The sequence below is a fragment of the Cupressus sempervirens genome, chromosome 3 (genome assembly GCF_028749045.1).
Source record: "Cupressus sempervirens isolate cs-2001-9-10 chromosome 3, ASM2874904v1, whole genome shotgun sequence".
NCBI classification, from domain to species: Eukaryota; Viridiplantae; Streptophyta; class Pinopsida; order Cupressales; family Cupressaceae; genus Cupressus; species Cupressus sempervirens.
This window is the reverse complement of record NC_143120.1, coordinates 108,153,484-108,297,662: the sequence shown is the minus strand read 5'-3', so window position 1 is coordinate 108,297,662 and position 144,179 is coordinate 108,153,484. Positions and strand designations below refer to the sequence as shown.

The 144,179-nt window shown below is 34.3% G+C and overlaps 1 long non-coding RNA gene and 1 pseudogene across 1 annotated transcript; one reads left to right on the top strand and one right to left on the bottom strand.

Annotated features, from left to right (window-relative positions):
• The first annotated feature begins 58,420 nt into the window (after positions 1-58,420).
• On the top strand, positions 58,421-109,444 carry LOC149565016 (protein NRT1/ PTR FAMILY 5.10-like; annotated as a pseudogene).
• Positions 109,445-114,840: 5,396 nt separating this feature from the next.
• Positions 114,841-115,952, bottom strand: LOC149565015 (uncharacterized). Its single transcript, XR_016361471.1, has 2 exons — positions 115,590-115,952; positions 114,841-115,232 (listed from the first exon to the last, which is right to left on the bottom strand). It is a non-coding gene; the product is annotated as an uncharacterized LOC149565015 (long non-coding RNA).
• Positions 115,953-144,179: the final 28,227 nt, after the last annotated feature.

Below are 144,179 nucleotides of genomic sequence, written 5' to 3'. Positions count from 1 at the left end.
ACAGGCAGTGACTACGCTAAGTGTACCCTAAGCTAAGATTGACATGGTTTGGCAAACATTCATTCAACAAGTAAAAAATCAAGCAATAGATAGGAACAACTAGATAGAAGTTTGTGATTCTTAAAATGTGATACTTGCACCACGGAGTGTGTATGTTCTACAAATATTTTGATCAATCACTTCAAACACATTAACATCTTAGATGGTTGTCTACAAGGCTGACAGTTGGTTTAGCTAAGGAGTCCTTGATATACCCAAGGTACGTGAGGCCCGAATTCATAGATGAAACCAAAACAATGTCACACAGCCAAGAGGAGTGGTAACCCACTTCTCCTCTTTCAATTCTCAAGGGTATAAAGTTCCTTGAGGCTTAGCCTGAGTGACAAAATCTTTATTCCAAGAGAGGTGTCTTTGGATTCATCTCCCGATCTTTATACTCCGCCGGAACACTGGAGTTGAGGTCATCCCAAGGGGTGATGAAATCCCCAAGCAGGCCTCTTAAAACTTAAACAAGATTTTGGATCCTAATCTTATGCACCCAAAATGGCCTCGAAAGACGACAAGGCAAGAGAAGACTTGAATGATCTTGGGCTAAAAGACAGAATTCTTTTCCAACTGACGTTTAAGTTTTCTAATCTAGACCTTGCAAACACACATGTTTAGGATGCAAATGTTCAATTCCAACTTGAAGCATTAACAAAAGTAAAATCGATCAAAGAATGAATACACCAAGAAGATTTAGGGTCAACAAAAGTAAACTCGTGCGCCCGGAGGCCCTCCACGTCAAGTATCAATTGATTTTTCTTTAAGGCATTCAAGATTGAGTGTGAGTTTGTTTTAAGCCCAAAACAAAGATGTGTGAAATTCAAATTCAAAAGCGCGCCCAGAGGCCCTCCACATCAAGATTTGTTCAAATTTTAATGCCCAAATGAAGTGTTAGCGAGCCTAATGTGCATTCAAGGAATTTTCTAAGTTAGAAAAACTAATAAAAACACAAGTGAAGTTTGATCTTTGTGGAGCACTTAACACCCTCTTAGGTGGACCCATCCCCATAGATGGCACTGATATTGCAACCAATGGTTAAATTGATAGGTGATTAAAGAGGGTGAGTCCAACTACAAACTCACTTAAAGTGTCTTTATTTAGTTTTTATAATTTAGGAAGTTTATAGAATGTAGATTCTTTTTATGCCTCAAAAGATGATTATTTGATCTATGGCATTCAAGATTGGATTTGTTGTTTTAATCATGCATTCATAAATAAAACAAACTTGATTTTAATCCATGGCACTCAAGAGTGATTTTAGCAACATGCATTCAAAGACAAGTGATTAAACATTCAAGTTTTTTCCTTTGAGCATTCAAGATTGAGATGTTGTGTGTTTTTTTAAGAACTTTGAAGTGCTTTGTTTTAACCTTAGATCATTCAAGATTGTTTTGGACTCAAAAGTGAAAATGACTCTTTGGACTTTGGTTTTCATTCAAGATTTTGTGTTCTAGTTTGCATATTTTAAGCCCAAAAATGATATTCCTAGATTGTTTTGATGCATGAAAAACCTAAGAAACATTCAAGATTTTGCAACAAGACATTTGTTTGGAATAAATAACAAAGTTTTTAGGACAATTTTTGGCAACCATTTAGGACTCTTAGTTTTCATGAGATTTTAAAAAGAACTTTAAAATATTTGCAAATGAGGTTCATTTTATCCTTGATTGATGCTTTGAGTTTGATTTAGATTTTAGTGTGCACTTAGTGTTGATTTTGAACCTTTTGAAATGAAAACTTGATTTTCTTTTTAAATTCTCAAAAATGAAGTGTTCCTAACTTTGCATGAATGCATCTAAAACTTTGATGTTGGAAGGATGCAAATGATTGGATTGGTTTAGTTTCACTTGTTAAAAGATTTTTTTTTTTTTTGCCTATTTTTTTGTTTTTAATGGATTTAAGTATGATTTGGGGGTTCATTTTAAGCACTAAAAAGAAGTGTGTATGATTTTGCTTCCTTAAAAAAAAATGGCCAAGATCTCCCACAAGAAGAAGAAGAAGTAGTAGATGGAATAAGAAGAATATAGACAAGAAGAGGAAGAAGAATTCAAAGTGCTTTGTCCACCTATAAGCTTGAAAAATCTGCAAACACTATGAGATAGACTATGAGTTCCTTTGTCTTCTTCATGCTCATGTGGACCTGCAAAACCAATTTATACAATCCTACCAATCACAAAAACAAGCAAAATTAGCCAAAATTAGCAAATGACATACAAAACTTGACTAAAAAAGCTAATGAATATGACCCATGTGGGGTTCCACCGGGCGTGCCAAAATGTATATGAGCAATGTTAGTATGCTAATAGAAACCAAATTTAAATAAAGCTTCTACAAACTAAAAAAAATTCATAAACTTCAAGATAGACTAAGATGAGCTCTCAATTGAGAATATGAACCATTAATGGGCTCTCTCAATGAGAAGCTCTCTAGTTGAGTAGCTTTGTCTAAATAGATAGGATGTATGCTCAAGCTTTATGCTTCAAAAAGGGCTTCAAATGGAGTTGAAATTTGGGTGTGAGTGTATGGTTTTGATGTAAAATGGCTTCTTAAAATGACATTATGATTTTACTTCATGGATTGTGTTGTTTTGCAAAGGGGAAGTATCCAATTTATAGGCAAGAGGCTTGAGGGATTGAGGGCTAAGATGCAAGGATGGGGAAAAGCTCATGGAGGGCTCAGATTGCATGAGAGGAGAGCACATGGATTGTGCTTCCTTACAGCCAATCAAAGAGTGACACATGTCATAGGGTGAGAGGATGGAGGAAAGGGGAAGGATGAGTCAACAAAGGAGGCTCAAGGGATAAAATATTCATAAAGACCCTCATAATGGCTTGTAAGAGTAATGAAAGGGCTTTGGAAGAGTCATTTATGGCCTAGTGGGCTTCATAAAATTTTATGGTTGGGATATTTTGAGGGAGATGAGAGAAATTTTGACTTGGGCTTGATTAGGAAGGTTTTAATCTTGCTTAGGATTGTGCAAATGATTAGAGGATGGATTATGATGGTTTAGGATTAGCTTAGGGATAGGAAAGTGGATGGCATTTAATGAGGGTGGGTGAAGGAGGAGATATTTGTTGATTTTGGCTTGGGTTAGTAAGTCTTAACCCATGTTTAGGGAATGTGACAAGGTTAGGAGGGGATTAGGATTAGGTTTAAAGACATCTTCTAGAAGAGTCTAGACTTTGGATGAGGATAAAGACTTTCTAAAATAGTCTAGAACTTCCTAGGATGAGGATGAAGACTTTCTAGAAGAGTCTACAACTTCTTAGGATGAGGATAAATTAGATTTTAGGAAATAAATAATTTTTTATTTATTTCAAGGGTTTGGGTTGAGGAGATATTTATTAAAACTTTTTTAATAAACATGAGGATTAATATTTAATCTTAATTAAATATTTTGAGTTGGGATTAGGGGTAGGAAATGATGGGATTAGCCTTTAATCAAAATTAAAAGAAGTATTAGAAGATTTTGGAAGAGGTTAATGATCTTAAGGAAATTGGCCAAGTTTTGGGCAAAAAATAATTTTTTTATTTATTTTGAGTTTTTTGGTCAATTTATTAATTAAATAATTAATAAATAAGAAAATAATGTTTAAATAAGATTTAAACATTTTTGGGAGGGATTTCTTAATTAAATATTTTTAATTAAGATAAAGGGATTTAATGGCATAAAAATAAATAAATAAATTAAATAAATAAATAATTAATAAATGATGATGTCATCAGAAATTTTTTCAGAAAATAAAAATACTTTATTTTCTAAAAGATTTAGGTGTCTACAATGGGATGTGTGGATTCATGCTTGTTCACATAGTTTTCTCGATTGTGGCTATGGCCATGAAGGCTTCCATGGTTGTATGACAATGATATTTTTTGCTAAATAATACATGGTGATGGATGCTTTTAGAGGCTAGATTTTTTCCTCAATGAGGGTTTCCTAGGGTAAATCTTGTATCACAATTTTGTGGTATGTTGTCTATTATCTTGCATGTGGATTTTAATTTCGTGTTTATTTTAGATCTATTATGGGTTATGTGGAAACAGTTATATTCTTTCTTGCCAAGTTTCCTTACAAGGAGGGGATTAGGATGTGAGTGGCTTAACATGAATGAGACAGGTTAATTAGTTGGCTAAGTGATGTTGGCATAGGTGAATGGGTTGGATTTGGATAATGATAGGATTTAGGAATGATTAGAGGTTAGTAATTGATTTATTAAATTATTTATTTAATAAAAGGGGATGTGGGGTTAAATTAAATAGGTATGGTGCAATTATTTAATTAAATAGATGAATAGTGATTTATTTGATAATTTGACTTTGGGTTGTCATTTGATTTTATCAATTGGACTATAATTAATTAAATAGAATAATTAACTAGGGGATGATGATTAATTAATTAAATATTTAATATTTAATCAATAATATCATAGAAGATGACTAAATAAGATTACTTAGTGATGTAATTGGATTTAGATGTATACACTAGGATTTTAATTGCATCTCACTCCTACAATTTTGAAGAAAGTAGAACATTGGAAATTCCACTTGCCAAAATATTGCTGAATAGGATAAAAATATGTGAATGAAGGTAACTATATGATGTAAGAGGGGGAATATAGGACCTATCTTTAATCCAAATTCCCAAAAGGAAATATCCAAATAGATTGGTCACAAAGTAGTGATCAATGCACCAATGAATCAAATGATGGAGAATATGAAGAAAGGAGGAGATCCTATAATCTACTATAGAAAGTTTATATTTGAAATTTTGAATGAATAGAAGGAAAATACTAACCTCAAATTAGGGAAAATCTAGATAGTGCTGATTTCTAATGTTTGTGTACAGTTTTGGAAGATTCTACAACTTGTTCTAGAATGGGGATGCTGAGATAGAGAAAATCCAAAAAAAATTTGTCCTTTTGAGATTAGGTTGGCCTTGACCCAGATAGCAAGGCACAATCTTACCCCTCACTAAAGGTTGTCCCTAACCTAAAAAAATCCAACAAAAATTTTGTTCACGGATCTCAGAAGTTTTCCAAAAAGGGTATCCAAATATGAACTTAATTTCACTATCCTGTACCTATACCTACAAGAAAAATGGTTTTTCTTTGTTTGGATGGGGGTTTACCTTGGTCAAACCTCAGTTTGGAATCAACCTTGAAATGCAATCAAAATTTCAATATGTATAAACAAAGTAAATAGAACTATCCACCTTGTTTATGTTGAAATCCTTGTAAAGGATTCAAATCCTTGTAAAGGATTCAAATCCTTGAATCCACAAGTAGGGATGCTCCAAATGAATGTAGAATTGTGTGTAGGATGTCTCAAATCAACAACATTATATCTTCACCACCAATCTTGAATGGATCTTACCATAGGAAGAGACTTGAATGAATGTGGATAGAGAAATCTTCAATAGGAGGGCTCCATAGAAATTCAATCCTTCAATGGCTAACAATGGGTCTCCTTGATGAACTGAATGCTTGAATTCTTGAATGCTTGATCAGGAAGATAATGGATTGTCTGATATCATAATGTGTGTTTGCATAATGTTCATTTGATTTCTTGTTAGGTTAGACAAAATGAGAGGGGGCTTCCTTATATAGTGATCTAGGGCACAAACTTCTAGAAAGGTCGATATTGGAGAATTAAATCCCAATTAACCTTAACCCCCTAGAAATGGACCTAGATTAAATAAAATTTAAGAGTTTACCATTCTAAAACTCAAAATGATGACCCATAAGAAGGAAATGAAACTTTTCAGAGCTCGATATCCGAAAACCTTTGGAACTTGAAATTTGGACCTAGGGTGAAGGTCAAGGTTGACTCTACCCAAGTTAGAGTTGAGGTCATCCTTGACCTAGGTCAGGGTCAAGGTCGACCTTGACTCTTCAGGTCATGATTGACATAGAAAGTCAAAGTCTTCAATTTCTCGGATTAAGTTGTCAAAAAGAGGTTGGAAATAGGGGAGAGAAGTAGCACAAGGGGGAAATGACTAGATCCATGCAAAGACCTATTAAATGCTCTTATCATGGAAGTGCTTCCGTTTTAAGATGATAAAATTGCATCCTTGACCTTCCTCCATCACATTTTGATTTTGGCATTCATCCTTAATTTGATATGTATCATCTACCTAAGGAAACAATGCATCTTTAAAATTCAAAATATCTAGCAATCCATAGCTCTCATTAATTTCCCCTTCTTCAATCTAGTTATTTCCACCTTTTTTTGTTCCATTAACATGATTTACTAGTGTAGACACTTAAAATTGTCCCTAAAGACTATTTTAATTAATTTTAATAGTTCTCGTGACATCGTAATTAATTATTAATTAATTAATTATATTTCTCATATTCTTCTACTTATTTAATTAAATTAATTAATTAAATGAGTTCATTCTCCTAAGTATTTAAATTTAATTTAAATACTCCTAGCTCTAACGTGTTAAATTAATTTAACACATGATCCTTCATGTCTCCCCCTTTTTAAATAAATTTTATTTATTTAAACCCTCACATCCCATTAATTCCTCTAAACCCATGATTAAATTAAATCTCATTTAATTTAATCTTAAGCCTAACCTAGATCCTAGCCTATAACCATCATTTTCATCTTCTTAAGTCTACTTCTTCTCTAATCCCACTTAATCATTCCTAATCATCTCTCTAATCCCCCTCATTAGCCTAAGAGTATGCTCACACATGTGTGAGATGGCATGCCTACACACTCTTGTCTCCCACTCTTCTTCTCAAGTTTTCTCACACATGTGTGAGCAAACTTTGAATTCTTGACCATTTGCATGGCTTGCATGTCACCTTATGTGGCATCTACATGGATGCCACCTCACCAAGCCCTCCCTCAAGTCTATAAATAGAGGGCTTGTCTCAAGCATTTGCATCTCTCATTTTTATTGCATTTTTATCATGTTGGTTTGAGATTTGAGTTTGCATTCATAGTTTGAGCTTGCATTAGTAGAGTTCTCATAGTGATTTTGTAGGTTCATGCTAATCTTTTGGTAGCTGATTTAGTTTGCATCTTACATGGTTCATTTAGTTTTCTTCATGCATTTGCATTTCCATTCCATAGCTTACATTCTTAGTTAGTTTCTTTTATTGCATATCATCTTCATTCTTGAATACTTTCAAGAATAGCTTTCTCCATAGCCATTTCTTGAAGTGTTCTTCATCCCACATAGCTTAGGATCTTAGTGCATTTTTATTCACATTCACATTCAAGAGATTCATTTATTGTTGTGTTTGGGAGAGCACACCAAACATACCCCCATCTTAACACACCAACAAGGCCTCTTATGGGTGGCTTTGTTGAGCTGTAGAGGTGGCTGAAAGATTGGGTTTGTTAGCTGCTTAGGGTTGCAAAACCCAAGCATGCATTAGTTAGTGTTTGTTCTTTTCATTTTGATGAATCTTTGATGCAATTTCAAAGTTTTTAGCTAATGTTTGTTTATTAATCCATGCTCCTAACAGGTCACATTTTCTAGCACACATTTTGGCATGTCAGGTGGGACCCACGTCCCTATTTTTGATCTTAAAATCTATTAAAAAATCCATAATCTGTCACTGAAAACCTCATTTTGTTGTCTACGTCGAATGCAGTGTCGTTTGCATTCTGTCATCTTTGCAGATCTACGTCTGTGCAGATTAGCGTCTATGCAGATTGGCATCTGCGCAGATTAGCATTTTTGCATTTTGATAAAAATTTCAAAAAATTTCTATTCTATTGTCTATGAATTTTATTTTGTCATCTTTGCTTCGTAGATTATCGTCTGCATTGTGGGTGCACTAAACTGTTGTCTCTGCCTCTAAAACTATCGTCTACGATTTTTTTATGACCTTCTATTTTGTTGTCTGCAATTTTTTTGATGACCTATTCTATCATCTGTGTTGTTTTATCGTCTGCGCATTCTGTTGTCTGCGCTGTTTTGTCGTCTGTGCATTTTGTCGTCTTTGCCAGCATTCTGTTGTCTTGAGGTCACTTGATTTTCCTAGTAGACATGCATGCAAAATTACCAATATCAGATTTCCACAATCCATTTGTAGTGCAAGTTTATTTTGGATTTGATTGTGTGTGTTTTAGCATCATGGTTTTAGATCACTCTGCGCAATCCATCATCAGTCGGATGAGAGAGTGCAGGATGCATGCAAAATGTCATATCATACGCAAGGCATGTGAATTGTTTTATAGAATGCCTAAAAAACACTGATCGTAACTAATATGAAGAATATATAATTAGTTATATGATTGAGACAAATCATGTATGTTGTATGAAGGCAGTCCATGGCTGACAGGGCCCACCAAAAGATAAAACATATAATAAAAATACTTATTTTCATGTTTTGAACATATGGGGTACACATAACATGACTTATTATTGCACAATTCAATTAAGTTTAGTTAATTTCCACAGGGATTGTCCCCATTTAATGGTGAACATTTTGCCACATTTCAAGCCTTTTGATTATATAAAGAAATGGATAACATGAAAATTTTAAGTAATGTCAAGCCATTTGTTTACTTGATATATAATGTGAATAGAACTATTATGTTGCTCAACAACAACCACCAAATAAAATTATCATGTACCCAAAAAGGGATGGATGAAATGTCGAAACTGACCTCCAACTAACTACTATCACCATCCCTCTATATTATAAGTTATAGTGGTGCTCTAGATTTTCTCTATTCCATCATACACTTACATATCATACACTTTACCATAGTCTATATCAACAAGGTCAAAGAGATCAATTTCATTTGTCTGGTATCTGGAAGACCTTGATGTTGAGAAGTTGTGTGATTCATGTGGAGTGGAAGGTGTTTTGGCCCCTTGGAAGGAAGCTTCATCTCTTTTACCGACTTCTTTATTTTTACTTGGAGAAGTATATTGCTTTGAATTGTCTCCATGGCTCCTTGTAGATGATGCCAAGATTATTCTTGTTTTTTTCTTCTACCATAACATAATGTTCACAAAGTGTTAGAATTGTCTCTAGATGAAAAGAAACTATAGAGTCTCAATTGACATGTGATCTTAGTTAATGTAGAAGATAGATTATGAAATATCATCTGAAATGTTGATACAAAAGTCTTCCTAAAACAAAAATGTAAACCATATCAATCCTAAAAATGATTTATATCATTAATCAATGTAAAAGAGAGTAGAAAGAAATCATAACTGATACCTGAAATGTGAACATTGTAGGCATTTGATCCTTTGAAATGAACATGTTCTCCTAATGAAGGCTTAAACTAGTCTAGATCCTTGCAGAAACACATGACATGTAATTGAATGGATAAAAATTCATGGTACAAGCACTTGAAACACTTAGATTGGATACTGTAGCTCAAGTGCCAAGGTCTTGAACATTTACTTATTGGTGAAGTTTATATGCAACATCAAGCAAAATTTTGTTATATGGTGCAACACATTCACTCAAAGCTAGTGATTAGAACAACAATCATCTTATAGAAGGATATCGATCACATTAAAATTACATAAGATTAATGTTAAAATTGCCATCTTCCAGCTAAAATCATCTGTGCAACAAGAAAAACTCTTTACTATTTTTCCCATTGTTCTTTGCACCATCAAGTTTTATTTTAACTATTCTATGTGGAAAAAATGTAATCTGGAGAACAATTTATGTTCCAACAATAGGTTCCCTATATATAAATGTCAAGGATTTTATATTATTCCAATCTAAATTGATTAGAAAATTTACCTCAAAGTTTTGCAAATCTATCTCTAACCAGGTGGAAGCTATGTAACAGACCGGTTTGAGCTAAAGCAAGCTGCCATATTAAGATGTTGAGGAAGATGTTGTACCTCTATCACTGGGAGCTTGTGTGCCTTCCTCATTACATGCTTGGGCTAAATATGTCACTACAGAATCACATGTCTCACCTATTAAAAAAATATAGTACATTAGCATGGTAAGAAGGCTTCCATCTTTCGACAATGCATTTAATGAATTGAACATCTCAATTGCAACCAACACAGTTTTGAGGGCTATGTCCCAAATGATTTGGCTAGAACTTGTGTTCCAGGCCTAGATGCTACAAATAACAACCTATGATGCCTTCATTTGTACATAATGTCTTTCTAGTTTCTTTCTACTTGCATGCCCATTTCATTTCATATGATCATTTGAAAATTGTGTCACTCTAAGCTCTCAACTGTTTCCTCTTGATTGATCATCTGATAATTGTTGAATGAGAGAATTGGGATAAGCTATAGGCATCCATCAAAGCATAAAGGATTTTTTCAGAAGATGTAGATGAAGTAGTAGAATTTTCCTTGGGAGACATGCTTGCAAAATGGAAGCATAGATAAGTCATGTGAACTATTTCACAGGATGCCTAAATGTAATGTGGTCATCAAAAGTCATGGTTGCTGGATATGCACAAAATAGATATATTGAGAGAACATATTTGTTTAAGTTGCAACTGTCCTGGTAGACATGCATGCAAAATTTGGAATCCTAGATGAATAGTTCAACTGAATCCTCTCGGAGGAAGGTGATGTAGCAGCATGAAGGCCAAGGATGAAGGCATAAGAAGACCCTAGAGGCAACAAGATGTTAACATGACCATGATGGGTCATTAGTTGTAATAAGACCATGAACTGGTCCTTCAAATATGTTTTATGATCATTTTTTATTAAGATCAATTATGTAAGCCTTAATGGCATTGTGAGAGTTAGAATGTACCCAGGGGTCATTTATAATATGTCAAGGGAATAGGAGTCCTAGCATGTACTAGGAAGCATACATGAGGTCAAAGAGTTATAATGTGCATATAAAATGTAGTCAATTTAATATAATTGCAAAATATGTCAAATTGTCAAAATGGTAATAATACGCCACATATGGCAATTGAAGTGGAATCAAGAGGATAGGTGAAGTCCTTAGGTCCTTTTAAGCATAGTTATTCATTTAGGGAAGTTTTAAAAAGTTTCATATTATCAAATGTTAAAACAAGAGCAAATTAATAAAATGTTCTTAATAAAAGGTGATAAACTATTAAGTGATTGTTATGAGACAGTTAGGGAGTTTTTGGTCGGTTCTTTGGGGTTTGGGTAGTTAGAAGGAGGAAAAGAAGTCAATAAATACAATGTATTTTGTGTTCAAGAGATATTATGGTCGAAGATCTCATGTAAAGGATTGAAAGAATCAATAAAAACAACCTCTATTTCATTGTTATGTTCAAACTGCTATAAAACAGTGACTATTCCTTTCATTGTTTTTTTGGATTGGAGCAAAGTTTATTTTGTTTCAAAGCTTTATCTTGAATCTGCAAATGATTTAGAAGATTTTAAAGATTCCTTTCATTTGAAACAAGCCATTTGTTAAAGGATTTTGTACAACAAATAAGTGACTGTCACTATCACGTGATAGAGAAGTTAACTATCTAAAATAATTTAAGATTTTCACCTCTCCCACTGTTGTGATGGATATGTAACTCATGGGAGAGGGTGTTATAATGTCTAATACACTTATATAATGAGTTTGTATGCAGGATATGCAAGAGATTGAATAAGGAGGTCTCTAATTGAGACAAAGTGTTGTCTTGGGGTTACGTGGTGATTGGACCAGTCAAGGTCAAGAGATTCCATCCACATAAGGGCTATATTTTATTATATAGAAGATCAAGATATGGTCATTAGATGGTGTTAGATCCTTTGGGAGGATTTGGAAGTGATTGGAGAGGTGAGTTTGGCAAAACCCTAGGCTTAGGCACCTAGGAAGGAGGGTTTGATCGTTGGGCAAGAAAAACTTGATGGAATCTCCAGTGAATGGGAAAATCCTTTGTTTGGGATGGTATTAAAACTCTGTTTGAGGTTAGAAGGTTTGTGTGATGAGATCTATTAGTGGTTCCTTTGTAACAGGAGGGCTAATAGAGGGCTAATTGTGGAGCAACAGTAATGGTTTGAGCATTTGGTCCAAAGGAATAGTATGAAACTTTAAAGTATGTTGTGTAACTAGGAAAAGGGTATTTAGATATGGTCTTAGATTTCTGAGTGTTTTGGGAAAAAGTGGAAGAAAACCTTGGAAAATTGAATAGGCAGGGCTAATTGGGAAATAGGCCTAGTGAAGGGCTAGAATTGAGTTTTTGTATCAGATGATGAGTTGAGGGTTTGGGAACCTTGGGAACATGTTAGTTGAAGTTGCTTGAAGTGTGAAGGTGGAGGAAACACCTAGTTAAAGAGAAGACAAGTTTGGAGCCTATTGAGGCATTGTAGACATTTGATAGTGGTTGGAAAAGATTGCTTGGGTGAATCCATTTGAAGGACTTGGGGATGATTTCTACGATGTAGAGCCTATGGTGGCACAAGAAGTTGGATGATGTAGTGCCTCTCCCACTTGAATTTTGTAAGTCATCCTGATGGATGCAATCTTGATGATCTTTTGTTGTGATGGGATCATGATTGTGACCCTGAGAGGTCTACACCGTTGAGGTGTTTGGATTTATGTTTCTGTATCAGTTGCTTTGATTATGCTTTTGACTGATCTTTGAGCTTATGATGTGATTTATGGTTCACTGAGGTTTGTGCCAGTGGTTACCAGGATCGATGTGGTATCATGAGGTTGTTCCGTGATTACTCTGAGATGTGTGTAGAGATTGCATAGTGTACTATTACCATGCTACACTAGACTAGGTTCCTGTAGCAGTGGTTAGTCATGTTTTTGACTATGTTTGTTTATGTGTTTTAAGTGCCTTTTTAATGCAGAGTAATCAATCATTATTAAATGCGTAAGTAATTGAATGGATTGTTCATGTGGGATTATTTGGTTATGTGCTGCAGACATTTACCTTGTTACATTTCTGATTAGAGAGATATTTGTTACTAATATTATGTTTACATTTGAGATGACCTGAGGGTCAGATGTTACTTTTTGATTTCAGTATCATAGATATTAGACTACTATTCTGTTCAGTTAATCATATTGCATGATGATGCCATTTTGAGATGACAGTGTGTTTTATGATGATATCTGGTATTTGGACATACCTTTGATTATGTTATGTGATGGATTTAATGCTATGGTTATTTACTTCATTCTTGCGTTGTTATGCTTTATGTGAACGTGAGTGATGTAAATAGATTATTTTAATATAATTAAATAAATGGTCAAATTAGGTGATTTAATGCATTTATTGCTTTGGCTATGTTATTATATGCAATTGCACTTGATCGTGTTGTTTAGTGTGCAGAATTTATATCCTTGGCAGTGGCACATGGAGTTAGTGATTCAGCCTTTCATATTTTACCAATGTCGTCCTTATATGGTCAATGTATCTTTAATTAAATGTTTAATTTAAACCTTTCGGTGATTATTAAATCTAAACTCATTGCATTATGTGATTAGACTAGTAAGTGTGTCTGTGTATTTAGAGGTTCGCATTGTTGCAAAATTTGTTAAGGTGATTTCTGTGTTTTTGGGCTTTTGGGCTTTTTAATTGATTTATTTTAATTTCTAGCATATTTGCCATAGATGAATTCCTATTTATAGGAATAGCCTGTTTTCGTTTGGGTTGATTCGGGGTTTAACTAGGTTGGCTAGTTATTTGCCCTAATCAATTATTTACTCGAAAAGTGAATAAATATCCAAAGAGGAATTTAATTCCTCACTTCTCACTTTTGAATTGGAAAGTTGGAGAGTAAAACCCAAAATCCTCTTCATTAGGATTTATTGTTTTATTCATTGTGGGAGCTACGAGCTTGGGATCGTCACGAGGTTGGGCTCTTTGGATCCAGCTTGGGAAAACCTTGGATTGCCGCAGTTTTCAACTACTTCTGCGAGATATTTATTTAATGGTTCAGATTCTCGTTTTGCCCTTTTGGCTGTGAGGTAGGGCTTTCCTGTTTTATTGTTTCTGCTCCGTTTCTGCTGCTATTTTTGGTAGCTGTTTGGTTGGAGGCTGAGAACTAGTGTTCCCCTCTGTTTCTGTATGTTAGTTCTACTCGGTTGGGTGGGTATGAACATTTCCTTATTTTTTGTAATGAGGGTTTGAGATTTTGCACCGTTATGCTGGCCATTTTTGCATACAGTGTCTGATTTCATTTATTTTTAGATTTTTGGGGTCTTTGAACCCAAAGGCCAAATGGCTTTTACTTTTGGAATTTTTTTAAAATTTAAGATTTTTACCTCGTTTTGCATGCCACTCTATTTTCTTGAGTTTTCTTGGCACAATGTGGGTCGTGGACTTGGATGATCCATTTGGATATCAATCAGACCACTTTTGCACTTTTATGTTGCATTGGGATGCGTGTTGCATCTGTACTCCCGATGTTGTGTTCGGTTGAGTGATTTCATACTTGTTATGGTTTCTTTTGGACCTTTGCTTTGTTTCATGGATGTTGGGATTCGTGTAGAATCCATAATCTCAGATTGAGGTCGATTGAGTAAGTTCATGGCTTTTGGTCTTATTGCATCATTGGGATTCTTGTAGAATCCATACTCTTGGGTTGAGGCTGGTTGAGTGATTTTATGATGTATGGTTTTATTGGCTTTGGGATTCATGTGGAATCCATCCTTCCTGTGTTTCTTTTAGTTGGGTGTTTTCTTTGCATTGTGTTCTCATTCCTGTCCTTGTGTTTTGATCTTCGTAATGGTGGTGCGCCACACATGAGTATGTGCACGTACATTTGTTAGGTGACTTGTGAGGCTCGATCTTTTGTGGTACTTCCAAAAGTTATGATCATTGGGGTTGGGATGTGAGTATGCATGCCCATGGGCACTTATCGTAAGATGAGCATGGGTAGGGTAGGGTAACATATGGAGGGGCTTCTATCTTGCAACCTGGTGACTATTCCCCGATTGGCAGAAGAAGTTTTATATAGTGATAATTAAATTAAGACATTGGGTGGTAATAAATAAAGGATAATAAAATGTGCGGGTTGTGCACCTTTCGTCATGAAGAGTTTCTACCCTAGGTTGTGCACCTTCTGTTGAGAAGAGTAGCTACCTTGGGTTGTGTGCCTTTCGTCGTGAAGAGTTGCTGCCCTAGGTTGTGTGCCTTTTGTTGAGAAGAGTAGCTGCCTATATTAGCTTGGGCTTTTGGATGCCAAGAGACTCTCCATGATGTCAACCCCTACTTAGTAGCCTATTGAGTGTCTGACCAAGACCTGTACTCCTTGCATTGTCTTAGGTTCTTGGTTGTAGCCATCATACTGTCTGGTGTGAGTGCTAGCCATGGATGTTCTTTTGTGTGTTTGTGGTTGGATCATTATCTCCATCAGCACGGTAGGTGTGGACCTATGGGTTTCATGTGGTTGGGAGGCATAGCTACCTTCACCACTACTAGGGACCGGTGTATAGAGACGACCTTGTCCTAGTGCGACCGTTGCTGGATGTTTTCACTTGGTACTTCAGGTTTCAGAGTAGGCTTTCTTGTGATTTACGCTTTCATTGGGATGCTTGTATATCATGTTTAGATGATGTTAGTTTATTTGACGCATTCCCATATTATGATTTTTAGCATATGATTAGATGATGTTAATTGATTTAGTAGTATATTTGTTGCTTACTACTATGTAGCATGTGATAGGTGATGTTACCTACTATAGGATTATCTTATGCTTTTCTACTAGCATGTTAGATTTCCTTACGCTTATATTGTTGCATTTTTTTAGTAGTGACATCCCTATTATGACAGTACTAACGATTTGGTCAATGGCTTGGGATGTTACGTGCGGGGGATGGCTAGGACCCACGATGATCTTATGATGCTATTGACAGTTGGGAGGAACCACGTACTTAGTTTGTTTATTTCAGTATGCTCCTTGCTGCTATAGTTTAGATGGATAGATATTCTTCTTTCTATGTTGTTCTTGCACTCGAGTGTTCATTCCTCGAGCCTTTGTGGATCCAGTACTCCCTGGTGTGGAGGTTCTTTGCTCTTTTTTTTTTGGTCCTTTTTTCTTTTGGGAGTGTTTCCATTTTCTATGGGTGACATTTGTTCAGCATGGTTCGACACTTTAAAAAGTATCGCACACCCATGCAAACTATGTCGTACGACACTGTAAAGTATTGCATGCCTCCCTGAGAAATGTTGTACGATGCTGAAAAGTGTCACATGCCTTCTTAAGAAATGTCGTACGACACTGGAAGAGTGTCGCACACCTTAAGGAGAAGTGTCGCCCTCCCTTAGTAAAAAGTGTCGTACGATTTTTGTGAAAAACTTGCACGTGCCATTAGTCAGCACTTTTCTGTGTGATCTGATCTTTTTGAGAGTTGTTTTGGATACCCTTTTGGGCATTCTTCGACCCTATGTTATTGCATTTTGTATTCTGGTGCTTTTCGTTCAGTGCAGTTTTTCGTATTCTGTTGTTGTCCCTTGGGGTTTAAAATATATCGTCTAAGTATATGTTGATGTATATTTTTTTATACTTAAGATATATTTTAATATATGCAATGAATCTTTTGAGATAGGTTTCAGACCTCTCAGAGATAAGTTATGGATTCTAGGAAATTTCAGGGCTTCAGAAATCCAGACTTAGCCAATTTTCAGGGCTTCAGGATTTCAGGCTTAGCCAAATTTTAGGTTTTTGCATTTTACCCCATCTTGGTGTTTTGTTGATGAGTGGTTGTTTCTTGTGCCCTCATCAAGTGCGTTGTCGTTGTTGGCTTTGTTTGTGTGTGTCAATTTGGTAGTGGCATTTGGAGATTCGTTGGTTGCTGGGATGGTGGTGAAGTCTTCCATTGCGATCGTTGTGATCCCTGTATGATGTTGTCATGTGCATTCATACTTGTAAAAAAAAAATATCTTTGCTTGATTTGAATCCTTGTTTCTAAGGATCTCCGGGCAAGGCATTACATATGTGCACTCTGATATGTGAACTAGTTCAAATGGCTATAACTCATATACATTTGTCACTGGCAGTGAGCCTCACATAGTTCAAAAAATTCATACTCTTTAGTAGACTCGCAATCAAATTAGAATTTGTTATCAACTCCATTTTAGCCCTTGAACTCTAAGAATTTTGATAGTAGTGGCTAGTAGCATGTATGTTCACAGTTAATGTCTTCATGGTATGATCACATAACATGTACTAAAATAGCTCACTGCCTACCAAAACATGAAGAGCCTGCCTATAGTTGCTTCTCCACTAGCATCACCAATAATCACCACAAGAACAGATCCCATCCTTGAAGTGATGAAACCGGTTACTATCCCTCAATACAATTTCTCGCTTAAAAATATTGCACATAAACTTGATAGCAATATGGAAATCACCGCACATGCGAAGGTTTTTCATTATTTTAAGGGGTGTACCAACCGAGGTGTTTATGAGCCCAAAAGAAATTGCTAGCTTTTCACTATGGTTATAGGCAAGATATTGTTCCTTTTCATCCATCTCAACTTTATGAAGCACATAGTTTGTATTAGGCAAGTACCCTGCCTTCTTCATTTCTTCTATCAATTTTTCCAACTCAACATATATTTCCTCCATCTATGGGTTCGAGGGGTTGCCACCATGAAGAAATGAACCTTCTTTTTCACTTCAATCTAGCTAGATCTTGCTTCCTTTCTGACCCCATTATCTCTCATCAGTTTTCTCACTTTTGCTACTTCATCCCATTTCCCTACTGCAACATAGATATTAGCCAGTATCACGTGTGATACATGGTCTTCTGGATCACTTTCAAATATATGCTTTGCAACTCGAGCTCCAAGCTCTGAGTTGTGATGGATAGTTTTGTTGCAAGAGGTGCTCATGTTAAAGCTAGAATGCATTGACTTAAAGTTGGTGACCATGTATTCAAAGAGTTCTTTCTTATTCTTGATGAATTCCATTCTTTGTTAGGCATAAATTTTTTTTAAAGAAGGCTAAGTGATACTTTTTGAGCTACCACAGATTCACCAAGGTCTAGTTATGGACTGCAAGAAATCATTACTGTCCTCAGCCTTATGCTTACATTCTCCTTGCGCAATGATGTCTTTACTACTACCTTGGGTGTATGCCCTAGAAGAAGTTCTTTCTTTTCTTCAATCTATTGTCTACATAACATTCAGAAAAGGTCCAACAAAGTAGACATTCAAGACACTATAAGCTCCTAAATATTTAGGTAGTACTCCAAAATAATTCTTAGTGTCCTTGCTTCTTTTACTTTTTCATGAAAACTAGATAAAATAAGTCTTTATATACAAGATCTACATCAATCTCTAGAACATCTAGTAATTCATCCTTGTGATTCCTTTGAAAAATTTCAACACTCACTTGTACCACCCATTGATATTTATAAATGCTCCCTTTTGAACCCATGAAACTCTGTCAATATCTAACAATAAAGAAATCATACCAAAAAAATGTAGTGCACTAAAACATATAATTAAGAAGGTATGGTCAATACTCACTAGTTAAGTGTCTTTACATCCAGAGCCTTTTCATCTACCAAGTTGCAAATACTATGATATAAAATTTTGGTGTCAAAACTATGATGATCTGCAACCTGTCATATAAAACCACAGGATGTGTCAACCCCCATAGTATTCTTAAATGATATTTTTCCTTAAACAGTTCTAACAAAAAAATTAATACCCATGGATGCACTTAAATTTTTACTAAGATGATTAAACGAGCATGTCCTTGATGGATGCACTTAAATTTCCCATCAAAAGTTTCCTATTGTTGTTATCATCATTCATTGCCTATTTTTGTTAGAAAAACTGCAGATATATAATTCATCAAGTGTCAAAGGAAATGACAGAAACATAAAACATTACTGAAGTTTTTTTGTATTCTTGTGATTTTCCAGTGCATCATTCTGTAACATCATGTTTGAGAATTAATGTTGAATCATTTTTGATGATCCATTTTAAAGATATTAAGAGAAATTCTCTTCTTTTCTATCAAATTGTTATGGTAGTTAATGGAGTCAACCGTAACTATTTATGAAACAAGCTCACGGTCAAATACAAAAACATTTCATGTTGTAATATATAGAGAATCATTGAAATAGAATAACTTTTGTGTTTTTAAGTAAAAAACTCTTCATACATATTGAATCTTTCATCAATCATAGCTAAAAAAAAATTGTCTTGCCCTAGATTTTATCTACTTAAAGATACAAAATAACAATGTACCTGAACTAAAATTATTCTATTATGAATAGATTAAAAGGAAAGAAGACCTTTCATTTTGTTCAACTATAAAATTATGCATAGAAAATAATAATGAATTCATTGGTATTTACAATAAGAGAGGGTTTACATTCTTACCAACTCCCAAGCATTGGTTGCATTTTCCAAGTCTCTGCATGTAGATTATATAACCACAAAATTCCACATTTTCAGATCTAAAACAAATGCTATCAATAAAATTACTAGATGGTTAAACGAGCATGTCCTTGATGGATGTACTTAAATTTTCATTATCATCATTCGTTGCCTGCTGTTGTTACAACATTTACCAATGGAATAATAAGACTAGTTTCTTTATCCTTTCATTATAGATGGAGGGGAAAAAATTAAATAGTTGTAAAATGGTTTAGTTTAAATAGAACATTCTAAGTATAGGATATGCTATGTTTTAAATAGTTAGATGAGATAGATGTTATTAGAGATGTCCTCATGTTCCTTGATCACCTTTTATGAATTCTCCTATTTCTAATATTTTAGGATATCCTAGTTTCTGTTGAATATAATTTGATGAAGCCCCATTTTTCATTCAATGATTTTTTCAGCTTCGAGTTTAATCACTGTATGATATCATTATACTTAATGTTTTAGGATGCCTTAGTTTCCACTAAGTATTACTTGATTGAGTAAAAGCCACCCATGATTCAGGAGCAAGAATAATTGTATGGAAATTTGTGAATAAGGAGATCATTAGACACAACCATGGTCGAATCAGCAGATTTAACACTCAATATTGCAAAGGTGGCAAAAAAGTTGGCTATGAGGCAAGGAACAGAGAATGAGGCCTTAACTATGCCATGTCAAGCAATTGGAAGAGTATGGAATTTCACAACATACTCCTATGCTTCTAGCCCTTGGTAATCTGTTAACAGAAGATGCCTTGAAGATGAGGCATGACCTACCAGAGGTCAGAGTGAAGAATAGAAAGCCATGTTGATGTGTACCCTAAAGAATATCTATATTAGAATGATCTTTTCTTATCATTTGGTGGACAATAAAAAAAGTTGACAAATATGATAGATGAAGGGTCCTTGATAAAAAGGCACTTGGCACAATATGGTTGTGCTTGGCAGCATCAATGGCTTTCAATTTATCAAAACAAATAAAAATGTTGGATATAATGTTGATGTTGTTGCATGTTTGTCATTGATTCCAAAAGGTGCTATCTCAGAGTGTTGTTTGTGAGATGTTCTGAATACCTTCACTAGCTATACCACCTTATGAGGATGACAACTCTTGGGCAATGTTTGTGTGTTTCAAATTTGTTCATGACACTGTGGAGACAATGTGAAAAGTGTGTTTCAATATTGTTCATGGCAATATGGTGACATCATGATGGAAAGATTGGATCATTGGATGGTTGTCAATGGTGTTGAAAACACAATATGTTTACCACATGATGTGTTTTTTGTTGAAGTCAAAACCAATAGTTCTCAACAAAAGATGAATGGACAGCTGTTGATTATTTTCAAATTCCAACAATTAGTAGTTGAAGAGTCTCATGGTCATGTAAGGTTTCAACAAAAGATCTATTAAACTAAACAAATCTAAAACTTTCTATGTGAGAGGATTTTGATACCAAATCTAAAACTTTCTGTGCCCAGTTTAGTTAAACTAAACAAATATGAAACTTTCTATGTGAGCCGATTTTGATACCAGTCCACTCATTACTCTTGGTAAAGTCATTTCCAAGAATCAAGTTTGACAACTCGAGCCCAAATTCTCTCAGGGTAGCTATCACTTATTAGTCATATTCAACAATAACAAGTTTAGTAGGACTCAAAAGTTAAAATTGCTAGACCACAATGACTTTGCCAAATCTACCTTGAGAATGTAAATATATAAAGGGAACAAAATGATCAAATATCAAACATTTTAGGTAGCCACACATAAATCCCATATCACATTTGCATTCTATGTTATGGGTAGCAGTAGTCATGGATCATTTTAGACTTACCACATGCAAAGCATCCATTTTATGTTAGTTTGAGCTTCACTTGGTTTCAAGAATACTATAATATTCTCTACTTAACAAGGCCAACCATGTGAAGGTAGAAGCTCATCTGGCCTCACCCCCCTCCCCCTAACATCAATCTAAAGTACCCATTATCATCATATTACATACTTCATTCATTCATTCATCCATTTATGAACTATAACATTCAATCAATACAATCACATAACATTCATTAATACGATATAAAATTCATTAATGCACAATACTAATCAAGACTTCATTAACACATAACAATATTCATTAAAATAAAATAAAAATCTATATTAATATGCATCATTCATACATAATTACTTAAAACAAAGTTCTTTCATTATCCAACAAGGTTTATCAAAGAAGATTTTTAAAATATCATTTCTTTTTTTCATTTTTCTGAACTCTCTTAAGAAAAGCGCTCATAGGAGCATCTATATCTGCATCATTCTCCTCCTCTTCTGGCATGTGTAATGTCAAATTACAATGTCTCCTTATCTTTGGAGGAGTAGGAGGCTGCTGCACTAAAGGGGGCTGTGTTGCAAGAACAAGTGAATGGGATAAATTGGCATACTCTTTTGCTTTTTCTAACTGTTACAAGTCTATAATTGAGTACGAGTACAACTTAACATGCATTTTTCTTACTTGAAAATGCCACATCATGTACATTAACATTTTGATCCTTCAACATGATGTTCAACATGCTCTGAAATATTCAAAAAAATGATACACGTCAAATTGCAGTTGAAGATGTTAAATTGTATTCATAATTGCATAATTAATTTCCAATAGAAAATTAATATGTCCCCCAATATAATGCACATCATGGCCTTTCTTATGAGTAGGTTCTGTGGTAGGATATGAAGTCTGCAGTAAAATGTTATGCACATTGTTATGTAGTCAATTTACATTCAAAACTAATACCAAAAAAGAATCTTCTCAACTATTCAATTTCATTTACTTTTCATCTGACCAATTTACCTATGAGATATCATTTGGTGCACTAGATTCTTGGGCAAGGCTTACAGATTCTTCGCGTAGGCGTTTAGCCACAACTTTATAGCCTTCCTTCAAGGCAATTCTTTCTATCTTCATCTGTGACCTCCACTTTGAATTTTGTGCCCTATATTTTTTGCTTAATATCGTTAGTTTTCCAGGTATGGTTTCATTAAACAAAACTGTTTGCAAAATTATATTAAAAAAAAAAAAAGAAATTTCAATGCTCCTACTTACAAGTTGAGACTGGAGATTCATATAGCCACCAGAGCCAAGTTTGTGTTGGCCAAACTTTTCTAGTCTCGCTTTGTAGCCATGGATGTGTCCTATAATCTATGAACAATTTCAAACATCTTAGATTATATATTTACAAATATCAATAATTAGTGCATAATTACAATGTACTTAATACTATAATGACATACCTCTTTTTTCCCTATGCTGCTTCATTATCTCTATCTTCACATAGCCTTTTCTCCTTTGCATCTTCTATTATTTCATTCCACTCCATTAGTGGAATCATAGGAGGATGATCATACTTTGGGTTATCCTTAAGAGCCCTTCTATATTGATCCCTCATAGTCTTTATATGCTTTGCTACTCTTTTGAGAAGTAGGCCAGTGTCAAAAATGTTTTTTCCAAATTTCTCTTCAAAAGATACAATCAGCTGATTTTTTAATTCCACAGCTTGTGAATTCCACCTTTTAAAAAACAAATAGATTGTTAGATCAATAACTTTAATATATTACAATAAATGGAAGAAAAGAAAAAATATGTAGCAATGATATGAAATTACGTACCTTTTACATATGGTGGGTCCAAATAGTCTCAATGTCATATGAACAAGATGTTCAAAGAAAGCATTATCACCTACAAAAACATAAAGGATTTATTAGTCTAAAACCAGTAATGTAAAAGTAAACTAAATTTACACTTTAAATAATAACAATTTTAAAGCACCTAGAAGCTTTCGTTCTTTTAACGGAAACATAGTTTTCTTATTCGGCAACAATGTCCCTTCATATGAACTAGTACTAATGACACGAATAGCTCTAGGAAATGGATAAGCTCTAGAGGTACTGCTCTCTGTTGGTCTATCAACTGAAACATCATGACAATTAAAGGAGACACCAAATGAATTGATTTGCTGCCTATAAACCAATGTAAATTATATTACCAGAGAAGAAGACAACACCAAAGGAAGGGCACTTGTATTTATACGGTCTCCATTGCTATTTGATTCAATGAAAGCTTTTAGTACATGATTGGATTCATGAATGTTAGTACAAATTTTAGCAACTTGTTCTCTATCACGCCTTCCATCCAACATTTTTCATGGTGTCTCTATTACATTCTTTCCAATATGCATAGTATCAAACAAATGCGTGATTGGAAGATCCTTGTAGTATGGTAACCTACTAAATTGAGTAGGACAAATTTTCATTCCTCTAAGAAGTTGGTCATTGATGCCTTGATGACCTTCACGAGCATCAATTATAGCATTAGTAAATATAAGGCAATATCAAAATACAAAATTTAAACTTCAGACGACAAATTAGACATTACCTCAATGATTTAGTTGATCATATTCCAACTTTCATAAATGAGGTGTCATTCTTTGTGGCCTTGATGATGTCTCTTCTTTCCCATTGAAAAGATGTTTTTCAGAAATTCGATACCTATAATTATTGTGGATAAAGTGTCTAAACTCATCAAACACTTGCTTTCCTATACTTCTCGAATGACAAGATTTCATCTTCGGACCACAAATTGGACATGCAAATTTTCCTTTTGTTTGAAGACCTAAAAGATAATGTATAATTGGATCATGTACAATTATCATGCACAAATTAAGCATTCAATAGTAATGAGTAAGCACTATAACAGACCAAAAATATGTGATCTTAACAATATAACATACCACAAAAATGAGTTAGCCCAGGGGTATCATGTATTGTCCATACAAGCATTGCATGGAATTGAAATTGTTGATGTCCTATCAGTCTAGAAATGTCATACATAGTGATACCATTCCATAACTTCAAAAACTCATCAATTAGGGGCTCAATATACAAATTCATATCTTTAACTTGGTATTTACCTAGCAATTGAATGAACATAAACATTACATAATTATTATGACCATTTTCATGCACTATTTATAAATTAATTTAGATAACTATAAAATGAAAAAATACTTGGCACAATCATTGACAACATTATGTGCTCCCTCTTTATGGACATCCAAGGAGGAATGTTATTGTTAATAAAAAAACTAGGCCACACTGAGTAAATAGATCTCATATCTCCATATGGATTGACACCGTCCGTCACCAATAAAAGCTTCAGATTACAAGGTTCTTCTTTAAAGTGTGACCATGTTTCTTCTATCTCTTTAAATGCAGAACCATCGGTAGACATTCACATAATGTCATCCTAACTTCTATTGAATGCATGGTAATCCATATATTGTGCCAAGATAGTGCACTTAAATAATCGTTGAAGATGTGGAATAATGGAAATATACCGAAGAACCTTGTGAGACACTTTTTTTGTTATTTGATCTAACCGATATCTACTAATATGACAATTAGAGCATTCTGTTGCAAATTCATGTTGTTTATGATATAGAATTTCATCATTAGGACATGCATGTATTGTCTAATACTTCATTCCAATTTTGATCCATAATGTTAGATAATTCTTGGTACTAACGAGGCAAAATATTTGATGGTGGTAAGAAAAACTCACTAATCAACCTACAACAACAAATATGCATTGTTAATATAATGAATAGTAATTGTATGCTAACATTGAAGATGAGAAAAATGACATAACTTAGCATATGTGACATTGCTACATTGGATATACCATTCATAACCTTTAAGTTCACCAACAACACTATAGCTAAGAGTAGAGTTGTTTGGGAGCCTTCGTATAAGGGCTCCTGTGCCTTCTCAAGTAAAGGTATATCAAGACCTTCTTCATCATCATTATCAAATTCGCTCGTACCATCATTATGAGCCTCTTCATCACCTACCCCAATACCATCTTCTTCAATCATGTCCTCTAGCACATTATCATCTTCTTCCATGAGAGTGTTATCCTCAGCTTCGATATTCACACCTCCATGTTCCTCTAGTAGGATATCCACATTAAACAATGGACAAAAATCGTGGCCCCCTTCAACATGACCATGTTGCCTACAATAACTCTAGGCTATTGTGATTAGAATTATTCAATTCTTTAAGCCCTTACACTTTTTGCAAGGACAATAACATTTATCAAGTTTTCTTTGAAACTGAGCCCACAATGCAGCCATTGTCTCATTATTTTGTTTTGGGTTCATATTGTCAAGCGTGGTCTTTCTTCACAGGAAAATATATCTGCAAATAAATTGGACATGTTGTAGTTAATGTTTATATCTGCACATATGGAAATTGTTGATTAATGTTTTCAAATGTAACTAAAATGATCCTATAATTTCTAGAAGGCCTAGCTGTTTGCAAAATGTGGATTTATAGACAATGTATCTTAGTTATTTGCAAAATGCCTCAAAGAGATGTCACAAGGTGAAAGTTACTTAGGTGCTAATAGTAACATGCCATGACTAATCCTGATAGCAATGACTAATGTGATTAATGCATCAACTAATGACGATGACTAAAAGATCAAAACATATTAATGCAATCTTCAATCAAGAACATGTGAGCTCAAAAGAAGGGTAAATTTCAAAAACTCATGAGCCTAAGATCATTACAATTTCAGCCATGAAATAATTGCTGATTGGATGAATTTTGTGATTAAGTGTTCTAATTGAAATTCTCATTTTGTCTAGAAACCACACAATGCAAATTGTATTTAAAGAATAGATATTATACTCATAGAAATAATCTAAGTAGGATATCTTCATTGGATTTTGCTTCTTAGCATTTTGATTTTAGATGAAATATGAAACCCAAATGTTTGACAAGTGGTGTTGTCTTGTAGTTTAAAGATTTTGAGAGCTAAAGGTGGAATGATTTCAAGGTATAGGAAAGCAAGCTCCAATAATTCCTCTTTAGAATCACAGCTAGAGTCCTAAGCATTCTAATCCAAATGATTATGTATCAATAAGATTTAACACAAAATAATCCTAGGAACATTAAGTAAGTTAAGCTAAAACATATAAGAAAATGAATACATGTTCCTACAATCGAATAATGATTATCCAAGATTCAGTAGTTAAGGGTTCCTCAAGACTAAACTATAGATGAGCATAAACTTTGAACATGAAGGAGAAGATCTTCTGCTTGATTTTTACCATTACAACACAATAATGTTTTGTCACAGGGAAACGAGTCTTATTTTGATTCACATTACATTTTTATGTTGTTTTCATTGTATTTGTTCTTTAAATTCTGTTTCTAGAGACTATCCATAATTGTCCCAAATCACCATAGACTAGGACTTGTACAAATCTGCATTCTTCATTTTCAACCAGTCATATGAGAGAGGCTAAAGGTGGTGTCTTGAAGAGAGTGATCTTTTATCCCATGGTAGAAACCTAACCTTTCATCTATGTTAAGATATCCTTTAGATGAGAAATCATTAGACGTTTATCAAATACTACTTATGGAAAAGATATAATGGAGCATGCTTCCTCTTTCTTGTATTGTGTAGGTTAATCCTCAGTTTTATGCATTTAGGTGGATTACTCTATTTTTCACACAAGAGTTTAGATTCCCTGATATTCTAAGGATTTGGGACTCACTTCTAAGCAATCCCTATGGGCCTATGGTATGTTTCCGTCTTCCATCTGAAAGAGAGAATCTTCTATTAATCATTTACACAAAGTTTCAATCAGAGTTTTACAAAAGTTATAAGCTGTCAAATACCCAAAAAACTAAATAAAGTAAATATGTGCTCTATTAATTTTCTTGATAATGAAATAAAAGATACTGGCATATTGGAGAGCTTGAGTCGATACTTTTGAGGTATATCACATTTTTGCATAAAATTTTAGGCTATCTGGTGACTGGGTATTGCCTACTCTATTACTGCAGGACATATTACTCCACATATGTTGTGCTATGCTAATGTGCGTAAGAAGCCACTTGTTGGATGGTGATTTTACATCAAATCTGAAGTTGCTTCAACATTATCTATTGATTGACATCAACCATCTCTTGCATGTGGCAAATGAACTAAAAACAAAATCTTAAAAGTTTTACACTATTCATATTTGATCATTTTAAATGTAGCAAAATTTGCTTGTCAATTTCAAATAGGTCTGAGATTCTTTTTATAGAGATAATAGCCCAATCCAAAACAAAAATATGATCTAATAGAAAAATCATATGATTGTTTAATGAATAAACTTGTTTTAATCTAGTTATTTTGATATTTTGATATCCCTTGAAGGAAAATTAATTCCTTGTTCCTTTTACCTAGAATTCCACTAGACAAATTATATCATTCAGTACAAATCCCTAATCATGTGGGTACATGTCGTGATTCCTATAGAGATTAAAAGCCTTCATATACATAGAAACTGTATGTTGATAGTGAATCCAATAACAACTTAAGGGGAACCAATCTAGGTTGTCTCAGTATATAGAATTACCATTGATCTTAATCAATTCTATTACTACACCATAGATAGTATTTCAAAGAGAGAAAATTGGTATGCAGATGCAAAGGCTAGTGTAGCCTCTTTGATCTAACCCGAAATCATCACCAATCCATATCAATTTCTGCTACAAGTGTTGAGATCTCATGTAGTATCATAATTGCCAAGCCTTGGTAATCCCATTTGTGCACATGTAGACTCAGAAGAATGGTTTGTTGGCATCTATGGGCATCTGAAGAGAAAAAAATTCCCTGATAGAGTCGATGAAAATTCTTATATTAGGATAAAAAACTCTTTGGTAACTATCTTGTCTTGTCAAATGTCTTATAGCGGAGATCATATAATGGTCTCCTCTAATGATACTTAACCAAGGGTGAGATACCACTCATTTTTTGAGAGGCTCATTTAGGCCCCACTAGAAGACATATAGGTGGTAAGGCCCTAGTTCAAAAGGTAATTCATGTTCAATACTATTAGAAAATGATGGAGAAAAAATCCTTTCATTTATTAAGAGTACTCACAATGCAAACAACATAGAAATTTGATTTAAGCTCTTGGACAGACTCACTAAGCTCAAAACTCTCCGTGGCCCTTCTAGACATGGGGTTTAGATATAATTGGAAAATTATCTTTACCACTATTTAAAGGCCATATTTTTATCATCACGACCTCATAGTATTTTGGTAAGTGGGTGGAAGGGGGCCCATTAAGGTCTACCATCACTGAAATTATCTATCAATTCATACTAGACAATATCTAATTTCATTTTGGTTTATCTTCCACTATTGTCTCAAATAATGGGACATATTTTTTAAAAGAGGTAAAATAGTTACAGAAATATTTTGTGTCCTACATCACTTCTCTATACCTTATTATTTTCAATCCAACAGTTAGGCAGAAGCCTCTCACAAGACCATTGAGAAAATATTGTGAACATTTGTAACTAAGAATGGGAGAGATTGGCATACCCAATTAACCTATGCTTTTTGGGCTTATTGCACTAGTGTCTCTATAGATACATGATCTACTCCTTATAGCCTAGTATATAGAGCCAATGCTATCATGCCCCTAAACTAGAGATACCATCATTATGTGTCTCCCTTAAAGGAGTGATCAATGATGGCACTAATAGTTTGAATTATTTGCATGAGTTAAAAATCTTGGATGAACATACTCTATGCCTTTGAGCTTATTAGAAAGAACTCTCATAATTTTAAGGTAGGTAATCTCATTCTTTGCAAATCCAAATGAATGTAAATGTGTCACCTAGTCAAAGAAGGAAATTTAGCCTAACTGGCTGGGGCCATATGTTTTCACCTTTTGCTTATAGGTATGGAGCCTACAAGTTAGCCCCCATGGACAATACCCCTCTCAAGGAAACCATGAATGTGGTTCATCGATAATGGTGTTATTTATAAATGTGTCACGCAGTATGAATCCAAGTGATCCCCATGACATATTGTCATCAACACGAGTGTTTATCTTTGTGGTAACAACCATGTTTGTGATATGTGTGTGCATGTATGGTGTCACTACAATTGTAAAACATACATAAAGAAATCCAAGATAACAGAAGAATGGAATCTGAACTCCAAAAACTTATACAATGCTAGAGTGCCTACAAAGTAACCTAGTCAATATTTCTACTAAACAAGAGTTTGCAGCCCAGTTGATATAGCCAATATCTTGTGATGGGAACCTGATCATACTAGTTGTTCAGGTAGGGACCTAGGTCCCCAATTGAAAAGCTAGGTTGTCTAAAACATGCCTATTGTTTACAGTTAGTAAGTTTCTATATCCTCTAATTAAGTGAATTTTTTGGCTTTTTAGACCCCATTTCCAAGACTTTTGTAACAGTATTTGTTCTGATTCTAAGCAAAATGTGAATGTTAGATAACAAGAGTATCATAAATTTGGAAGTTTATCTTGATGGACAATTCACAAGAAGGAATTTGGTACATTTATTTACTGTCTAGTGTCTTGTTAATATTGTCATCAGTTGAGACTATTATTTATACATCCTCTGGAGATGTAAGACTATCATGCTTCTGGCTGCATGTACAAATAGGAAGTTTGAAACACTATTGAAGCATTTAGCACACACTACTATCAAATCAGCTAGGTGATAAGTACATTACAGCTTTATTGAAACTTCATGGAAGATGTTTGGTATCATTCATTACTGATTCCAAATTATGTATTGAGACAATAGTTAGAGTGTTTTAATTTTGACCTTTTCTAATAGCCCTGGGCTAATAGTTCTGATTGGTTAACTATCATTTCATAATTCTACCACATTCAATATGCTATCTGAATCAAGACATTAATCCTTGATTAGAGAAATGAAGATATGGTGTATTCATATACTCATAACTATAGGCAAGTTGTCTGGACTCTGGTGAAAAGTTGTAGAATGATTTAATCTAAATCATTGGTGAAGAGACAGATTGGACCTTAATATTGAAAGCAATCTTTAACCACTTTGTGATGTTTCCATATTGTTAGGAATCTTTTGATACACTTTGCTTTGAGTATCCCATGAATTGTTTTGAATTTTTTCTTAAGGTTGATCCTTCCAATGTTTTATACTATGTCTAGTGAAAGGGGATGTTCTAGGAGTAGGGATAGGACATCCTCCTTCCTGCCCCTGGGGGATGTCTCCTAGGAATCCTCCTCATTGGGAAATCCGAAGGGGACACAAGCCCATCCCCAACATCCCTGTGCTATCTCAGAGATTTCCTAAAGTCCCCTATAGTAGCCAACTTTCAACATGGAAAAAAGGAAAACTTTAAAATTTTATCAAAAAAACCCATGTTCCCATACCCTCTTAAAGCTAAGCAGCAAAGGTTCTTGGTATTTCAAGGTTTGAGCTAGGAATCCCCATCAAAGTTTTACTAAGCATGCAAGCCTTTAAGGGTAAGCTCATGTTAGTGACCTCAAACCTCAAGTCTCAAGATCCCTAATAGGAGAAAATAATTCAAGTAATTTGGAACTCTTTGTCTGAGATTCTCGTTTCTATAATGATAAATTATTAGACATTTTAAGGGAATCCAAAGAATCACATTTCAAACCACAATTTCTAAAACCACACCTTTAAGAAAGCAATATTTTATAGTCCCTTACTCCAAAATCCTTGTTCAACACGTATCAACCAAATTAGGCTTTGCTCTCGATCTGTCTTCCTGCAGTTTTGTTTTAGAGAGGTTTTCAAAGTTGAGTAAACTAGTATTCATAGTCATTATTTGCAAGGATGAAAAAAGAGTAAAATACTCATCCTCTTCATTATTTGCGACAGAAAAAGAAATAATAAATTCCCATCCAAGGAAAAAAAGAGAGTAAAAACCCAAATTATTCATGATCTATAAGAGAGGAAAAAGGTAAACATGCATCCAAATTATTGTTTATACTATGAAGGTGGCTTTCAACTCAAGAATGATATTGAGTTAACCAATTGGTTGTTATTGAAAAATACATCAAAAAATATTAACAAGTAAATCTTTATTGCAGAATGACAAAGTATACTCTAGTTCTACAGAATGACAAATAAATCTTTATTGTAGCGTACAAATATGATATTGCATAGTATCTTGGGAACCCTCTGAATAAAAATAAACTATTTTAAAGAGTTTTAGAATATAGATTTATGAATAAACAACTCAATTTTAGTTCTATTAACAACAATTTAAAAAAATTAAAATAGTATAAAAACTATGAATTGCTACATGCTTGAACACTAAACCTATGGTGTAAAATGAAGATAACTATCAGAACTCTTACTCATTGCTAATGCATTGCCCTAGTTTATTAAAACTAAATAGATTTTAAATACAAACTAATTGCAGATGGTTATCATGCCAATGGTTTATATGTTTTAAATGATGTGTATACAGCCACTTCCCCTAAGGAGACTAGTTACAAGTATCAATGGATAAAAAAGAATATGTAACATGTAAAGTGTTGTGCTCAATACGAAATTTGTTGTTATTCTGATCTTAGAAGTGAGGAGAAATTAGGCTTCCACATTAATGGCTAGCAGTCTTGGAAATTGAGTTTATTGCATTATATTAGGTTCCATATAGTGACCCTAGAATGTGTTGCTTGCAATTTCAATCTAGTGAAGTAGGGATCAAAGGTGTAAACTTACCATAGAGATAAAAGGAGCCCCAAAGAAAATAATTTGTTGGTATGTAAAATTATTCATAGTCAGGCTCCCCTTGTTAAGGCAATGATCAACATTCCTCATCTCAAAATAAAATAGAGAGCGTAGATTTTGAGGGGAATTTTATGTTTGGATTCATCAAATGCCATTTTAATAAGATGTGCTCTGTGATTTCCAAATATTTGATAAAGAATCTATATAATGGATGAAATTTAGCTTACTAAAATTTGTTTGACCTAAGAATAAATCCATCTCAACTTCCATGTAAAGATGTATGTTAATTACTAAGCAATTGATTTTTTATGATTCCTCTGCCACTAATATTACTTGATACACAGAGACACGCTAAAATCAAAATATCTAGATCAAAAATCTGTGCTAAATAATGATGATTCTGATAACTAGTTGTATAGCCAAATTTTGTATTAGCTTTATATTTTGGACTTCAATTGAAGTTTTATTTTCAAGATTGAACTTCACTATTTCCTATAGATGTAGCAATATTGAAGTTTTGAGATATAATACAATGTGCTTCAAAAGTTTAGGGACATACAACTATAAAATATAGGGGTTTGAAGTCTATAGAATAGTAGATTAGATATTTAGAATGTGTTCTATAATTCTAATATACCTTCAATCCAAATGCAAATTGAACAAAAAACACATAATTCTGCCAAATAAATTAGAGAAGGATAACTTATCAACAAAACAAATTGTTGAATAAAAAATATCTGCACCAAAAATATCCAATAGTGTATCTACAAAAATCTTATTGCTATAACTTGACACATTTAAACCTAGAATATACTGACTCCAGTTGTATTCAAAATAGTGAAATGTTTCAATGGATCCTTGGTCTTTTGGTGAAGTTTAAAGTTGAAATCATCTATAACGTAAAAAAGAAAATAATAAGTGATTTCCTTCTTATGATAAGTTTGAAGTACTCACATTTATTTTAGTTATCTCTAAAATCATTTATTTTCTAGAGATCTCCCTATGTTCAAATGATCTCATATGGAACGTGGGGATACCGGCTAGCGGCCCTAAAATTCTATGGCATTAGATATTGAGCATCTGATCAGGGACCTCAACTGCCCAGAGGGGGAAGATAGCTATCCAAAAGTTTATGTGACTGAGGAAAGCTATCCGAGAAATGGTTCAAGCATGATTTCATCCTGGTAACTAATTTGGTCTGAGCATCCCATCTAGTTTCTCAAAAAGTCTATTTCATATGAGCCAAACTTTTTGCTTTTAACTCTGGAAGGGCAATTTAGTAGCAACAATTTTCCAGCAGGGTCAGTTCACCAGTCATATGAGCAACTCTGCATAATGATCAAGTTAGGGGTGCCTAAAGTTTTATGGGGCCCAACAATTATTAACCCTAGCGTCGCCCCCACTAGAACTATAGGCTATGGTTAGGTAACTTTTACTACAGTGTGAGCGATGCAAATTTTTTATGAAAGCCCCGGCTGGGGTTGTGATAAATAGTAGGGCAGGGCTCATATGATCGGCATTAAACATTAAATGATTAAGCATTAAATGATTGAGCAAAGCCATTGGATTAAACTAAAATGTTTGTGTTCCTAATGAAGAAAAGAAGGGTAAGAACTCTTACCATTCTGGAGGTTGCATAAGTGAAGTTCTCAAACCCCTGTTTGCATTGAAGCTGAAAAATGTTGTTGGCATGTAATCCTCAAACCCTGCCTTTGCACATAATCTTGGCACCACAAAATGAAATGAGGAAAAAATTAACCGCACAAGCTATCTTTCGATCACATAAGAATGAAATTAGGGTGGCAAAGAGCTTTTAAGCTTTTTTGACATAGTGTAAGTCCATGTTCGTCAAAATTTTGACCAATGTAGGCTCACACTATAAATACAAGCCCGTGTTAGTTGAAATTTTGACCCACACAAGCTTGTATTTATAGTGTGAGCCCATGTTGGTCAAAATTTTGACCAACATGGGTTTTATTTTTTAAAAAAATGTTGCCTTCCATATTTCGACCAATTTGACCCCATTTTATTAGATGGTCAAAAATTTTGGTCTAAAAATGGGGTAAAATGTACTAGTGTTGTTAGAGGATTTACAACTGGCTGTTAAACCAACTCTGTTAAGAGATTCTTGATCACTGCTACAATGATAAGAAAGTAACAATGAAATAACCTGATTGTAATACAATTGAATTGTTGATTATAGATGTATGTTCTACTTCATACTAGATCCTTCCCGATCAAATATTACTTTGTTGGTCCACAAGGATATCTAACCATCCTTCAAATTTGCTCACACACTTTCCTTCTCAATCAATCAATACACTTGCATACTATTGAAAATCATAACTTGACCTTATATTTATATCGTTCAAATTGTCAAGTCGGCTCAATACAAATTACAATGACCAATAATCACTACCATAGTCAGTTGTAATCAATACTTGAAATAATTAAGCTTCATATCCCAAATCAACAAAATCCTTCGATAGCTAACCCAACTCAGTAAACATTGGTCCTAAAATGATTTCTTGTGTTAACCAACAGAAGCTCGGTTAACACTGCGAACTTTGTACAAATCCTTTGGCAACCGAGTGAACTCGATTAATACTAACTCTAACCAACTTTCCTTCATTAACCATGAGAACTCTATTAACATTGATTTCTACCATAATTTCCTTTGATGCTCAAGTGAGCTTGCTAGACACTACTTGACAACTGATATGAGATTTGTGTGACATCAAAGACAACACATAATTAGTCAATTGTATGCAACAATCTCCCTCTTTGGCATTGATGGAAACACAACATGTCATAGCACATTGAAATTTGAGAACATGACTTACTTTCTTTGACAAAAAGTTTCTCCCTCTTAGATTTTATACCACAAGCTTCTCTTTTATGCAATAATCTCCCTCTATGAAGGAGTTACATAGCTTCTTTCTCAAAATTTTTTTTTAGAAAGATATGACAGTAAACTCTCCCTCTTTGACAACACATACCAAATGAGGATCAATGTACCATGAGTATTGATTCATATGCAATGTTTTGTTGACTATGTAGCATCAACTAATTTATCTTCAACTAGGTTCCTGCTAATGCATCACTAAAGCTTTATTTAGTGAGCTTAAGATAGGATAATGACCCCTAACTTGCCTCTTAGATACAAGAATGCAACCTTAGGTAATGGCTCGGTAAATATGTTTGCAATCTACTCTTTTGTATGGACATACTCCAATCTTATTTCTTTGTCCTGCACCAATTCCCTGGTGATATTTATAGCAATATGTTTGGTTTTGGAATGCATCACTAGATTCTTTGATATGTTAGTTGTGCTTGTATTATCACAAAACATGACAACTGGTTCCTTGATTTCAACCTTCATACCTTGCAAAAATTGTTTAAACCAAACAATATTAGAACAATTCATTGCTACTGCAACATACTCTACTTCTGTTGTGGATTAGGATGTGTAGTTTTGCTTTTTGCTTGTCCAAGATACCAACCTTTTACCAAGAAAGAGTGCTCCACATCTTGTTCTTTTTCTGTTATCAATATTTCCTACTTAATTAGCATCAGTAAACACTTCTAGGTCTAGATTTCCTCCAAGTTTATACCATAAACCATAGTCTTCAGTGCCTTTCAAATATCTCAAGATTTTTTTGATTGCCATCATATGATTTTCTCTTGGTTTTGGCAAGAATCTTGCTACTATACCAACTGCAAGAGCAATATCAGGTCTTGTATGAACTATATATTGTAATTTTCCAATCATTGATCTATACAAGGTTTGATCTACCTCTTTTCAGTCATCATCTTTGATAAGCTTTAATCCAATACACATGGGGCTTCCAATTGGTTTTGAATCTTCCATACCAAACTTCTTGAGTATCTCTTTGATATCCTTAGATTGAGTAATGTAGATATCATTCTTGCTTTGTTGTATCTGAAGTCCAACAAAGAATTTTATCTCACCAAACATGAACATTTCAAACTCTTTGTTCATTTGTTCTAAAAATTCTTTATATAGATCATCATTCCCTATAAATAGAGTGTCATCCACAAATATTTCTACCAATACAATCTTGTTATCTGGTCCTTCCTTGATGTACAAGCTATTGTTATCATTAGTTCTCTGAAAACCAATCTGCATAAGGTAGTTATGTAATCTTTCATACCATGCTCTCGGAGCTTGTTTTAGACCATACAAAGCTTTGTGTAGCTTGTAAACCATGTCCCTTTTATCTAGATCAATAGAACCTTCTAGTTGTTCAATGTAGACTTCTTCATCAAGAATACGATTGAGAAATGTAGATTTAACGTCCACCTTAAATCCTTTATGTGAGGTCTAGACACCTTCCAATCTTACAACAGGAGCAAAAGTTTCACCATAATCAATGTCTTCTTCTTGAGAGTAGCCTTTACATACCAGTCTAGCTTTGTTTCTTGATACCTTACCATCTTCATTCAACTTATTCTTGAATACCCATTTTATGCCAATCACATTTTTGTCTTTGGGCGTAGGTACAGAGTCTAGATTTTATTCTTCTCTATTTGTTCAATTTCTTCCTTCATATCCTCAATCCAGCTTTCATTTTCCAATGCATCCTTAAGACTTTTAGGTTCAAATTCAACAAGTAAACATGTACCTTTTAGCTTACTTATTGTCATAGTACCTTATGTTTTATCTCCAATAATCTGATCAGGTGTATGATGCATTCTGACATAATTGGCTAATACAGGTTCCTTTCCTTTTGAATGAATTGCATTGTCTTCCTCTTGAATTTCAACTTGAGACTTAGATTGTTCTGTTTGCAGCTCAAGTCTTTCAGATTTGGTAGGCACTAGCTCGGTAGCTTTAGACTATAACTTGGATTCCTATGACTTGGTTTGAACTATTTGCAACTCAGTAACTGTATTGGGCTTGGTCGATGTAGTATCCTTATTATCAAATATACCTAGCAAAGTGTTAGATTCATAGTAGACAAACCTTCTATAGTCTTCTGGTTCTTTCTTGCTTTCTTTCTTAAGCCTTTTCTGTAAAATCATCAATTCTCACATGTGCACTTTCTATGATTTTGTGAGTAGACAAATTTAAACATTTATATGCCTTTCTTTTGCTGGAGTATCCTAGAAATATACCTTCATCACTTTTTACATCAAAATTTCCTTTTCTAGAATCTTTCAAGATATAACATTTACTTGCAAATACTTTTAGGTAACTTACATTGGGTTTGTAGCCATACCATAGTTCATAGGGAGTCTTGTCTGAATCCTTCTTCAATTGAATTCAATTCAAAGTATGGACTACAGTGTTGATATCTTCCTTTCAGTATTTGATTGCAAAATTCTTTTCAATCATCAAAGTCCTTGCACAATCCATGATGGATCTGTTCCTCCTTTTAGTTATTCCATTCTGCTCGAGAGTTCTAGGGGCTGATACTTATCTTTTGATTCCTCTTTCAATGCAAAATTTGTTGAATTCATTGGAGATGAATTCACCATATCTGTCTGATCTTAAGCATTTCAATATTTTCCATGTTTCTTTCTCTACTCTTGCCAAATACTATTTGAATTTCTCAAATGCTTCTGACTTCTCTCTTAAATACATAATAGTCATCATTCTAGAGTAGTCATCAATAAAAAGAATAAATATTTTTTTCCACTATAGCTTTCTACTCCAATAGGTCCACACAAATCAGTATGCAAAGTTTCCAAGATATCTTCAAATTGATAGTTTTTGCTTTTAAAACTAGTCTTTTCCATTTTTCCAAGTTGACAGTTCTTGCATAAACCAACATCTAGTTTCTTAAAACTAGGAATACCTCTTACTTTCTTGAATTTTCTTATTTTCACCATGTTATCAAAATTTACATGACATAACCTTCTGTGCCATAACCAACTTTCTTCAATTTGAGCAATAAAACATGAGAAAATCACCAAGATCAAGATAAAATAGGTTAACTTTTGTTTGTTTTCCTGATCCAATCAGTTTTCCTTTGTCATCTAGTATTTTTCCTTGCCATGCATAAATTCCACCTTGAATCCAATGTTGATTAGTTGTGCCACACACAACATATTATGTTTTAGTCCTTCAACCCAATTGGCATTGTCACATACAAGTTCTTTGGTTAATAAGATTTATCCTTTCCTTTTTATACAACAAGGTTCATTGTTTCCAAATCTTACACTTCCTCCATCATAATGTTCAAAATGTTCAAACTTTGTTTTATCTCCAGTCATATGATGCGAACATCCACTATCTATGATCCATGTATCATTTTTGCTAACATGAGAGATAAGGGTCATCTTATCTCCATCATCATTAGATTCATCTTTTACAACAATGTAAACTATTTCATCTTCACTATTATTAGAATCCTTAGCCATAAAACAAGTTTTCTTACCTTTGTCCTTGTATGATTTATGACCTTTAAATCCTTTTTGTCCTTGTACTTGTGACTCTTCTTTCATCCTTATCTTTGGGCACCTGGCATCAATATGACCAACCTCTTCACATGAAAAATAGATTAAACAAATTTTACCTTTGTATTTTCCTTTGCTTCTAGAATATTTCTTTTCAAGCAAAGCTTCAACAACTTCAAGTTCACTATCTAAGCTTTCCTTAGTTTCCTCTTCACTATCTAACTAATTTTCTTTTATCTTCTTTGCTTTTTCTTTGAGTGAAAGTTTGGCCTCAAAAGCAGACTCAACATTTTTGGAAGCTATAATATAATTGTCAAAGTTGTCTAGCTCAAAAGCTATCAATCTTCCTACTAAGGTATCTAAGTTATCTTATGATTTGTCTCACACCTCCTTTCTTGAATAGCAGATAGTCTAATTACATAGAAAGGAAGTAATTTTCTGATAATTTTACTTACAAAAATTTCTTCTTTGATTTCTCCTCCAGATGCTCTAATTGCACTGATATTGGCTTTGACTCTTTCTACATATTTGGCAATATTTTCATCTTCTCTCATTCTCATATGATCAAATTGTCCTCTAAGGCTTTCTTCTTTAGCTCTCCTCACATTGTCATCACCGCCATAGATTTCCTTTAACTTATTCCACATATCAAAAGTGGTTGTGCAGTCCTTGATCTCATCAAATTCATCATAGCTAAGAGCAGATGCAATATCTATCATCATGGTGTTATGGTTCTTTTTCTTAGCAATATCTCCAATACATAATGTACCAGTAGGAGTTGTGTATTCTTCATCAAGGTATTTCAAGCTTGAATAACTAATAGAAGCTAAATGAAGTCTCATAAGTCCATGCCATGCTGAAAAGTTGTCTCTATTAAGCTTTGGAATTTCTCTCTTGTAAGACATCCTGATCTTTAGCTTAGGTCCTTGAAACCTTTCCTGCAAGCACCAAAAGATCTGATACCAATTGTTGGAAATATAGATGGAGTAACTTAGAGTGGGGGTGGGGTGTGAATCAATTACCACAAAATATATATCCATAGATCCTTTAGATGTCTAACAACACTGATTACTATTGTCACTCAGTAAACATACTAAAAATGTTGTAACTCGATAAATGCAGAGTATGTTTGACTTTAGCAGATCTAAAATCAATAGTAATAATTTGCAAACATGAGAGAAAAGAAATGAACACAAGAGACACCAGATTTAATGTGGGAACCCAATATGGGAAAAACCACCAATGTAACTAGTTACTATTTTTTAATCTTCTAAAGTGAGCCCTATTAGGAGCCAACCTGGTTAAAGGTTACAAAACACACTGTTAGGTGTGATCTTGTTAAAGGATTTAATCACTCTATAAGGAGTGGCCTTGTAAGAGGTCTTAAAACAATTCAATGGAACTGTCACCCTGTTAGAGGATTTACAACTGGCTGTTAAAAGAACTCTGTTAAGAGATATTGGATCATTGCTATAATGATAAGAAAGTAATAATGAAATAACCTGATTGTGATGCAATTGTATTGATGATTACAAATCTTTGTTCTACTTCATACTAGATCCTTCCTGATCGAATATTACTTTGTTGCTCCACAAGGATATCTAACCATCCTTCAAGTTTTCTCACACACTTTCCTTCTCAATCAATCAATACACTTACATACTACTAAAAATCACAACTTGACCTTATATTTATATTGTTTAGATTATCAAGGTAGCTCAATACAAATTACAATGACCAATAATTATTACCATAGTCAGCTGGAATCAATACTTGAAATAATTAAACTTCATATCCCAAATCAACAAAATCCTTCAATAGCTGACCCAACTCGGTAAACATTGGTCTTGAAATGATTTCTTGTGTTAACCAATAGAAGCTTCGTTAACATTGCAAACTTTGCACAAATCCTTTGGCAACTGAGTGAACTCGATTAATACTAACTGTAACCAACTTTCCTTCGTTAACCATGAGAACTTGGTTAACACTACTTTTTGCCATAATTTTCTTCAATGCCTGAGTGAGCTCTGTAGGCACTGCCTAACAACTGATATGACATTTGTGACATCAAAGACAACACACAATTTGTTAGTTGTATCCAACAATAAGAACCCTTATGGCTGAGTCTACCATTTTTGGTTTACTCTACATTGAGAATCTTGTTTCCAATTTCCTTGAGGTGGTTTCCATTAACCTTGGGGTAGATGCCATTAGTTTTGGGGTTTGTGCCAATGCCTTAAGGGATATTGCTAGTGAGGTGAAATATTTTGGTAACTAGGAAAATAGGGTAGAGGATTATTCCATTATTGAGATTGATACATAAAATTATATTGCAATTGATTATTGTATGCATAAGAACCAGAAAAATTTAAGGGATCCTATGACATACCTTTCATTGCACATGTGACCGCCTTTGTGCTAAAATGAAGATTAGATTATTATCTCATTCAAGTGGTTTAAAAACATTGGGTAGAGGCTTATTCTTCATGTTGACCACCATTTTGTATCAATATTTTTTATTCTATCTATAATGTGGGCCATTTCTAGCTAGCATCATCTTTGTTTCCTCATGCTTCTTCTTATTTTGCATTGTATCTAGTTGTGTCACCATGTTAGTGATGATATCCTATTTGAAGTCAAAAAATATATGTGTGATCTTAGTCTTGGAAATAGTAGACCCATTAGTCTTCCCCATACTAGGTTTATATCCTATTCCCTTTTTCACACAAGCTCTTGAATAATTCATGCATATCCTCTTGATGTCAACCCATTCTATTTGTATGATATATCTTCCTTCTAGGAGGTCTAGTGCCCCATCACTTAGAACATCAATTCTTCCTAGAAACAACAAATTTTGTGACTTCAAATTCAATTCATGTAGGGTGCACTTTTGGAGGTTAAACAAGAACCTTAAAATATAGTCCTCTAATCTCTCATCTTCCTTTTGTGTCATCTTGAAAATACATCCCCTCTTAAATTGTTTTCTCTAGAATACTCCTTGTACTTGCTTACAAATGCAATTTTTATTTCATTCCAATTGTAAACATCACCTGCTAACCCCATAAACCATCTCAAGGATGAATTCTTGAGGGTTTCTAGAAATAATTTGAATATATAAGCATCAGTGGTATAATCATATATTTTTTAGAGAATATAAAACTCAAAGTTGAGCATGTATCAGGGTCCTCTACGACTAACCCATAGAAATTTGGAAAGGCTAAGGCTGATATGATCTTAAGTTGTCATGCTAGTCAGAAATTGGGCAAGGAAAAGTAGGAGGTGATCTTCCATACTTGGAACTCTAGGTGGATCTCCTAGTGGACCCCTATAACTAACTAAGTCTTTTTTTTTACTAACTTCCCCTTGGTTAGGAGGTTGCTAGTGGTTTATATGAAAATTGGGAAGGATTTCTAAAAAGGGATGGATATCTTCAAGTACTTCACAAATATGGAAGCAAAAGGTGTTTTCTTCAGAGGAGGATGAACTTGTAGGTAATTCTTGGACAACATCAATAAAGGGGTTGTCTTCTTCTTTGTTTTAGAGAGAATTAATAGGTCCTAGTTGATTTTCATCATCATTATGGGCAATCCTCCCAAATGTGCCTCCTGCTCTTCTTCTTCTACTAATACAATTCAATTTGTAGAATATTTTTCAAACCTAAGTTGCAAAAAAAATCCATAAAACTAAGTACTTTTACCAATGACTACAACATACTCTTAGTTTGACACCATCCTTGACAAGAACACCAAACATATTAGTCTTTACAATAGGATTAATAACTAGGCATGATACTCAACTCAAGGACATATTATCCTAATCAAGTAGCTATTTTTCATTTATGAAGATTCATTTAATCATTATATTGAGGGACATTTAATTGAATTGGGACTGCACTATATGTGCATTAAGAACTAGCTTTGGCTATGTTGTAGGAATTTTTTTCTTGAAAATGAAATCTATTTTATGGATGCAAGAAATGAATGCTTGAATACAAATGACTCAACTCAAGTACATAAACTAAATGCAAAGATAAAAGTGAAAATCTAGCATTATTCTAATTTGTATTCTTGTTGAAATTAGGTTGGAACTACTCAGTCTTCTTTGGTTGTAGGAACATGCAACTACTATAGCCAAAAGTGCTTGTGACTGCAAGAAAGGAATCTAATCTATTGTAGAAAAGGAACTATACTATCAAAGATTACTCACCAAGTGGGCCCCCTTGAATAATCATCTAGAAACTCAATCACATAGAATATATTCTCAAAACATTTCTTTATTCATGTAGAACAAGTTGATACATAACTATAGACTATAAAATGAGAAAAACTCAAAATATAGTTTATTACTCTTATCTATCACCCTCCTTCTCACACAAGAGATGAGCATCTTATTTAAAGAGAAGAACTAGCTTCCTAACTAAACTCACCATAAGAATAGATGAATACAATTATTGCATCCTAGGAAATAGGAACATAATTTAAAAAAAGATTATTTTAACAACACACGTTCATGAATCTAGGTTCCTCTACTTCCTTGTTTTTCTTAAACTTAAGAACATTTCTTTAGACTTGGACTCTTTTGATCTTCACCATCATCTAAATGTAGAACAATTATTAAGCCATCTCCTTTTATTGCAGGATTGAGTCCTCTCAATTGATTTAGGTGCCTTACTTGGAACATTATTTTATGTCGTTGTCCTACATCATGAATGCTAAACAAAAAAACAAGAAGAAATAGATATCCATACAAGATACACAACATATAGTCATTTACTAGATGACTAAATATAAATCAAAACATATTAATAGAGTATTCCATATAAATATATTTCACAACATAAAGATAAACTATTCAACCATAGTTTTAATCCATCTCGAGCCCATAAACAAAAAGACCATGAAGCATAAGTCTTAGTGGTTACATGCTATTGAATAAAGGACACTAACATAAGGGCCCGTTTGGTTGCTAGAATATGATTTAGGAATTAGAATTTAAAATCCTTGATTTGGGATTCTGGAACTTGAAATCCATATTACGATTTTTGGAATTTATTTAGGGACTGTTTGGTTCAAACCCAAAAAATATTTGATATTAAGAATTTGTTGTTCCAAGCCTATTTGGTTCAAAATACGAATATATGGTTTTAAAAAAATGAATATAAAAGTTATAGTGAAAAAGATGATTCATATCTACAATTTGTTCAAAGACCCGTTCATGGTGCTTCCAACTCCACACATGCCAAAAATATCGATGTTGATTGCAAAATAAAAATCCAAGAAAAAGTTAATAGAAGATGAAAGAAATCAGATATGTGTAGTACTAGTTATTTTATTTAATCCAAACATATGAGATGCAATAATAGTCAAAAATTTTCCTCCAATTTAAATAAATTGAATTCGTATAAATTTATGCAATAATCTTTCTAATTTCTTCAAGCCTTGCCTACTATTTTTTACAAAATGGCGTTCAAAGGGTGCTTGAAATAGATGCAAAGGGTATCATTACTTGAAATGCCTCACTCTCTCAGTTACAACATAATTAAATTTCAAAAATATGTGCAAAAATAGGTGCTCCCAAATGGGCATCCAAATGTCAAACAAATTAAATTTCAATTTAGTTGAAATCCTCATTTTCAAAAAATGGGAATTAAAATGAGAATTCCAAATAATACGTATTTTGAGGGGAGACAAAATTCCTATTTTGGGAGTCAAAGAGGGATACCACATTTTCTGAATTCCAATTCCTATTTTGTAGACCCAAATAGTTGATTAAGAATTTTTTAGAATTTAGAATTCAAATTCTTGCTCAAATCCACGATCCAATGAACCCTAAGTCTTCTTAAAAATACAAAACAATGAACAAGGGCTAAGGACATGACACACAACTAGACCTAACAAATTTCTATCAAAATATATGCAATACTTTTGCCTCGTAAAATTTTGTCACTCAAAATGAAATGATTGTTAGGATTAAACCAAAGACAAAAAATAAAAATTACATGCAAATATAACCAATAACAGAAAATAATAGATCACACAAAAAAGAACACAATGCACCAAGATTTAACATGGTTCACCCAATCCCTAGGCTACGTCCACCAAATAGCAAGTTCGATATTATTACAATCCAGTGATTACAACCTGATTACAATCTGTAATCCCTTACAACTCAATACCGCCACAAGAACCAATTTTGCATCACCACTATAAAACAACCCTAACTCTAAGCCCTTTTATACAAGCGTTAAACCACTTTAGGGTTACTACATGTCAGACATAAATTAGCCATTACTTTAGTGGCAAATCTACGAATGGTGAATCTATGAATAGTACCAAAAAAAATATTTCGAGGTGATGCCCCAAGCCCTAAAGAATTTATGAAGTATGTATAGTACTTTCTTGATCAGTCACCACATACTAATAATGAACTCAGAAGAGGAAGAGAGAGATAGTGATAGTAATGAGGAGGAAATATAAGAGACAGATGAATGAAAAACATTTTAAAAAATGGGACCTTCAAATAATAGTAGTATAGATGAACTAGAGATGCTTGGTAAGTGTGAGTTTGATCAAAACAACATATGGGATCAAAATGTGTTACCTCAAAACTTACAAGACACTACAAAATAATTCATAAATACAAATAAATCATGTAGGCAAGGTGGAACTACTTTGTTTGACTTCAAAACCCTAAGGTATGAAATGTTAACAGAACAAGAAGTTGCACTTAAAGTAATTATAGACTACACCAAATGTCCCTTTGCCCATCTCCTACACATGATCATCTAAGGAACAACAGGTATAGGAAATTCTTACTTAATAGCTTGCATAAGGAATTGAACAATGGCATTCTATGGAAAAAACCACCAAATGCTCACACTAGTGCCTACACCAATGTCCAAATTCAACATACACGCATCAACAATATACCCAGTCTTCAGAATTCCCATAAAAGAAATATAAACATTACAAGTATTATCAAAATTCCAAGAAGAATTAAAGGATGTAAGGCACATCTTAATTGATGAACTAAACTTCATAGAGTCAAATCTATTGTTAAAAATAGATAGAAAATTAAGGAAAACCATTTCTCGCAGACATAACACATGCTTTGCAAGAATTTTTATAATTCTTGTCATTGACCTCACACAATTAATACCTATGATGGATAAACCTATCTATAAGTCACACTTGATTTCTAGAACATTATGGAAACAATTCACAACAATGACCACTTAAAGATAATGTTCGAACAAAAAAATGAAAGTACAAGTCATGCACAATTTTGTCAAATATTAGAGAACATATGGGAAGCAAAGATAGAATCTTATTATTACTAGTTGTTTTTATTGAGAATTATTATTAGGATTGGGTTGTGGATGAATTGGTAACTTAGTTGGGAATAGATATTTGGTATTGGCTATAGGAGGTGACATTAATGTTGGCTAAGGAGGTGGTTATAAGAACCCTTGTGGTTGAGTCTTCCATTGTTGGTTTCCTCTCCATTGAGAACTTTGTTTCCAATTTCCTTGAGGTTGTTTCCATTGACCTTGGGGTGGATGCCATTAGTTTTGGGGTTGGTACCAATGCCTTAAGGGATATTGCCAATGAGGTGAAGGATTTTGGTAACTAGGGAACTGGGGTAGAGGATTATTTCATTATTGAGATTGATACTTAAAATTATATTGCAATTGATTATTGTATGCATAAGAGCCATAAAAAAGTTAAGGGATCCTATGAAATACATTGTCATTGCACCTATGACATCCTTTGTGCTAAAATGAAGATCATATCATTATCTCTTTCAAGTGGTTTGAAAACATTGGGTAGGGGCTTAATCTTCATGTTGACCACCATTTTGTATCAAAACTTTTTATTCTTCTATCTATAATGTGGGCAATATTTGGCTAGCATCATCTTTATTTCCTCGTGCCTCTTCTTATTTTGCATTGTATCTAGTTGGGTCACAATGTTAGTGATGATATCCTATTTGAAGTGAAAAAATATATGTGTGATCTTACTCTTGCAAACAGTAGACCCATTAGTCTTCCCCATACTAGGTTTATATCCTCTTCCCTTTTTCACATGAGCTCTTGAATAATTCATGCATGATTTCAACCCATCCTATTTGTATGATATCTCTTCCTTCTAGGAGATCTAGTTCCCATCACTTCTATCGTGAATTCTTCTTAAAAACAACAACTTTTGTGACTTCACATTCAATTCATATTGGGTGTTCTTTTGGAGGCTAAACAAGAAGCTTAAAACATAGTCCTCTAATCTCTCATCTTCCTTTTGTGTCATCTTGAAAATACATCCCATCTTAAATTTTTTTCTCTAAAATATTTCTTATACTTGCTTAGAAATGCAATTTTTATTTCATTCAAATTGTAAACAACATCGCCTGCTAACCCCATAAACCATCTCAAGGCTGGCTCCTTGAGGATTTCTAGAAATAATTTGAATATATGAGCATCAGTGGTATAATCATAGATTTTTTTAGTGTATGTCAAACTCAAAGTGGAGCATGTATCAGGGTTCTCTACGACCAACCCGTAGAACTTTGGAAGGGTTGAGGCTGATATGATCTTAAGTTGTTGTTTTCATGCTAGTCATAAATTAGGAAAGGAAAAGTAGGAGGTGGATCTTCCATACGTGGAAGTCTAGGTGGATCTCCTAGTGGACCCCTATAACTAACTAAGTCTTTTTTATTACTAACTTCCCCTTGGTTAGGAGGTTGCTAGTGGTTTATATGAAAATTGGCAAGGATTTCTACAAAAGGATGGATATCTTCAAGTACTTCAACAATATGTAAACCAAAGGGGTTTTGTTTAGAGGAGGATGAACTTGCAGGTAATTCTTGGGCAACATCAACAAAGGGGTTGTCTTCTTCTTCTTTTTGGAGATAATTAATAGGTCCTAGTTGATTATCGTTATCATTGTGGGCAAACCTCCCAAAAGTGTCTCCTACTCTTCTTCTTTAGCTCATACAATTTGATTTGTAGAATCTTTTTCAAACCTAAGTTGCAAAAAAAATCCATAAAAATAAGTACTTCTACCAATGGCAACAACATATTCTTAATTTGACACTGATACTCAACTCAAGGATAGATTATCCTAATCAAGTAGCTATTTTTCCTTTATAAAGTTTCATTTAATCATTATATCGAGGGACATTTAATTGAAATGAGACTGCACTATATATGCACTAAGAACTAGCTTTGGCTATGTTGTAGGAATTTTTTTCTTGAAAATGAAATCTATTTTATGGTTGCAAGAAATGAATGCTTGAATACAAATGACTCAACTCAAGTACATAAACTAAATGCAAAGGTAAAAGCAAAAATCTAGCATTATTCTAAATTGTATTCTTGTTAAAATCAAGTTGGAACTACTCAGTCCTCTTTGGCTGTAGGAACATGCAATTACTATAGCTAAAAGTGCTTATAAATACAAGAAAGGAAACTACTCTATTGTAGAAAAGGAACTATACTATCAAAGATTACTCAACAAGTGGGCCCCCTTGGGCGAGCATCTAGAAATTCAATCACATAGAATAGATTCTCAAAACATTTCTTTATTCATGTAGAACAAGTTGATACATAACTATAGACTATAAAATGAGAAAAACTCAAAATATAGTTTATTACTCTTAATCTCTATCATCCTCCTTCTCACGTAGGAGATGAGCATCTTATTTAAAGAGAAGAACTAGATTCCTAACTAACCTCACCATGATAACAGATGAATACAATTATTGCATCCTAGGAAGTAGGAAAATAATTTAAAAAAGATTATTTCAACAACATATGTTCATGAATCTAGTTTCCTTTACTTCCTTGATTTTCTTAAACTTAAGGACAATTCTTTAGATTCGGACTCTTTCGATTTCCACCTTCATATGAATGTAGAACAATTATTAAGTCATTTCTTTCTATTTCAGGACCCAGTCTTCTCTCAATTGATTTAGGTGCCTTACTTGGAACATTATTTTCTGTCACTGTCCTGCATCATGAATGCTAAACAAAAAAACAAGAAGAAATACATATCCATACATGATATGCAACATATTGTCATTTACCAAATGACTAAATATCAATCAAAACATATTCATAGAGTATTTCATATAAATATATTGCATAACATGAAGATCAACTATTCAACCATAGTTTTAATCCATCCCGAGCTCATAAAGAAAAAGACCATGAAGCATAAGTCTTAGTGGTTACATGCTATTGAATAAAGGACACTAACATAAGGGCCCGTTTGGTTGTTAGAATATGATTTAGGAATTGGAATCTAAAATCCTTGATTTGGAATTCTGGAACTTCAAATCGATATTATGGTTTTTAGAATTTATTTAAGCATTGTTTGGTTCAAACCTAAAAATATTTGATATTTGGAATTCATTGTTCCAAACCTGTTTGGTTCAAAATACGAATATATGGTTTAAAAACTAAAAATAAAAGTTACAGTGAAAAAGGCAATCCACATCTCCAATTTGTTCAAAGACCTATTCATGGTGCTTCTAACTCCACACATGTCAAAAATGTCAATGTTCATTGCAAAATAAAAATCCAAGAAAAAGTTAAAAGAAAATGAAGGAAATTAGATATGTGTAGTACTAGTTATTTTATTTAATCCAAACATATGAGATGCAACAATAGCCAAAAGTTTTCCCCCAATTTTAAAAAATTGAATTCGTACAAATTTTTGCAATAATCTTTCTAATTTCTTTAAGTCCTGCCTGCTATTTTTACAAAATGGTGTTCAAAGGGTGCTTGAAGTAGATGCAAAGGGTATCATTTCTTGAAATACCTCACTCTCTTAGTTACAACTCAATTAAATTTCAAAAATATGTGCAAAAATAGGTGCTCTCAAATGGGCATTCGTATGTCAAACCGAATTAAATTTCACTTTAGTTGAAATCCTCATTTTCAAAAAATGGGAATTACAACAGGAATTCCAAATAACAAGTATTTTGAGGGGAGATGAAATTCCTATTTTGGAGGTCAAATGGGGATATCGAATCCAAATTTCCCTAAATTTCAATTCCTATTTTGTAGACCCAAACAATAGATTAAGAATTCTTTTAGGATTTTGAATTCCAATTCCTACTCAAATCCATGATCCAAATGGACCCTAAGTCTTCTTAACAATACAAAACAATGAGCAAGGGCTAAGGACATGACACACAGCTACACCTAGCAAATTTCTATCAAAATATAGGCAATACTTTTGCCTCATAAAATTTTGTCACTCAAAATGAAATGACCTCATAAGAGGAAGAGAGTGACAGTGATAGTAATGAGGAGGAAACATAAGAGACAAATGAATGACAAACATTATCACAAATGGGACCTTCAAATAATGGCCGTATAGATGAACTAGATATGCTTGGTAAGTGTGACTTTGATCAAAACAACATATGGGATCAAAATGTGTTACCTCAAATCTTACAAGACACTACATAATAATTCATAAATACAAATAAATCATGTGCGCAAGGTGGAACCACTTTGTCTGACTTCAAAACCCCAAAGTATGAAATGTTAACATAATAAGAAGTTGCACTTAAAGTAATTATAGACTACACCAAATGTACCTTTCCCCAACTCCTACACATGATCATCTAAGGAACAGCAGGTGTAGGAAATTCTTACTTAATAGCTTGCATAAAGAATTGAATAATGAGATTTTAGGGGGAAAACCACCAAATGCTCACATTGATGCCTACACGAATGTCCACGTTCAACATACATGTATCAACAATATACCCAGTCTTCAAAATTCCCATAAAAGAAATGTAAACATTACAAGTATTATAGGGGTCGACACAGACCAAAAATTGACTTGGCTTCCTGAAACTTCTTTGCCGGCGGATGTCAAGTGTCAGATCGACTTGGATAAAATCCAAGGAAGTACGGAGGAAATCAAGTTGTAATTATGAATATGAAAGGGTTAAGATATATGGGTACTTTTCATAATAGAAGAGTGGGAATTTGTAAATGCAGATATCCTTCATTTATTATTTGCCATGACTTTGTGGGTTGTTTATTGCATTCATTTCAGGGGCAACAACAGAGTTATTTTTCTCTGCTCTTTGCTTAATATCGGTGGTCCATTCCAGTCTCACAGTGAAGAGCTTATGAGTAAAGTGGGTGTGCAGTGTGTGTAGATGGTGGGCGAGTGATGCAGAAAGGAGCCGGTGGGGGACTTTGAGAAATGGAGAAGCAGGCCGAAAGTTTGAGAAAAGTTGGATGAGGGTGGGGTAACCAAGTATCTCATGAAGCTGCATGGTTTTGATTAGGAGGTGACCAACAGTATGGTGGGGTCCTGGAAAGATGGTAGGGTTAAGGTGAATGGCATCAATTTTTGGATTACGGAGGAGGTGATTGCGGCTGTCACCGAGATCCCTATCGAGGGTTTCAAATTCTTTAGGGATAAGAAGCTCTCAGCCAATGCGGTTAAGGATTTTGTGGAGAGTGAGAAGGAATTGAAGGCGTTGAAAAAAATTGACACCTACTATGTCCTTGACTCCATGAAGAAGTGGTGGAGGTATGTTCTGAAAGCTGTTATTGAGTATATCACTCTGGACCCAAGGTTTGATAGAGCTCGAACCCACCACTTTGTTATTTTAAATCATTTTCAAAAGAAAGCTAGAATTTCTTTTTCTTTTTATCTGTTAACCTCTATGAGTAAGGCGATGGAAAGCTTCGAAAAGAAGCCCATTGCTAACCGAGCTCTACATGAGGGTCTGCTGCTACTTATCCATGAGCACTTCAAAGCTCAAACTATTAGTAATGCCCCCCCTCAGACAGAGATAATGGAGTCTGGAAGTTCCAGTTAATCCTCTGACTCGGATGACATTCAGAGCCTTAGTTCTGAGAAAGGCAGGATTTCCTCTTCAGGGAAAACAGTGATTTATCATGTCAAAATCCCCCCCCCCCATTACCCCAAGAAGAAAAAGCCCTAGGGATCTAGGGTGGAAGCGGGCTGAGAAGGCTGTTGAGGGAAGTAGTAAAGAAGAGGAGGGTCTGGAGTCTGAGGAGGTCGTGAAGGAGACGTAGGAGGAAACAAAGGAGGACACTAGAAGGAAGAAGCACAAGAGGGAGAGTCTGGAGGATGTGCGCTCTCAATATGAGGAGACATCTGTGCTGCCTCTTTCTCCCGTCCATCTCCACCCTGAGGAGCAGAAAGAGGAGAAAGATGGGTATGCGGAAGGGGAAGTGTAGACCAATATCAGGAGGAAAGTGTGGATCAACTTCAATGTCAAAACAACCAAAATGGGAATCTTTAGGGAGGCCATGAATCCCCAAATCCTTGTGGATAATCAAGAAGAGCAATGGCTAGAAGAATTAATTGATTCGACGATTGTGGCTATTTCGGACAGAGCCAGGGAGACAGGGATGAACCTTTTAAATAATGCACACAACAACATGATTGATAATTTTAGATCAATCAAATGGCTTTTCCATGAGCTTGAGGAGGTTAAAGACCAGGTGCAACACATTGAGGCAACAAGGAAAGGAATGGATGCCAACAAGAAGACGAATGCGGCTGATAGGCTCACTCTGGCAGAACAGAGGATACACAATCTAAAAAACTACAATCACAACCTTGCAAACCAGATGTTTTCCTTATTAAGTTCCATCAATAACAACATCATCTCTCTCATGGGTTGGATCAAAGATAGAGAAATGCATGATGATGAGGATGGAAATGACAGGGATGAGGCCAGAATGAAGGATGACCCTGAAAAGGACAACTCCACTCTTGCTTAGGACCAAGTGAATCAAAGGGCGCAACAAATGGAAGAGGAGGAGAACTAATAGGCCTTTGAGGTTGCTCAAGTGATGCATGATCTGGAGCGAAAGAACGAGGAATAAATCTTGCCTGTTCTTTTGTTTATCGTTGTCTTTTGGCTTTTTGTTCTGGCTTTTGGCCGTGGCTTTGTTTGTTTCCTTTTCCTGGTCTTTTCTCAGTACTCTTTTCTTTGGCTGGGCTTAATGCTTATTATCAGCCTTTGAACTTATACTTTTTTGGCTAGGCTGTCATGCTTATTATCAACCTTCTTATGTACTAACTTTCGAGTTTCAGGTTCCCTGTAAAACCTGTTTATCTAATAAAAAACATTACAAGTATTATTAAATTTTTAAGAAGAATTAAAGGATGTAAGGCACATCTTAATTGATGAACTAGACTTCATAGAGTCAAATCTATTGTTAAAAATAGATAGAAAATTAAGGAAAACCTTTTCTCGCAGTCATAACACATGCTTTGCAGGCATTTTTATAATTCTCGTCAATGACCTCGCACAGTTAATGCCTGTGATGGATAAACCTATCTATACATCACACTCAATTGCTAGAACATTATGGGAACAATTCATAACAATGGCCACTTAAAGATAATGTTCAAACAAAAAAATGAAAGTACAAGTCATGCACAATCTTGTCAAATATTAGAGAACATATGGGAAGCAAATCCAAAACAAGACGACTGACAAGTCTTGATCACAATAGTAGATAAAAAAATAACATTAGAGGAAAATAAAGAGCTTCATAACTCAACACACCTATTTGCTAGTAATGATGCAATCAAGCTCCATAATATAAGTATGTTAAAAGTGTTGAATTACCTAGTAGTAATAAGTGTTGCAACAAGTACAAGGAGTACAACATATAATGTAGTAAGAAAAGAAAAAATTTAGAAACAAGTCCTACTTTGCATAGGCTAACACATAATGCAAACAACAAACATATGGATAGAAGCAGGGCTTGTTAATGGTGCTCTTAGAAGTAACTCAAATTATTTATGAAGTTGGCTCTAGACTACCTAACATTTTGATGTATATTGTAGCAAGAATTGAAAATTACCATGGGCTAAAGATGACCCCAAAGTTATGTTGATAATTCCTACATCACTAGGCAGTTGATTACAAATACTGGTCATAATGGGTGGGCTATAGCAATACACAAATTCCAAGGGACGACACTCTAGAAAACAACAATTGACATTTACAAGGTGGAGAGGTGGGATTTGACATTTATAATCATGTTAATAGTCAAGTCCCTAGGTAGCCTTCAAATTCAACTTGTGATTTCCGAGAGATACTTAAAATGCAAACTAACCCATTTACAATTCTAAAGAAAAAAGAAGAAGCTCACTTGCATAAACTTTTGGTGTGAATGATTTTGAGACGATCAAATCAAAGCAATCATTTCCTCCATGTACTTAATAATCCACATTTATACAATAAAAGAAGAAGTAAATAAACAAATACAGATTTACATGTCCACATGTTTTATTGTTTTACGATAGTTGGATAAACATTATTATATATATCTCTATTGACATGCACATCCCTTTGATACAAATGTGCAATACTTAAGCCGATAGGCTTTCTTTTGTGATAATTACAATAGGCGAAAAATAGTCAGAAGCCGGGAAAGCAGTCGGATGCCGCAAAATTGTCAGACACCGGTAATAATTTAATCTAGCCGATGAAGCATGGTTTGACCATTTCATCGTGGTCAATGGTCTGATAGAGGAGCTTTGTTTGCCGACATGGTCGAGTTCACCTGGACCAATCCATCTATTTTGAACTACCATGGAGCTGATTCTTTTACTGATGCATGGGCAACAGGTTGCCTCCTCAATTTTTTTGTCACCAGTTTTTGTTTCCTTTGTGGATGCCACAAGAATTGGAAAATAGTCAGATGTCAGTAATTGTCTTATATGCCGTAAAATTGTCATCTGTTGTCTTATGTTGTTAATTTCATTCATGACATTTTCTAGATTTTTCTGATGCCTAAAAAGGTAAGTGTTGCATGCATTTAAGGAATTCCAGCAAAGCATATCCTTTTTCCACAATCCCATCGTAACTTAGCCATCAGCTCTATGGAAAATTTATTTTTTAAGCTGCAGAGGGCTTTTCTAAGTTCATTGTCCATCACCGCTTGAGGGAAGGTGCATGCTAGTTGTTTCCCTGGACAAGTACTGTAAGCGAGCATGACATGGAGTTTCTTGGTGGTTATATGGACACCGAGCAACTCTCGTGGCCATGAGTTATGTGATTTAGAAATGTGGTTTAACACCACCATTATATGCGAATTTACCGCCACAAGCTCTAAGTATAATTGTTGAGGCTCTAAGTATAATTGTTGAAAGCGACGAGATTTATTTTACCTTCTTACCTTGAATTTATGCAGGTTATTGTTGATGGAGGCTATTGCCTACCTATGCTTCTATGATGTAAGTCTCTTTATTCCATTGACAATATGGTTGTTGGTGACAAACATTTCATGGTTGTTACCTGTAGATCTTTATCATAGGGTAATCATTTTCTACTCATTGTTAGATGTAGATTGGATACACAAGGAAACTGTCACATTCCATTAGAATATTGCATGAAAGAAAATATTCTAGTTAGCACTAGTGTTAAACAAAGGAAGAGGTTTTACAACTAAATTCCAATTAATAATTGTGGTAGCTCAATTCATTTGTTTTGAAATTTACGATTGACCCAGGTTCCAAATTTCTTTGGAATACCATTTGCTTCAACGCAAGATGATAAGCAAGAAGTCCATTGTATTAAATTTGAAATAGATATTATATCAACGCTACGCTTGGTAAATGTAACTCACTGACCATCATTTGCTTGTTCATTTATCTGGAAATCGCTAATGTATTCCTTGGTTGATTGAGTTGCTTAATTCCTTAATTGTAGAGATCAATCTATGTCTAAATTTCTATTTATAATTGTCAAAGTTGAAAAGGGGAAATGTAAGAACATCTCATATTTAATTTTACCTTATTTTGTATTTATGTCAAGGCTTATATACATTCATGGTAACAAGGTTCCAAACCAAATCACCGATAGTTACATATTGATTTAAATGTGGTTATTAATTGAAGTATAGTTTTTTTTTGGAATTTGAGATTTTGTTATTTGATACGAATAGATGTATATTTTATCTCTGAACTGATGTGTGCAATGGATATGCAATTGTGTCAAATTTTAATGTAAGATAGATGGGGTGATGTTTATTTATTTGGTTAATTTCTTCCAAATTTTGTTACTTTCCAGTTATTGACATATCAATAATCTTGCATGCCATTTATTTCAAACATTTTTCTTGTGGCCAAATTTGAGTTTGATGTGAAATTGGATCAAGTGAGTGACTTATCATTAACTGGCATATCATTACTTTTGGTTACCAGTTATTGTGAACATTATTTGGCATCCAATTTTGAATTTAATGTTGAATTTGATTAAATTGATTGCTCATTGGAAAACGTATGCAATAGTGTCACCTACTGAACTTTTCAATATTTTTGTGGATTTTTTGATTATATATTAATATGGAATATAGTGATGTCATACAATCCTTTTCTATAAACAGGACTAATGGCCAAGTTATTCAAGTTGTCTCTTCCCAACTTCCACACTAGGAGAACTATTGCCTTCTCCTTGTACTTCAACTTTTTAATGAGTGCTTATATAGGTTCAATTTTCACTGACAACATTGTACCATATTACACTATATTTTATTTTATAAGCTAATATTCTTGTAAAGTATTTAGAGTTGATCGTATTGGGAGATTATGATTTGTAGAGCTAGGGTGTTTTTTTATCGTTATTGGATTGTCTACACAATTTTGGAGTTTGAGAAAAGTTGTCTATGGTTTGTTTGATTGAGCATTTCATCTTTTGCTTCCAATTAAAATCTTGTAATTTACGGTTCTTCTTATTTTTTAATTTTTACTTTTATAATTTGTGTAAATTTGAATTGATTTTGATATGGTTGATGATGAAATAAGCCTAATTAATAAAGTTACAGAAGGTTGCAAGTCCTTGATTATCAAGAGAACCTACTTGGGGGTCTTAATTAGCTTGAGAGTTGGTGTTGGTTTAACTTACAATCTATAGTTAAAATATTTGAGAGTGCAACGAGTCCAATACGAATTGAAGATATGAGATTGAAAAAATCAAGTAAGCAATTAGTTAAAATAGTTATAGAAAAGGAGCCTTTGCCTCCCTCTTTCATAAGAAATTTGAAGCCTTCCAAGCAATTTTCTCAAAGATTTAATCAACAAATCAATTCTGACGATTCCAAATATCTAATTTTATAAACCATTGATTTTGGCACATACTTTTGAATTAAAATAAACGTTTTGTTTCAATAGTATTAGTCTTGAATTATTTTGAATTGGATTGGGTGTATAACATTTTGCATTGTGGATTAAAATTTATTATCAGAATAATGTTATGAAAAATAACATTCATGTATTCAGAAATAGTGTACAAATAGTTTCATAATTTATAAAAATCTATTAACATTGAAAGAGATAACAATCATTTAATATATTAAAATTTATAATTTTTAAATCAAATTGTTAGACTTTCTTCATCTATGTTTCATATCATGAAGGTGATAAACAAAATAGAATAAATTTTTTAAAAAAATCTAAAATTTCTTTGTCTTCATTTGTTGTGCATTCAGTCTTGAAGGATGGCGATTGTGTCTTGAAATCAACTTCTGTGATTGAGTCTTTCCATGACACTATGTAAATTTGGAACTAAGAGAGGGGAAATATGCTATTGACTCTATTTAAAATGATAGATTACTTTCAATAATGTAAAGTATTATTATATTGTAGACATAAATCATTAACTTTGTTGATTCTTGTGTATTGTGCATTGTGCATTTAATAATCTAGAACCAAATTTACACTTTGGATTTTTATTAAATCTTGCATTTTGGATTTCTATTAAATCTTTTATTGATTTAGAAATAGAAACTAATTGTTTGCAATCGTGAGAAACTAGAAGTGTCAGTCTACTTGAATATTGAAAGGGGATTGAAAGTGGACATCAGAACTTTAGAGCATGGCAGGACCCATTCTCGTCTTTCTATTGAAAGGAGAATTTTGAAAGGGGAAATCACAACTTCAGAGCATGGAAGGACCCATTCTCTCATTGGTCTTCAGTTTAAGGATTATAGATTGCATAGGTGCATGTATGGATTCTCTTTGACATGCTTTCTAGATATTTTGTTGGTTTTATCATGTGGCTGATATCTAGATTTTGATTTTTTATTTAAAAATTATTTTTAAGAGTTAAAATGTTAATAAATTGAGCTAAAATAATTTGATTGAAATTTCAAGTTATGTTGTTGGGTTTGAATGTGGCATTTGCATTTGGTTTGATTTTCGATTTAAAAAATTTGTGTCTATATTAGATTTCTTTTAATATTGTTTTAAAAATAGTTCATTTAAGAGTTAAAATGGTAAAGATTTTTACAAGTTTAGTTTTCAAATGGAAATAGTGAGCTAAAATAGATTGATTGAAATTTTAAGTGATGATGTTTGGTTTGGATGTGACATTTGCATTTAATTTCTAATCGCACGACTACTCTCGACAAAGAATTTTATGTAAGTTGAATGCTTATTACACAATTGACATTCATAATGAAGTGGCTGTCACTTTATTCATATTATAGTCTCTTAAAAAAATGATTATTAAGTACAATCAGCTTGATTCTTGGACCGGCAGGTACAAGTACTAGTATTACATATATTTAAAAAATAAAAAATAATCACATTTCTAAAATTATTTTGTGTACTAATAATTCCCAACTTCCTCATTTATAAGACTTTTACGTAAATACCTTCAATCAATGAGGAATTTATATGGTAAAAATAAAGGCAACAAATAGCAATGGTCGACAAAAACATCCCTCCTACATCAAAGCTGTGATAGATTTTATGGCCGATTGATGAGGACAAAACCCTTAACCTTTAACAATACTTTTGTGAACGACTGAAGAAGAAATTCCCCTCCGCTTCTCGTCTCTCCCGCAGATAAGACAGTCGCAGGCTAGCTAATTATTTCCACAAGATCTGAAATCTGAAATATCATAATTTAGAAAAGATACCCCTTTTCAGTAATGGAGGAAAAAAATTGGAAGTTAATAACGTACGATCACGGACATCTATCTCCTCCATTTGGATTGGAAAGCAAAGACCAACTAACAACAATGGAACCCTCATTCTCCCGGGAATCTCCCCTACTCGCCAACAAAGCTGAAGATGGGTCGAAAGACCTCAGAGGAAGGCCTGTCAGCAGACACCTCACGGGAGGATGGACATCATCTCTTCTCATAATTGGTGTTGAAGTGGCAGAGAGATTGGCCTTCAATGGAATTCATGGCAACTTGGTCACTTATCTCACTGATGTCATGCAACAGAGTGCTGCCAGTGCTGCGAAGAATGCTAATCTCTGGTTTGGTTCAGCTATTGTTCCCTTTATTGGGGCTTTTGTTGCAGATACCTATTTGGGGCGGTACTAGACCATGCTTTTGTCATCTCTGGTCTATCTGCTGGTCAGTATTGTTTTTCTTAAATCCAAAATCTTCTTTTAAATCGATTCTACGTGAACCTAGTATGGAGAGTTTATGATAATTGATAAGTAGGAGAAATTGTCCACTGACAAACTGAAATATTATATTCGTATCAGTATTCAACTGTGTAGTTATCCAGTCAAACACATTGACCATGTTACATGAGTAGAGATTCACAAGAAGCATTCTCGTGAGAATGAACGATTCACTTAGCACTCTTTGCACTTAGGCAATGCACACATAGGTGAAGCATTGGACATTACAGGGAGGTCACTCCAACTCAGGCATCATCAATAATGGAGTTCCTTTCAAGGTTTAAGTTCACTTAGCTTGCTACCTCATTTGCAAAACCCTTTAGCAAGTCTTGTGCATTATGAATCATACATTATAGAGCCTTCCTCTAGCTCATCAATTGGTAACTAGGAGATATTTTCCACAGCAAGTCAATTGTGTTATTGTTATCAAAATTCAACTATGTAATTTTCAAGTCAAACAAATTGACCCATGTTTCTTGCAAATCATTACCCAGAAAACATGGGTGAGTGTTCACAAGAGTTGTTCTCTCATGAGAATATATGGTGCATTTAGCACTCATTACATCTAGACGATGCAATGTGTTTTAGTAAAAAACTACACAGTTCAATTCTGATAGCAATGTCATAATTATGATAATTACTATTAACAGGCATATGAAATTTTATTTTTTAGAAATAGATAATACTGAGAGAGGGGGGGGGGGGGGGGGGGGCGTGTGGGTGGGGGCGTGGGGGGGCATGAATCAGTATTTTCAATCGTTTTACCCACAAATGAATATTATTAATTACTTTATCATGTGCATAAGAAAATAAACCAATAGGGTAGAATAGTGTAAACAACTATACACAAAGAGAGATCATGACACCATATTTTGTTAACTAGGGAAACCCTGGCCAAGGAAAAATTTCGGTGGGAATGAAACCCACTAGATGATTCACTATATAAAGAATCTGGTTAAGGATATTGACCCTATTAGGAGTCTATGAAGCATGTATAGTGCCTTGAGTCCCTGTTAGGAGACTAGGCCTTGTTAGAAGCCTTAACCCTATTAGGAGTTGCTTCAACCCTTTTAGGAGTTGGTGGATCACATACAAATGTGTACAAGAAGAGCCCATTGCCCTAACATGCAACTATACAATAAGTTCTTCAAGAAATAGGTATACATACAATATTGAGTAGTTTGTTGTACTTTGCAAATCTTCTGATTGATGATTCTTCACACAAGAGTGATTGCGCACATATTAATCTGCATCATATCTTTGCATCATATAGAAAAGTATCACATTCACTTGTTACTCGCATTTCACAAGATCATATTGACTTCGCATTTACTGATCATTGAATCATCATTCACCTTCGCACTTTTTCCTTATTTCTCACACTTTACTTCGCAAATAAAGTTCTTTACTTATACAAAACACATTGGTAAATTCTTCCTTAGTCGGCTCATATAACATTATTAGAGTTGGCTCAACAACAATTCATAACTCAAAATAATAAATCAATTTGTTAAACACATTCTGCTGATATGCTTTGTTCTACGTTGTGTCATCACTGCATCACTAATTACTTCATAACTCAAACTCGGTTAATTGTATGGACATGCACACTGGGATACATCATCATTATGACATCATGCATCTCTGGTCAACTGTGCAAGAGAATATTCCAAGGGAATATTTTGTTATCATCAAAGTTGTCCTATTGTTGTAACACTGTCTGATACTTAGACAATTTTCTTCTGCAACTGAATGAAGCTAATCTGCAAAACAAATATGTTGCCATAAATGACAACCATAACTTACCCTATCTAATTGATTGGACATATTGCCAACATTATTGTGGAACATAAGGCACAATATTTCAAAAAACACTTTACTTTGTTCTAGAATTATGATTCAATAATCTTGAAAGAGTTTTTAATTTTAATGTGTATAAAAAAAATTGAAAATGAGGAATTCAGATCTACATTTCATCAACTGGTCACAATTTCATGATTTGGGAAAAGGAATGAAATGTTTGTAAGCAACAGAGCCCTGAGTTGAACAAAGTGAGAATAAATCTTATTATTTTAACTTTAAGATTAGGGAGTAACATGTAAGCTATGCATTTTTGTAAGCTAAGTCTTCATTCCTCTCTTCTCTCGCTTCCAAATGACAATGTTCATAAACTTTTTTTTAAGTTTAACATCAATGATTTAGCATCATAAAAACATTTAAACACTATAAACTTGTAATAATAACATCATATACTTCAAGTTTAACATCAACGATTTAAAACATTAAAATTTCAATTGATAAATCATAACATCAAGTTCAACTTATGGAATAAAAATTTATTGATATTCTTCTTCTTCTACATTGACATTAGTTTATTTGCGAACAGTGCTAATGCCAATGTGATTAGGTGCACCAATAACATTATTGGTGTCAAAATCTTCAAATTCAGCAAGTACCAGCATCCAAGTGTTAGCATGAATGCTGATGATATTCCTATGAGGGAGTATCCTAGCATTGCTGGAGCATTTGGGAGATTGTTGGTATGACTGTATGTTGCATCCATAGCAATGTTTGTTATTGATGTCAACATACTAGTAATTCTGTGAAGTTGGCAAAGTAGCAAATAGAGTTTCAGATCATGAGGTTCGAGGATTGAAGATGAGGTCAAGCTCAATTGAGGAAATGTTCTACAAATTGACTTGATGACATGGTTACGAGTGTATGCAAAAAGTTGAAGATTGGTGATAGTTATTTGAGATTTACTGAAGATAGTATAGAGACAGAGCTCCTGAGAAGCAATTTTTGGTAATTAGATTATATCTCCTAACAAAGATAGAATCTAGTTAAGCATAGTTAGACAAAGGTAGAAGACATCATGATGATGACATGAGTGAGCACACAAAGTTCAAGGTTGCATGTGTGAAGATTTGTGAAGACTATGAGTCGACAATATTATGTAATAATGAAAAGATGTAAGGTAGCATGTATTGCTTTATCTTAATGAGGTCCTATTGTAATTGTAAATTGAGAAAGCCTCAAGGCTGACTCAATAAATAAATTTGAGGGCCTAGTATAAAAGAAAGTTGTTTTCCTTGTGATTAAGTATGTATGTACGAATGTGATATGGAAGTGCGAATTACTTGCGAGTAAGCGATCTAAGGGATTTGTGTGATGCAAGTTTGCGGATATGGTATTGAGATCTGAGAAGTGTTTGGCGCAAGTTTGCAGATTTTTTATTGAGACATGAGAAGTGTTTGATGTAGTAGAGGCACAGTGAATGAGCGAAGTGATTATATTTGGCAAAGTGTGCTAGTGGATAGTTGATCATTTGGTATTTTTCTGGTAGGAGTAATTCTAAGGTCAGTTGGATAGTGAGTTCAGTGGTCTTTCCCCTAAAGTTGTTTATACAGTGGGTTTTTCTACTTTCCACAACTCCTAATAGGGTTGGCATTGCTCCTAATAGGGTTGGAATCTCCTCACAGAGACTAATATGTACTCAATGTATTTCATTGACTCCTTACAGGGTCCATCCTCTTGCATGGAATTCATATATTAGCACATCATTTTGTGGGTACCATCCCATCGTGTAACGCCCTGCCAAGGGATCCAAAATAACTAACCTAAAGTTTTACTAAGTTTGCCAAACATTTTTAAAAAAAAAAGATAACATATAACAACAATCATAAAGTAGCGGAAGCAATAACATACAATCATACATAAGCAAACATAACAGATTACATTCCTTAAGGATCCCAAGACATTGAGTCACATTTAATTTTAATTAATACTAAGTCGAATAAATAACACATCCACATGAAAGAATAACTACAAGTCTTATAATAGTTGGGTTTTTGTACTACCACTTTCATCATTTAACTAACCGATTTAAATTTCATATTCACAACTCTAAATTTTCTTAAAATAGAATATTAAGTTTACATTGCTTTTCAATTCAAACAAATCTATTCTTTACAAATCAACTGAAATTAAATCTGAAATTAAATCTAGACTAAATACAGAAATTAATTCTAGACTAATTGCTGAAATTAAATCTAGACTAAATACGGAAATCAATTCTAGACTATTTGCTAAAATTAAATCTAAACTAAATTCTGAAATGAAAAGATGCATTTAACATGTTATGAAAAACTAACTAGATTTTTATGTTAACAACTAACTTTTCCACAGGAGAAACTTTCAGCTGAAAAAGGAAAAATACTAATTTAAAAGTTAAATAGAACATACTGATTTTAGCTGAATTTTTTTTTTTTCCAGTTGGTTGTCCAAGCTCTGACTTTGGTGAGAGGAGAAGTATTATCATAGGCTTAACCTATAAATTGTAATTGTAAATGGAGAAAGCCTCAAGGCCAACTCAATAAATAAAGCATTAGTGATTACCACAAATGGTTTTTGTGGATCGGGTACCTTTACAATAGGTGTAGTAGTCAGTTTTTCTTTTAGAAATTCAAAAACTGATTGACATTTTTCTATCCAAACAATTTTTTTTCCCTTCCTCTGAAGTGATGTGATTGGATACACTATTCTTGAGAAGTTCCTGACAAATTTCCTATAAAATCTAGCTAACCCCATGAAACTCCTGACTTCAGATACGTTTCTGGGTATGAGCCATTCTTTAATTTCTTTAATCTTAGATGGATCTACTGTTATGCCTTGTGCTGAAATTATATGCCCTAGGTACTGAATTTCTTTCTAGTAGAAGGCACACTTTGATAATTTCCCATATAATTTATGTTCTCTAAGTCTCTGTAATACTATCTCTAAATGTTTGATGTTCTTCTTCATTTCTAGAATATATAAGAATATCATCTATAAATACCAACACAAATTTGTCCAAGCAATCGTGGAATATAATGTTCATTAAGTTCATGAAGGTTGCAAGGGCATTAGTTAATCCAAACGGTAGCACTGTAAACTCATAATGTCCATATCTAGTCCTGAAGGCAGTTTTGTGTAAGTTCTCTTCCTTAATTTGCAAATGATGATATCTTGATCTTAGATCAATTTTTGAGAACACAGTCACACCTTTCATTTGATCAAAGAGATCATCTATCCTTGGTAATAGGTACCGATTTTTGATGGTGACCTTATTAAGCATCCGATAATCTATACAAAGCCTCATGGTTCCATCCTTCTTTCTTACGAATAATACAGGGGCTCCCCAAGGTGAGACACTAGGTCGAATCATTTTCTTGTCCAACATATCTTGCATTTGAATCTGCAATTCCATAAGTTCTATGGTGGTCATCCTGTACGGGGCTCTAGATATAGGTTTTTCTCCTAGTACTAAATCTATGATAAAATCAAATACTTGGGAAGGGGGTGATCTAGGAAGTTCCTTAGGAAATACATCTTGATAGTTCTTCAGATAGGGATATTTTTCTTCAAATGATTCCTTCAATTTTTTCTTAACTTCCCCATCTTCATAAATATAATCGTCTCTATATGTGGTTTCCATAGTATCTTCAAATCTTATTATGAATATTTCACAGCCTTTTCTTCCATACCTCTTAAGTTGCATTGCTGAAATCTGTCAGGCTCTAATCTCATGTTTGATCCCTGAGATACTTATGGGTCTACCTCGATCATCTACACAATTTACTATTTTGGCAAGGCAATCTACCTTAGCCTTGTGCCCACTAAGCCAATTAATTCCAATAATAATATCATAATATCCCAACAATGCTACATATAAATTCAGTTCTATGGAAAGTTTGGAAAATCAATCTGGGCTTCGAACAGGCATTGCTCTACCCTAGCTCTTGTCTAGTTTGCATATTCGATTGTCCACGGTTTTTCCATAAACCTAGATCTTTTTGGAAATTTACTTAATAATTTAGGTGAAATAAAACATTCTGTTGCTCCAGTATCAATAAGAATAGTCACGAGGTTACCATAAATCTTACTCGGTGTTTCGATGGGACCTATCTGCTGTTCTGCCTATCTGTTATCCAAGGCTGCATGAATTCTTTTTTGAAAAACCTATTGTTGCTATGGTAAGGAGGGTCATTATTGTTGATTGAGGTTAGGACAATGTCTTTTGAAGTGGTTTCATTTGCAAACAAAACAACCTCTCAGTGGTCCTCTTTTCTCATTATTTCTATCGTTTTTGTTTACATGAAAATTTCCTTGATTATCTCTAGTTCCACTCCTTTTGTTTTCAAGTTTACTATTCTTAAAGTCCCTAAACTGTTTCTTTGGTGGTCCAGATTCAACACCTTATGAATTCCAATTGGTCTTTCTTTTATTGTCCCTAATAGAATCATCCTTTTTAACCTCATGCTCTTGTCGAATAGCTTTTTCCAAGGATTCTTCAATGGTTTGTGGTGCTAGGATATTTATGGCTCCCCCTATTCTATTATTCAATCCCATGATAAACTTTCTTACTTTTAGATTGGTATCTTGTTGGTAAGGTGGTACGTACTTAAGTAGCCTAGTAAATTTCTCCTAGTATTTATGAGCTGACAATTTCCCCAATTTCAAATTCTGAAACTCCATGAGTTTCTGGTCATAGAAAGTTTGAGGCAGCCATCGTATTCTAAATATGTTTACAAACTTCTCCCGAGTAATATCAGTAGATCTAATGTTTATTTCCACTTTGGTGTTTCCCCACCAAGTTGTTGCTTCCCCAGTGAATTGATATATACCCCAAACTTCCTTTGAGGTCTTAGAGAAATTTCAGATCTCAAAGTATTGTTCCATCTCTATTAGCCATGCTTTGGCTTCTTCTCCAGAATCAGTACCAGAGAATTTAGGAGGTTTAATTTTCCTAATATCAGCTGATAAGTCAGGCACAATTTTCTTTTTCTTTTGTTTATCAGCATGTTTAGGGGAGGGGGTTCTATTATGTTTTGAAACTTTTGTCTCAGCTCTAGTTGTTTCTTGCATTTCCTCGTGATGTTGCCCCATCTGGGCTGCCATCTCGCTCATTCTTCTATCCATAGCTTCTAGTTTTAGTTGTATTTCTTTTAGAATTTGAAGTAATAGCTTGTTAGAGGTTTGATGGTTTACTCGAACTATCTCTTAGTTTTCCACATTCTCATTGTTACTCATGTTGTATTTGAGGACTTTCACCTGTTAGTTTACACAGTTAAGTTTATAGTTTAGTTTTTGTTGTTCAACTAAGCAAAAGACAAGTTTCATTCCCATTATTTGTCAAGATCAAAAATAATATTCATTTTTCATTGCTCAACTAAGAAAATCTTTAATTACAATAATCATATCCATTGCTCGACAAAGCAAATTTGCAAAATTATATACATTTCTCAACAAAGCAAAATTACATAATTTTTATCCATTGCTCAACGAAGCAAAAATTACAAAATTTTATATCCATTGCTCAACAAAGAAAAACTTTTAATTACAAAATTTATATCCATTTCTCAATAAGCAATCCTTTATTTACAAAATTCCTCTAATGAGGTTGCCTACATCCATAGAATATATTTATTTTTGTTTTGCATCTTCTGACTCTATTTGGTACATGTCTCGTACCATCCATGCTTTGTGAAAATGAAGGAGGAAATTGCTTTGCTGAGCGTTCCAAGTCTGAATCAGTTTGTTCTTGTATGCTGCCTTCTTGGCAAGGGTCCATCGAATCCTTTCCTTCCTCATTCATTGTATGCCTTGGTTCAATGTTTCATCATCTTGAGGCTCATAACAACAAGAATAGTCATACTTGCTCATATTCTTAATGAGGTAAGGAAAAATAGGATGTCGTGTTTTCTTGTGGGGCATTCTACGTACTAGCATCTTGTATTCATTTTTTTTTAGCTTATTAGATTTTAGGAACGTGATGTGCCCTAGGTTTAGTGTTGAACCTAGTGCTTTGATACCATATGTAATAGCTGGGTTTTTGTACTACTACTTTCATCATTTAACTAACCGATTTGCATTTCATATTCACAACTCTAAATTGTCTTAAAACAAAATATTAAGTTTACATTGCTTTTCAATTCAAACAAATCTATTCTTTACAAATCAACTGAAATTATATCTGAAATTAAATCTAGACTAAATACATAAATTAATTCTAGACTAATTGCTGAAATTAAATCTAGACTAAATACATAAATTAATTCTAGACTATTTGCTGAAATTAAATCTAAACTAAATTCTGAAATGAAAAGATGCATTTAACATGTTACGAAAAACGAACTAGATTTTTATGTTAACAACTAACTTTTCCATAGGAGAAACTTTCAGCTGAAAAAGAAAAATACTAATTTAAAAGTTAAATAGAACATACTGATTTTAGTTGAAAAAAAAAAATTTCCAATTAGTTGTCCAAGCTCTGACTTTGGTGAGAGGAGAAGCATTATCATAGGCTTAACCTCCCAACCATGGACCTTTTTACTTATTCCCACAGGTTCTAAATTAATAGAATGGACCTCCCTACCCTAAGGTTGGGCTTGTGACGTTCATTGATCCAGCCATTGGAGTACTCATGTGGGTTGAGGTCCCAACAACTATTTGGTTGAATAACTGAAGCATCAGGACAAGAATGTGATCAATTTGTTGTGGCAAGTATGCCTATTATCACCCTGGCTAGGGATTTCAAAGGTGGGTTTTATAACCCGATCTCCACCACTCAGCTTGACAACTAATTATCAAAGTGGAATTGCATGAGCAAAATGTATTAGATTAAATTTTGTATTTTCAATTACTGATATCATTCTTCTTTTTCTTTTATCAGGTTCATCCACACCTCTCCACCATCAATAGGTCATCAGACTGGTGTATCCTCGGTGCCTGAACCATTTTATCTTGTATCTTTTCATAAGATTCTGGCTCTACAACCCTAAATATTCCTTGGTAATTCAAAATTTGAACATATATCCTTTCAAAAAAATGCAGAGTTTAACATGATTTGATGATGGAATTATCAAAAGAATTTTTATTTTTTATTTTTTTTGCAAAAAGAGGGGTAAAAATTTATTAAGACAGAAAAGAGTACAACAAGGAGAGCTCAACAAGGAGCTCAATCCTGAGCAACAAGATCACCAAATTCTTGCACCATCTCAAAGGACAGTTGCCTCCTATCCCTAATATTCCAACCCGGATCATGACTAGAAGCCCATTTGGCTAAACAATTAGCAGTTCTATTCCATTCATGAGGAATATACGTGAACCTAATGAACTGAAAAGAGGAAGAGAAGAAAAGAATCTACTTAACAACAGTGGCCAGATGCCAACTAACATCCTCAAGCTCTTGCGAAGAAAGCATGTTCACCACCACCAGTGAATCAGACTCATAGATAATCTTACTCCATCCCCGCAAGCAACACTGTTCCACAGCATATAAAATAGCCTGAGATTCCATGAGATTATTAGTATAATCACCCTTATGAACTGAGAAGAAAAATTTAACATCCCCAGAACTACAACGAGCCACTCCGCCAATACTAGCCAGACCAGGATTCTCACGGGAAGAACCATCAGTGTTAATTTTCAGAACTCCACAGGGAGGAGGAGTCCAACGCCCATCCCGGTTAACCTGACCCTTCCTCTGATGGTGAAGCTACCTGGACATAGAAGGAAACCTATGATCTGGAGCCCCATCCTACAGATGAAAATTGAGGCGATTACAAATAGCAAGATCAACCGGATCCATACCCCCATCAAGCTCACACTTCACAAGAATAGTTTCCTGAAGAGAATGTGATATTTTCCACCAAAGATGCAAAACACCAAGCCGAACATCTTGGAATATGCGATGATTCCTCTCCAACCAGATATGCCAAAGCATGAAAGATGGGCCAGCAATCCAAGCAGCATGGAGAGAAGAAGACTTGGAGGGAGCACTACCCAAGCGGGCCCAGAACTCAAGCAAAGAGGACGCATGCCGACAAGAGCAACCCCAAGCGCTCCACCAAAGGTGCCATATCTGAGTAGAATAGGAGCAATGGAAGAACAGATGGGAGACAGACTCCTCTCCATTACCACACAAAACACAATAAGAGGGGCCCTGAAATCCACGTTTACAAAGATTATCCCAGGTAAGACAACGGTTGTGAGCCACTAGCCACATAAAAAAATTGCACTTGGACCAAGAAACTTTATTCCAAACTTGCTTCCACCAAGGGACCTTAGCATCCCCAAATAATTGTCTAGTTATCTCCTGATACCCAGTAGAGACATGATATTTACCAGACAAGGTACCGCCCCAAGCCAAAACATCTGGACCAAGCAAAGAAGAACACTCTCTAGAGGCCAAAATTTGAGAAATCTCCTGACGATCCATATTTGTACCTCCAGGAGGCCAATCAGAAGAATGCTTCCATCTATAACCAACAATAGGTCCCAATGAATAAGGAGTCTTGTAATGAGCCACTTTATCCCATCCAGCGGTAAGAAAAGAGTCACAAAGAGGCTGAAGATGAGGGTATATGGATAAAATGGAAGGGAATCCATCCCAAGCATCAGACCAAAACAAAGCTTAAGAACCTCCTTTACATATCTAAAACAGACCCCTCTTCACCAACATCGCACCTGTCTTCAAAGTATGCCAAACCATTGAGCCATGACCTTCAAGAGGAAGTGCAGAAACAGAGCAAGGATCAGCACCATGAAAATATTTATGAGTGATAATATGAGCCCAAAGTTGATGTTGTCCAGAGCACCATTGCCAATAAATTTTAGCAGCCAAAGCTTGACTACTCAATAGAGCAGATCGAAGACCAAGACCACCCTCCTTTTTAGGCCTACAAACAGTTGCCCAATTAACCAAGCTCCATTTAGTACTACGCAAATTACCACTCCAAAGGAATTGTCGAGAAAGATCATCAAACTCCTTGAGAAAGTAAATAGGTGCAGCGTGAACCATGCTTCTATAAGTAGGAAGAGCTTGGATAACAGCTTGAAGAAGAGTAACCCAGGCAGCAGTAGAAATTCATCTATGAGTCTAATGATTTACCTTATCCTGAAGCTTGGTAATCAAATTTTTCCAGAAGAGATGTGGCTGCCTAGAAACAGCAATAGGAATGCCAAGATAAGTCAAAGGAAGTGATCCTATTTGAAACCGTAGGATACAAACAATCATGTGCTGAATAGAATCAGGAGTGTTAAAAGGGTAAATGGAAGATTTGTGCTCATTAACTTTTTGGCCTGAAGCTTCCAAATAAATGTCCAAAGCATGTCGAAAGGCTTCAGCTTCCTTGATCCTAGCAAGACCGGCAAGAGCAGAATCATCAACAAATTGAAGATGGGAAAGAGAAGGTAAGCCATTACCCCACCACCAGCCTTGAATAGAATTCTGGGATACCTGATGCTTAATGAATCTGCCCAAGCCTTCAACCATGATGATGAATAGATATGGGGAGAGAGGGTCACCCTGGCGGAGGCCTCTAGAAGCACCAAATAGTTGAGAAGGTTGACCATTAATAAGAACAAAAAAAGAGGCAGAAGTAACACAACTCATAATCCAACTCACCCAGTCAGAGCTAAATCCAAAAGAAAGAAGAATACTCCTTAGGAAGCTCCATTTAACTGTATCGTAGGCCTTAGCCATATCCATCTTAACAAACATGGCTCTCTCCCTTGAAGTAGCCATAGAGTGAATAGCCTCAGTAGCAATAACCACCCCATCCAAAAATTTTCTGCCAGCAACAAAACCACCTTGTTCTTCTGAAATAATAATGGGAAGCCACCTTTTCAGTCTCTCGGCAATCAACTTAGTAATAACTTTGTAAACCACATTACATAAGGCAATTGGTCTAAAAAACTCCAATTGATTAACACCCTCTCTCTTAGGACTAAGAGTCAAGAATGTAGAGTTCAAAGCTCGAAGCATCTGCTTGCTAGCATAGGATTCTTTAACCACCTCCAACAAATCATGATTAATGATGTCCCAAAATTCCTGAAAGAATTCAACTGGAAAGCCATCAGGACCAGGAGCCTTCCCCTTAGGCATGCCAAAGACCACCTCCTCCAGCTCTTCCAAAGAGATAAGACGCATGAGATAATCATTCATTTCCTGAGTGATAAGGGAAGGAATAAAGGAAAAAATAAGATTTTCTTCATTATCAGTAGGAGGAGAGTCCTCAGAGAAGAGGGTAGAGAAGTACCAAATAGCCTCCTGGAAAAAAGCTGGCAAGGAATTCAGTTGGATACCTTGAGAATTAACCAAAGAAGAGATAGTGCTCTGATTCTGGTGAGATTGCACTGTTTTATGGAAAAAGGAAGTGTTTCGATCACCTTCCTGGAGCCAATCAACTCTAGCCTTTTACTTCCAAAAAATTTCCTCTCGAAGTTCTCATTCTTCTAGAGCTCTAGAAGCAAGGGATTCAGTCTTGCCAAGATCCTCTGAGAAACCACGATCTCTAATCTCCCTTGTGATGACATCAAGATCTTCTTGAGCAAGCCTCTTCATAAAGTGAAGGTTCCCAAAGCATTCCCTATTCCATATCTTGAGCTTCCTTTTAACATATTGAAGCCTTTTAGAAAATGAGAACATTGCAGTACCATATGCAGGAGCACCATCTTTCCACCAACAAAAAACAAAATCATGAAGAGAGGAGTCACGAAGCCACATCAACTGGAACTTAAAAGGAGGATGCTTCGGAACATAAGCCCCTATAGCAGAAAATTTTATTGGACAATGATCCAAACCCCTCCAATCAAGGATTTCTGAAGAGATAGTAAGGGTGCCACTAACCTAGAAGCAAGAAACAAGAAATCTATCCAGACGTTCTGAGATAGCAGCAACACTAGTCGTGCGATTATTCTAGGTATAGAGACCATTAGAAGGCTTAACATCAGAGAGATGCAAAAGAGATATGTGTTGCCAAAGAAGAGTAGAAGAAGGCCCCAATCTAGTCAAACCACCATGCTTCTCCTCCAGACTTAAAACTGAATTAAAGTCCCCTGCTAACACCCAAGGATGATAAGGATGACAATTTATAACATATTGAATATGTTCCCAAAGTTCCTCCTTTCCCACAAGATAGACAGGTGCATACACATTAGTAACCGTGATTACCTCTCCTGAGTCTAGAGAAGAAGCTACCATAGAGAGAGCTGAGCGAGAAGACATCCAGCCAAGAGGAGAAATTTTTTGAGGATCCCAAAATATAGCTAAACCACCTGCACTGCCTGTTGCCCCAACACACAGGCATTGGCCACGAGACCAAATACTAGAGGCATGTTGGACCATAGACTCCACAGAGAGCTTAGTCTCTTGGATACAAAAAACATCAGGACTATGATCAACCACCAAGTTATGAATAGCCTTTTGTCTAGGGATGCTATTCAACCCCCTTACATTCCATGAGAGAATAATCATCATTGGGTAGAATTGGGAAAATGAGAATCCAAAGGTTTCACTAAACCAGACTCAATCAATATATCTCCTATGAGTTTAATCTTCTCTTGGTCTGTTTTGTGCCCACTCCTTAGAGGGGGAGTAGAAGAAGCCTGCTTAAAGGGTCGAGACATCAACCCCAAGGGGAGAGGAGATCCCTTGCCCTTACCTAATGGTAGCACATCCTTAACCAAGTCAGCTAAAACAACATCATCATCCTCCAATACTGCAGGAGTCACTAGAGCCTCTGTCACAGGAGCTACAGGGACCTCACAGTTCTGATATACTACAACTTGGGATGCCCCACAAGCATCATTAGGAACATACCTCTCATCTGGGCAAACTAGATCAGAAGAGATAGGAGGAGGAATACCCTCCTCTAGAGCCATACTATCCAGCACCTCAAAGCGGTTAAAACCTAAATAAGATAATCTTTCTTTCAAAGGCCTCTTTTGACCATGTCCCTTAGCTCGAGGGTGAATAGGGGTAAATCCATCCTTATCCTACATTTGAGCCTTACCCTTACCTGTAGCATCTTGCGGATTCATCCCCTTGGTAGTATTAGCCATTTGAGATTGTCCTTTCCCTATAGTATCTGCCAAACCACCAGCATTGAAAGCTGTAGAACCATCCACTCCTTTGAAACTTGAGTTACGGGGGCACTGACACTGTAAATGACCATACTCATGACAAATCCGGCAAGGAAAGGGAGGGATTCATAATCTAATTGCTGCACCCAAGAAGAATCCCCCATACAAATTTCCAAAGAATCTGGTAATGGGTTATTCAAATTAATTTCAACACAAATTCTAGCATAAGAAATAACCTTTTTATCGAGGGATTGATGTGCGATTGCAGCCAGCTTCCCCAACAAAGCATCAATTTGTCGAAGGATGTCTTCACGCCAAAATTCCAAGGGAAGACGAGGCAAGCGAACCCAAACTGGCACTATTGAAGGGAGATCCTTAGCAGAATTAAAACATGAATGCCAAGGTTTGACAAATAACCCCACATTGTTGTAGAAATAAGGGCCTCCTTCAAAAACACGATCCCGATCAGACATGCAGGAGAATACAACAAAAAAATAACTATTCCCTGCCAAAATAATCTCCATATTGCCTTCCACCTACCATGAGCGGCGGGTCCATGCCTCAAGAGAAGATAGAGAAATCCAGATTCCAAGAAATTTGCATATCAAAGCATGCTTGGTCCAATAATCAATGTCCTCCATTACAACCATTGGAGGAATAACCAGAACAGGGTGATCATGGCTACGCGGAAAACAACCATTAACTTTTTTCAGCTTGGAGCTCTCCCCTGAATAAAACGATTCAGATCGCATTGCATGCATAGTTGGAGAAGAACCATCTGTTCTCACCAACGGAGAAGAAATCCCAAGCCCTGCCATGCAAACAATAAAAACCCCAATCCAAAATTGACTGCAGAAGATTTCCAAAAACACCGACGCAAATTATGTCCAGTAGCTAGCAATCCAAACAGAACAAAAAAATAATAAAGATCAAACACTAAGAACAAGCTAGGGGGAAAACCCTAGCCCATCCGGCAGCCAATGCTTCTCCACATCTCTCTCACAGACTCAATTATCAAAAGAAAATTACAAGTAATGGTGTACAGTATTACTTTGAGAAAGAAAAGAGTAATCAAACTTTAATTTTGTCACAGTTGGCATTCTCTATTATTCACCCAACCGTTCAATAAGTGATTCATGGATGCATACTATAAGGCATTAACATGAATTCAAAATATAGAGTAAACAACATGATTGTTACAATCTAAAGTATTACGTAAGGTTTGAATCAAAACCCGACTCATAAAGAAAAAGAATTTGTAATGAAATATGGAAAATAAAACTCAAACACATCCTTAATTGACTCACGGCTACACAATCAAGTTAACTATATCTATGCTCGATTGCTTCCTACAGATTTTTGCAAGTACAGATGACAACTAGCAATGCAAAGACGAGAGTATAATGGTATTATGGGTACTGTGGTTGAGCAAGGTGGTAGATGTTTTTCAGTAAAGAAAACGAATATTCATATCTCGATAGATGACAAGGCCACATATTTATTAAATCAAATCTAACCTTACGACTTCTTGTCATTACAAGATTTCATTTTGACTTCAAGATTTGAAAAGAAAGAATACGGGAAGAGGAAAATGAAAATGAAAAGAGGAGGAAAGATGAAGGGTCAATTTAATAATATTATTTCATATTATTTTATTGTCTTTATTAAGGTTATAAATATGTACGTACAAGGTGGCATTATTGAATTATAAATTTTAATGTAAAAGTGTCATTTTGTGTTTATATATATATGATCTTGATTAAGAGAGTAAAATAATATTAAGTGATATTATGTTCGATAAATTTAATTAAGGTAAGGATTTTGGTTTATATTTATTATTTATATTATTTTTAGTTTTAATTTTAGCTCATGCGGATTCCACCAAGAAATTTGTTGTCAAGTCCAAATAAACTTGCCAAGGTGATTTTTAGGTGAAACCTGTCATTCCTGATGACTAGACCTTATGACCATCCCATTTCAATGACCTCATTTTGTAATGCTTCCCCTCTTTCTCTGGCCTTCATCCTGCAACCTTTAAAACAACATTCTCGCCAAAACATCAATTCATGATTCATAATTTGTTAGATAATATCGTTAAGAAATTTCATCATAAATACTAATTGATTCATCATAAATGTACAACGGCTAAAAATTGTCTTCATTTCACATGAACACAATGACTAAATTTAACTAACTCAATTTCATATGATAATTAGATTGATGCAACAACTTAAGATAATTGCTTCAATTTCACATGAACATGAATAAATAAAACAATGGCTATAACTACCACGATAAAACAATGACTAATTTCACTTGAACATGAAAAATTATTTTGGTTTAATGACTATATTTAGCTTTAAAAATAATAATTTAGGGCTATATTTAGCTTTTTAAAAAAATTAGGGAAAAAATTGGGATGTAACATCCAGTCCATTTAAATAATATACATTTGTTTTGAATGCCACTTGGCAATAAATTTGGAATGCACAATCATCCATGTACAAGTCACAAGGTATGAAAGGGTGAAAGAATAAACATTTATAAAAATAGATTACATTATCCCTTCGGATCCATGAAACAAGTACAATACAATAAGTAAAGTCATCCATCATATAGATATAACCATCCATGATAATACACAAAGATAGAGTGAAAGGAAATGAGACAAGAAACTCAAACCTTGACATCTATGGACGAATCTCAATGGTAAAAGTAAAAACCACTACCACCTGACCTCGTGGTAACCCAAAAAGGTCCACTACCACCACGTTAGGAGATAGTCTCAAGTCCCAAATAGGATATCAATCTCAAAAATCAAAAGTAATATCTAGGTCAAGGGAAACTCTAAAAGTAATCTAACTCAAAGATTCCAAGATAAGTCAACATCTAAACCCAGAAGCAAACAAAGACATGTAGGAAATCTATATTGCTAGTGGGCAAGTGTCATCGCATGAACCAACTCTGGGGTTACCTGGCTAGTCTTTTAATCCTCCAACCCCCTAGTGACTCTATGCAGCACTAGTATCCTTTCATACTTGACAAGGCATACTGATGATGCATGGTCGCAACCAAGTGTCCTCTCTACTCCCATCCTAGTATGTACTAGCACTCAAGACATGGGTGAGGAAAGACAAAGACTCTTATTAGATTTATTTTACTCTCATTTAGTGTAGTGTTTTCACTTATTAACTACTTACAATGGGTTACCTTGGTAGCTACTTTGGGCCCCAACCTCCATTTCAAGCCACTTCCCAACTTAACGTACAAATTACCTACCCTAGGTTTATAAAAGTACAAATCAAAGACTCACAATTTTCACCTCAGTCCTATACAAGTGACTGAAAAGCATCAAAAGATAATCCACAATAAGCCCTCAATTCTTTACAAGCAACTGGAAAGCATCTCAAAAATAACTGATCGAAGACTCAAAGGTTAAGTCAAATAGACCGTCATACCATTCATCTTAGTTTCACACAAAAATATTGAAAAGCAATAACGAACAATAAATCCAAACTCATCATAGAGCATACTAGACACATTACCATGGTTGAGTTTGAAAGATCAAGTTCAAATCATCATCATGACATCACAAACACAAAACTCCCAAGCCTATGGTAAACATCCTAAGACTGATCAATACTCTAGTCAACCCAAACCCCAAAACATAAGACCACATACAAAAGTCATTTTCCAATTCATTTCATTTTAAAAACACATGATTTAATTTTTATTAAAGGTTTTCAAGTTTTCCCTTTCCGTTTTCAAACACAAGACTTCATGTTCAAAACTAGGGTTTTAATTTCCATTTATCAAGTATCATTAATTTAAAGTTTTTGAATTAATTTGAGTTCTTTAACAAAGAAGTTTGTTCTAAGTATCACCCTAAACCAACTAGACCAAAAGAATTCCAAGTTTAATTAAAATGATCGATTTTCCTAATATAGTAAGAATCATCAAATTACTTCATTTAAAATTTTACAAATAAAGTATTTGATGAAATGTTTATTAAATAAATAAGTATTTATCCCATTATTATCAACTTTTGATAATAATTATTAATTAACAATTTTTATATTTATTATCTTATTAATAAAATAATATCTTAATATTAAATCATTAATAATAATAAATATTAAATTTCATAATATAATAACTAAATATTAAAAGCTAATAATAATAATAATGTTATTACATTAATCATTATTAATTTAAACTTAATTTTAATAATATTTAATAATAATAAAACTATATTAAATTTTTTATTAAATTAAAATTTAATAAAATAAAATTTAAAAAGAAACAAACCTTACCTTAGGTGTTTAGGGTCTGTTGACTAGCCATTAGCGGTTGCCATGCAATTGCCATTGACGGTTGTAGCTGCGTAGTACCACTACGAGTAGTTGCGATAGAATTCACCGTCGGGTGGGGAGGTGGGGTGTGGAACCTGCCTCCCACCCAAATTTAATTTATTATTATTATTTTTTTTAAAAATAATTTAATAAAAAATGTTTTTTAAAACAGTCCCCCTAATATATATATATATATATATATATATATATATATATATATATATATATATATATATATATATATATATATATATATATATAATTTCTAACAATACTCTGATAGGAAAAATACAACAAACTAGTCAAATTTTCAATCTAAAATTTCCATTTATTTTCAAAACCCTTCCTAATTAATTAACAACTTTTAAATCTACCGAACGAGGGTTTTACAAATATTCAATCCTCACATATACAGAAGAAATCAATATGAATACCAGTAAATTCACCATAAAAGATTCATCATAAACAAATTTTGGAAAACAGATTCCACAAACATGATGTAGATAGGAATATCGAATTATGTAATAGTTTAATAAATTTTTTAACAATACTTAGATAGGGAAAATACAACAAACTAGTCAAATTTTCAATCTAAAATTTCCATTTATTTTCAAAACCCTTCCTAATTAATTAACAAGTTTTAAATCTACCGAACGAGGGTTTTACAAATATTCAATCCTCACATATGTAGAAGAAATCAATATGAATACCATTAAATTCACCATGAAAGATTTATCATAAACAAATTTTGGGAATATTTGTAAAACCCTTGTTCGGTAGATTTAAAAGTTGTTAATTAATTAGGAAAGGTTTTGAAATAAATGGAAATTTTAGATTGAAAATTTCACTGGTTTGTTGTATTTTTCCTATCAGAGTATTGTTAGAATTTTTATAAATAAATAAATAAATAAATAAATAAATAAATAAATATATATATATATATATATATATATATATATATATATATATATATATATATATATATATATATATATATATATATATATATATATATATATATATATATATATATATTAGGGGGACTATTGCATATTAGCATCAGATTCAAGTAGGGTCTTGTATTTTGTTCGCTTAATGAATTATGTAATTCGATATTTCTGTCTACATCATGTTTGTGGAATCTGTTTTCCAAAATTCATTTATGATGAATCTTTCATGGTGAATTTACTGGTATTCATATTGATTTCTTCTGTATATGTGAGGATTGAGTATTTATAAAACCCTTGTTCGATAGATTTAAAAGTTGTTAATTAATTAGTAAGCATTTTGAAAATAAATGGAAATTTTAGATTGAAAATTTGACTGGTTTGTTGTATTTTCCCTATCAGAGTATTGTTAGAAATTTTATAATATATATATATATATATACGGGGACTATTTTAAAAAACAATTTTTATTAAAAAAAAATTAAAAAAATAATAAATTAAATTTAGGTGGGAGGCGGGTTCCACACCCCACCTCCCCACCCCACGGCAAATTCTGTCGCAGCTACTCGCAGTGGTACTGCGCAGCTGCAACCGTCAATTGCAGTTGCATGGCAACCTCTAATGGCCAATCGGCGGGCCCTAAATGCCTAAGGTAAGGTTTGTTTCTTTTTAAATTTAATTTTATTAAATTTTAATTTAATAAAAAATTTAATATAGTTTTTTAATTATTAAATATTATTAAAATTAAGTTTATAATTAAGTTTAAATTAATAATGATTAAAGTAATAACATTATTATTATTAGTTTTTTTAATATTTAGTTATTATATTATGAAATTTAATATTTATTATTATTATTAATTTAATATTAAGATATTATTTTATTAATAAGATAATAAATATAAAAATTGTTAATCAATAATTATTATTAAAAGTAGATAATAATGGGATAAATACTTATTTATTTAATAAACATTTTATCAAATACTTTATTTGTAAAATTTTTAATGAAGTAAATTGATGATTCTTACTGTATTAGGAAAATCGATTGTTTTAATTAAACTTGGAATTCTTTTGGTCCAGTTGGTTTAGGGTGATACTTAGAACGAACTCCTTTCTTAAAGAACTCGAATTAATTCAAAAACTTTTTAAAATTATTAATAATAATAAATATTAAATTTCATAATATACTAACTAAATATTAAAAAAAGTAATATTAATAATGTTATTACATTAATCATTATTAATTTAAACTTAATTATAAACTTAATTTTAATAATATTTAATAAAAAAGCTATATTAATTTTTTTATTAAATTAAAATTTAATAAAATTAAATTTAAAAAGAAACAAACCTTACCTTAGGCGTTTAGGTCCCATCGACCGGCCATTAGAGGTTGCCATGCAATTGCCATTGACGGCTGCAACTACGCAGTACCACTGCGAGTAGCTGCGACAAAATTTGCCGCTGGGTGGGGAGGTGGGGTGTGGAACTTGCCTCCCACCCAAATTTAATTTATTATATTTATTATTTTTTTTATAATTTTTTTTTTAAACAGCCCCCCCCCCCCCTATATATATATATATATATATATATATATATATATATATATATATAATTTATAACAATACGCTAATAGGAAAAATACAACAAACCAGACAAATTTTCAATCTAAAATTTTCATTTATTTTCAAAACCCTTCCCAATTAATTAACAACTTTTAAATCTATCGAACGAGGGTTTTACAAATATTCAATCCTCACATACATAAGTCATTTTCCAATTCATTTCGTTTTGAAAACACACGATTTAATTTTCATTAAAGGTTTTCAAGTTTTCCCTTTTCGTTTTCAAACACAAGACTTGATGTTCCAAACTAGGGTTTTAGTTTCTATTTCTCAAGTATCATCAAGTTTAAAGTTTTTGAATTAATTCGAGTTCCTTAAGAAAGGAGTTTGTTCTATGTATCACCCTAAACCAACTAGACCAAAAGAATTTCAAGTTTAATTAAAACGATCGATTTTCCTAATACAGTAAGAATCATCAAATTACTTCATTTAAAATTTTACAAATAAAGTATTTGATAAAATGTTTATTAAATAAATAAGTATTTATCCCATTATTATCAACTTTTAATAATAATTATTAATTAACAATTTTTATATTTATTATCTTATTAATAAAATAATTTATCTTAATATTAAATCATTAATAATAATAAATATTAAATTTCATAATATAATAACTAAATATTAAAAAAACTAATAATGATAATGTTATTACATTAATCGTTATTAATTTAAACTTAATTATAAACTTAATTTTAATAATATTTAATAATAAAAACTATATTAAATCTTTTATTAAATTAAAATTTAATAAAATTAAATTTAAAAAGAAACAAACCTTACCTTAGGCATTTAGGGCTCGCTGACTGGCCATTAGAGGTTGCCATGCGATTGCCATTGATGGCTGCAGCTGTGCAGTATCACTGTGAGTAGCTTTGATAGAATTCGCCGCTGGGTAGGGAGGTGGGGTGTGGAACCCACCTCCCACCCAAATTTAATTTATTATGTTTTTTATTTAATAAAAATTGTTTTTATTTATTTTTTAATTTTATTTGATAAAAATTGTTTTTTAAAGCAGTCCCACCCCCCTATATATACATACATACATATAATATTTTTATAAAATTTCTAATAATACTCTGATATGGAAAATACAACAAACTAGTAAAATTTTCAATCTAAAATTTTCATTTATTTTCAAAACCCTTCCTAATTAATTAACAACTTTTAAATCTACCGAACGAGGGCTTTACAAATATTCAATCCTCACATATACATAAGAAATCAATATGAATACCATTAAATTCACCATGAAAGATTCATCATAAATGAATTTTGGGAACATTTGTAAAATCCTTGTTTGGTAGATTTAAAAGTTGTTAATTAATTAGGAAGGGTTTTGAAAATAAATGGAAATTTTAGATTGAAAATTTGACTGGTTTGTTGTATTTTCCCTATTAGAGTATTGTTAGAAATTTTATATATATAGGGGGACTGTTTTTATAAATAATTTTTATTAAATAAAAAAAATAAAAAACATAATATATATTCTTGTCTAAATCGTGTTTGTGGAATTTGTCTTCCAAAATTCGTTTATGATGAATCTTTCATGGTGAATTTACTGGTATTCATATTGATTTCTTCTGTATATGTGAGGATTGAATATTTGTAAAACTCTCGTTCGGTAGATTTAAAAGTTGGTAATTAATTAGGAAGGGTTTTGAAAATAAATGAAAATTTTAGATTGAAAATTTGACTGGTTTGTTGTATTTTCCCTATCAGAGTATTGTTAGAAATTTTATAAAAATATTATATATATATATATATATATACATTTAAAAAAAAAAAAAAAATTTATTAAATAAAAAATAATAATTATATTTATATTTTTATAAAATTTTTAACAATTCTCTGATAGGGAAAATACAACAAACCAGTCAAAATTTCAACCTAAAATTTCAATTTATTTTCAAAACCCTTCCTAATTAATTAACAACTTTTAAATCTACCAAACGAGGGTTTTACAAATATTCAATCCTCACATATACAGAAGAAATCAATATGAATACTAGTAAATTCACCATGAAAGTTTCATCATAAACGAATTTTGGAAAACAGATTCCACAAACACGATGTACATAGGAATATCAAATTATGTTTTGCTTAATGAATTATGTAATTCGATATTTCTGTCTACATCGTGTTTGTGGAATCTGTTTTCAAAATTCATTTATGTTGAATCTTTCATGGTGAATTTATTGGTATTCATATTGATTTCTTTTGTATATGTGAGGATTGAATATTTGTAAAACCTCATTCAATAGCTTTAAAAGTTGTTAATTAATAAGGAAGGGTTTTGAAAATAATTGATCGAAGACTCAAAGGTTAAGTCAAATAGGTCATACCATTCATCTCAGTTTCACACAAAAATACTAAAAAACAATAACAAACAATAAATTCAAACTCATCATAGAGCATACCAGACACATTACCATGGTTGAGTTTAAAAGATCGAATTCAAATCATCATCATGACATCACAAACACAAAACTCCCAAGCCTTTGGTAAATATCCTAAGACTAGTCAATACTCTAGTCAACCCAAACCCCAAAACATAAGACCACATACAGAAGTCATTTTCCAATTCATTTTGTTTTGAAAACACACGATTTAATTTTCATTAAAGGTCTTCAAATTTTCCCTTTTTGTTTTCAAACACAAGACTTGATGTTCCAAACTAGGGTTTTAGTTTCCATTTCTCAAGTATCATAAATTTTAAAGTTTTTGAATTAATCCGAGTTCTTTAACAAAGGAGTTCATTCTAAGTATCACCCTAAACCAGCTAGACCAAAATAATTCCAAGTTTAATTAAAACGAATGATTTTCCTAATACAGTAAGAATCATCAAATTACTTCATTTAAAATTTTACAAATAAAGTATTTGATAAAATGTTTATTAAATAAATAAGTATTTATCCCATTATTATCAACTTTTAATAATAATTATTAATTAATAATTTTTATATTTATTATCTTATTAATAAAATAATATCTTAATATTAAATCATTAATAATAATAAATATTAAATCATTAATAATAATAAATATTAAATTTCATAATATAATAACTAAATATTTAAAAAACTAATAATAATAATAATGTTATTACATTAATCATTATTAATTTAAACTTTATTTTAATAATATTTAATAATAATAAAAATATATGAAATTTTTTATTAAATTAAAATTTAATAAAATTAAATTTATAAAGAAATAAACCTTACCTTAGGTGTTTAGGGCCCACCAGCCAGCCATTAGAGGTTGCCATGCGACAACCATTGAAGGCTGCAGTTGCACAGTACCACTGCGAGTAGCTGCAATAGAATTTGCCACTGGGTGGGGAGGTGGGGTGTGGAACCCACCTCCCACCCAAATTTAATTTATTATGTCTTTAATTTTTTTAATTTTATTTAATAAAAATTGTTTTTTAAAACAATCCCCCTAATATATATATATATATATATATATATATATATATATATATATATATATATATATATATATATATATATATATATATATATATATATATAATATTTTTATAAAATTTCTAACAATACTCTGATAGGGAAAATACAACAAAGCAGTCAAATTTTCAATCTAAAATTTCCATTTATTTTCAAAACCCTTCCTAATTAATTAACAACTTTTAAATCTGTTGAACGAGGGTTTTACAAATATTCAATCCTCACATATATATAAAAAATCAATATGAATACCAGTAAATTCACCATGAAAGATTCATCATAAAGAAATTTTGGAAAACAGATTCCACAAACATGATGTAGACAGGAATATCGAATTACGTAATTCATTAAGCGAACAAAACACAAGACCCTACCTAAATCTGATGCTAATACACAACCACCCGAAGATTGTGAGAGAATTTTCTTTTCTCTCAAAACCTTCTCTCTGAAAAATCCCTTCTCTGAAAATCCTAGTCCTTGCGAAAATAACTCTCCATCTCTGTTATGGAGTTCTCTCCTAAATTTGGGCCATTGATTGTGTGGTCACACGAGGGAACTCGTTGATCACAATCCTTTAACCCTTTATTTACTTATCTTTTACGTTTTCATGCATGCTTTTTGCAATATAAAATATATTTACTAAATTTTTTTGCTTTCTCTTTTTTAATTAATTTATTATATTTTAATCTCATGCATAAGCTTTATACAATTTAATTAAAATAAACTTTATTAAATAATTGCTTACTCTCTCATTAATTTTTGAAGCATTTTTTTGGTATAATATTTATTAACTTAAGTAATAATAATATTTAGCATTTATTTAAAAAAGATCTCCTAAATATATTATTATTAAAATAAATAAATATTATTACGCTCTCAAATTAGAACTATAATTTCCTCTCTATATTTAATTATTTTTATTTAATTAATTTTGTAATTAATTAAATATAATTAAAGATTGGAAATATCGTAATAATTTTCCATTAAATTAAATCATTAATTAATATTTTAATTTGACTTAATTAATAGAAAAATCACCAAAGACCTAAAAGATGAAATATGACAACCCATCATAATATACCACATGCAAGATCGAACTCAAGGGTTATAATCATGAATTTATGTCTTATGACGAATTCAGAAAGGTAATCATCTCAAATACTTGTCCTAGTTTTTCTAGGACAATTGGTTTAAAGGTTAGGATTTGGACTTAAGAATTTATTTCCCCTCTCTTACTATTGAGATATTGGGATAGAGTATGCTCATCCTAGCAATTCAGAGAAGTCGATACTCGATACTTGCAATCTGCATAAAATCCATGCATGTACAAGCACATATATTCTAAACTAAATAGGCAATGACAAGAAGTGGTGCATTGTGTAGATCTCAACTAGCAGGTGACTATGACTCCCTTAACCACATCAAAAATGTCATACATAAAGAAAACATACACGCACACCATACACATGCAGTATGGGGTAAGTATCCATAGAAAACACATAAATAATCTATTTAACTAACATCATCAAATAACTGAAATCACTGTAAACAATCTTCATCGAGGTATAATCATGCATACATGAAATAACTAGTACAAAAGTACTCTAATCATATAATCAATTGAGTATGAAAACAATATCCAATAATCTAGAAAATGTTGCTACCAATCGTCAAGCATAAACATAAACTAGTGTAAAAGAATTCGGCAATAATAACTGAATGTAAACTATGGGCAGGCACTACACATCAAGGTTTTCCCTCTGATCAAGGGTTTCCCTAGTTAACAAATCTAGTGTTATTGTGTATGGTTACCTTCTTGTGGTTATTGCACTTGGTGATTACATGTTTCAAATTTAATATGGATAATAAAAGTTTTTTTGATTGCATAACTAATTCACCCCCTATAGTAACCCTCAATAGGTGATAGCTTAATTAAACATCAATTTTTTCTTCACAAGATTAATGGTTTGATATTTTGTCAAACACTTTGCATGAAATCTCTATTCCATTGTCTTTTATCTTCAGATTACTTCAACTTGCTTGTAACAGATCAAATTTAGTTTAGACACATGTAAATGGTCATTAGATGTCCAAACAAAGAAGTTGAAGTACCAATGTAATCTTTTTTGACCATTGAAATATATTCATATGATTTCAGCTTGTGAAATGTGCATCTACAGTCAATAGACATGTCTACAAACACTTGGCATGCAATCTAATGATTGAAACACATAACTACAACTTGGCATTTTAACAAACAATTGGTTTGCAACCTTGTAACTTCTTATTTCAAGAGCAAATTGTTTATAGTGGACCATGGATAATAATGCCAATATGAAACTATTGATTTGCAGTTATAAACTTCCAAACTATTACTACAACTCATGAAATTTGAAATTAAATGAAGAGACTATAGGTGACTGTTGTAGATATCATATTGTAGTAGATTTGACAAGGAATCACCTACATCAATATGCTCCCTCTGGTTTAAGGCAGAACATAGCTAGCATGTATTAGATGCTGCCCCAATAAAGAAAACATCAAACTCTTGCAACAGTCACCAATTTCTAACCCTTGGATAGCAGAAACAATAGCAAATGTAAAGGGCATTCAAAGCAATAACCCAAATTGCTAAATTTCTTTAGCACCACAATAATCAAATAATCAAATGTCTTTTCCTTTACAATGAGCTCATATTTATAATCCCTTGTTGACAGAAGTTTCCGAAAAGAACTCAACTTCATAAACTATGAAAGTTTCTCAAAAGAACTCAGCTCTTGAAACTTTCCAACACAACTCTTTTAGTAACACTTAATACTTGGCTTAGGCATATAATTAATTAAATAAATGGCCCCTACCAATGATGACTCACCCCTTAACTTAAGTGAAATTATAAAGTTAAATAATAACTTTATAATAAGCCATTTAATGATTTATTAATAATTTGGCTGCTAAAAATCTAATAACTCCCAAAATACTCATCATTTAAATATTCTGTCTGAAATAGGAGTCACCCCTATTATTTCTCCATGTGACCAAATGCACTTTTCAAAAATAGAAAGGGTCCATCTCAATCAACACTCGACTTACCGCAAATAGTAAGTACACAAAATTAAGCCCAAATGAAGTCCAATTTGAGCCAAAAGAAGACCAACTTGTAGCTTACTAAATTGTGGAGAAGACAAGACCCTCCAAGCCAAGTCATTGTCTTAGAAGACCCTCTATCCACAATAATTAGCCTATGAGGATCACAATAATAGGCTAATCTCTCAAACTTTGATGCTACCAAAAATGAGGGCATTACATCCCTGCCCTCTCAGTTATCTTGGTGGATTTTACTTTTTAACACCAAGTCCACAAGCTCTGCATTACATCCCACAACTTTTCCTCTCCTTATTTGTATTGTCTATTCTTTTGTTAGACAAGACGTAAGTTGTAATGCACATAAGTTGTCAGTTCGGGTTCAGGGATGGGTTCGGATTTGGGTTCATGGGTTCTAGCAATTTTATTTCCCCATTTAGGTTCATGGGGGGTTCATATTTATTTATAAATATAAATGTATTCATTTATAAATATAAATATATATGAATATATGCATTATATATACAAAAAAAAAGGGAAACACACATATTTACAAAACAAAGTCATTTCATAGTATGAATATATGTTGCTTGATCATTGATCAATGCCAAATGTCAAAGATAAGCATTAAATACTAGCTCATTAATCTATGTTCACGATTGTAGAGAAAGTCACACATTGAATTACTAAATTGCAAAATGAAATTTCAAAACATAGCCTAGTTCATCAAATAATAAAGTTTGAAACATAATGATAAATGAAAATTCATTATGACAAGTATTTAATAGTTTATCATATTATCAATGCCCTTCAAGGGTCAAATGGATCATCAAAAAATAAGGGATCAATGGCTTCATTCCCAATTGTAACTAAATCTAGATCCTCATCATTGGAACCCAAACCGGTTCCACTAGCTCCAGATGTTGCTATATCATCAAGGTCTAGCAAGGTAGTTCTAGCTAGATTCTGGATGGTCATATCCAAGTTAGCAAACTTGGGTGTTGCATTCCACAACTTCTTTGGCTCCTTGTATTTTGGATCCTTGTGTGACAAGAGGTGCCATTTGTTGTGAATATATACCAAGTTCTTTGCTTTCTTGGAATCTAACCAGTTATGCTTCACTGAGTGGATAAAGGAGTATGTACTCCGATTTTTCCTAGTAGAAGAAGAGCTTACAACCCGAAAAGACAACCAACAAAATTTAAATAATAGTAGAAATTTTAATACAAAAAAAAATTAAGAGTGCTAATTCTACAAGGTACGTGGCCATAAAAAAAGGAAAAAAATCTTAAAATTTTACATGTGATAGGATCTTAATGGCAAGAGGTCAGAGGTACATATAATCCTTCCCATGTAGGTACCACCATCTAATTCCACCCATTCTACTTTGGTCACTACTTGCATTAGCGTTCACATTTTTTCTTAATAAACTCTATAAACTCTCTCCTAACATTTGATGCTACCTCAAGATCATTAAAGAGCCTACTAAATGCCTTCTTATTTCCACTAGCAACCTCAAGATCTCAATACGGTGGCCCTCTTCTAGGAATAGTGAGTATCTCAGCGCTGTAATACCTTGGAGATAGTGCATATGCTAGGAGGTGTAAAGGTGTAGCCATCTTGTTCCAGCGATGAAGAACAATTAACTCCACCTTTTTGTACAAGGTGTCCTTAGGATCACGCTCTCTCCTATGAATGACTTGGGATGTCAAATGATGTTCATGTAAGTTATGTTGATGTAATGTTAATTAAAATAAAAAATTAAAATCTCTTAATAAATAAGGATAGAGCATTGTATAAAAATTTAAACTTACCATTTTCACTCTCTTTAACACAGAGTCCATGGCATTATAGTTGTCCCCTAAACAAGGCTCATCAGTGTTGACAAACCAAAGCATAGATATGATGTGCTAGGTGACTTCTAATACAAAATCCACCTAAGCCCCCCAATTATCATCTAAGATCATTGCCTTTATCTTTTGGGCCCTTGTTGTATTCGATTGCTTCTATACACTCCAAATGCATCTTTCACTCTTACAAGTTGTCTAAGGATGATTGTGTGTGAAGGAAATTGAGTTTCAACCACCTAATAACTTGTTAATTGTAAGTTAATAACACATCTTAAATACGTAAACAACAAAACTTTTATTTATTCAATTATATAAAGTATGACACAAAATGATAAATGAAACTAAATAAAGTTTAAGTTAAATTTTAAAATTTACCTTGAATAATTCTAAGTTGGCAAAAAAATTTAAAATTGCTTTTGAGATATGGTGGTTTGTGTTAAAATTATTGATTAGATTTATTAAAATAATTGACTTTATGAATGTCTTAGGGCTTTCAATTATATCTCTATACTAATTTAGAGATATCATACATATCTTCTTATGAACTAGATCCTTAAATAATCTCTTGCATATGTATCAATATAATTTCATATTATAGTATATTCCTTAGCAACACCTTTGAAGTGTTGAGTTAATATTTTATTTGAATTGGTGTCCGATCTTATGTATAAAACATGCAAGATCTCCTTTCGATGATGTATGTCCATTGCCCATAGGCATCAAAAGACCGATTATATATACAAAAAGAAGGAGGGCAGGAAGAATGAAGAGAGCCAACAAAACCCACTGCTTTGAGACAAGGAACATGTCGGTCAAAGAAAAGACTTAACCACTCCATGCATATGAACGGTCAAACATAATTAAGAACATCAAGGACTTTAAAGAATAGCCCACTCCAAGCCCCTGATCACCTTTGCATTCGAGAAAGACAATCACATGTATAAACCTCGGATTCAAGAAAATATAATATGAATAAGAACATTAGTATATATATATAAAGAGTTTGACCTTTAAGCTTACACCTTAAGATTTATCCGAATGAAGCTATAAAACATTAACATTTTGTCACAAACATTTGGATCTCCTTAGCCTCATATACTTTTTTCATCCATTCAATTTGGGTACCAATTGCTTTTATCAACAAATTCAAGGAATGGATAGTACATGGTGTCTAAAGGATATGATCATATAGTGCTTCTATCAAAGCACCTGCGACCCCACAAATTTTTGCATTGTCCTTCATTACTTGAACTACATAATCAACACCCACAGACTCTATGGATTGAATGAGAATCTTGGCAATAAATTCAACATCCTTTACTTCCCCTTCGCAATTAATCACCTTAAAAAACATTGTCCCCTCGGGGGAGACAACAATCACATTTATTTATCAATGGTTTTGCAATCTTTCGATCCATTAAAGACAATAGTCACCCTTATTTCGATCCAAGAATTTCTTATTGGTTTGAGGAGGTTATTTGCATCTTTTCTCTTACTATGCAATAAGGTGGTTCTCACCTTTTTATAGGTAGGACCTTGGTAGTCGCTAAGCACTTGATTTATTGTTTACACCATCTCTCTCCAATAAGTTGATCTTACTAGATTGAATGGAAGACCATTCACAAAGAGGCAATGGCCAACCTCTACATTAGCAATTTCTCTTAATTCATTTTGAAATGCCCTATCTAATTGTAACAAACAAATTTTCATATCTAAATCCAAGACGGTTTAAACTAAAAACTCCCAGCATTTATAAATAGATAATTGAATCCTTTTCACATGACATTAACTACTTTTAACAATTAACAAAAAATAACTGTAATCATATTCAATTGAATAACTAGATCAATGATTAACTATTCACAATTGTATTCATAATCAACTGAAATAAATAGATTTATGATTATCTAGCATAACTGTATTCATGATCAACTGTAATAACTAGATCAACGATTAATTGTTCACAACTATATCCATGTTCAGTGAAAATAACTAGATTAATGACTAACTAGCATAACTATATTCATGATCAACTGATTACAAGTAAAGTAAATGCTTAACAAGAAAAGAAAGAATGGAACATACAAGAATCATTGAAGGATCTTTAGCTAGTTGTGCAAGCCTCAACTTTGGTGAGAGAAGAAGCATTGACATAGGCTTAACCTCCCAACCTCAGACCATACTTATCCCCACACATTCTATTAAATTAGAAAGACTCTCCCTACCTCAGGATTGGGCTTGGGATGTTCTTAAGTGCAGCCACTCGAGCATCTTGGTGTTTTGAATGTCCGCTTAGTTATGAAATGAACATGCTTACATAACTGGTGCTATTGACATCAAGTGATCATTAGATGGCAAACATGCCTATAAACTACCTTGGCCAAGGATTTTTGATGGGTTCAACGACCCGATCACCACTACTCGACTTGACAACAAGTTTCATTATAGGGATGAGCATGAGCTATTATGTCTATTTCATTTAAGTTATTCATGTTTGATTTCTCTTTTGTCTTCTTGCAAATTTATTCCACCTCTTCGCCATTCATGGCTACATAGCCGATGATTCCCAGGTGTATTAAAAGATTACAAGCTACTCTTTCACACCTTTTCACCATTCTTGGCTACATTGCTGGTGAATCCTAGGTGTATTAAAATATTACAAGCACTTTTCTCTTTCACACCTCTTCACCATTCTTGGCTACATTGCCGGTGAATCCCAGGTGTATTAAAAGATTATGAGCATTCTGCCCTTGATATCTTCCATCATGAGTTGTGACATATTATTCTTAAAAGCAACAACAATCATACAAGTTCTTATTGTTTTTGGAAACTCTTCTTTATGGGATACTACTCAATTGGATATAAAGAAATTAAGAAGAAATTCTTCATAAATCTTCAAGGTTTATTCAGCAAGTTAAAAATAATCATGAATATAGACATAAGAAGTTTTGATCCTAGTTGACTACTATAGATTTGCATTTAAAAACTTGGAAGATTAATTCATGACCTATTAAGTATTTGATATTGATTTGAAGAACTTGAACTCTGTTTGCTCTTCGCTGGTCACAGATCTTTAGCTAGATTATTTGCATGGCAAGGATCAAAGATTTGAAACGCTTACAAGGCTTTAATGGACGATATGAAATATATGATGGGCATGAGGAGGCAATGAACTTTGAAAACTTTGCGTCCGACTTGGAAGTATATTCTTCTTAATACACTGCAGATGTAGCTTTAGCAGAAATGATTGGATGTATTTAGTAGGGTTGTTGTTTGCAATGGACAATATGATTGGTAAAATGAACGATCTTCTGGCTCACGGAATGGTCTATAGCTAGTGCTAAAGGTGGCAGAGAGAGTAAGATATGTAGCCAAGTGAGGAATGAATGCCCCCGACTCCTGTCACGACTCTCATTTAAAAGTCTAGCTGTGACTTCTTGGCTTTCATCGGTTAAAAGTCTATAAACCATTCTAATTTCCAAGTATTAAATCGATTATGAAAAGAGAGCGAAAAAAAATAAAAATAAAAAGTTGGAAAGAAGATTTGGAGTTTGAAGAATATAATTTCAATTGTTATTATAATATATACTTATATACATTCATGTAAGTATATCAATGGAGTGACATCATTAAATTATGTTATTATAATTTATTGTTGCCATTTCATTTTTATATTTATATGTATGTATGCAAATATTTATTATAATAATATGATGAAGATCAATTAAAAATATCTTGAGGTATGTTTTATATTTTAAATTAGAGTATTTTCTTAATAGCTCATGCAAGTCCCAAAAATGTATCTTGTGATCAATTCGTTGCATCCTTTCCAAAGAAGTTTAAGGTCATACCTGCTGATCCTAATGATTGAATTAAGCAAACATCCCATTCCGATGATCTCATTTAGCAATGCTTCCCCCCTCTTCATCTTCTCCTACAATCACCCATAAAAACACTTTTTCCATAATAATAATTCTATAATAATTCATAAAAACATAATAATTGTTATTTTAAATCAAGAAACCGCTAATCATCTAATAACAGTTAATGGTTAATGACCATTTTCAGTAATAGTTAATACAATGTATATAAATAACTACCTATTTCACATGATCATGAAAGGATAATCCATTAAATCCAATGATTATGAACAAATTTAAAATTAGGTCAAAATTTTGTGATGTAACATACCCTCCCCCTTAGATTTTTCATAATCCCTGATGAATATCACAAGAAAACTTTAAACAATATTTAATCAATTTAATTTAAGAAAATAAAAGAAATGTTTAGTTTCCAGCCTTAGAGAAAAGATGAGGGTATTTTTGGAGAATTTCATGATAATCCTCCCAAGTGGCATTATGCTCTGCATAATGATCCCATTGGACCTTGCATTGTGTCACCTCCCAATTTTGTAAGCATAGCTTATGCACCTGGAGTATTCTAAGTGGTTATATTTCTACCACCCTTGGTTCTCGCACCTGTAATAGTTTCCAATCAATTATATGATCGTGATAGGTAATGTATTTCTTAAGATATGGTACATGAAAGACGCCATGCATCCTGGCAAGGGCTAGCGGTAAAGCAATTCTGTAAGCTACTGGGTTCACAACTTCCAATATTTCAAAGGGTCCCACATATCTTGGGGCTAACTTGGCATTTTTACCAAACTTGATAGCAATCTTCTAAGGTTTTACCCTTAATAGTACTTTTTCTCCCACTGATAATTCTCTAGGTGTTCTTTTTGCATCTATATAGTTTTTTTGTCTATCATTAGCTTCCTTTAATCTTTGATGAATCTAGATTATCTGTTCTTCCATTTTCTTAAGCATTTCAGGTCCAACAATGATTTTGTCTTCTAAGTGATTCCAACTCATAGGAGTTCTAAATTTGCGGCCATACAAAGCCTCAAAGGGAGCCAATTTAATGGTGGACTGATAGGAATTTTTATATGCAAATTCCACAAGGGTAAGTATGTTTCCCACTGGTATTGTCGATCCATACAATATAGTCTCAGAATATCTTCTAATACCTGATTTACTCTTTCTGTTTGACCATCTGTCTCAGGATGATAAGCTAAATTGATGTTTATTTTAGTACCCAAAGCTGAAAATAATGTTTGCCAAAATCGGAAAGTTATCCTAGTATCCTTGTTTGAAATAATTTTCTTTGGAATTGCATGCAATTTGAAAATTTCTTTTATGAATTTATGAGCAATTTTTGGTGCTCCATTAGTTAGATTCCGTGATATAAAATGAACAACTTTTGTCAGTCTATCAACTATTACTAGAATGGTATTGTGTCGATTTCATGGCATCGGTAATCCTTGTACAAAGTCCATGGAAATTATCTACCATTTCCACTCTGGTACTTCATTAGGGTGTAAAAGGCCTGTTCGGTATCGATGTTTTGCCTTTACTCTTTGGCATTCTAAACAACTTACGACAAATTTTGTTATCTCCCTTTTCATTCCTTTCCAAAAATATAGAGGTTTTATATCAGACAACATTTTATTTACCCCAAGGTGTCCTAAATATGGAGCTGAATGAGATTTCTCCAAAATCATTCTTCAGAGTTTAGGGTTGTTGGGTACATAAATCTTGTTATGATATCTTAACAATCCATCCTTTTCTAGACTAAATTTCAAATACTTAGAATCTTGTGGGTCCCTAATAAGAGCTAGGCTGATTTCTACATAAAACTCATCATGTTTTAGATGTTGTAAAATCTGGTCTTTTAATCTAAAGTTTATAGTAGCCATTAAAGAAATGTGTCTTCTTCTACTTAGGGCATTTGCCACTTTGTTTTCCTTGCTTTTAATATAACTTATGTCAAATTCATAGTCTACTAAAAATTCCAACTATCTTCTTTGTGTAGCATTTAGATTTGGTTGAGTGAAGATATATTTTAGACCATGATGATTGGATCGAAGTTCAAAAGGTTTTCCAATCAAATAATGTCTCCACATTTGAAGAGCATGTACAATAGCAGCTAATTCTAGTTCATGAGGTGCGTAATTATGCTCATAATTCTTCAATTTCCTAGATTCATATGCAATTACTTGTTCATCCTACGTTAGCACACCTCCTAAACCTTCTCCTGATGCATCTGTTATAACTACAAATTGCTTTTATGGGTCAGGTACTTTTAGTATGGGTGTTGTAGTTAACTTTTCCTTCAAGTATTCAAAGGCTGATTGACATTTTTTTTGTCCAAACAAATTTATTTCCCTTCCTCTGAAGTGATGTAATCAGATAAGCTATCTTAGAGAAGTTCTTGACAAATTTTCTATAAAACCTTGCCAATCCCATAAAACTTCTAACTTTTGACACATTTTTAGGTATAGGCCATTCCTTAATTGCTTTAATTTTTGACAAATCTACGGCTATGCCCTGAGCTGATATAATGTGCCCTAAATACTAAATTTCCTTTTGATAGAAAGTGCATTTAGACAATTTTCCATAAAATCTATGTTCTCTTAACCTTTGCAAAACTGTTTCCAAATGTTTTTGAGGTTCTTCCTCATTCTTTGAATATATTAGAATATCATCTATAAAGACCAATACAAACTTATCCAGACAATCTTGAAATATGCTATTTATCAAGTTCATAAAAGTTGTTGGGGCATTGGTTAACCCGAATGGCAATACTATAAATTTGTAACGTCCATACCTAGTTTTGAATGCAGTTCTGTGAATGTCTTCATCCTTAATACAAAGCTGGTGATATCCTGACCAAAAATCAATTTTTGAAAACACTGTCATGCCCTTCATTTGATAAAAAAGATCATCTATTCTAGAAAGTGGACACCGATTCTTGATGGTAAACTTATTGAGCATTATGTAGTCTATGCATAATCTCATGGTTCTGTCCTTCTTGACAAACAACACTGGGGCTTCGCATGGTGAAACACTAGGCCAGATCAATTTCTTGTCTAACATGTCTTGTAGTTGTATCTGCAACTCCATTAATTCTATGGCAGTCATTCGATATGGTGCTCGAGAAATGGGTTCTTCTCCTGGTATCAAATCTATGGTGAAATCAAAGGCTTGAGAATGTGGTAGACCAGGGAGTTCTTTAGTAAACACACCTTGATAACTCTTTAAGTAAGGATATTTTTCTTCGAAATATTCCTTTAACATTTCTCTGATTTCCCCATCTTCAAAAATGTAGTCACCTCCATATATGGTGTTTTTAGGTTCTCTCATGTCCTCAACCTGACTACAAAGATCTCATAGCCTTTTCTTCCATATTTCTTAAGTTGCATGGCAGATGTCTGTTTTGATTTAATTTCATGTTTAATCCCAATAATGCTTGTTGGCCTACCTCGATCCTCCAAATAATTTACAGTTTTGGTAACATAATCCACTTGTCCTTATGCTCAGTGAACCAATTAATGCCTATGATAATATTGTAAGATCCAAGAGGGGCTACATACAAGTTCAATTCCATTGAAAAATTTGGAAAATCAACCTGAGCCTCAAATAGACACTACTCTACCTTAGCCCTTGACTGGTTTGCATATTCGACTATCCATGATTTTTTCATAAAACTAGATCTCTTTGGAAATCTACTTAACAATTTAGGTGATATAAAACATTCAAAAGCTCCAGTATCAACTAAAATGGAGATAGGGTTCCCGTAGATCTTACCTAGAGTTTCAATTGGGCCTATTTGTTGTTTTGCTTGCCTATTGTCTAGGGCTGCATGGATCCTTTTTTGATAAGCTTGTTGTTGTTGTGGAAGAGGTGGTCATTGTAGTTGATTGGTGTTGGGTTTGATGGGGCATTTATTAGCATAATGATTTCCTCCACAAGTGAAGCATCCTGAAGATGGACCCTTCCTTTCATTACTCTTATTATTCTTACTTGTACTAAAATTTCTTTTAACATCCTTGATCCCATTTCCTTTTGATTATGGCTTTCTATACTTAAAATCTTTAAATTGTCTTTTCTGAGATCTAGAATCAGCACCCTCCATATTCCAGTTTGTTTTCCTTTTATTATCTCGGATGGAGTCATCTTTCTTGATTTTGTATTCTTTCCAAACAACCTTCTTTAGAGCTTCCTCCATAGTCTGAGGAGTGAGAACATCAATTGCTCCCCCTATTCTGTTGTTCAGACCCATAATAAATTTCCTCACCTTCAAATTTTTATCCTATTGGTATGCTAGTACATACTTCAATAGTTGGGTAAACTTTTCCCAGTACTTATGTACAATCATATCTCCTTGCTTCAAGTTTTGGAAGTCTAGAAGTTTCTGGTCATAAAAGGTTTGGGGTAGGAAATGATTTTTGAAAATGGTTACAAATTTTTCCCAAGTAATCTTCGTGGTTTTAATGTTTTTCTTGACATTGGCGTTCCCCCACCAGGTTGAAGTTTATCCAATAAAGTGGTATATTCCCCAAACTACTTTTGAGGTTTCAGAAAAGTTTCCAATTTCAAAATATTGTTTCATTTCAGTTAGCCAAGCCTCTGCTTCCTCCCCGAACTCAGAACCGACAAACTTGGGTTGTTTGATTTTCTTAATATCTGCTAACAGATCAACCACTATTTCTTGTTTCTTTTGTTTTTTAGTTTGATTGGGTGAAGAGGTTCTCTTGTTATATTTGAAGACTTTTGTCTCTATTCTAAGAGGAGGTAATGATTGTGTTTCCTTGTGGTTATGCCCCATCTAGGTTGCCATTTCATTCATTCTCCTTTCCATGTTATCCAACTTTAGTTGCATTTCTTGCAAAATCTAGAGTAACAAGTCATTGGATGATTGAGTGTTTTCATGGACTATGCCATGATCTACAACATTCTCATTGCTATCCATTTTATTTTGTTTATTGGTTTCACTTGTTAATTTATAAAATTTGTGTCAATTTATTGATTTCATACATATTTAAGTATTTCCACAATAGAAAGAGTTTGTGAATGCATGAAACGCATGAGTTAAATAAATTTATTTGATTAACTTAATACTTTGTTGCTGCACTTATAGTAGCCTTATTTACAAAAAAATCCTCTATTAAGGATGTTTACATCAAAATATTTAATCTTGCTTTTCAGCATTCAGTTTTGGCTCAGATTGGTACATATCCCACACCATCCAGGATCTATGGAAATGCAAAAGAGAGTTGCCTTGTCGAGCATTCCACTTTTGAATTAAATTGTTCTTATATGCTGCTTTACTAGCAAGGGTCCACTTGACTCTCTCTTTCTTCATTTGTTGAGACTTTAAAATCAATCTCTATAACCTTTTTTTCAAACTTGCAAAATAGGAACACCAAAATGAGAAACCAAACAAGTGAAATTTTTTTTAATAGGCTCCTTTTAGGGTTAGGAAGAAATTTTTTTTTTAAAAATTATTTAATACAGATTAAAATCTCACCAAGAAGTGGCAAATATCTCCACTTCTTGCTAGAACTTTTGCAAAACAAGAAAACTAATGGTTTTCTCATGAGAAATTGATGCCAAGAAGATCTTAGATTCTCGGTGAGAAGTTGGCTACTTCTCTATGATAAATCACAAACTTCTTGCAATAACTTAACTACTTCTCATGGTCGGCACTAGTAAAATTGGGACGTTGAGCAACTTCCTAGTCATTGTTTATTTTGCAATTTTGAGTGTTTGGAGGAGAGAAGGGTTTTGGTGGAGAGAAATAGGCTTTGGCAGCCTTGTAGATTGATTACAAGTGGATTTGAAGTGGATTTGACATGGACTTGAAGCGGATGGATATCGAGTCAACCACATTCATAGAGGATTGCTAGGGCTAGATCCCCTCCCATTCCTATAGTTTTTAGTGTTTACTAGAGCTAGTGGGAAGTGGAAGAGGAAGATGTAGACTAGTTTCATATTGTACTTGACATTTGTATTTTCTTATCTTTTTACAAATACAATTTGCTATTTTTAGTTTGCTTCAAAGTTTAGAATCTCTAACCATGGTTGCCAGCCATCAACATTCTACACAAGGATGTGACTTTGTTACATGTTGCATTTATATATATCTAGATCAGCTTGTTTGGTTTGTTTACTAATTTACTGACTCATTTGATGCATCTCCTTATTGAATTTTGCAAAAAGAAATGTATTTCTAATTAAATTTAAGTCTATAAAAATCCTGATATTTTCCTAAGAAGTTACTGATTTATCTCCTATATTTGCCGAGAACTTTTATTTTTACCTCATCAATAAGTTGCTGAGAATGAGATTTTGAACTATGGTTTAACATATCTTTTTTTCCCTTTTTCACTTTAGTGGTCACAAATCTGCATGAGTTTTTTGCGAGTCTCCATAGGATCCGTCCCATGGATTGTGGGTTTGTCTAGGTCCACATTGGTGTGAACCGGGCTAGATGCATAGTCTATGGTGTGGACCCTATGGAAACCCCCTTGGATCCCATGCGAATCCGAACCCAAACCTTCCTGGCAGGGTCTGAACCTTGCATCTTAGTATGCAAATATACTGTGTTTCTTTTTTATTGCAAGCTATTGTGCTTTATTGAGTGGTTGGAAGAATATGTGCTCGAATCTATTTCTGCTATAGATGAGCTAGCAACCTTTGAAGACAAGTCAAAGTAAACAATTAAAATAAAATAATTAATCTTATAAAATAAAAATTTATCAGCAATTTATGAAGACAAAGTAAACTAATTTAAAAAAAAAAAAATTGTGACATGATTTTGATTGCAAGGGGCTGCGACATTTGAAATCTTTGGCCATGGAGGTAACAATAACTATGAGCATTCTTCATAAACCAATGATGAAGAGCATCATTACTTAGACCTATTTCAATAACAAATTCTATGAACTCATTTGTAATTAATTTTCACATATCATCATCTCGGAAGCGTCTTTCAAGTGCTAACTTGTACCTGTCAAACACTTCTAAATCTCTATATAGTGGCAACCTTCCTAGTAGATCAATATATTGGGTGCTACAATGCTTTGATGTCAATGCATAAGCCTGTAGATATAGCAGAGTGGTCATCTTGTTCCATCGTTCTACAAAAATTGCTTGCAATTGTTTGAATAAGGTCTCCTCGAGATCTTACTCTTTATCATTTGCAATTTGCTTCATCTTGTCAAGCTTTGACTCTATGGCATCATAGGCCTCTCCAAGGTAAGGTCTATGCATGTTAGTGTACCAAAGCATGGTCATAATGAGCTCGGTGAACTTAAAGAGATACTCCACATGTTCCCACCATGAGTCATTCAATATCCTTTCTTTAATTTTGGTTTCTCTCTTAGTGTTGCTTTGCTTCCATATAGACCAATTATTGCTGATTACCATATTGCAAAGTGCCACTTTCACTTGCACAAGTCGTCTCAAGATGATTAAGTTCAATGCAAAATGGGTCTCAACAACTTGTAACTGAAATAATAGCAAGAAAATACAACTATTAGAGATGTACTTAAAAAAGTAAAGACATTACACAATCAAATATTGAAAATTAGAAATTGTTAAATACTATTATTTTTTAAAATAAAAGTGCCACTTCAAGTTCTCTTACCTTAAATAGCTCCAAATGGGAGAATAATCTAAAAATTCCTTGAGTCGTGTGGTCATTTGTGACGAACATCTGGATGTGTTGATCCACCCAGTTTTGTTTCCAATCTTTTGTAGCACAAGATTGAGTGAATAGACTGCACAAAGTGTCCAAAAGATACACTGATATCGCTCTTCAACCAACAAACCAAAAATTCTACAATCCTTTGCATTGTCTGTTATGACTTGTACAATGTTTTTAGCTCCCACTTGTTCAATGGAAGAGCCGAGAAAATCAGCAATAAATGACCAATCATTTACTTGCCCCTTACAATCTACAAATTTCAAAAATATTGCCTCTTTAGGGGACATTGCTATGACATTGATCAAGTGATGATTTCTTGTATCTCTCCACCCATCTAAAATAATCGATACCCTTTTCTCAATCCATGAATCTCTTACGGGCTTCAATTCATCGTCAATCCCCTTGACCTCTCTATCCAACAAGGTTTTCCATGCTCTCTCATAACTAGGGCCCTATACCCTCTTGGAGCTTCATTGACACTTTTCAATATCTTCTTTCAATATGGAGAGTGAAAAACACTAAAAGGCAACCCATTTGTTAAGTTAAATTGATGTTATTGTTGTTTCTGTCGAGTGGACACCTTTAGATGTGGTAGAAAATGCCCATTCCACACTGACCATGATCCTATGAACACTTTGTTGAAATGTACATTCATAAACCATTTGCATGTAAGCATCTTACCACATCAATGTCATCAATTTCCTATTCTCATTTTGAAATGTGGTTTCCAATGGTCCCTTTCTTTTGTGTCGCAGGTGCTCCAATTTCAGTATCAGGGTCACTTGAGGTAGTATAAAAGAGGTGGTCTTCTATCACAGTATTTGTACTGGGGGTTGCATTTCCTTGATACTTTTTTAGTTTTATGACAACTCTTTCTTCCTAGGGCATTTTGGGACTCCTTTTCCAAGGATTCCAAATTGGCCTACCACTCAATAATATGAACTATTCCTTTCTACGTCACAACCTTGACATTTCCAACTAAATGCACCACCTCCTAGAAGGGCTCTTACAATATCAACACACTTCCATAAAGGAGAATCAAATTGGGGGTTATATTCTTTGTTCAGTATTGCCTACGGAGGAAGAGGTAGATGCCATTGTAGTTGCTTTTCCTATGGCGAGAAATTTATACATATTTAATATAAAAACAAGAGAATTAAAAAAAGAAAAAAGGTATATCTTATTGACGATGAAAGAGAAATGAAAATAAATTAGAGAATTAAACAAAAGCAAAATCATATGGAAAAAGAACTTGCCTTTTCCATTCATTGTAAGCTTGCAAAGGTGTGTGAATGAGGCACAAATAATTGATGAAGATCCAAAAATATATCCTTCATACAACATATTAATTGGAATTCAAAGGCTAATTCAATAATGGAAGCTACTTCCTCTCCTGAATCTCCCTTACCAACATAGCTGAAGATGTATGCACAGACCTTCAAGATAGGTCTGTCAGGAAACAACTCACTGAGAATGGACAACTTTTCTTGAATTTGGTGTTGAAGTAGCAGAAAGACTGGCCTACAATGACATTTATAATAACTTGGTCACTTATCTCACTAATGTTATACAATAGAGCTCTGCCACCACTACTAAGAATGTTAATGTCTGGCATGGTCTTGCATCCACACTTCCCTTTCTTGGATCTTAACTTGCAGACTCCTTTTTGGAGTGGTACCAAACTATTATTGTTATTTGTGGTATGTTTATATAAAACCCTAAATTCTATTTTAAATGGATTCTACTTAAATCTCTTAGATGGAGACTGATAATTTCTTTAATGATGGTATTGACTAAATTCATTTGTAAAACCTGTTAAAGTGTATAAATAATGTATATATGAGTACATAAATTCCTTAGAATGGGAGCTATCTTTTGGTCAGTTTTTGTGTACCAAAACCTCACTTCTTAATGCATTTTGGTTGAATCCATATGCATAAATTGCTTTTTGGTAATTTTTGATTTCATTGAAAACATGATTATAAAAATGAAAATCAGCTTGTCTATTGAGCATCGACACACTAGTTGTATGCATAACTGCTTCTGGAGAAATTTGATGACTTGTTAAAGGCTTTGGATTATGAATAAGCAATTATTTTGTGTTTTAAAAATAGTTCAAAGAAAATAAGAAATAATTGATGTTCCTCTCTTTTGGTTGCAGGGATTGATCTATCTAACACTTTCAGCTTCTCTGACATTTCTTAACCCACCACCATGTGACAAAACATCATATTTCTGCCTCAGGCCTACTGTTTTTTAGGTGGGTTTTTTATTCATTTCTTTATACTTGGTTGCTTTGGCTCAAGGAGGCCACAAACCATGTTTACAAGCATTTGGTGCAGATCAATTTGATGAGAAAGATCCAACAGAGAGAAAGTACAAGAGCTCGTTCTTTAATTGGTGGTAATTTGGCTTAACTATTGGTATACTTTTATCTGTTTCTGTGATTGTTTACATTCAAGAAAATGTTGGGTGGGGTATGGGGTTTGGCATCCTTACTGCAGCCATGGCAATAACACTGTCTATCTTCATGTGTGGAACAAGAATTTACCGACATAAAATACCTTCTACTAGTCCGGTGACTCAAATTGTCCAAGTTTTTGTTGCAGCAATTCGCAAGTGGAATCTTCCTATTCATTCTCAAGAATAATAGAGCTTATATGTACTTCAAGGACTTAGGGATGAAACAAGAAAGCTCTTGCCCACTAATCAATTCAGGTAATATCCTCTCTACCTGTTAATATGCATTGCGAGCAACCATATTTCTATTTAGTTTTAGCCTTTGGTTTTGACATAGTTTTAAAAATGCATTTGAATTATTTTTCCTAATAAAAGTTATGTTGTTTTGCAGATTTCTTGACAAGGCAACTATTGGAATTAATTTGGACCATGCAAACACAAAAAATATCGATTGGAGGATATGCACAGTCACACAGGTTGAAGAGGTGAAACTCGTTCTACAGTTGCTGCCCATTTGGATGGCTTGTTTGATGTATGGAGTTGTCATTGTACAATCTCCAACATTCTTTACAAAATAGGGAAACACAATGGATAGAAGGATACTTGGAGACTTAAAATTCCTGTAGCAAGCTTGCAAAGCTTTATTACCATATCCTTTTTAGTGCTAATGCCTGTGTGTGATCGAATCTTAATTCCACTGGCCAAAAGCATAACTAGAAATGAGCGCGGTATAACATTGTTAGAGAGAATAAGTGTTGGAATGTTTTGTTCTGCTTTTTCTATAATTGTTGCAGCAATGATAGAAACAAAAAGGCTTCAAGTGGCAAAAGATTATCGATTGATAGACATGCCCCAATGAACTATTCCATTTAGTGTTTTTTGGTTGCTTCCTCAATACATTTTACTGGGATCTCTGAAGTGTTCGCAATGGTAGGCTTGCAAGAGTTATTTTATGAGCAGATGCCTGACACAATGAAAAGCTTGGGAGTTGCTTTATATTTGAGTATTTTTTGTGAGAAATATAAATCAAAATCATTCACAACCCTAAACTTAAAAAATTTGCTCGGCACTCACAATTGCTGAGTGACAGTTTTGCTTGATAAACACGAAGAAACTGAGTGGCAGGAGAGTTTACCAAGTGAGCTCGGTAAATGAAGAACAAATAACTTGGTAGCCAAAGGATGCCGAGTGAGCTTGGTAGTGTGATTACTGAGTGAACTCAGTAGCCATAGGAGGGTGGAGCTTGGTAGAAGAAGATACCGAGTGAACTCAGTAGACACTGCAGCGATAAAACCTTTAACAAGCCTTAACCAAGTGTCGATTTATAACGTGAATAACTTTCACCATTAAAACCAGAGAGCTAGAACGTGAAGCTTTCAAATAAACTTTTCAAATGCAAGGAATAGAAGAAGAAGAACAATGGATTCAAGTATGCCTCTTTGTTTTCTATTCAACTGAGATTTAAACTATTACAAAATCTGGGAGAATTTGGCTTCAACCAGAAAATCCTAAAATGGTAAAATTTCAAACTTCAAACTTAACTTGTAGCTCTAATGGCTGCATACAATAATGCCTGGAGCAATCATTGCTTCAACAGGATGAACTTAACAAACAATAAACTTATAGAATGACAAGTAGAAACATGTGCAACTATAGGCACGACAACGATTCTTTCTATCTCTGCAACGATTGATCTGCTAATCACTTTTTCTTCTTTCTTCTCTGCTACTTTTGAGGTCTTCAACTTCAACTTCTTCTGCTTCTTCCTCTAACTTCTCTCTTCTGGTCGAATGAATTTGAGACATTCCTTTTGTTTTCTACCACACAAAATTTTCCCCTCTTTTTCAAATTTGAAAACTCACCTACCTGTATTAATTTTTTTGGCTGTTCTACAATCCGTCAGGGGTGGTAGGTGGGCGTTTGGCTTCAGGGGCAAGACAACCACCACATTAAATTCCAACACTCCCCCTTTGTCTCGAGCCAAACAAAATAAAGATCGCTACTGATCCACATCAACTACACCAAGACACTCTCTTAGGTGTAAAAAAGTTCCAATGCCTAATGGCTTTGTGAAAATGTCTACTAGCTGCTGCTCAGACTTACAAAATTCTATTTTGATATCCCCATTCTCCACCAACTCTCTAATGAAGTGATATCTAATCTCAATATGTTTGCTTCTCCCATGGAAGACTGGATTCTAGGATAATGCAATTGATGAAATGTTATCATAATAAATTGTGGTTTCATCCTCTTGCCTTTCATTCAAATATGTCAAGATCCTCCTTAACCAAATAGCTTGACATGCTGCTGCATTTGTTGCTATGTATTCAACCTCTGTTGTAGATTGAGCAACAATAGGTTGCTTCTTGGATGCCCATGAAATTGCACCCGATCCCATATGAAACATGTATCCAGAAGTGCTCTTCGTATCATCTAAACTTCCAGCCCAATCACTATCAGTATAACCTACCAACTTGAATTCATTTGATGTGGTATACAAAATTCCAAATCTCTTGGTACCTTTCACATACCTTAGGATCCTCTTTCCCGCTTGCCAATGGGAATCCTTTGGTGTTTCCATAAATCTGGAAATCAAACTTACTGCATGCATTAGGTCTGGCTGAGTTATAACCAAATACATTAGACTTCCAACCATACTCTTATAAAATGTTGGATCCACTCTTTTGTTGTTGTCTTCCTTGCTCAAATTCAGACCTATTGCTGTTGGTGTGGGGGCTGGCTTATTGTTCTGCATTTTAAATCTCTCCAAGATCTGCCCTGCATATTATTCTTGAGAGATGAAGATGCCATCATGAATTTGTTTTACTTCTATGCCTAAAAAATATTTCAAGAGACCAAGGTCTGTCATCTCAAATTCATTTTTCATGGCCTCTTTGAACTCACCAATTAGAGCCTTGTCATTACCAGTAAAAATTAAATCATCTACATATAAGACAATAATTAACACATTTCCATTTGCCACCTTGATGTAGAGAGTAGGCTCACCATTTCTTTTGCTAAAGCCGTTGCTCATCAAATATGAGTCAATCCTACTATACCATGCCCTTGGAGCTTGCTTGAGCCCATAAAGAGCTCTTTTCAGTCTATATACTTTGTTCTCTTCACCTGCAACTTCATAACCAGGTGGCTGCTCCACATATACTTCTTCTCTCAATACACCATTTAGGAAGGTGGACTTCACATCCATTTGGTATACCTTCCATTTGTGCTGAGCTGCAATTGCTATGACAACACACACAGTTTCCATTCTTGCAACAGGGGCATATGTCTCATCATAATCTCTGCCATACTACTGTTTGTAGCCCTTGACTACCAACCTTGCCTTATGCCTATCAATCTTGCCTTCAACATTGTATTTGGTCTTATAGACCCATTTCACTCCAATCACTTAAATTTGGGAGGCAATTCAGTTAGCTCCCATGTCTCATTCCTTTCTATAGCATCTATCTCCTCATCCATGGCCTTACACCATTTTTTCTCCATAATAGCTTCTTCAAAATATATTGGATCACTATGAGAAAATAATGCAAAATTAACACTCTAATCATAATCTTCATACCTTTCATCTTGGTATATCTCCCTAAGACTCTTGGTCTTTCTTGGTAATAGGGAGGAGAGTGTAGGATCATAATCTTCATTGCTGCTGCTTGGCACTGACACTCAGTCATGCCTAGAGGAGCTCGGTAATGACTGAGGGTGCTTGCCTTTTCTTCTATCTGCTCCTTCTTCTTGCTGTTCATCAGCATCCTCTTCACTCATAATTGGCACTTTACTAGAAATGCTTGGTGACTCATCAATTGGTCCATACCAAGACTGATTTTCAAGAAATTCTACATCTCTTGAAAGAGTCATCTTGTTGTTCAATGGGTCATACAATCTGTATGCCTTTGATTCTGAGCTGTCCCTGTGAAGATGCACTTCACACTTTGTCATCCAATTTTTGCCTTTTCTCTTTAGGCACATGTGCATATGCAACTCATCCAAACACCCTTAGGTGTTCAACTGTTCATCTTCCTCGTGACCATGCTTCCATTGGAATTTTATCACAGACTGCCTTTGTAGGACACCTATTAATTAGGTAAACTGCTATTGCCACAACCTCTCCCCAAAATTTAGTTGGGAGACCTTTCTCTTTCATCATGCTTCTTGCAATTTCAACAATGGTCTTGTTCTTTCTTTCAACCACTCCATTCTGCTGTGGTGTATAGCTGGCTGTGATCTCTTTCTTTATACCATGTTTCCTGCAAAAGTTTACAAAAGAATTGGAGGTATACTCCCCTCCTCTATCTGATCTGATGACCTTCATATAATGTCCAAATTCTCTTTCAGCCTGGGCTTTAAATTCTACAAATTTATCAAATGCTTCAGATTTATTCTTTAAGAAATACACCCATGTCTTATGACTGAAATCATCTATGAATGTCATAAAATAAGTACTCCCCCCAATGGAAGTAACTTGCATAGGACCAACTAGGTCAATATGCACTAACTCTAATGGATATCTAGCCCTCCTAGAACTTCCTAAATTAAAGAGAAGCCCATGTTGCTTACCCAAAATACAAGCCTCACACTTGTCACATGAATTTTCTATACGTGGCAAACTTTCTACCATTCTTTTGTTTGACAACAAATTTAAACCAACATAGCCTAGATGACCATACCGTAGGTGCCATAGCCATGAGAGGTCTTCAATGACACTCCTTAGAGCTGACTATGTGTGAGGTGCAGCACCAACTTGAGATGAGAAACATGTCTCTATCTTCAAGGGAAACATTCTATTCTTTGTCATTTGAACTGCTGCAAGTAAGTTCTTGCTCCCATCCTTTTCATGAATGACACACGTGTCATTCTCCATCATCACTTTGTATCCATTTTGAATGAGCTGACCAATGCTCATCAAATTGTGCTTCATACCAGGAGCAAAATACACATTTTGTATTTTCTTCTTCTCACCTTGCTTGGTGTGGACCATAATAGATCCTTTGCCCACTACTGGTAGGGTTCCATTGTTACCCATTTTAATCTCAATTTGAAACTCTTGTCAATGAATGAAAACAAGGTTTCATTACCACTCATATGGTTGCTACATCCACTGTCAAGGTACCAAACCTCAGGGCTTCCTTCTTCACCAATATTACACATGATGAAGGCAGTGGCATTGTTCCACTTCCCATGTTCACATCGGCCACATTTGCTTGTCCTGACTGATCATTTTGCTTCTTCCAGCATTCACTTGCATAATGCCCATATTTATGATAGTAGTAGCATTCTACATTACTCTTATTTGAGTTGTAGTTTTTCTTACCTCCTCTTGAAGTATTTTGTGAGCTACTTGCTCCATCTGCTCTTCCTGAGCTTTCTGCTGTAGCATTTCTTTGTCCTCCATTACCTCAGGCTCTGCCTCTGGAGTTTCTGCCTGAGCCATTTCTTCCTCTCCCCCTTCCTCTTGGATTTGACTGAGCCTTGAATGCTTGCTCTTGAGAAGAAGATGTAGACCTATTGATCCTATGCTCATGGGTTTGAAGAGTACCCATCAACTTATCCATTGTCAAAACAGTGAGGTCTTTTGCCTCTTCTATGGTCATGACCAAATTGTCATACTTATGAGGTAAACTCCTCAATATCTTTTCCACTATCCTCTGCTCTTGATAGTCTTCTCCATTTGATTTCAGTTGATTAATAACATTAGAGGTCCTTGAACTGAAATCTACAATTGATTCATTTTCCTTCATCTGAAAGTTCTCAAATTCCCTCCTTATATTCTGTAGCTTTACTGTGCGGACTTTATCAGTCCCCTTGAAGTTCGTCTCAAAGATATCCCATGCTTCCTTTGCATAATTTGTTGCTGCAATCTTTGAAAAAATTGTCTCTGTCATTGCTGCTTCAATCAAACTTAATGCCTTAGCATCCTTCCTCCTTGACTCTTTCAAATGAGTCTTTTGTGCATTTGTGAGAGTAGCATACTGAGTTGGGTCTATCACATCATTGAATCCATTAACTACAAACTCCCACAAATTATTTGCAACCATAATAGTTTTTATTTTCTTTGACCATGTATCATAATTTTTCCCATTGAAGGGTTGTGGCTACTGCCATATCTTTCCTGCATCTCCTGCCATGTCAAATATCCCAGAAAAATAAATGCCCTAACTCACTGTGGATGTGGGGCCTCAAAGCTTTGATACCATGTGAGAAATATAAATCAAAATCATTCACAACCCTAAACCTAAAAAATTTGCTTGGCACTCACAATTGTCGAGTGACAGTTTTTCTCGATAAACACTAAGAAATCGAGTGGCAGGAGAGTTTACTGAGTGAGCTCGGTAAATGAAGAACAAACAACTCGATAGCCAAAGGATGCCGAGTGAGCTTGGTAGTGTGATTACACCAAGTGAACTCGGTAGCCATAGGAGGGTGGAGCTCGGTAGAAGAAGATACCGAGTGAACTCGGTAGACACTGCAGAGATAAAACCTTTAACAAGACTTAACTGAGTGTAGATTTATAATGTGAATAACTTTCACCATTAAAACCAGAAAGCCAGAATGTGAAGCTTTCAAATAAACTTTTCAAGTGCAAGGAATAGAAGAAGAAGAACAATGGATTCAAGTATGCCTCCTTGTTTTCTATTCAACTGAAATTTAAACTATTACAAAATCTGGGAGCATTCGACTTCAACCCGAAAACCTTAAAATGGTAAAACTTCAAACTTCAAACTTAACTTGTAGCTCTAATGGCTGCATACAATAATGTCTAGAGCAATCACTACTTCAATAGGGTGAACTTAACAAGCAATAAACTTACAAAATGACAGGTAGAAACATGTACAACTGCAGGCACGACAACAATTCCTTCTGTCTCTGCAACGACTGATTTGCTGATCACTTTTTCTTCTTTCTTCTCTGCAACTTCTTCTGCTTCTTTCTCTAACTTCTCTCTTCCGGTCGAATGAATTTGAGACATTCCTTTTGTTTTCTACCACACAAAATTTCCCCCTGTTTTTCAAATTTGAAATCTCACTTACCCGTATTAATTTTTCTGGCTGTTCTGCAATCCATCGAGGGTGGTAGGTGGGCATTTGGCTCCAGGGGCAAGACAACCACCGCATTAAATTCCAACATTTTTGGAGTTGGTAGTTTGCTAAGTGGCATTCTTATATCTATTATTGAGGAAGTTAGTCGTAGATATATGAGACAAAACTGGTTTGCAGACAATCTAAACAAAGCTCACCCAGACTACTACTACTAGCTTCTAGCTGCACCCAGTACACTGTTTCTATGTTTCTATTTCTCATTTGCTAGTTGCTTCTTGCATAAGAAAGAAGAAAGTAATGTTTGTAAAGATGAAGATATACATTGATTATTAATGTTTATATATCATGGATGTGAAAATGTTCAAGTATGTGTATGGAACCACATATGTGGAATATGAAGATCCCATAATCCAAAAAATGAAGGAAATGCTTTATATTTGAAATTATTATTTTGTTAACTTGAAGAGTTGAATTGTGCTCCCAAAGGATACAATACAACATAATAGTTCAGACCTACATTTCATGAATTGGCCCACTTCTATGGTGTGGGAAACAAGAATGACACAATGTCTAGCCATTAAGTAGTTGAAGGATTGAGTTGAATTAAAAGTGATAAATCCAGTTGATGTAATTGTAAGAGTATCAAGAAGTATGTAAGCAGAGTATTTTTCATGGGCATTTAGTCCATTTGAAATTGCAAGCAGAGTTTTCTCTTGGGTAGCTGTCGCATGCCTTGGAGGAAAATTAACTTTTCTAAATTTTTTTAATATATATGTCAGTCAGCTTTTATTTTTCCAGTAAAATTATGGTCATAACTTATAGCCATTCCTTCGGTATCAACTAAATTGAGAAACACCAATATATATAAATCTTGTCACTAATGGTATGAAAGTTCTACCACTGAAAGATAACTATGAGGGGTTAAGTTATATAATTATCTCCTACTTATCATATGAGGGGTTAAGTTATTATTTGATGAAACAGAGTAGATTTATTATTAGTCCCTTCCTACAGAACAATACTTATCTTTTCAAACTTGTGCTGCCCTCATTGTTGCATATTAGCTTTTTCAGCTTTTCTTGAAAAATGTGTGGGGGGGAAAAATGTTTGTTCTATTAAAGTTAATGCTCTTGCCTGATTTTATTCTCTTACATATAGTTTTTATCTAACTTTTTGGTTGTACTGTTGTATTTTCCTTGTTAACAATTTCAATTTTCATTTGTATAATACCGAAGATGCCAGTTCTGGTATAGGGGTGGGCATAAGTACTGGGATTTGATATGTTAGTATTTTGTTTTCTAGGGTATGATATTGGCTGATACATGTGTGTAAATTTTTCCAAATAACATACATAATTGCAATGACATTATTAGCCGATAGGCTATTATAGATTGAAAATCACCAGAATTCATGATGTTGGACGCCTGAAACTAAAGTTGCTTGAAAAGAACAGTCAGTCTTCTCAGTTTTCTTTTGTGTGATTGACAAGTCAGAACACTGTTTTATGGGCATGACTGACAAAATGGAAGTACCTACTCAGAAGAGCCTATTTATTTGTGATGTGTTGTTTGTTGCAGTGGTAGTGTGGATGGTTTTCTCCCATTAAGTCTCAGTCGTTGCTTGTTTGGATACGTCTACAAATGTTGTCGTACTGCTAGTTATGGACACCTTTCTCCTATTGAGTCTCAAACCGTACCTGTGAGCATCCTCATTACTTCCAAACTTGAGAAGCAATTTAGTGGTCGATGGAAAGATGAATTTGGGTTTTCATGTCCTTACCACATAGTCTGTCCCGTGACCATGTTGGTTAAGCTATACAGGGGTGCGATGGAACAAGATTGTATGCCATACATTACATGTTGGTCATTGAATTTTCAGCCTCTTTGACTCCATTTCAGTAGCTGCACATATCAAAAAGCATGGTTCTCTTTCCTCGATTATGGTATCCCTTTTATGGTTCTCTTTCCTAGATTTTTTAGAGGGAGTACAGGGAGGCAGAGCTTGAGAAAAAAGTCATGGCCAGCAGATCGGCCACAACCCTATCCCAAGCAATATCCTTGGCTACTTGGTGTTGCAGTTGTTTCATGGTGTGACATACCACCACAACATTGCACATCAAGAGGCTTGAATTCTCAGTCACTTTTTAAGAAGCTTACTAATGCCATTATCGCACCAAAGCTTCTTTCATTGAAATCTTAGGTTCTGCAATTTCTTGGTGTATTGTAGAGCTTTCTGTGGTTCTCCTGTTAGGGTTAGGGTTTTCTGTGTGTAAATCCTAGAAAGTCGTTCACCTATTATTGTGGAGCTCTTCCTGTGCTTTTCCTGTTAAGGTTTGTTGTACGTAAAGCCTGGAAAATTGTTCACAAATTATATTGGAGTCAAGGTTTTTAAATTTTTTGTGTTTAAAGCCTTGAAAAATATTTACAAATTATTTTGGAGCCGGGGATTTTGTGTTCAACTTCTGGAAAATTGTTCACAGATTGTTTTGGAGCTATGTTTTTGTTGTTTTTGTAGACTGGAAAATTGTAGAGGATTATAGCTGTATCAGCAATGGCAGGATATGAGAAGATTTAGGTCAGGTGAAGCCCCGTTAAGCATAGCTAGGTGATGAGAATCAGGGAAGAGGAGGAGAGTGTTGGGAACAATATTTTAGAGGAAAAAGTAACACCTTCATACTGCACAACTATTCTGCATGTAATGGCTCAGATGAAGGATGCTCTTGTTAGTAATTCTAGGTGGGCTTTTCCCTTTCTCTAGGTATAAAGGACAGTTGAAGGCCTTTGTCTGAGAATCGGTAGATAGTTATCTCATTAAAGGTGTTCCATATGTACTTGGACATGCATCAATAAATGCTAACAGTAAGTATCCTTAAATATAGTTAGCACTGCCTTTTGAGTTCACTGCCTCATAGATGTTCTTGCTGTGTTGGCAAAGGCTTTTTGTCAAGATCACTTCTAAAATGACTCATGAAAGAATCATTTGACTTCTTTCGATAGTTTAAGGTTTTCGTGTTCATGTTCACCCTTTTTAGGGTAAAAAAACTGTGGTTGTAAGTCTTTTTAAAGTTTCTCTCAAAAAAATGGTCTCTAAATTAGCCTTCTCTGTATTGTCTTCAATGTTTACTATTTTTTCCAGGAATTATATCTTGATGAAACCATTTCTTTGAATTGTTGAGTCGGTTGGAACATATGATGGTTATATCCGGTGATGTTTAATTTACTCACCTTTTTATCTTGAATAACAACACTGCTGCATTTTATATAAAAACCAGATGGTTTTTTAACCATGCCTGTGGCTCTTGAATCCAAGTAACATACATATATTAAATTACTGTATAACTCTTTAACCCTTAGTTTCTGTAAAAGTGTTGTTGGCCCCTTTTGGCAGCTGTGAGCTAAGTCGTCCTGGTTTTTCCTGAACTGTGGGCAAGCTTCAACAATAAAAAATAAACCTAACTCCTTGAAAAACTTTTTTTTTTTTATAAATGCTAATGCTTCAATGATTTTATCCAATAGGACATGCATATATACAAGGAAATATTGCTGCATTCAACTACGTAGACTCTAACTGAATAATATCTGACAGTAAGTTAATCATTTCTTATTAGTCTTACTTAGAATTTAGGGACTAACTTGGGTATGCAGGTTTTAATTTTTAATGGGCAAATCTGAACGCATGCTGGGATCAATGATTATGGATTTATTTAATAAAATATATAATCAAATTTGTCTCTGTCTAGGCTTAAATGGTAAAATGTAAATTGGGTAGAACCTTAAGGTAAGTTACTGTCATGGCTTTTTAGTTGGGAATCTGTATATGCCCAGTCCAGTTTTTATTGTGTCTAAAACAATTTTGTTGTTATCTGTTGATTGAAGACATTTATAGTGTAGTTTTAATCTCTGTATCAATTGAAGACTCAGTTAGTGTACCTTTTCTTGTCCGGTGTGTACAGCCTATGGCTATATAGTCTTCCATTTGTGAATATCTGTGGTTGCTCGCTTTAACTTTCACTTCAAGTCAGCATTCACAATGCTAAATTTTCCTGTAATAATGAAATTTCAATTAGACTCTTTTCCGCTATGAATTTTCTAGATGTTCCCTTTACATTTATTAACTTGGGTGCCACTTTCCTTTGTTTCCCTCTACATTTTAACAAGACAAACATCTGGCTACACATGATTGATCTTGAATTTTCTAGGAGTGACAAATTTGTACCAACACACATCAAAGGTAAAATCACGCACAACTAAAAATAGACAATCTGAATAGGCATCCTCTATATGATGATTCAACGCTTTTCCTCTATTATGATTTGATGGCAGATCCTCTAAATCTAAATATCTTTCTTCAACCAACCCTAGAGGAAACTTGCAGATTTGGAAACTCCAAAAACCCTTCTTTGATGGTTTTGCATCAAATTTTAACCAAAAATCTGCAACCTTCAGAGTTCTAAAACACTTGATATCCATATTCTTTCTCGAAGTATTCATAATATTGTTGTAACTGTTAAAAATGATGATTGAGTTGTTGATATTGAGAACTATGCTAGAATGGCAGATTACTGCTGAAAAACCCTTGTTGTTGTGCTTATACATTTGAAATTGATGCAAATGAGTGCTGATATTCGGAGTCGCTAAAGCTTTGAGATAGTAAAATAATAGTTTCTCTTTTGTTAATCATTTGTGCCAGTGTTAATCGTTAATGGCCACTAAAGTCATATACCGCTAAAGTCTTCAATATGTGAATTGGATATATCTTTCCATCAGCATAACATTGTACCTTGTTGGGGGTGCAATTGCTAGTATTTAATAAATGGCATTTGAATATTTATCAATAATTCATCTTTGACCAATGATATCATGATAATGCATTCGTAAAGCTAATTTTCTAAGTTGTCAGTTTTAATCATTTCTCCTAGATATCCTTAATAAAATTAATTTTCTTATGTGACAAGAGATCCTAACTAGTGGTAGCTAGGAGTGGAGAACCAATAGGATTGAGGTGTTGCACCTATTGATGATTTGAATTTGAATAATATGAATGCAATATACAGAAACTGGAAAAGCATATGAATAGACGACACCATTATTTACCCTGGCAATACCCTCCTCCTCGAGGGAAAAACCCAGCCACACCCAGAAGATAGATCCTCTAATTTAGATCTAAAAATAAATACAAGTTTTCCCAGCCACACCCAGAAGATAGATCCTCTAATTTAGATCTAAAAATAAATACAAGTAGTCTCACTTATGACTGAAGTCTTCAACTAGTCAATTAATAGGCTTGACTTTTCTCTTACAAAAAAATGTCTCATAGTTCACAAACTTCTATAACAATTAATTACAAACATAGAGAATCACATAGACTGCTCAACGATCATGCACACAAATCATAGACAAATAGATACAAACAAAATAACTGAGTCTTAACACTTGTAAAATCCCAATACATAGAGCATATAATGGCACTTCTGAAGAATCGTGATATATAGCATACATTGCACATACTTTGAACATTCACAAAATACACTTGTTAAGATATGATACCGTAGGTCAGAATTCAAGGATATACTAGCATGGCAACTGTATGCACACTTGTGTATGTATGTATACCAGTTCACCATGTGAACTACTATACATGCATACAAACACATATGCATAGGCATTAAATTTATCTCGCCAAGATTATCCTTAAACTGATTTTATCATTATCAAACCAAGTATGAAAATCTGAGCAATCAGATTATATTCCTTCTGGATCAAGCATTATATTCTTGCAATAATATCGAACATGTATTGATCGAGAAAATGATCAATTCCCTTATACAGATCGGAGATCATATTGGAATTTGTTTATTAACTAATCACTACCGATTAAGGATCAGGTCATTTAGCTATTTTTTATTTATAACATCGTGTCTTTTCATGGTTAAATAGACATGTCTGCCTATGTCTTGGCTCTTGGTATGAATATAAATATGAACAGATCCAAAAGATCATAATCAATAAAAGATATACATCTCTACAAATCGGGACTACAGTACAATTATATTCAGAGTTCGTATATAGAAATCAGAACTGAATAAATTCATACTCATTATATCTTGATCACCACCTGCAAGCAAACGGATATAGATTAGCATCTATCAAATCTAAAATGAAGCCAAAACCATAACTGTCTGATCATAAGTTTAATTAAACTTTAACATGGTATCAGAGCCAGATTGAATGTCTGGGATGTGACAACCTATACTAGAAAATGTCAATGTATGGCATGGCTTCAATTCCACGTGATCATTGGACATTTGTTTAAACTCTGTGTATTTGGCTACAGAAAAACATGTGGAAAATTTGGAGATCTCCTTCGTATTGGTATCAAATGCAAAATTAATCGTTGTCTATGGCTAAAGAAAAGGCGTGGATATCAAATGCAAACACAAATGAGGATTATTCGATGAGCATCTTTATATACCTTGTCAAACTGATTATCAAGGAAAACAATCCTTCGTGAGATTCATGTGAAGGTTGGCAATGAGCTCATTGCGTGTTGATCAGAGCAGGCAATACACAGTCTCTTATTCCTTGCATCCGTAATAGTAAAATGACAGTCGGTGCGGGTTGATGGTTGACCACTCTTAAGAAGATGTGCGGGGGTTTGGCCAGTTTTTGTTCTTCAACATCTCTTTGAGAGAGCTCAGAGTAATAGCGTCTCTTGAGGGACAACGAAGTATGACGAAACTAGCGTAGCAGATGATAAGCAACTTCCGTGGGAACGTGAGCGAAATCCCTATGTAAGGCAGCAATATACTTAAGTGCATCATAACTATTACTTTTGTGTTGGATTTTTGATGGCTTAGCTCTTAGCGAAATACATCAATTGTGGATGTAAATTGTATAAGACATCATTGTTTAGTACACTAGATACGAAAATTAGTTTTAATGTAGAGAGAACCCTGTGATTTATCGGGAATCCGAGGCACTTGATGATGGGGGCCTTCTTTCGATCATTGGATGGTGACATCTAGGAGTGTTACAAAGTTGAAGAGGCAGCTTATCATTCAACAGTCAACTCTCTCTCATGTATCCACAGGTCGGATTCGAGTTGGACAACTCTTGATTTCCGTATGGGGGTCATTATTGGATTGGTCTCTTAGATCCAAGTAAGCACTCTAACCAGAGATCACATGAATGTCTATGAAATTGTTCATGTGTGCATGGCAAATAGAGATTCACATGCGTGATTAAATTAGCTGTAAGGTTTGCGAAAGAAAAGGTTTCTGCTGCATGCTCTGTCCAGACGAAAGATCCCAGTCTTTGTTGCTATGCTGGAGATTTGAAGGAATTCTTGATTTGGAATGGATATTGTATGTTTATCTTTAAATCTATGCAAGGGCTGCACTACATAGATCCTCATATTCGAGCATAACATAAATGAATAGATGAGAGGAACAAACTTTTAAATATGGGGCATAAGCATAAACATAGGCATGGAAGGAGAAAGAGAAAGGAAATCTTTGGAGTGGTTACAAAATGCATTCCCCTCAATGTCTCTGAAGAAAAGTGTATCGACTTATTCTAACTCCAGCTGCGATCCGTACAAGTTCACTTACATGGTCATGCCGTTGTCAAGGAGAGAGAGAATTAATTTTAACATCTGCCTATAACGAGTGTTATTAGAAATGAGGATAATTCCTATCAAAATGTAAGGAAAAGAAGCCTTAAAAAAAACCAACGACAAGAGATGCGCGTTGTGTTCCTTTATGCAATGATGGAAATTGGCTGGCAACTGATAAGGATTTCATTAGAATTGTGCTAATGTGTCTGGATTAGTATTATTATTGACAATCTCCTTACTATGACAGAAAACCCTCCTTTCCAACACAATTCCTATTCTAGATGGTCATTCCTAAGGCATAGAGAAGTTTTCTTTTGCCCTATTCGTTGATTGATTTCTCAACATCACAGTAGGTTTGGGTTTGAGTAGAGTTCAAGTAACCAGGAAGTAATTGGAGCTCTGCCATCTTTGTAGGAGGTTGTCACTATTGTAGGTCATCCAATTCGTAGTGTCACAATTTTTGATTACTGGAGTTTTGTCATGCATTGAAGTTCATATCATAGAATGAGTCCATGATGTTTAAATCACCCTCTGAAAATGATTGACATGATGAATATGGCAGGGATTCATAAGGATATTGCCAATATACTTGCAGTGAACCCCTTTCGTTCTATGCCTCCAGCATACCACAAAAGCACTTTAGTCGAGAAATTTGATAGCGAAGACGAGGATGCCTACATGGCCACATTTGCAGTTAGCATATGAGGTCTTCTTACAATGTACTTTTAACATATGTGTAGCAGATGTCAGACTATTGCTATCATGAACAATTGAATGAGCTCCCTGCAGAAAGATGGAGGCTGCAATGGAAGCAAAATCAGAAGTTGCAACACTTGCACTTGACGACCACCAAACTCCTGAATTTAATAAAACAATCTTCAACAACCTGAGGCATGTGTAATTTCACAATTGATTCCTTGATGCAAACTTTCTTGTGCAAAAGCCCGAGTAACACATTGACTAGTAGCAGTGGCTACAGCGACAACTATTAGCTGACTGATAGTTTGGAACACAGGATCATGGTGAAGTAATTAGAAGATAGAATCTTGTTCAACTTCTCCCTTAATTCAGCAGACATTATTGAAACATTTGGAAGAAATAGTCCATTCAGAATTGAGCCACCATTGTCGAGTATGGTGCAAGCGATTCAGAGCAGTTTTATCAGAAAGAGTTACATTTTGTGGGTGCGTAAGTAGCAGAGGGAGAGCGCAGACTCATGTAGTAGTGTGACTGCTATAACTTCATCTTTGGTCATCATTGGAATCAACTCTAAAAGATGGAATGAATGGGAATCATACATTGTGGATAAAAGAAGAATCTTACATGAATGCTATTGAGGCGCTTGTGTGAGTGATGGTAGCATCTGGCATTATGAATCAAAGTTAGGACAAAGGAATGTCTTACATTGAGAGGGATCAGACTGCAAGCAGATTCATTTTAAATCTCAAAGATGGTCATATAACTGGGCTTGATCTTATGGCAGTAGGTCCAAAGTGGTCTAGCACCTTTAGCCGCATGTGAATCATGCCAAATAATAAGAGACTCTTGGAGCAATATATCCTCCATGATTGAGACAGAGTGAGGATCTACTTCAGTTGACATTGAAGGATCTTGGACATTTTGTTTCAGATGGAAGTCAACCATGTTGAGAAAATTTCTCTAAGTGATCAGTCATGAGGACCAAGATTCATAGGGTGAAGTTGTATGCCAAAGAATAGAGAAATAACTTGTTGCCATAGGGAAGAGTTGATGGAACATATCTAGATGAGTTCTTCAAAAAGGAAGAATTAACATTTGGAGGGAGTCTAAAAGTCCATCTCGGGAAATCTTCGACAAGGAAGTTAGAAGGTTGATATTAGACTTAAAGGGAGTTTGAAATTTCATTAGAAGTAACCTTTGACGAGGAGGTCAGAAGGTTGGTGCATGTACTTGGAGCTCTAGATAGAAGCCACATTATCATAAATGTTGGTATAACCAAGCCTAGGGATAAATCCATAGTTTATCAATTTCACTCATGTTGCTATGAAATCAGGCAAGTACATTTGTGTACAAGAAACTAGTCCTAAGAATAATGTCGTGATTTAAACAGAGAGAGTTGCTAGAAGATCTATCAAGTGGATCTTTAATCATAGTGATTCAAAGGGAGTATACCATGGAGATGGTTTCTAGACAAGATACGTTATCACTAAAGAATGAACAACTGGTGTTATCACCAAGCCTCATACCAAAGTAAAGTTTGTGCATTTGGAGGCTAGCTTGCAGTTGTGTACAATAAAGCCTTGCAAAAAGAGTCTTACCATCATTGATTTCTTGAAACACACTTTATTGGATTCTTCTTTGTGAGAGAGAAGCTTAAGGTGAATTCTTCTTTGTGTTATATCCACCCTCTGATATGATTCATGGTGGATGTCATATGTGTGATGCCATGACAATATCATGTGAGAGAATCCGTGATGACTTTGTTGTCATATGTGTGTCACTGTGAATTTCTGGCCCCCCTATGTACATTACAGAAAGGTGACGATCTTTCATATAATATACACTTATATTCAACATTGTAAGGTGACAACTTTACAATTTTCACTATCATGATGAATATCATGTGACTTGATATTCGTGAACATGTCATGGTAGTATCTCTTGAACATCATCTCTTGAACATTTTGATGGATACCATGAGACTTGATATCTATTGCAGATCATTATGTTCTTTTGAGTAATCATGGTGAATATTATGTGATGTGATATCTGTGGACTTTTTTTTTTGTGACATGATGTTAGTGCACATATCATAACTAGGATATACAAATGTCACGTGACTTGATGCTCTGTATATTCCTTGATATCACATGTTAGGTGATATCTAAACTAGTTCATACTTGATTATCTTCCCTAGCTAAGAGAGAGTGTTAAGATATGATAGCGTCGGTCAAAATTCAAGGATACACCAGCATGGCAATCGTATGCACATGTGTGTGCATGTATGTATACCAGTTCACCATGTGAACTTCTCTACATGCATACACACATATGCATAGACATTAAATTTAACTTGCTGATATCATTTTATCATTATCAAACCAAGTATGAAAAGTCTGAGTGATCATATTATATTCCTCTTGGATTGAGAATTATATTCTTGCAATAATATCGATAATGTATTGATCAAGAAAATGATCAATTGCCTCATACAACTCGGAGATCATATTTGGAATTTGTTTATTAACTAATCACTACTGATTTAGGATCAAGACATTCAGTGATTTGCTAATTATACCATTGTGTCTTTTCATAGTTGAACATACATGTCTGCCTATGTCTTGGCTCTTGGTATGAATATAAATATGAACCAATCCAAGAGATCATAATCATCAAAAACAATAAATGATATACATCTCTACAAATCAGGACTGCAGTACAATTATATTCAGACTTTGTATTTGGAAATCAGAATTGAATAAATTCATACTCATTATATCTTGATCACCACTTGCAAGCAAGCACATATAGATTAGCATCTATCAAATCTGAAATAAAGCCACTGCCATAACTGTCAAATCATATTTAATTGAACTTTAACAACACCATAACCTTATGAATGTAGCTCAAGAGAAAACAATCGTTGCTAAGAAATTAAGAGTTGTATCTTGCAATGACTATACACGAGGAAAATAGTAATTGACACTAGCAATGAACCGCCGATGAAGATAACCAATGCAACACATCGTGAGTGGCATTGTAAACACTTAATCTGTTATTGTGTGTGTTCTATTAGCAAAAATCCGTCAGCAACACAAGAAGTTTGCATAGTGCCAAGAACAATAACAACCATGCTGACTCATTCAAAGTCAATGACAAATATGAAGCCATGTCAGACAGTAAAATACATGAAGTAACAATGCCAACAAACTCATGAAAGGAGGAAATTAATTAATTACCATGAATACGTGCCATTATAAATAATCTCTCAAACTGAAAACTGAAAAAATAGAAGGTCGAACAAGGAGGATAGAGGATTGAGAACTTTGAAAGTAGCAATCGAGCAAAACAGAGCAAAACAACATAGGTACCACAATCTCTATCGCAGGTATAAAATTCAACACTTCCTCTTAGCAAGATAGATATTTTCAATATGTCATTACATAAAAAGTACATAGATGCAACAAAAAAAGGGTCCATGACAAAATCTCATCACAAATTTTGTTAACATAATATTGTCATCTCAATATGAGACTCACCATGGCTACTCTCAAAAGGGTGAAAGAATCATAAAACTAAGTCATGGATTCTTTCACATGACATCCACCATGACCACTACTAGAGGCTGGATCCACCATAGCTACTCCAAGAAGGTGGAACAAGGGCTTTCACCTCAAGCTTCTTGCATAGAAGAATGGATTAACAAGGGACTTCACCTTAAACTTCTCTCGTAGAGAAGAACTCATTAACAATGGATTTAACCACAAACTTGTTCCTCTTAGAGAAATCCTCATTAACAAGGGATTTCACCTCAAAATTCCTCTTAGAGAAGAACTTATTAACAAGGGATTGCACCTTGAACTTTTCCCTCTTAGAGAAGAATGCATTAATAGGGATTGCACCTCAAACTTCTCCCTCTCAGATAAGAACTCATTAAAGAAAATATTAAATATCATCCAAATACTGAGATTCCCTCTCAACAAAAGTAACATTCTCATAACTTTGATTATCACAATATCAGAAAATTGACTCCAATATTTGTCCACCAAAGAGCTTTTGCAGTGACACTGTTAGTCAATCTTGATGATCATTTGCACAAGATTTGGCATTCTACATCTTCCACTCAAGCTCCCTCTAAATCTAATTTTTGCACTTGAATAGACTCCCTTTGAATGTCATTTCTTCCTCTTTGAAGAAACTAATTTCAATGAAAAATTGAATAGGTTTTTTACTCTAATGATGTTATTTTCCACTAATTCAATTCCATGCGCAAGCAACATTCACATGTTCATTTCTACAACCTACATAACTTTGCATGTAATCTCTCATCATCCCATTGGTTCTTGATCCATCCTAGAAACTATTTTAGAGAGATTAGAAATAGTTCATTGACTCAAACTATCTTTAAGAGAACCATACAAACAAAATGCTAAAAATCTACATGTTTCACTATGCCCAATATTATAGCATGAATTAACTACATAAAATTCATGATCAATATTGAAATACTTCTCTTAATTGACTAAATTTATTCACAATCCACCAATAGATCTTCTGCCATCACATAGTTATAGTGCAAACATAATGTAAAAATTGAACAGCAACACATCTTCTATCCTCATAGGCATGAATGCTAAACATGTAAGTATAGATGACCATGACAACATCCCTTCTAGGTAAGAAGCTTCATCAGAGATTCTACTTGCTAAGGTTCTTCAACAACATGTTCTCATATAAATCCCTCGTATCAAACATTACATTTAACACCAATTGGACATCACAATTCTTTTAGAATCCAATTGTTCTATTTTGGTTGAGATTGTTTCCTTAAACCTTGTTCTGATATTATGTTGATGATTTGAACCAAAATCATATGAATGCAATAGAGAGAAAAACAAAAAACTAGACACTATACTTACCCTAGGAAAACACTCCTATTCGAGGGAAAAACCCAACTACACATATCCTTTATTTAGATCTCAAAGTAAATAATACAAGTATTATTGCTTATGATTGAAGTCTCCAACCAGTCAGTCAATAAGCTTGACTTTTTTCTTATAAAAAATGTCGCATTGTTTCAAAAACTTCTAAAACAATTGATTACAAACATAAATAATGATATAGATTGCTCAACGATCACTCACATGTATCGTATACAAATAGATAGAAATAAAATAATTGAATATCAAGTTTCAACACTTACAAAATCCCAATACATAAACCCTATAATTGCACTTCTAAAGAATCATGATACATAGCATATATCACACATATGTTGAAGAATCACAAAATGCACCACAAGCTAATGAATGTAACTCAAGAGAAAAGGATGACCATTGAGAAATTAAGAGTCATAAATGTAACAACTATACATGAGGAAAATAGCAACTAATAGTAGTAATGAACCACCAGTGAAGAGAACTAATGCTAATGCATCATTAGCGGCAATGTAAAAACTTCAATCATTATCATACATGTTCGTTATCAGTAAAACTCCACCAACAACACAATAAGTTTGCACGGTGCCAAGAACAATAACAAAAATGCTAACTCATCCAAAGTCAATGAAAATTATGAAGCCAAATATGAAGCCATGTCGAACAGTGAAATAAATGAAGATATAATGCAATGCCAAAGAACTCATGAAAGGAGGAAATACAGTAACTACTATGAGTAAGTGGCATAAGAAATAATTTCTCAAATGGAAAACTGAAGAATCAAAAAGTCAAACAAAGAGGATAGAGAATTGAGAACTTTGAAAGTAATGTTGGGTGGATATTTTGCAACCAACAATTTGGGTAAAATTTAGTCACAAAATAGGTAGACCAGCCATAGCATGTGCGATAGAGTCTCTTCTACCTTAAAGGGAAGGCTCCTCCTCCTCATCGTTTCTTGAATCAACTCAAGGTAAGAAAGAAGTTGAGATATTTGAAAGGGTATTACCAATATTATTTCTTCTTATCTTTTAGAAAATAATCCACTTACTTGCAGAGCAAGTAATGGGTAAGATGAAATCTCAAACTACACTTATATCCAAAGTTGTAAACATTGATATCGATAAACCAAAAATAACTTAAAGGCTAGCTGAAAGTGTACCAATTTGGCTCTAAATCTGATCTTAATCTATGCTATAAGAATAACCTTTACTATTGGGGTATAAAAACTTCTAGAAGTAAAGAATTCTAACTATTTTTTGTGAATTAAGAAAGAGATACAAGCTACAGTCAAAGCTCCTAGTCTATGTATCTCCACAACCGCTTCCAGTCAAAGCTTCGGCTCCAATTACTTCCTAACTCTTTATACTTAATTATCAAGAACACAAAAACACATGAATCAAAGATTACAAATGCAAATCATAGTCAAAGCTTCCAACTTGCACAAGTCACAATTGTACTCATTCAAAGTTTAGCTTTAATTGTTTCTTTGTATTCACTTTTCTTTCAAAATAATACTACACAATCAAAGTTATGCTTGCACAATTTATCTAGAGCTCTCTTTTATACAATAAAAGATGATGTTTATAATGAGAGGGAACTCCTTTATATAGGCAAAGGAGTTGAGAAAAAGGAGCAAAAAGTGGGAGAAACTCAAGAAAATTTGCCTCAGTCTAACTAACAAGAGAAATTATTGGATCACATGTCATAAGGACATGCAAATTGTATTACATATAATTACACAATTTCATGAAATACATCCTCTTTAATCTACAAACATGAAAATGAGAAGAAAGAAGATAGAAGAGAAGTGAAGCAATCCTAAGGATTATTCTTAAGTGCCTTCAACTTGATGATGCCATTACACATGGTAGGAAGATTTGAGATTTCCATTGTCTTTGATATAACTTCTATTCTGACTGCATCAAGATAAGCTAATTTGATAGCTTTACAATTTTCAGCAAGAAAATCCTATAGGTGTTTTGCTAAATATTTATACAAAGAAAACTTATTCATTGTTGTGAGAACCAAAATCTTTAGAATATAGACCAACATTAACTCTGATTGTATATTCTGAAGTCACATCATCTATTGCAATCAAGTTGCCATACTTAATAAGAACTTGAGATCCCATTTGTTCCAGATCACACGTTACCTTAGTTCAATTGACTGACAATCTTCTAAGGCTTCCTGCAACTTTGTTACAAGCTTCCTCAAAATCTCTTCCTTATAACCCATGAGTCCATGACACCTGTAGAGCAATTCACAAGATGGGACAACATTACAAGCAACCAGGTCATTTTGTTCAAATCAAAATTAGCAATTTTATCCCAATCACACAAGATTTCCTTGAATGTGTTAGCTTCTTAATTTAGAGATGCAATCGAACCATGCATCATCTCTTCAATAATTTTGATACGTTCAAGGATTCTGACCGCATCTGTGACAACCTGAACTCCTTCAGAGACAACTTCTCCAAAACCAAGTTTTTGTCGCTTTCATGTTCCACTTCTCTTGAGGTGTTCGAGATGTAGAGATTACATGTTGGAGACTGTTGTTGAATAACCTCCTGCTTGAGCTGATTTTTTTTCTTCCACAACTCATGATTTCTCTTTGATACATTAGCAAGTGTATCATGAGCATCTTGTAGAACTTTGATTGCTTATCAAGTTTAACTTTGTGAACTTGTAATCCGAACGGCTAAGTTCTTTAGTAGTTTGTCCACCAATGGTTCAACAACCTCTACAAACTTAGTCTTATCAGAATCAACTAATATCCTTGAAAAAATCTTATCTTTCAAAGATCTAGACTTGGTTTTTTTTAATAGGAAGATTGTATGGGTGCATCACAACCTTCCTTCTCTTTATGGTGAGCTTGCCCAACCAATAAGGAAAACTAAAACCTTCACCTGATAAAGCAGGAATAGTAGAGACCATTGACATTGATCCTGATTGTATTTCTATGATGATTGGGCATACTTTAGTTTGTACAACTGCACCAAAAGGTACATGATGAGAAGATTCTATCATGAACGCTTCAAAACCAGTTATTGAAGTATCAAGTTGGGAAACTTGAACTTCCATGAATGTTGGGAAATTCTCAAACATATTCTCCAAATTCTTGCATTGCTCAACTATGAAAATAGAAGGAGTTACTAAAGAGATAGGAAGCACCAATGTGTTCACCTTCAAGGCAGGAATGGTAGATGTAAAAAATGTGGAGAATAAATCCACGTCATCATCTACAACACCTAGAAAAGATGTTTCCTGAATGGATGGACCTTGATGATTTATCGGTCATGGAGGAGATATGATTGTAACTTCTCCTTCATCCTCTTCATCCTCCTCATCAGGTTCTTCTCCTGGTTCCTCCTCATTAGGTTTTTGAACTTGCATAGGCACTTCTGAGGGTTCTGGAGAATATTTAGACCCCTTTCAACCTTTCAACTTAAATTGAAGGGATTTAGCCAGAATGAAAGAAGATGCACCATCTTTCCCTAAAATTTCTAATTGGGATTTCCTTCCAAGTGGTTCAAAACTACCATAGTCTACCCTGATCTTAGGATTCACCCTTTTTAGGCCTTTTATTTTTAACCATTTATTGATATTTACTAAGATACATTGAAATCTATCAAAAATAGATACACCTTCTTTCTGCTTCTATTGTATAGGAAAAAGACATTACTTGTTGAAACCAGTACGATGGTATTTTGGCTCAAGAATATTTCCATCATCTTTAATATGGAGATTGGATGAGATTTCAAGCATGTTAAGACCAATTATTTGTTGAAAAGTGAGTCTACAGTAGTCCATCCTTATGATGTCCAACTTTGTACATAGGTCAATCCATATATCTTCTATGTGATGTACATGGGTGAGAACTCTTTTGATCATTGAGTGCATTCTTCGATAATCAAAATAATATGTAGCCTTGAACCTCTTTAATGTGATAAGAATAAGTTTTTCCTCCATATTATTTGTCTTGTAGACTGAATTGATCATATACTGACCAATTACCAAGAGTTTGGCTATAATGATAACAAATCCTAGCCTATGTTGAGCATTTTGATATGACTACACTTCCATGAGCTGTCTAGCTAATTCCATTAGTATAATCTTATCTATAACATATCTTGGTAGATTATATGACTTTCCTTTGAAATAACCAACTCTCAAATAAGTGAAAGTAAGAAACTGCAAAAAGATTACACCAAATTGATTAACCCTATTCTAGGCTTCATTTGTCACTTCTTGATTACTAACTATTTATCAACCAAACACTAGAAATATCCAAAAAAATACATCTTGGACTCTCCTATAGTGGTATTTTCTATGTGAGAAGGTGATTTGATCATAGTAGTCCCACATAGGAACTTGTAATTGATCGCCTTTGGTGGAAAGAACTGAGAAAGATCCCATTAATGCAATCATATAAACTGGGTAGAAGTTCATGTAGAATGGTATTGAGGTTCCTACATTTAACAATTATTTACAAATAGCGGTACTTATAAGCTCACCCCAAAAGATAGGTTCTTCATTATCAAAGATTTGAAAGATTAAATTGTACATCTAAGACTCAAAGTCACTGGAATTTGAGACCACATATCTTGCTAAGAAGAGTTATCAAGTCTTTACATACTAGATTTAAGTTTGACCTATGAATGGTTTTAGGCCATCTTCAAAAAATTCTTCTTTTGACCTTTAACCAATAGACACTTATATATTTATGATATTCCGCCATGTTTTCATTCTATAACTCCAAAGATATATTCTTTGACAAGTCCACACACTCTACATTTTGAGGAACTTTAAAGATCTTCTCAATAAACTCTAGGTCAAGGATAATAGTGACTTCTCCATCAACATTTTTTATTGTCTTGGTCTTTGGACTGAAATTTCATGGATAACCCAAGACAAATTCTTGTTCCAAGGCAACCATAGCGAATGTAGACACCAAATGAATATCATTATTTTTGATGTGTTTCGTTTCATGAGTCAAATGAGATTCAACCCTTTCCATGAAATCAACCATGTCAATGTGTTTGATGTTTGTGTCAAAAATATTATCAAGAGTTGATGAAACTTGAGATGCAATCGTATGAGCTAACTCTTTATCATATTGGTACTTCATATTTCCTTTAGATTTCGAGGATGAGGGCTCATCTTGTGTTGCAACATGAAAATTTCAAAATGTGAACATATCCTTAGAGGATATTAATTCCATAAAGACATTAATTCTGAATCAACAACAAAGGATCTGTGAAGGAAAAAATGCTATGAGAATGGATCAAATACTCAAAGATCTCATATAATGATCATGCAAGGAATATGCTAAAGGCTGAAATGTGATTCAAGAAAATGGAAACATGTGGGTGAAGGATGAGCACTTATGTAAATATTTTGAGGAATGGAAGTTAAATGCATGGGAATGCATGCAAATGTTAACTTTTGACTTTAAAAGTATGACCTTTAGTAAAAAAATGGGGTCTTTGGGTGCCATCACACATAAATTGATTTACATGTAATCTAGACATGCAATTGGATTTGGAGGATGGAAATGCATGTAAGTGGGGATGAAGAATGAGATTACATGTCAGTGTAGATAGATGATAAGATTACATGTAATCACATGTGGAGAATAAGATGCAAAGTGCTATGGTATGTAATGATGGATGTAGAATGAAATGATGCACTTGCATAAAAATGTGGAAAATGGAGTGAAATGAAATGTACTTAAGTTCTTGGGAAAGAACTTGCAACCTCTTCCAAAAGAAGAAAAACAAGAAATCAAGCAAACAAACAATGAAAACAAGCACAAAACAAACACATACCTTTAGTCACAGACTCAAACATACCAACAAGCAAGTTGCTTTCAAGTGTGAATTCAAATTTGGAGTTTGGGGAAAATCCAAATAGGTGAAAATGAAAGTTCTTATCATATTTAAAGGAAAAATGCACTTTTCATGGCATACGTTTGAACAAGTGTGCAACATCAAGCTAAAATGTGAAACAAAATAGCAAGATAGGCATGAATTAATGAGTAAGTCTGGAAATATCCACTTACTTGTAGATCAAAGATCCAAAATAGCAAGATTTAGACTTGAAGACCAATTCTCCTCCAAATCCATATTCACAAACATCTATTTGACTTCCTTCACACTTGCAAGTAATGGGTGGTAAATGAGCATTCAATGGTCGGTTTTAGCATGAGAATGCCAAAAATGTGCTTCCTCTTCCTCAATACATGCGACATTTTTGCAAAAAACCAAATGTTTTGACTTTTTTTTCTCTTGGATTACAAAATCGTGTTCATCAATGTCATAGATATGGATTGGAACTCCAAAAAGAGCCTTCCTTAGTCAAAAAACACTATCCAAAATGCCAAGAAATAGACTTTTTTGGAAAAATGTGGTTTGAAGATATCACGAAAAGCAACTATTTTTGCATTGATTCCAATGTTTAATGCATGGAAATTTCCAAGGAGGCAAAAATGACCTTGATCTTGGAGATCTCAAACTATTATATAGGTAGATCTAGGCATTTTTGGTAAAAAAATGTGTTCTTGGAGGAATAAAATATGAGGTTTTTCCCCCTTGAATCTTCAAATTTAGGTTCTATATTTGGCAATGCATGAAAAGAGATGCAAAACACACTCTGCAAAAGGTAATGCACATTTCAAATAAGATGGACTAGACTCTTCATGCAAAATGATCATATCTTTTGATTGCCAACTCCGATTAAGCCTCAAGGTAGATCGAATTGAAGGGAAAATTGAAAATAATGATTTGAGAAAAAAAAAAAGACCAACAACTAACAAACACAAACTTAAAAATGAGGAAAATGATGTTGAAGGCTAAAAAACTAAAGCATAAGTTCAACAAACAAAAAAGGTAAAAAGACAACGAAATCCTTTAATATAAAGATTCATTATATTAATCAGGGGCATATGCACTAAGTTGTGGTGCCAAAAAGGTGACAAGTGGTTTTTTTTCCTATTTTAAATAGCACGTACGCGCTATTACCAAAACAAAAAAAGTATCTATGATGGGCTACAAACCCGCAACCCATCATTTTCATCAGTATTTTGTTCTACTCCTATAGCGAGCAGTGCATACGCGAGTTGAAAACTTAACATTTTCACCACCATTTGACAAAATGCCTCCTCATCGATGAAATCCAAGACCACAAGCACACCCACGACGACACCGTAAGTGATATAAACCTAACTTTGCATTGTTTGATATGATTTTCATGTTGTTTTGTAGGTTTTTTATATTTTTTTGTAGGGTTTTTACAAATTTCATTTAGATTTGTTTATTTATTTGGATTTCAATTGATTTTTTATTAGGAAATGTCCATAATCAACTGGAAAATCCACAAGAACGTCAAAACCCTCAAGAACCTCAAAACCAAAACCCTCCTCAAGAAGAACAAAAAATTTCATAACCCGAACCAATTGCAAGACCTCCGCTAGGCACACAAGAAAATATAATAAATGAAATAGTGAGAGGAAAAATTGAATTAGAAAGACTCATTGCTCGGTTGAAAGAATCTGGACAAACCAATCCAATGAGGGCTCAATTGGCATCATCCCTCGAATCCATTAACACCCAGATAGCCTCAGTTAGTGGCCAGTTAGATATTTGATGGGTTAAGAGGGATGAACAAAAAAAAATTTATGCAAATAAATTGTCATATGAAGATGTTATAAAAAAAGAAATACCAAAAGGTAGTATATGTGCACTATTTAGAAAACTCGGTGAGCAAAATACTGTTAGAGAGGGTACTAAACAATTCCCTATCCATTGGTGCATACACGATGCTATAAGAAATAATTTTTGGGATAGATGGTGGATGGTTTTTGATGCCCCTCCTTGCAACAATCACGAGGTCCCAATGTATTTTTTGAAGAAATTATATTGTGAGTTTGTCCTTGCGGAGATCCCTAATTATTTTGATATATTAGACTCCTAGGGTAGAGGTGGGGGGTCATCATTTGAGAGGCCGAGAACACATCGTGACCCTAATGTAGTTAGGGCACCTGTGGTCAAGCCATAATGCGAGCATGTGACTATTCGTTCAGTTGTGAAGGAACATGTAGAGGCCAGCGCTCTAGGGACCATTAATGCTTTGACATAGACCCTCATCCATTCCACGAGCCCATTAGTTGAGGGGGAGCCTTCTATGTGTCGTGGTCACATGTGCACTTCATGCGGATCCCTATGCACATTTGGCACTCATGCTGGAGATGGTGTGGATGATGGGCTTGTCAGCGATCAATTCCTGAACGACACATTTGGCATTGAGACACAGGTAAATTACAATTATAATTTACTAATTTGATCACATTTCATATGTATAGTGAGTGATTAATTAATTAGCATCTATTGACATTGTTCAAAATTTAGGGTTAGAGTGTTGCTAGGCCTAGCAACGATCCTCTAGGCCCTTTTTTTGTCTCTTCCATGAGTCCAGAGGTATGTATCGATTTAATCATTTTAATTAATACATATATTTATTACGTAATCATATTAAGGATTGACAAAAAAAATTATGCATGTTCATCAATACTCCACAGGACCCTCAACCTTTACTATGGACTCAGAGCATAGACATTGTACAAGCTTCACATAGGTATAGTTGTTTCATGTTAATTTAATTCATTTGATTATATTTATTTCATGTTTCATGTTAGATGTAACGTGTATTGTATGACATGTAGCTCATGATGTCAAACACACCTCCTCATTTGTGAAAGTCTGTTGATAGTGGAGTGGGCGCAAATGTGGCTAGCTCATAGCCATTGACGAAAGTATGAAAGAATTTTCTTCGTTTTAGTTGTTGTTTATAATAGTTAGTCTCAAAATTTCTAATGTTATTAATAAATGATTATATTTATTGAATTGTTGTAGGATCTTGTCACGCTTGATCATCCACGAGCATTCGAGGTGGACTTATAGAGTGACTATTTGATGGCGGTAAGAAAATAATTGATTTTGTGTGTACATATATTTGATTTCAACGTATAGTAAATATTGATTCATATCTACTTTCTTTGTATCAGTTGGAGTTGGAGAAGAGCCTCAACAAGACGTCAAGTGAGCGTGTTAGGAGGACCCCATCATCTCCACATTCTCCCTCCACACGACGGTAGAGGACGTTGAGAGACTTGTTTCCTTCCCCTCATGGTAAGGAAAAGATATAGTTGATCTAGACATGTATATATATATATATATATATATATATATATATATATATATATATATATATATATATATATATATATATATATATATATATATATATATAGGCATCAATGGACATATTCAATACACATTTGATGTATATGACATTCTATATTTGATGTATGACATTATTTGACTTATGACATTATTGGTTAATATATGATATGTTTGTTCATATGTGACATTATTGGTTATCATAATATATTATGTGGTTGTTAATGTACATGACATTATTGTTTATCATTTTATATTATATGTTTGTTCATGTATGACATTAAATTAGATATGTTCGTGTATGACATTAAATTAGATACGTGCATGTATGACATTAAATTAGATATGTTTATGTATGACATTAAATTCATAAAACTTTATGTTTATGTATGACTTTCACATTGTGATATGAAACTTATTAATGCTACGAAGGATCAAATTCAATTTTCTTGGCAATCTAACTCAAGAGTGTCACCAAATGTGAAGGATGTCTTGAAATTGAGAATTGTCATTTGAGACTACACCTAACACCCTAATAATCATTTGGAGGAGATTCAAACAATGTTGTTCAAGTTTTTGTGTGAGATACATCTAATACTACAAATGTCACAAAGGAATTTTGAAGCCTTGAAGCTATTTTTTTTGTGTACCTCTTAATATTTGAAGTACTTGTTGCATTTATAATGTGGAGTTTTCAATGCACCATGACCTTTTATGCTCCATGCATTCTACTTTGCGTACTAATGGAATGTTAGAGGAGTGTGGTGTACGTGCTCTTCTAAACTAATCAAGAGACTTGCTACATCATTTTTTTATGTCCTAGAGATGATGGTTGTTTCTTTTATATAAATTCTTTCTTGAATGACAAGTGCTTTGAGTGTGGTGGAATAGTGAAGTTTTTTTCATGTTTTCATGAGGGCTATAGACAAGATTTTGGAAAGGAAATTGTCCAAAAAAGGGTATATAAAATAATTAAGTATATACTTAAAAGTGAAGGTGAAGGCTATAGACATGAGTTGGTTATACAATAATGCAATGTAGCTAATTTTATTTCAGATTTCAAGAAGAATTTTTTTTACAAGTATGTAAGGCATAGCCATAGGTCTTAGTGGCTAGACCAACAATTCAGGATGTGTAAATACACTTTCCTAATTGATATAATTATATCAGTTTTTGACTTTGCATAGAACTATAATTGTATCCCCAAAATTAATTGAAAACTCTATATTATCATTCTATCCATGTTGCTATTTTTGTGCACATAATACACACACACACACACACACACACACACACACACACACACACACACACACACACACACACACACAAACACACACACACACACACACACACACACACAAACAAACACACACACACACACACACACACACACACACACACACACACACACACACACAAACACACACACACACACACACACACACACAAACAAACACACACACACACACACACACACACACACACACACACATTCTCTTGATAGTACATAAGAAGACCACACAATAATTAGAGAATACCATTTTTATATTAGCGATGATAGATCTCACTCTCATGAGTATGTCTAATACTAATTTGAAAATTATTTTGAATGTGTGTAGGAAAATGATATTGCTATGAATAGACATTTCATTTGGTCAAATAATTGCACATGTCAATTCAAGAATGGTTGTATGTTTTATTGGCTAAGTAGAATTTATGTAGATAGAGGCGTACCTCATATATAAAAAAATTTCAAGGTCAAATGAGAGTATGATAGAGTAGGTGTGTGTGTATAGAGAGTTGTAGTGAAGGAGAAATTGACAATTTCAAGTACAAAACTCCTTGATGCCCATTCTATTATTTATTGGTGTACTACAATGTTACTATAGGGGGGACTCTTAAATCAATAGTGTACATATTCTTTTGGTTGGTTGAGTTGGCACAATAGGAGATAGGTTGAATTGTTAGACAGTGAAGAATTCTTCAAAACACATTCTTTTTGAAATTGATATGTTAGTACATGGACTATTTGGACATAAGAGTTTTATTTTTTTTGTCCTGAGTGTGTTTAGTGTAGTCGGGATTAGTGCGAGTCAAGTGAGTGGGTCAATATGTGGGTTCCACATTGTCTAACTCTTTTATCTCTCATATTGTCTATAATGAATAAGGACATGGAGTGTTTGTAATTAGTGTAGTGGGGTATACCTTGATAAAGGGCATCACGAGCTTTGGAATGCTTCTAACAATTCCTCAATCAAACTCTTGGCTCAAAAGCTCTTTTAGCATCACCCGAGATGGCGTCGTAAAATGAAAATAGAGTGTGATCTCCAAAAAGTGAGAGAGGTTATTGTAGGTCACCACAACACTGTCCTGTAGGAACTAGAAATGCATCCATACCTCACATGAGCTTTGACATATGCCCCGTCAAAGATCACAACCCTATGGCATTTAGTGACCCTTAGGGACATTCTGGTTTGGTGTGCCCGAGAACGTTCGAGCGTTGAAGGGGATAGGATGAGATTGAGGATAGAGTTTAGCAGGCCACCTAGAGCTAATGGAGTAGACAGTTTGATCCCATGACAAAAGGTGAGAGAGATTAGGGAGTTGGCAACTTTGCATTGGCCAATACTACAAGTTTCAACATCACTCGAGATGGCATTATAAAATGAAAACAGAGTGTGATCTCCAAAAAGTGAGAGCAGTTATTGTAGGTATCTGCAACATGGTCATGTAGGAACTAGAATCACATCCATACCTCGCATGAGCTCCGAGATATGCCCTGTCAAAGATCGCACCCCTATGACATTTAGTGACCCTTAGGGACATTTTGGTTTGGCGTGCCCGAGAACATTCCAACACTGAAGGGGATAGAATGAGGTTGGGATGGGGTTTACCCAGCCACCCGGATCTAATAGAGTAGATAGTTTGATCCCACCATGAAAGGTGAGTGAGATTTGGCAGTTGGCAACTTTGTACTAGCCAACACTGCAAGTTTCAGCATCACCTGGGATGGCATAGTAAAATGAAAACAGAGTGTGATCTCCAAAAAGTGAGAGAGGTTATTGTAGGTCTCCACAACATGGTCCTGTAGGAACTAGAATCACATCCATACCTCGCATGAGCTCCGAGATATGCCCCATCAAAGATCACATCCCTATGGCATTTAGTGACCCTTAGGGACATCCCAGTTCGACGTGCTCGAGAACGTTTCAACAATGAAGGGGATAGAACAAGGTTAGGGATAGGGTTTACCCATCCACCTAGAGCTAACAGAGTAGACAGTTCAATCCCACGACGAAAGGTGAGCAAGATTTGGTAGTTGGCAACTTTGTACTAGCCAACACTGCAAGTTTTAGCATCACTCGAGATGGCATTGTAAAATGAAAACAGAGTGTGATTTCCAAAAAGTGAGAGAGGTTATTGTAGGTTTCCACAACACAGTCTTGTAGGAACTAGAATCACATCCATACCTCGCACGAGCTCTGAGATATGCCCTATCAAAGATTTCAACCCTATGGCATTTAGTGACCCTTAGGGACATTCTGATTCGGCATGCCCAAGAACGTTCTGGCACTGAAGGGAAAGAAAAAGGTTAGGGATAGGGTTTACCCAGCCACCCAGAGCTAACGAAGCAGACAGTTTGATCCCACAAAGCAAGGTGAGAGAGATTTGGCAGTTGGCAACTTTGTACTGGCCAACACTGCAAGTTTCAGCATCACCCAAGATGGCATGGTAAAATGAAAATAGAGTGTGATCTCCAAAAAGTGAGAGAGGTTATTGTAGGTCTCTGCAACATTGTCCTATAGGAACTAGAATCACATCCATACCTCACACGAGCTCCAAGATATGCCTCATCAAAGATCGTAACCCTATGGCATTTAGTGACCCTTAGGGACATTCTGGTTCAACGTGCTCGAGAACATTCCAGCACTGAAGGGGATAGAATGAGGATAGGGATAGAGTTTACTCATCCACTCGAAGCTAACAGAGTAGACAGTTCGATCCCACCATGAAAGGTGAGAGAGATTTGGCAGTTGGCAACTTTGTACTAGCCAACACTACAAGTTTCAGCATCACTCGAGATGGCGTCGTAAAATAAAAATAGAGTGTGATCTCCAAAAAGTGAGAAAGGTTATTGTAGTTCTCTGCAACACTTTCCTGTAGGAACTAGAATTGCATCCATACCTTTGACAAGCTCTGGGATATGCCCTGTCAAAGATCGCAGCCCTATGGCATTTAGTGACCCTTAGGGACATTTTAGTTCGGTGTGCCCAAGAACGTTCCAACACTGAAGGGGATAGAATGAGGTTAGGGATAGGGTTTACCTAGCCACTCGGAGCCAATGAAGTAGACAGTTCGATCTCACAATGAAAGGTGAGAGAGATTTGGCAGTTGGCAACTTTGTATTGGCCAATATTGCAAGTTTCAGCATCACTCGAGATGGCATCGTAAAATGAAAACAGAGTGTGATATCCAAAAAGTGAGAGATGTTATTGTAGGTCTCTACAACACAGTCTTGTAAGAACTAGAATTGCATCCATACCTCGCACGAGCTCTGAGATATGCCCCGTCAAAGATCGCAACCCTATGGCATTTAGTGACCCTTAGGGACATTCTGATTCGGCATGCCCGAGAACGTTCTAGCACTGAAGGGGAAAGAACAAGGTTAGGGATAGGTTTTACCTGGCCACCCAGAGCTAACGAAGAAGACAGTTTGATCCCACAAAGCAAGGTGAGAGAGATTTGGCAGTTGGCAACTTTGTACTGGCCAACACTGCAAGTTTCAGCATCACCCAAGATGGCATGGTAAAATGAAAATAGAGTGTGATCTCCAAAAAGTGAGAGAGGTTATTGTAGGTCTCTGCAACATTGTCCTGTAGGAACTAGAATCACATCCATACCTCACACGAGCTCCAAGATATGCCTCATCAAAGATCGTAGCCCTATGGCATTTAGTGACCCTTAGGGACATTTTAGTTCGGTGTGCTTGAGAATGTTCCAACACTAAAGGGGATAGAATGAGGTTAGGGATAGGGTTTACCTAGCCACTCGGAGCCAATGAAGTAGACAGTTTGATCCCACAATGAAAGGTGAGAGAGATTTGGCAGTTGGCAACTTTGTATTGGCCAATACTGCAAGTTTCAACATTACTCTAGATGGCATCGTAAAATGAAAACAGAGTGTGATATCCAAAAAGTGAGAGATTTTATTGTAGGTCTTTGCAACACAGTCTTGTAAGAACTAGAATCACATCCATACCTCGCACGAGCTTTGAGATATGCCCTATTGAAGATCGTAGCCCTATGGCATTTAGTGACCCTTAGGGACATTTTGGTTCGGCGTGCCCGAAATGTTCCAACACTGAAGGGGATAGAATGAGGTTAGGGATAGGGTTTACTCAACCACTCAGAGCCAATAGAGTAGACAGTTTTATCCCACGATGAAAGGTGAGAGAGATTTGGCGGTTGGCAACTTTGTACTGGCCAATACTGCAAGTTTCAACATCACTCGAGATGGCATCATAAAATGAAAATAGTATGCGATCTCCAAAAATTGAGAGAGGTTATTGTAGGTCTTTGCAACATGGTCCTATAGGAACTAGAATCACATCCATACCTTGTACAAGCTCTGAGATATGCCCCGTCAAAGATCACAACCCTATGGCATTTAGTGACCCTTAGGGACATTCTGGTTCGACATGCTCGAGAACGTTCTAACACTGAAGGGGATAGAATGAGGTTAGGGATAGGGTTTACTCGGCCACTCAGAGCCAACAGAGCAGACAGTTTGATCCCACGATGAAAGGTGAGAGAGATTTGGCAGTTGGCAACTTTGTACTGGCCAATACTGCAAGTTTCAACATCACTCGAGATGGCGTCGTAAAATGAAAATAGAGTGTGATATCCAAAAAGTGAGAGAGGTTATTGTAGGTCTCTACAACATGGTCCTATAGGAACTAGAATCACATCCATACCTTGCATGAGCTCTGAGATATGCCCCGTCAAAGATCACACCCCTATGGCATTTAATGATCCTTAGGGACATTCTGGTTCGACATGCCCAAGAATGTTCCAGCATCGAAGGGGATAGAATGAGGTTATGGATAGGGTTTACCCATCCACTCAGAGCTAAAAAAGCAAAGAGTTCGATCCCCACACATGGAAAAGGTCATTATATGGATAGTGGACAGCATTGGTCAATAAAAAACTCAGATTTTATGCCTTTTTTACTATTTTTTCAATTATGTATAACCTATACGGATTGGTGGTGGTACAAGCCTTATATGGTTGGATAGAGGGTTGAGTTAGGATTCCATTTCAGTTGGTTTAAGGTCTTTATCTTCTATACAAAAAAAGTTATATCAGTTTTAGTGTAGGTAGGTCAGATTTACTCCAAATTTGAGAGTTTTGGCAAGATGGAATCCTAATTTGCAAACCCACCATGGGATTTAAATGTCACTTTGTGGAATAAAAATTAGGAGCATGGCTTCTATTTTTACTAGCAAGCCCTAGACTAAACATAATCTTATGTCTGGTCTAGATTTGAAGGAAAAAGAAGGATCAGGCTCCTAAACTGATTAATCTGACCCAAGTGAAGGGTGTAGAAGGAAAAGTTTGATATATAGTAGAGATCCAAGGGGTTGAACCAAGTATGTGCACCCATTTGTTTATGTTTTCCTTATAACCCAGCCTAAACTAGTCATTTAGGACTGTGACACAAAGTGGGCATAACTTGATGCTGGAGCCAAGTTGTTGGTTAATCTTTTGGAATCTCTTAGGAGATGTTGAAGAGTGTCTAAAAATGAAAAAAAAGTAGGGGTTACTTTTTATGGTTTGGGAGTTTGACCATTAAAACTAGAAATTGTCCTAGTAGGAAGTACTGGTAGTAGTTTTGAAATTTGATTGTTGAGTGTTGAGAAAGCTCAAGTTTGAGATTTTTCTTGTTGGTTTGAGTCTATAATAACCATTTCCATCCGAAAAGTTGAGTGTTGAAACCATTTAAGAAGTATTTTCCTTTGTAGGCCTATTGGTGGCAGGGAGTTCCTAAGTGTTGATCCAAGTTGTTTGAGTACGCTAAGTTTGAGGGTTGGGCTTGTGAAGTTGAGTCCACTTGTAGGGTAGAGTCTCCTTGTATTAGAAGTCCATTGGATCCTTAGTCCTTGGTGTCTTCAATGAATATATCTTCATAGAATGACCTTGGTGCCCCTACACCATTAAGCGATGATGATGAACATGAGTAAAATTATGAGATTTGTGCCTACATGTTACAATGAAAAAGTCGTATCTATTTTGTAATTAAGAACATTGGATGTCCAAGTCATCAGGCTATGATGCAGGAGCATCATATGCTTTTCAGAGGCACATTGGAGGTCCAAGTCATCATAGAGGTCATGGAGAATCTCCTAGAGTCAATTGGGAAATCCCTCAACCAATCATGGCATTTGAAACCATAAAAATGTCATAATGTTGTATGATGTCTTGATGGATTTCAATGTTGGAAAAGTTGTAATTGAGCCATTGAATAGGATCTAGGGATTTCATAGGGTAGGAGAGTCCTTTGATAGGGTCCTATAGGTTATCATAACCTTAGCATGTCATTTGATAAGTTAAAAGATTCAAAAAGGTCTTTAAAAACATAGTTTAATAGTTAAAAATTTTAAATCTTGAATGTAACGGCTACATGGGCATTTTGGAGGGAAAGTCCATAGTTTAAATTTTATGAAGGAATAGGAAGTGAAACCATTTGGAGTTGGTTAAGGGGGTTAGTTTCTATCTCCCAAGTCTATAAATATTTGTTTTGTACAGACTGTAAACATAGATTGTACAGATTGTCTCATAAAAATAGAAGGAAAGTGCTTGGTTTCAAGAGTAATTTGAAGATCTCTTTGCTTTATGAGTGCTTTAATGTGTTGGAATGATTCATAACATCTTAGCAGACATGTTTTGATATTCTTTACTCAGTTTAGCATTCAAACTTGAAGTTTTGTTCATCAAATTTCTATACTATTGGCTATAGCAGTCTTATTTCTAAGCATTTTGACAGTTTTTTTGCATCTAATCATGATTTTTCCATGAAATTATCACTATTTCTTCATGGAATTCCATTTATCTAACTCCTAAAAATATTTCTAACCATGAAATGAAGATCTAACTTGAGATTGGTGGCCACCAAATCAAATAAAGTTGTGAAAACAAGGGTTATTTGGAGGGGACAATCAATTAGGAAGAGATTTTCCTTAAGGAGGGCAATTTTTGTGAGTTGATTCATGTTTATGGTGATAAAGCATAGATGTTTGAATTTTGAATTAGTCCACAAAGGCTTGGCACGTGTGAGATTGGTGATGCCCAAGGAACAAGGGTTTTGAGAAGGTGAATTGGGGCTTTTGGGGTTAGGGAAACCATAGACTAAAATTGAGAGTGGATTTGTCTAATTGAAGTAATTTTAGGAGCCTATGCAAAGTTTGAAGTACATACATTGAGTATTTCTATATGTTTCTTTTTAAATGCATTATTGCTTCATTGATGAAAATAGTGGCAGTGTGTAGAATCTCAGATATTTTCTAAAGGAATTGCATCTAAGTCTTACATATGTTTTAGAAAAGGATAAAGGGTATCTATAAAGGTCATTTATTCAAGGATTCATTTGAAAAAATCAAAAGTTATCCATCATTTTGTCTTGCTGCTGTTACAGACTTATGAAAATGCATTGACAACATTTGGGTGAATTATGCATTTTGGCTTGTAGGGTATGGAAACTGAAAGGTTTTGATGGGAACATGCTAGATAGGCTAGAAAAAACCTATTAAAGCCTAAAAAGATCCCAGAGTTGACTATTTGTGGGATTTGCCCATCAGGACCTAGAAGGGTCACTTGGCACATTGTTACAAATTTGCTCATTTTGAGTTGACCTAAAAATTCCATCTTGAAATCTTCCACCTCTTCCACCTTACGTTTTCTCATCTTTTTTAAAATTATACTTAGTCTTTAGGGTACTAATAATCTTATGTTATGTTTTGAAACTTAACTTATTTAATCTTATCTTGTATTGAAGCTCTATAAAAGTATTCAAATACCTTTCAAGCCTTTTAACTTCATCATCTCTATAACCTTGGATCTAATATCTAATAAATAAATTTCCTTAGTATAGTTTGTCATACTAAGATATTTCTTTGAGAGATAAGGATGATGAAACTACTAGATGTGAAATTATTGGAAAGCCAAGATTCAAGTCCACATGAGTTCAAGAACATCAAGATATGTTCCATTATATATGCTTCATTCATCAAAAACTTCCTTCATGAGATTGGGAAACACATAATGGGCATGAACCATGAAGAATAGTTGTGATATGATAAGAATTACCAATAACTTAAGTACAAAGAGTAGAAAGGTACAAAGCTATTGAAAGGTTCACATACTATCCAGAACATGACCCTATCTACCTAATAGTAGGAATGAAGTCCTTTGAATTCTTAAGCATGTTATACCAATAGAAAGATAACAACCAAGTCTAGAAAACCATAGTAGTGTTGTCGACACTAACAAAGCGCTTATTTAGTTTTCTTAGATTATTAGACCATCTTGTACCATACATATAGAAGTGACAAAAGAATAAAATTATTCCATTGAAATAGTATTAGGAATGACCTATTTTGATGTAAGAGTTCTATTGTGTAGGGTCTCAATATAACCCATGACATTTCCTTCAATAGTAGCACTGTGCATTTGGCTTTCTTGAATAGGGTTTTCCTTCCTAGTTCCTACATGGGTAGGGAATTACACTCTAAATTCCTCATTTCTTGCACATTCCTTTGATTTACTAAAGTATGAGTAGAATTTTCATCCTTTGAATCCTCAATTTATTCCTTTGTCTCATAATCTTTTCCCTTAGAACTAATGGTTTCTTTAGGATCCACAAAGGTATACTCTTTCTTTGCTTTATAAGACACTTCCTCTTATTTAACTTTCTTCATAGTGTCTTTCTTACTTCTAAACCTCAACAACCTCCTTTCTCCTAAGATAGACTAATTTTTCTTATTTTTTCCATTTATCATTTTTCTATCCTCCTCTTATTGGGTTTCCTTGTCAAAATCTCCCTAGTCAATGCCAATATATTTTCTTCTTTTGGGGTTTCAATTTTCTAGTTTTGTCAAGGTTACTTTTAGTAGTCGAAGCTTTTCTTTTCACATTTTTTTATCAAGAGAAAATTATTGAAGGGAAACATGAGGTGAGATTTTATCTTTAGAATATGAGACATATGGCTTAGCTTCTTTTTTCTCTTTGGAACTACTTTTGGGGTTTTCCCTTGAGAACTTCACTACTCTTCAATTTTGTGACAAATTCTAGGAGGTATTCCTAGTTATGGGTAGTTCAAACATCTATTAGTGGTTTGTGAAGTTGATCATGAGTCCAAAAAAATAGAAGAATCCTTGCATTTGATTTGTCTCTTAAGACTATTTTGGGTCATGGGAGTTCCAAAAGTCAAGGGATTGTGAGTTGCTTTGTAAATGACCTTAAACTAGGCCTAGTTGGCAGACTAAAATAGCCAGTTTTGAGTGATATTTTACAAAACAAGTGTAGTTGGTTTTGGAGTATATTTTAGAGTGAGGAAAAGGGTATTTTAATCACCCAATAGTTTAGTAAGTTCTGTGCGAAAGTTTGGAGAAAACAACAAATTAGTGACTGGCAAGGGCTAGTTGGAACAAGCCTAGAAGAGGCAAAACCAAGAAAGTGTAAGAGATGAGTTGTTGAGAGTGTGCAAGGAGTTGGAACATGTTAGATGGGATTTTTTGAGATGATTGAAGGTTTTGGGGTCATGGTATGAAGCCAAGTATGAGTTTTGGTATGTTGGAGGCACTAGGGTACACTAGGTGCATGGTGAACAATGTGAGTGTTTAGAAGACAAACTGAAGATTTGGGTTATAACCTCTTAGACATGGTTGTAGGAAGATGTTACCAAGTCAAAGACCTCCTCTTGAACCCTAGTAGAGTCTAATTCCTTGGGTAGATTCCAAGAATACAAGAGAATCCTAGAGTTGAGTTGTGGTTCCTAGGGGAATATAGGAGGGCTTTGCATCAAACACACACACTTGTTGTATAGTCACGGATATTGTGATCATTCATGAACTTGAACAACACCATGTTAGAAATAGTGTTGTGAAAAAGGACTACAAAATAGATGAAAATGGCCATCAAATATGCATGATTTAAATATCTACATTAAATAGCTACATTATCCTTAGAGAGAACTATATCTATCACTACCCCATTATCATTAGATCGAGACCTATTTTCCTTCTTACTTTTTGATTATTGTGATCCTCTAAAATTCCAGGCATAAGATGATTAACATACAATGGTACTTGAACAAAGAACACTAATAAATATTGAGGATGTGAATTGATAATACCATTTCGCAGATGATTTTGGCATCTCACCCCTTATCACTTGTGCGTCAACTTTATTAGCCCTCTTCTTTGGTGACCTACAAATGACGAATTAGCACAGTAAAAAATCTAAGATAAGAATTAGCCTTCTTCTTCTTCTTCTTCTCTCTCTCTCTCTCTCTCTCTCTCTCTCTCTCTCTCTCTCTCTCTCTCCCCCTATTCAATCTAATGAGCCAACTGGATCTGCTCGACATTTTAATGTCTCAAGTATTGCCTCATGGTCTGACTCGTGAACTTTCCAAAGAATCTTATTATGTGGTTTTTTGCCATATTTTATCAAGTGGACATTTGATGCAACAACAAGGTTTGAATAATGAAGAATCTTCCTCTTTGTTTTCCAATCCTTGAATAACCACAAGTTAGGGTTCTTCATAGAATATCATCTAAGCCATATGCTTGTTACAAACACTGCACTGACATGGTACTCTAAACCTTCACATCTATAATCGAGTGATCCAATTTTTGTTTGGCTTCAAAACAACGACACAAATAATAATCTGTCCCTTCTTCGTTGTCTTTAGGTGCAATAATAGCAAAAACATGGCTTACAGTGACAAATGTACAAAATGTGGTCATTAATTCAGAAAATACTTGGCTAAAAGTTATAAAGTTACATATTGAAATTACAAAGATATATAAATATATATATTACTAGGTTGTACTAGATCTAACAAGCGGTCAAAGTCAATATATGAATCTATCTCTACCATTTCTAGTGCTTGTGGGGGACGATAGTGTCAATTGGGTCCAAAACTCGTATATCCCATTTGTCCACCCATTCAGTCAACTCACAGTCATCCCAATTTTCTTCTGCACATGATGGACAATAGGATGCCATTTTTCATGTGTGGATACTCCATGAACCTGCATCAGAGCTTCTAAAAGAGTGTAACGCACTAGATCCTGTTAGTGTGCAACAATCCTGATATGGTGCAATGTTAGTATTATCTATCAACCAAAAAAATCTACGAACCGTAGACTCACCTTCCTTACCTAGACCCATTGTAGCATTACACCATTGGATGATGGATTTTGCATCTGTCAATATTGCTCCATCTTTGTACTTTAGTTCTTCACGAGCCAATGCTCTTTTAATGCATGCACCTACACCATTGTGCTCTCCCTTA